The sequence below is a fragment of the Thunnus thynnus genome, chromosome 8 (genome assembly GCF_963924715.1).
Source record: "Thunnus thynnus chromosome 8, fThuThy2.1, whole genome shotgun sequence".
Taxonomy (NCBI): Eukaryota; Metazoa; Chordata; class Actinopteri; order Scombriformes; family Scombridae; genus Thunnus; species Thunnus thynnus.
Window position 1 is genome coordinate 2,037,039 of NC_089524.1, and position 144,179 is coordinate 2,181,217.

Consider the following 144,179-nt stretch of genomic DNA (forward strand, 5'->3'; position numbering starts at 1 on the left):
TCTCCCAGGTGCTTCAGGTTTGTGAATGCTGGCTAACTACTGGTAACTGTTTCGAAGGTCGAGCTTGGAGAAGACCTTATCTCCATGGAAGGGGAAGAAAGCATTACTGATGAGTGGAAGGGGATATTTATTTCTCACAGTGATAATGTTCAAGCCCCGGTGGTCAATACAAGGTCTGAGAGAGCCATCTTTTTCTCCCACAAAGAAAAATCCTACACCCACTGGAGATGAAGAGGGTCTGATGGTGCCTGAAGCCAAGGAGTCCTGGATGTATTTCTCCATAGCTTCCTGTTCTGGATGAAAGAGGTTGTATAGCCAGCTACTGGGAAGAGGCACTGGATGAAGGTCAATGGCACAATCATAGGGCTGGTGGAGTGGTGACGATAGGGTATGATGTTTGCTGAACACAGGGGCTAAATCATGATATACCAGAGGTACTGATGACAGATCTGGTGGTTCTGGAACAGACTGACGGAAACAAGAGGCAGAAATTAGAGCAGACTGCAGACAGTTAGCATGACAAAAAGAACTCCAAGAGGTCACCTTCCCAGCGGTCTGGTCTACTTGTGAGTTATGAAGCTTTAACCAGGGATGGCCGAGAACCAGATGAGAGTCAGTGCAGTCAATTACATGGAAGCTGCTTTTCTCCTGATGATTACTAGAGATTCAAAGGATGACAGGCAAAGTAGTAGTGAGTAGAAGTGAGAAGTTGACGTTGAGGGTGTTGGCCTCAGGTGACAAGTCAAGTGGCACAGTGTCCAGTGCCAACTGGGCAGCAACATTGCGGTCCAAAAACTTTCCATCATTCCCCGAGTCAGTGAGATCAGGCAGGGCAATTGACTTGTTCTGCCACAGGAGGAAGGCATTAATCCATGATCTGGAAGGAGAGCTGCAGGAAGTGCGACTCAACAGTATCTCTCCCACCATTGTTGAGCTGACCCTTTTACTGGACACAGGGGACAGGTAGAGAGGAAATGGCCGGCCCGGCTGCAATACAGACAGCTCCTGGTGTGAATTTGGCATCGCTTCTCCTCTGGGGTATGTTTGGCTCGGCCAAGCTGCATAGGCTCAGATTCCGGAAAAGACGAATGAACGAAGTAAGGTAGATGAAGATGTAATTGTGGTGGGTTGGAAATGCCACATAAGTTGTTTATGTAAACAAACACCACCTAATTTTTTGTTAATTATTTGAACTAATCTAACTCTGTTTATACAGTTTTGACATCAGGTCAATACTCAAAGACATCAGTAGACTGCGCTCTAATGCCACTGTGGATACCTCAGGGAGATCACTCGTATATGCTCTGCTCATGGGCAGCTCAATATTAAATGATCATCAACTGGAGCAAGACCCTAACTTTGGCTCTCTCCCTTATTAATCCACAGGTATGTTAAAACTTGCTTTTCCATGATTAGCTTTGTTTAATATATACATATATATTATGTAAATGCATTGCAAAATCATTCTGTGAAGTTATGACATGGTTTTGAGATGTATTTGGGACGTTATTTTTGTTGCTGTGTGTCTTGGCGGGCGCCGCCATCTATAACATTTACCTCCATGAATTTTGGTTTTCCACTGTTTTGTCAGTGCAACTTAAAGACATTTGCATGTGGTAACATATGAAAATGTGTTTAAAAGATTGTTTTAGAGTATAAGTCAGTCAGCCATGATGTTACGAGAGATGCTATATTCAAACCAGTTTCACTTCCGGTCACTCGTTAACAGTAGTCGCACCGTTTTGGTAAGAGGTTAAGTGCAAGTCTAAGAGAGTGTTATGTTGATGTTGCAGAAAGGTACTGTTTACGTTATATCAGTGTAGGATGAGTGTAGCTGTGGTATATGTGTTAAAATATGAGTGACTGTAGTAATTTGAGTAAAGTAAATGTGTGTTTTAGGTAAAATGTAATTTCTGTAGTGTTATATTATATTTTATACATATATTATATATATATATATATATATATATATATATATATATATATATATATATATATATATATATATGCCTGCTATTATGTGCTGAACTGTCTCAGGAGCATCTTTGCTGCCATGATCTGTGCTTCTGTGCTGTCCTTCAGTCCAGCCTTTTACAGCCACTGGTAGGATTTCTTGATATCAGCCACTTCTTCTATCTGTCGGTGGTACATGCCATGTAGGGATTTGTCCCTCCACGATGGTACCTCCTCTTCTTCTGCACTATCAGGTTTCTGCTGCCTTAGGCATTTACTTAACAGTTGGGGGCCATCTTCCTGATGTATTCCTGGATGTTGGTTGTTTCATCCTGGACAGTGGCTCTGATGTTCACCAGTCCTCGGCCTCCCTCGTTTCACTTAGTGTACAGTCTCAGGGTGCTGGACTTGGGGTGAAACCCTCCATGCATTGTGAGGAGCTTTCTTGTCTTGATATCAGTGGCCTCTATCTCCTCCTTTGGCCAGTTTACTATACCAGTAGGGTATCTGATGACTGGCAGGGCATACGTGTTGATGGCTCATATCTTGTTCTTCCCATTCAGCTGACTTTTTGGGCCTGCCTTACTCTGTGTAGGTATTTGGCTGTGGCTGACTTCCTTGCGACCTCCTCAAGGTTCCGATTTGCCTACGGGATCCCAAGGTATTTGTAGCTGTCCTGAACATCTGCAATGCAGCCTTCTGGTAGATCATCCCCCTTGGTTCTGAACATCTTCCCTCTCCTTGATACCATCCGACCACACTTATCTAGTCCGAATGACATTCCAATGTCGTTGCTGTAGATCCTGGTGAGGTGGATCAGTGAGTCGATGTCTCACTTATTCTTGGCATACAGCTTGATGTCACCCATGTAGAGGAGGTGACTGATGGTTGTTCCACTTCGGAATCAGTAGCCACTCTGAGATGATCTGGCTGAGGGGGTTCAGGCCTATGCAGCGGGGATAGTGCATCACCTTGGCATATGCTGCACTTGATGGTAACTTGTGCAATTGGCTTTGAGTTGGCCTCCAGAGTTGTTTTCCACAGCCCCATTGAGTTCTTGATGAAGGCTCTTGGTGTCCTGTTGATGTTGTACATTTCCAAGCATTCCAGTATCCATGTGTGTTGCATTGAGTCATAGGCTTTCTTGTAGTCAATCCAGGTGGTGCTCAGGTTGGTCTGCCTGGTCTTGCAGTCTTGGGTGACTGCTCTATCAACCAGTGGCCAAAGGTGCTTAGCACCCCTGGTATTACTACCAATTCCTTTCTGGGCCCTGCTCATGTATTGGGCCATGTGCCTATTCATCTTAGCCGCTATGATGCCTGACAGGAGTTTCCATGTTGTGCAGAGGCAGGTTATTGGCTGGTAGTTGGATGGGATCGTGCCCTTCTGGGGGTCCTTCATGATCAGGACTGTCCGCCCTTGGGTTAACCACTCTGGGTGTGTCCCATCCATCAGCAGCTGGTTCATTTGTGCTGCCAGGCGTTCATGGAGTGCAGTTAGTTTCTTTAGCCAGTAGGTGTGGATCATGTCCAGGCCCAGTGCTGTCCAGCTCTGCCGTTGTAATGGTTACTGGAATTTGTTCTGGGAGATTGCTGTGGTTTGCTCTTAGATCCACTAGCCACTGGGCATTTGTGTTATGTGATGCCTCCTTCTCCCATATGCTCTTCCAGTATTGTTCAGTCTCAGCCCTGGGAGGATCTGTTCTCATGTTATTACCTTGCCACACTTTGGATGGTTCGGTGGGAAACATCCTATTTATTCTCCTGGCTTCTGCTTCTCCTGTGTATCTCTTCAGGCAGGTAGCCAGAGCTGTATATAGACAGATATAGACAGCTTGTTGTACTTCCTAGGTATCCCTTTCGTCCCCACACCTTTCTGTAGCTCTGAGAGTTGACTAACTTCTCTCCCTGTTGCCTTGATCTTGGCCTCCAGCCTCCTTCTTCATGGGGGGTAATGAAGCATTCCAGTATCCCATGGGGGGTAATGCTCTTTGTGGCTTATGTTGTTCATCTTGTAGCCAAGCATCTTTAGGATCACTGTTGCTATGGTGTATATCAGCTGATTGGTCTCAGTTACGGTCCTAGCTGCATTCATGACTTTCAGAGAGTACTTTGTCACCTAGCCTTGGTATATATATATATATATATATATATATATATATATATATATATATATATATGTAAAAAAAAAACAAAAAAAACATTTTACTACAGGAGAAGCCACAAAACTTCTAGTCTGCACTTCCAAGGTATTGAGAAAGTGCATTGCAATAAGAGAAATGTCAATCTGGATCTATTGCTTTTGAAACTGTATATTAAAGAAGAGTTGAGTTAAATGTTTGATATTGTTGGATTTAAAACTATTTTAAGTCCCTCTAGGACTTAGGAAATATATGAAAATAGTACAAACATTGAATAAATGAAGGAAACATGCTGCAATTATCTGTTCTGCTAAATAGGTTATTAGTATACCAACGTTTCAACACTTAATATCAGAAATCAACAATGAACCAATGCCTGAATGTTGATTCAGTAGCTTCATATACAAGAGCCTGTAAAAATATAATTAAACTGTACAGCTGATGACGTGTTTCATGTTGTGCTTCCCAAAGTTCTTTGTATGGATGAAATCAGACTGTATTTTTCATGTAGGAGCTTCAGGAGTTATTAATGTGTATAACTTTTAAAACAGATCATCTCCCGTGGACCATGGGTTGTGATAACTAAACACAGGGCTGTTTCTGGACATTTTGGTGTTGTAGGTGAGATGTCCACTAGCAGAATTGATCTTTTCATTAGAATATTTATTAATAATTCTATTAATTTTATGATAGTTTGTTATTTTACATGTGACTTGATTCAGCCTCACTCACTTTCTGTTCTGTGTCATGTCATCAGCATCATCTTTCAGGTAGTATTTGTACATGCACTAGTCCCTGTTGATAGTGGGTTTCACAATGATGGTTATTCTGCTTGGCTAAGAATGGATTAGATGACACAGATCAATGTTCAGATATTTCTTTAATAGGAGCACTCAGGTCATCACTGTACAGGCTTGTAAAGAGAATGACAAAGGAAGAAGCGGCATGAGTCCACTTTATATATGCTTCAAGTGAACATCTGGATTTCCACCCAAATTCTTGCTCCATATGTTAATTTGGCACATAGTCAAAACACATATAGTTCCTACATACATTATTAACACAATTCCAGACATCTTTGTGCAGAAATTGGATCTCCAGATTTTCTTTTTTTCCTCGCTTGCCTTTCAGGGCTTCCATAAGATGTGGCATCTGAAATGAGTGACAGAATACTAAAAGTCTGGCTATATTGTAGATTGTAGTTCGAAACTATTTAAAGAAGTTACCAAACACTTCTACTCATTCTTTCCCTCCTCTCATCCTCTCTTCTCTCCTTCTCTTCTCTTCTCTCCTCTTCCTCTTTTCTCTCTCTCTCTCTCCTTTCCTCCTCTCTTCTCTCCCTCTGCGCTTCTCTTCTCTCTCTCTCCTCCCTTCTTCTCTCCATCCTCTCCTCTCTTCTCTCCCTCTCCCTCCTCTCCTCATCTCTTCTCTCCTTCTCCTTCCTCTCCTCCTCTCTTCTCTCCCTCTCCTTCCTCTCCTCCTCTCTTCTCTCCTTCTCCTCTTTTCTCTTCTTCTCCTCTTTTCTCTCCCTCTCCCTCCTCTCTTCCTCTTTTCTCTCCTTCTCCTCTTTTCTCTCCTTCTCCTCTTGTCTCTCCCTCTCCATCCTCTCCTCCATTTTTCTCTCCTTCTCCTCTTTTCTCTCTTTCTCCTCTTGTCTCTCCCTCTCCATCCTCTCCTCCATTTTTCTCTCCTTCTCCTCTTTTCTCTCTTTCTCCTCTTTTCTCTCCTTCTCTCTCCTCTCCTCCTCTTTTCTCTCTTTCTCCTCTTTTCTCTCTTTCTCTTCTTTTCTCTCCTTCTCCCTCCTCTCCTCCTCTTTTCTTTCCTTCTCCCTCCTCTCCTTCTCCCTCCTCTCCTTCTCCTCTCTTCTCTCCTTCTCCCTCCTCTCCTCCTCTTTTTTCTCCTTCTCCCTCCTCTCCTCCTCTTTTCTCTCCTTCTCCTCTCTTCTCTCCTTCTCCTCTTTTCTCTCCTTCTCTCTCCTCTCCTCCTCTCTTCTAGCCCTCTCCTCCTCTCTTCTCTCCCTCTCCCTCCTCTCCTCCTCTCTTCTCTCCCTCTCCATGTTCATCCATTTTTCATTCTCCATCTTCATCTCCTCAAACTTCCTCTCCCACTTCTGCTCCATATTTTGCATTTCCCTACTACTCCCCATCTCCCTCTCCTTTTCCAGATCACACCTCTCCTTTTCCTTTTTCAAGTCATTGATTGCCATATTCATTTCCTGTTGTTCCTTCTTTCTTTCCTCCTCTCTCTCTCTCTTCTCCTTCTCCCTGTCAGCCTGGAGTTGTTCAGTAATATCTTTGAGATTTTGGTCATATTCTGCTTTTACTTTCCTCTCCAGTTCCTCTTCCTTTTTACGTTCTTCCTCCTCCTTTTCTTTCAGGATGCGTTGTTGTTTTTCTTGAAAGGCTCTTTCTGCCTCTTGGAACATCTCATTGGTGTAGTGGCTTCCTCCGTTCTTCTCCACTATATTTCTGATCTTGTTAAACAGCTCAGTGACTTGAAGGCGATCCTTCAGCTTATTATTGAAGACATGGTACTGATCATTACATCTGGCCACAAGTTCCTGCAGGTCTTCGCTGTCCTCCATGTACTCCTCGATAGTGGTGTCATCCAGATTGTCTCCATGAGTAAAGAGAACCATGCTGTATTTGTCTGCAGCCTGGCCAAACATCTCTTGAATCACCTTGACTGTCTGCTTTTCTTCTGGTGTGAATCTGTCCACCCTGATAACTATCAGGAAGATATGGGGTCCAGGAGAGGAAAAAGAGATGCACTGACTGAGGTCTCTATTTGTTTTATCCTGGTCCCACCTGGTGTCAAACAGGCCTGGAGTGTCAATAACAGCAACCTTTTGTCCCTTCATTTTACCTGTGCACTTAGAACACTGTTCAGTTATAGATGTAGCACTGCACTTTGAGTCAAAGCAGTGACGCCCAAGAATGGTATTTCCTGTGGCACTCTTCCCAGTTCCACTCTTCCCCACCATCACAATCCTCAGCTCCTCCTTTTCTGTTTGGAAGGATGAAAAATATGAAATAAGAATTTAAACTCTAATGGCCAATCTGCATAGAAAGTGTTTTAGAGGCTTTTTAGAAGTCTGACAGTTGCAAACAGATACGCTTCCATTTTATTAATTGTACTAATGCACACTGACTCCAAGAGATATGCTTCACCCCAGGAGTGCCCATGTTTTTATGTTCTGAGTCTATTTTGTTCTCCTCTGTCGTGTTTAGTGCAGCCTAATCTGCACAGACAGCTGTTTAAATTACACAAAAAACGTGCGGTATATTTGTTTTGAATTTATTAACAGTATCTTTATTGATTAATCGGCTCCCAGTCTGTCTGTCAGCTCACCTGCTTCACTAAAGAAAGATTATATTCACCCACTAGGGTAAGTGGGGAAAAACATCAATGAATTAATAAACACAAACACTGCCGATTTTTCCCCATAGAGCTATAAAGTTATAGCAACTTCCTCTGTCATGGTGAAGCATCAAATCTCAATGGTGTGAGGATGAGAATTTTCTACAGGGTGAGACATGTCTGCCTTGCTCCCACCTGTTGTGGTGTATTTTCATTAAAAGTCATTGGTGTGCTTAAAGACAATATTAAGCTATGCAGATTGATTTTATAAGTTTATAAGCAATAAGGGCTAGTGTGATACAATTTGTATTGGTGTAGTTATAATCTCATGAACCATATTTAATCACACTGTACGTATAGAGGCACGGTAGAAGAATCATAATCATACACTGGAGAAATTTGAGTGTGTTTGTATTACATGTCACTCTGCTTGGGTCTGCATTAAAGTCTTCACCTTTTAAAAAAATACTCTCTGGAGGAGATCAAGAAATAAGGGTGTACAATGATTCCCAATACTTATATAAAAATTGGATATAATCAGGTAGAATTGAATATGCCAGTACATATCCTCAAACAGCTCAAAACCTGTTTTGAAGAGTTTTGACCAACAACGAGTGACAGAGATAAAAGTAACATAATAATTGGTCAAAAATTAGGGAGGGTGGATGATAAGGTGTGACCTAAGCCGACCCAAGGGCATAAAAACAATGCCCCAAAGAAAAAACCTTCGGAGCGATTTGGTTCGTTGTAAAAGTGCTGATTGCTCCCCTTTTTTGCCGGCATTAAAGAACACTTTGCTGCTTGGACCTCTGACTCCCTTTTTATTTTCAAGAGAGAGTTTTTTGCTCTGGTACATTTTTCTGCAACAATTTGATACAACACTGTGTCATCAAAATTATGCAGGTTTGGGTCGATTCACTTGCATTTCAAATGAGTCATGAGACTTTGACCTACAAATCTTGCATTTACATGTGTTTTCTATCTTTTACTGTTTTTGAGATATTAGAGTGTTAGTTTTAAAGTGTTTTCTTGCTCCCCCTGTGATTTTATAATGAGTGTGTATTGCGGAATGTTTCACAGCACTGAGGGAGTGACATCATTTTAAGTTCAAATGTAGTCTGTATCTAAAACTATGTAGAAGCAGTAAATGTTCAAAAAGGTGTGGGTTCGCTCACACTCTCCATTCAAATATATGAGTATTTTTCTGTGTCCAGCTGCAGTTACTTATTGTCTCTACACACCTGACAGTACACATGTCAATCAAACTTTGACCAGGTCATGTGGGTTAAAAGTCTTTACTTTTGTAAAAATAGACTTGATGAAAATTAGGAAATTAATTTGTTTTACACACAAACTCATCAAGAGTTTTCAATTTACTAATTGAAATTCAAGTGAATGGGCCCAAAACTTCTGATGATGATTTTGAGGACACAGGTGTGAGCAAGACAGACATGTCTCACCCTGCAGAAAATTCTCATCCTGTCAATCAAACTTTCAAAATAACAGCACACCACACTTGTAAGAAATATCCCTCATTTTTTAAAAGCAAAATGATCTGATCCTGACGGGCCAGAGTGCAACGTCCCGACCAACGCTGCTTGCAGCTTTAATTATTGTTATTTTTTATTTTTTAGACTTATGTGCTAGGTGAGCAATTTTAAGTCGACTGAATAGTTTGAGTATCTAGTTTTTATAATACATCCATGATGCTAATGTGTGTGTAAATATTCACAGGTACACAAGATGTTTCTCAGTTGTGATTTAATAAATGCAGAGGCTTCATGTAGCATGTTGCTATATGTTATCAATCCATCTATAAGTTTGTTGTCCTGTTCCATGCTGTATTTCTGTAATTTTGCTTTCTTGTTCTGTTCTGTACACACAACATCTATTGTATGCCTGTCCGTCCTGAGAGGGGGATCCTCCTCTGCTGCTCCTCCTGAGGTTTCTAACATTTTTTTCTATTTTAAATGTTTTTTGAGGAGTTTTTCTTTATTCTAAGGACAGATGATGTATTGCTGTACAGACCTGTGAGGCAAATGTGTGATTAGTGATATTGGGCTGTATAAATAGATATTGAATTGACTTCACAAATACAAAGAAAAAAACATACTGAATACAATTTAAGTCAAAGGACCATATGAACATGAATATAGTAGTATCATGAGTCATGACTTACCACATTTTAATTTGCTGGCCATGTTTGGGTTTAAGAGTGAAGAGTTGATGCTGCAGCTGAAGTGAAAGAAATTTCTGGTGCTAAACCTCTTTATATGGAGGCTCTGTGGATCAAAAACAGGAATTTATGACTGTAGGCCGACTAGAGAGAAGCAGAAACCTTGATGGGTGTGTAGTTAATTTGGTTACTGTACAGTGCAGTTAAATAATAGTCACCCATTAAAATGTGAGCCAAACGTATTTGCATGCATAGTGATAATAATTCAAAAAGTCTGTCTATTTAAGTTTCTTTATGGCATTTTACATATTTCAAGATCCATGTGTATGTGATTGGTGCAGAGTGGGAGTGGAGAGAAGTTTTGGTAATGCTGCTGATTACAGACGGGACTCTTTGCATAATTCCCTAAGTTCATCTGCAAAGTCATGGATATCAAATCTTAAATAAAAAGAATTTAGTGCTTCAGCTAAGTCTTTGTTGCTATCATAGCCTGCAATGCTAACCTGCTTGTTTTCAGTTTTTTCTGCTCTGTCATTTTCCTCATTCCATCCCATGCTGCCTTCAAGTTATTGCTGCTTAAATTTTCCTCTAACTTATTTTTATATAGTGTCTTAGCCCTCTTAATTTCCGCTCTGACTTCTCTCCTTGCCTCTCTTTTTTCTGTCTCATCACCTTAAAGGAAGGCGCTATGTTTTCTATCAAGTACATTTTTCAAGAATTTAGTAACCTAAGGCTTGTTATTAGGGTACACTTTAACATGCCTCTTAGAAATGACAGTATCCTCACAAAATGAGATATAACTGCATACAGTCAGTGAGTTCATCAATATCTGAGACAGAGTCCTTGAACACAGACCAATCAGTGCAATCAAAGCATCCCTGTAATTTAGAAATAGCATCTTCACTCCAAACCTTGACTTCTCTTGTCTTCGTCTTCTCCCTCTTAAGCGTTGGCCTATATACAGGGGTGACATAGATGGTGTTGTGGTCAGACAAACCAAGGGGAGGCCTAGAAGAGGCCTTGTATGCTCCTTTTGTAGAACCATAACACAAGTCTAGAGTCTTATCTTTCCTAGTTGGGCAGGTGACGTACTGGTAAAGATTCAGGGATTTGTTCAATTTGCAATTATTAAAATCTCCCATTAACAAACATGGGGCATCAGGGGAAATGGACTGGAGTCTTTGTGTCACTCTGTAGATGGTGTCAGCAGCAATTTGGGGATTTGCTTTTGGGTGTATATACACCACTGTCACAAATAACTGGGGGGACACCCTGGGTAGATAAAATGGACGGGCAGAGACAGACAGCAGTTAGATGTTGGCTGTGCATCAGACTCCCTGATGGTGACATTATTGCACCACTGCTGATTTATATATATACAGACTCCACCACCTTCGGACTTCCCCGTAACATTCATGTATCTGTCCAGCCTGACGGGCGCTCCAAAGCCGCTGATTGTCAGATCGGAGTCGGTGTCTGTAGTCGTGAGCCATGTCTCACTGAAGGCCACAATGCAAGCATCTCTGTACCAGCCTCGTCACCAGAATAAAACGTTGGCATTGTACGTTTCTGCAAACCACAGAAACGTTGAATATCTACGTTTCAACACGTGAAATACGTAGCATATTAACATTTCAACAAAATGTATCACATCAACATTTCTACAAAACGTAGCATATTAACATTTCAACAATACGTATCATATCAAAATGTCAACAAAACGTATTATATCAACATTTCCAAAATACATATCAACTTCTCAACATTTCTAGTGACGTAGTTCACATGTGATCTATATGAGTCGATCTTTCCCAAATAGAAGGAGGAGGAGCAGGTGGATGGTTAGTAAGTTTCTTGACAGTAAGTTGGATATCAGTAGAGAACACTGTTCGAGACCACCTCGAAGCCGACAAAAGTTGGTGTTTTAGCGAGACGTCGGGACATTTAAAGTTTCAGTCAACTTTAAAGCTTCATTTAACAGCTGGAATAAGCAGCTTTCCGGATAACAATAGAGAAGTTGGACCTACAGGACAGAAAGTGGAGGACTTGGCGGAGCGCAAAACGCGCAGAATGCAGATCAAATAGTCAGCAGAGCGCACTCATACCACTGTATCTGAGTCATGTTAACATGGTATAGTGCGGGTTTGCTTCAGAGCACTCACCTACTGAGCTCATTAGACGCGTCTTCGGGCTGGATTTCTGCTGCTGACCACCTCTCCTGGAACAAAGTGTGATGTTATTCTGATCTTATATCTGTTGAGATTAATTCCGCATTACAGTCTCCACCCGCATGTTCACTGACTATCAGAGAAAGTTTAGTCCGTCCCAACCGCATCACATCCCGTCCAGTCAAACCCGCCCACAGACCTACTTTCGTTTAGACCTTGAAGTGTGTTTGGCTGCATTTACCTCAGTAATAATGTCCACATCAACACCACCTCCACCTGCTGCTCTCTCTCTCTCCACCTTGTGTTCATGTCTTTGATTTGTCTTATTTTATCACATCATCTCCTTTTAGTTTTCCATGAACGTGTTGGATCCTTATTAATACTTATAGGCTATGATAAATATTATAATATCACAGTTGTATGACTAATATTTGGAGTAACAGCCCAGACTAACAGTCTTTGAGGTACTTGTAATTTACTTGAGTATTTCCATGTGATGCTACTTTATACTTCCATATACCTCCAATATTGTACTTTCTACTCTACTTCATTTATTTGATGTTGAAGATTTGACATAAAATATTTTTAATATTCTGTTGTTTAAATTGTTTGCTTTTTTATTGTCTTCGTAAAAAATGTTATGCACTCAAATGGAAATGCTCAAGTAAAGTACAAGTACCTTACAAAATACACCATGAGACATTTAAAACATAAAAGAAGATGAACATTTTAGAAGAAACCAAAGAGATGAAAACAGAGAAGCAGATAAGAATGGAGGATGTGAGCACAATGTGGATAATAGTAAATGTACCAAAGATTTAATTCAAAGCAATGAAAAAAAAAAAAAAAAAACTGTTTTTAACCTGGTTTTAAAGATGGTAACCATCCCACTCCACCTTCTGTTTGGACTCTCGGAACAATTAACAAGGTGTTACCAGGTCACCTGACAGGGTGTTTGATGTTTACATATTGTGTACCCAGAACAGAACAGGCCCTCTTACATCAGTTCATGTCACTGGGTTCAAAGTTTCAGTTATCAGATCACTCTGGTCTAAATGGGAAGCAGCCAGCAGATGGCAGCAGAACTCCAAAGATCCTCTTGACAATGATCCAATATACAGTCAGTACAGTCACACCATGTGAATGTATTTTCCTCTACAGTTCCCCATAAGTAGCTCAAAGTTAAAGAAAGAAATATCACATTGTCTGATATCTAATCTGTATCAGTTTGTTGCAACTCTACACTGAAGTTACATGTTTAAAGAGAATAAAATATTTAAACCAAAGACATGTTTTTCAGGTCTGAACCATTCCCTCAATGGAAATATTAAAGTTTAATTTTAACTCCTGGTCAGAAAAATAGTCCAAAACCCCAAAGTATTCCATTTGCAATCAGAAAATAAAATTTATACATTTTCCGTCAATTTCTTTAAATGTTTTCCAGTAAAAATTGAAAGAATAACAGCAAATTCTCACATTTGAGAAACTGGAAGCAGAAAATATTCCAATTTTTGGTTTTAAAAAATGATTTACTGATTATCAAAATAGTTGGCAATTTGTTTTCTTTTGATCAACTAATCCAATAGTTGACTAATCGTTGCAGCTCTAATGTTATTTATATGTGATATACAAACATTTTACCAGAACTGCTTCTTTGGTGTTTGTCTGCTGTGGTCATGAGATTTGTAAGCATTGTTTCTTCACTGTGCACTTTGTACAAAACAATGTTTTATGATATGACAACACTGTGGTTAAGGTCTGGTTAGGGGTTTAGGCACAAACACCACTTGGTTAGGGTGAGGGAAAGATCATAGTTTGGGTTAAAATGATCATTTATTCCCACTTACCATCATGGATGTATTACGAGAACTGGATACAGCGTTGGAGGTGGGGCCACATTCATTCCTATAAAGGTTGCTCAGTGGTGCAGGAAGCTTTAAAAAAAAGTTTTACCTTCAGTTATAAAATTACCTGAATCTTATGCACAGCTTCTGCATGATCTTTCATGTTGTGGGGCCTATAAAGCAAGAGCACTAACGTCTCCTTTAACCCTGCCTCCTAACCACATGCACACCGAGCCAGTGTATCAATGTATCACACCGAATGGATCTGAAATGGTTTCTGACTAATACGCACCAATATCTCCTACCCTATGTTGATATAACACTGACAAGGCTGTTCTCATGACCTCTGACCTCGGTTTCGAACGGGCTTCCCAGAATCTACATGCAGAACTATCTTAGCCTGCTTAGGGGAAACCAATAATCAGACTAGATTCTATTAATCACTAACTGCCATTGTATCATCTATTCAAGCCTCTTATGCTAGGAATACCTGACAGCTGGATAGCAATGAAAACTTATGTGTGCAAAATAGGTGTTTGAGAGCTGGAAGTACTTCAAGATGACCCTTTAACAGGTTATCTCTGGAGGAAGACCTCTTGTAAGGTGAGGACACTCACATGGTTTTACAGAGTGACTTCAGCTCCCTAGCCCTAACATTTTTTAAAAAAAAGGCAAAATCAATATATGCTGTACAGAAATCATTTAAATATTCTTAACCTTGACTTGTGTCCTAAAATCACATGCAAACAAGACTACAAGCACATCAGAAGAACATCAATCAACAGAATAAACCTGCTCAAAATGACTGCTCAAAGTGACATAGACATTTTATTTTTTATCCTTAGCAATTTCATCATTATTTTAGAGCCAAGTTTCATTTCTAATGTTAATGTCAGGGGATGCAAAATTGCTTACCTTAAAGAGCTAATCAGAAGACCTCAGAGATGAGCCAGGAAGGAGTACAAAGTACAGTCCAGTTTTATTTAAGTTTCATAATACAAGTTTAAAAAAGTAAAATTCAAAACTAAATGTAAAAAAGAAATTAAGAAAATATCCTCTCTAGGGCTAAAAAGAGTCAAAAAGGCGAAAATGCGAAAAGGAGGCAAAAAAGGCCAAAAAGCAGAAAAGCCCCAAGAACTCTTTGGCCCCCACTTTTATATCACTCATCTTAAAGCTTCTTACATCTCAATATCCATAAATGATCAACAATCAGAACATCAACAAACTACTGGATAATTCTTTGTTTGCGTTGCACAACACAATTCTTAGAACTCTAACAATATAAGATATTTTTAACATTGACAAGATTTCAGTCAAAGGTCAGTGATGTCGAGTGTCTGTGTCGGGTGCAGAAACCACAGCTCTCGTCACAGCTCAGACCTCCTGCTGATCTAAGCAGGAATGTTAACTTGAAATTACACAAAAGTTCATTTACAGTTCAGCTTCAACTGACAAATTTTCAACCATCAGGATTGTGACGCTCAAAAAAAATGTATCCACCAGTTTACAGCCACTCCATTTCCAATGATTGTGTGTGGGAAAAATGCTATAATAATGTTATAATTACACAATTAGGCCACTATGTCTAATTGGCTCAAAAGTGTGGCGCACTTCCTGGAGGTTCATTCCTCCTCCTCTTTCAGTGAGCAAACAACAAAAATGGTGCAATTACAGCCACCATATGGACAGGAGTGGGAAGGACTTCTGAGTGTTTTTGGTGCCTCCAAACATGAAATTGAACTTCAAACCAATCTTCTTTGGCATTTTTGATTGAAAATTATTTTCACAAAATCATGAGCCTTATTCTACTATCCAGCTGCTGTTATAAAGATTGTTAATTAAAGCATGATGGGAGGTCTAATTTGACATGCATGAAACAGGAAACATTTTGTTCTTCCTTCTTCTTGTGGCTACATCTGGAAGAGGACGATGAGTCTGACTTCACTGTGTCCTCTGTGTCCTTCTCATCAGCACAACACTTGTGATATGGCTTTACTTGACCTGAAAAAAGTAAATAAATGAATCGATTAATGAATAACCTGCTATGATAATATTCCATAAAGTCCATGGCCAAGTTATAGCAGGTGAAATTGAATCTGCGGACTCTAAATTTGTTACATTTCTGAAAATTTACAGAAATCTGTCAGCTTCACTGCAGTAAAGAAGAATATATGCAACTGTACATACTGTAAATTAGTGGTGGAAGAATTGCTCAGATACTCAAGTAAAATTAATAATTCGTCAATTAAAAAATACTCCATTACAAGTTAAGTCCTGCGTTTAAAATCCAACTTAAGTAAAAGTACAGAACTACTGACTAAATTCACCTAAAGAATTAAAAGTAAACGTACGTGTGTTGTGGAAAATTGTCCCCTGTGACTTTTTACAAACAGGTATTTCTACTTTTAATACTGTAAGTACATTTAGCTAATAATACTTTTACTGTACATGCTCTGGACTTACTGAAGTTTTTTGAGAAATGTATAATGTAGCACAAAGTCAGGAGGTTGTGATATGTAGCATAACAAGCTAGTGAAGTTTTAAACAGAACCGTGTTCCTGCACATGCTCAGTGGCATCTGCCTTACACAGAACTACTCTCCAGAGACTAAAAATGTGATCGCTGTTAGTCTTTAGAGCCATTTCTAAACAAACTAACGTGACCAACCTCTTCACGATGAAGAGTTTGGTCACGTTAGTTTGTCACCCAGTGCAGCGGTGTGGCCTGCTGACTGTTTTTAATGGTTTTTGGACAACAGAGATAATAGAGGAATAAGATATATCAGACTGCTAACAAACCGAGAAAAAGTACATCTACACAGATTTCTAGCAAGAGGTCACGGGACAAAACATTTGAGAAACACTAGTTTAATATTTAACAATGATCATTTTAAAAAAGTAACTAAAGCTTTAAAATAAATGTAGTGGGGTGAAAAAGTGTAATATTTCTCTCTTAACTGTATAAGTATCAAGTAGCATAAAATAGAAATACTCAAGTAAAGTACTAGTGGCTCAAAATTGTACTTAACTACAGACAGCTCTATTGGTTTTCTTACCCATGTGAGTTTCCAGTTGAGAAACAAGTTTACGCTGATTTATTTTGTGGAGGATGTCTCGTGTAACCCTTAAAGCCTCACTGCTGTAGTGGTCAGTCAGTAACGTGGCGATGTCCATGGTGTCCTTATCCTCCAGTTTCCCCCAAGGAATGGGTTTGTACTCTGAGTCAGTGTAATGACTCAGTTCGAAATGGAAAGATTTTAGGTCTTTCGATCCGAGTTTGTCCAGGGTATTCTTAATGATAGGAGCAGGGTTCTGCAAAAGACATGAAATTAAAAAATAAAACATAACATGGATTGAACAGAGCCTTCCCTCACTTCTTATTTTTCTATAAAAACAAACATAAAAACACTGAAATGTTACCGTAGTCTTCTCCTCTTTATTCTCCGGTGGCAGATCTGTCTTTTGAGATTCTTTTTCTTGCCTTTTACGTGTGAAGGACAGACGCAGCCTGGATATCAGGCTTGTTTGACGGACAGGATTCAGCGTCGGGTCTGGTTTATTTTTCAGTCGATCGAGCTCTTTCAGAATCTTCACAGCAGGGCCACTTTTCAGCTGCAGGTCCAGAAAGTCCTGCTTCTTGAAGCAAACAAGACAATCTCCAGACATGTCCTCCTCCAGGAGTCGTTCTGCTTTTTTGACGTCTACCTTCACATGCTGCAGTAACCACTTGTTCACCTCCTCCTTTGTCCAGTTTTCTACACATGCTTGTAACTGTGACTCATGTTGTGATCCTTCCTTCAGCTTCTCTAGATAAGATGTGATTTTGACAGCAGGACCGTGTTTTATTCCCAATTCTAATATATCTTTTTTTTCAAAGTCATATACATTTTCTCCTGACACTTCCTCTTCAATGAACCTATCTGCACAAGTCTGATGAACTTTGACCTCTGTCATCAGCCACAGGTGGACGTCTTCTTTGGTCCAGGTGTCAATCTCAGGTGGTGGCTCAGCTGTTGACTCGCTCATTTTGTACTGTCAGGTGTGTAGAGACAATAAGTAACTGCAGCTGGACACAGAAAAGTATTCATACACTTGAATAGAGAGTCTGAGCGAACCACTAGGTGCTCGGGCCCTAATAAAGGAAAAACTGCAGTACAGAGCTACAAATTTTAGTTTTGATGGTATTTTTCTGCAGCACTTTATCACTAAACTGTCACCCTCACTCCATTTTTTCCCTTCCCCTCATAGGTCATCCTCACTACTGAATTATAAATATAAGACCTATAATTATTGTAAAATAAATGATAATAAGACCAAACTTCATACAAAGTTTGTATATAATCTACTGTATGTATATAAGCCTTTCTGCTGTATCCTACAAAAATGAGCTGCATTCAACCCCCACACCAGTGGCGGCTGCTGACTCAAAAAATTGGGGAGGACAGGAGGAAAACCAACATACTGCATCAAACTATATCATTGTCCCCCGCCTGATGAAATCAGAGGGGTGGGGGGCAATTTTATATGCCAATAAAACAATTTTCTTTTAAAAACAAAAACCCCTGAGTGGTGTAAAGGCTGCTTCTTTAAAGACATTTAGCATATACATATTGTTTCTAAACAAAGAAGAGCTCATTTTAGCCATGGACTGGTTCAGATGTGTGATTTTACCAACAAAGTGAAATTCAAATTTATAGTATTGTTCTATTGTGGCAACAGATTTATGTTCTCATCAAAAACAGACAAGATATCACATGATTTACATGTGTTTCCTGTGTATTTTCTTAGTATACAGAAATATATAAAGTAGCACAAAGCTTATAATATGATACAGGAACAGATCAGTGCTGAATACTAGAAAGACTGAACACTAAAAACATTCACAGATCTAAAAGTGTAGGTTCACATCAGAAAGTATTAATGCATGTATCAAATACATGACATCAATACAGTTACTTATTGTCTCTACACACCTGACAGTACACATGTCAATCAAACTTTGACCAGGTCATGTGGGTTAAAAGTCTTTACTTTTCTAAAAAATAGACTTGATGAAAATTAAGAAATTAATTTGTTTTACACAGAAACTCATCAACAGTTTCCAATTTACTAATTGAAATTCAAGTGAATGGGCCTAAAATTTGCATCATTTTGATGACACGTGTGAGCAAGACAGACATGTCTCACCCTGCAGAAAATTCGCCATGACAGAGGAAGTTGCTATAACTTTTTTTGTAAATGCTCCAGTCTGCACCAAACTTCTCCCGGCCTGAACACGTCTACATGACAATATTCCATCAGTGATGCAAACTGGCTGAATAGCACACAAAGTTCAGTGTTTCTTCTATAATTGTACAGGCCTGTTTGGAAATGTGAGTCAATCTCTGTGTCGTTGTCTGGGAAACTCTTGGTAGCCTTGCTCCTTTAAAGGCCCCATGAAATGAAAAATACATTTTCCCAGTTTTAATCCTGTGTCCCTGTGTTAGTTGTTCATTCATCTTTTGTTGTATGCCAAATATATGTATAAAAAAAACCCACTATCAGTGTATTTTTACATCAAAATCTCTGTATTTTCTCTTCCTGTAAGACTGTTTCAAATGTTTGATGACTCATCCTGAACTTAGGGACGTTTACAAAAGTCATCCAATCAAATGTGACTTTGGGCAAGTAGCAACCACACCGGTCATATAAAACCACACTTCACTGTTTGTGGGTCGTAGTAGCAAACAGAGCAATATGGAGAGAGACAGGAAGAGGGTTAGGGATTGTTTAGATATCAAATGTCAAAAACTTTATTTTCATTTACAGAACAATGTGGCCGAGGTCTAATTCATTCATCTCTCCCTGGTGCGAGATGTGTGTGGAGCCAACAGTCCTCTGTAGCTCCGTATCACGTTAAACTCTAAGCCCTGCGGTCCAATCAAAGGCAAAGGATTTCATTTAAATTCCTCTTGTAACTGTACACCACTCAAATATTCTGTTACACTGGGAAATACCTCACAGTACAGAAGCTAAAGATGCTCTAATTTCTGTTAAAAGTTAGCAGTAAGTTGTCAGTCTGGCAGTAAATGTACAGTATAGACTGCAGTGTGTCAGTTAATAAATGCTGCAGCTTCTCAAGACCAAGAAAAGTCTAATTTGCTGTTTCCACCACTGCTGGAAAAGTGAAGGGAGTTAGCCCTGAAGTTAGCGACAATGAGTTAGCCTAACCTGACCAGGATCAATTAAGGTGGAGTGACCTTTGAGGTGGAGTTTAAGATATTGTTTTCTTGTTCAACAACTGATATTGTTAGCTGAATGTGTTTAAAATCGGGTCAAAATAACTGTAAAACATTAAAACATGAACAAAAGATGGAATATGATAATGTGTAAAATTTAACACATACTGTATAACAAGTACTTTTAATGTTTATTCATTTACTCATTATTTAAAGGCAGAATAAACAAACAAAAACCATTTAATAATATCTTTAATCGTCATTAAAACACAAATTTAATTAAAAGTCTAATTGTTTAGGTGGCACACTTCAGCCTCCGTACACTACCGCAGTACATTCTGAGTTCAAACACGTCACAGTTTTGTATCACTGGCCACCACATCCTGTAAGAGTCTATACATCAACTTCTTCATGTACATCAACCATTAACAAAATATTACAATATGAACATGTATATGTAAACTCAAATGTAACATGTTGTGAAATGTTGTTTTTGTTTTCAGTGATACTGGCTGAAGTGACATTAAAATCATAGATGTGTTCTTCTTCTCGTCTTTCACAACAGACTTAATTTAAACCAGAGCCCTGAGTCGTCACGCTGCATTTACTTTACCGGGGAGGAAAAAAACAAAAAACAAACAAAAAAAAAAAAATCAGCCAATCAGTGTCATTTAAAAACATCAAGATGTCATGGTTGCTTCTCTTCAGCTTCTTCACAGTAACAGATATTATTCCTTACATTCTTCCTCTGCGTTGCCAGACTTTGAAACAAACTCAAATTTCAGTAAGGGATGGTATTTATCCAGCGTCTAAAAGCAGGAAATCAGTCCTAACTGTCCAAAAATTCTCGCAAATATACTTCAAGAACTAGGACTAAAATCATCAACTTTCTTAACTTGTGAAATCTGCGCTGATATTTTGGAGAGCTGTAGTGGTTTTGACGCTGTGTGGGATGCAAAGGAGAACATACTTCTTCCACATGACCACGAGGTCTTCGCAGCCTTATGGCGACAGAAAAAAAAGCTTTGAGATTATTTCTGTCACAACTAATCATTTCTGCAGTAGTAAATCATACAGCTCCTCAGATTATGCACAGATTCATTCATTCACCTACCAAACCATTTATTGATTATTTACTTATTTGTTTAAAATTAGTAATGGTGGAGCTTTCTTTAAAGAGGACATATTCTGCACATTTCCAGCTCTATATTTATATTCTGGGGCTCTACTGGAATGTCGTTGCATGATTTCCAGTTAAAAACTCCTTATTTATCTTCTACTGGTCCTTTATGCAGCCCCTCAGTTCAGCCTCTGTCTGAAACAGGCCGTTTTAGCTCCTGTCTCTTCAAGCCCCGCCTCCTGATGAGCCCACTCTGTTCTGATTGGTCATCTTTCAGGAAGCTTCCTCCGGCTCCGGAGGCTACGTAAACAAAATATAGTAACAGGATTTCACTTCTTTTTCTCCTTCTTTACTCCAAATATATAAAATCCATCTGTACATGTTGGAGCTGAAATATGAGAGTGGACAATGTGAATAACACATGGAAACACCTTAGCAACCACCTTAGCAACAAAGGCTACAGAATGGACGGGTGTTTGTGGGCATGTGCGAACAATCTGACCTAATCTCAAAGACGAAGTCGAGGTAACTTTGCATTTTTACTTACGTTCACCTCAAGTTTTGGAACTTTGACCATGTTTAACATCCGACTTCAGAACAGGATATAAATAACAGAAAATCACAGAAGCATGATATGTCCCTTTATATGTTCATGTTGTTACAGAGGAGATAAATTACATGTTTTTAACAGAAACGTGCTCACATCATTGCTGTGAGTGCAAAATGTAAACAATTAATCAACTGATCAATCAACAGAAAATTAATCTGCAGTGATTTTGATAAATGCATAATTGTCTTTTTTTTTAATAAATATTGCCTCTGAAGATGTATTTGTCTGCATGTGGTTGTTTTTGCTTGTTTTTTGCTTTTTGTCTTTGTAAAGCACTTTGTAATAAGTGCTATATACATAAACTATTATTATATCTTTTTTTAGCTTCTCAAATTCATGAAAACATTTTTTGTTCTTTTTATAATATTCTTTTAATATGTGTATTTTCATTAAATTAATCTCTCATGGAATCTCTCTGCATGAACTCCTAAAAACCAGCACAGACACGAGTTGTTTCCTAAGTTGAGAAAGTTAATAAAAATAGTTTTTACTCCTAAAAGTAGGACAAAAATTGTGTCCCTCTGAGAAGTTTTGTCGAGTTAGAAGTAACTTCCTGCTCTGAGAAGTTTGATGAAAACGGATCTGAACTTTTTCCCGCAGGACGTGAATGCAGCATCATTACAACCACTCACATAAAAGAAAATAACTTACAAATGCAAAAACATTTGCTGAGATGCTTCTCAGTTTCTGTCCATCCTATCAGTGTCCTCTTTGATCAAACAGTGCGATTATCAATACTAGCTGTTGCCATGGTTACTTTATTATCTCTGCCGTACAGGGAGAGAGAGAGAGAGAGAGTGAAGAGGTTCGTGGTTCAGTTCCCAGTGAGAGCGACCTAGCTGAGGATTTTGTGGTAGGGGTGCAGAGGGAGGGAGGAGGTGAACGCCCGGATGTCGGTGATGAGCGCGGCGTCCTGGAGCGACGGCGAGGAGGCCGGCAGGAAGGTCAGCTCGCTCACTTCGCCGTAGGCCGAGGAGGGAGGGTTGTCGGGGCTGTCGGAGGCGCAGGAGGTGTTCTGCTCTGAGGGGTCGTTCTCCTCCAAACCGAAACCCACCACCTGATCCAGACACAAAACAAACCTGTTGTACTTTTCTCGTGTTTTGTTGCCATTAAATAAAACAAGTTTCCACCTTTAAAACTGCAAGAATTAACTGACTGACAGAAAATTAATCACCAACTATTTTTATCACCATTCAAGTCAAATTTTAAGCAAACATTTAATGGTTTCAGCTTTTTTTTTTTCAGCAAGAGAATTTGCATCTTTTCTTTGTCTTAAAGTTTAGTAAAGTGAATGTTTTTGGGTTTTAGACCATTTATTAGACATTTGATAACATCATCTCAGGCTCTGACGGACATTTTTCACAGTTTTCTGATGTTTTATTGACCAAACGACTAATCGGTGAATTGTGTAAATAATTAAGCAGCCAGGGCTCCTTAATTACAGGCAGAAGCCAAATCTTTCTAGCTTTAAGTCAAAGACTGAATCTGAGAATGTGGATTCATCAAATATTTGGCCTTTTTACCAGGAAAAATGACTTAAATGATTAATAGTTTATTAAAATAGTTTCAAACTAATTTTCTTTCTTTCGACTAATAATGCAGGTATATTTGTCCCACAGCTGTTGTCTTTTCTAATGTGATGTTATAAATGCGTTTTAAGTGCTTCCTAAAACATTTCATGGTTAGTTTGTTCATAGGATTGAATTATCTACATTTAGTGCTTATTTTGTGATATTTCTTCATATCAGACAGTCGACGGGTGTCTTGTCTCCAGCTTGTTAAATGGTTGATGGTCTTTGAAAACATCAGAGACAAAGATAGAAATAAGTCTGATATATTTTATTTTCAGATATATGAGTGTTGTCAATAAATCTTAACCTTTGTTTGGTAAAGAATTATGTCTAAATATTGATGGTTGCTAGAGTACAGCACTTTTAAAGGATCATATGTCGTTAGGTTTTCATGTTTTAGCAGATTAATTACAAACTGTGAATACATTCAGTTCCTTCTGAGCATTTTCCAAATCATAACATCACTTTTCAAACTGATTTCCTTCCGTCCGAGCAGCCACTGGTTTCAGATCCTTCAATGAAAATCAATTTGTGGAGAAGAACAAAGTGAACGTGCCAAACCGATCCAAATAAAACATAAACATGTAAAATAATAATCGGTTATGTTTTCTATTCTTGCATAAAATAAACTATAAAAGGCTGGAAAATGTCCAAAAGCTCAAATCAGTACAGATCGTCTCATCTGTTGTTTCCCTTCATGTTTAAAAATTGTCAACTAACGTGTTGCTTAAACCTTGTTTTCTCTGAGTTTTTCTCTGAGCTGATTCAAACTGTGATACAAAGAAAGAAGCTGAGAATTCAAATGAAGTCAGTGAAAAAGTGTCAGCAAACGTCCACAAACACAAACACGTCACTCACATGTACGCTGAGCTTCCTGCTGCTGCTGTTTCTGTGCTCCAGGAACCAGGAAACCAGCTCCTCCTGAGTGAAGAGCTTCAGAGCCTCGATCTGCAGCAGAGACCAGAGCCGGTTAGACCAGAACCACAGACCAGAGCCACAGACCAGAACCACAGACCTGCAGCCTTTTGCATCACATTCACTTTTTAAGTCCAGACTTGCCCTGGTTCTGGTTACACATCACTAAATGTATAAAGTTGGACCAAACACGTAGAGATTTATTGTTACTTTAATATTTATACGCCGTTACACAGATGACTGCTACACAAACACAGTACAGATCCTGTTTAGACTGAAGTCTCACAATAAATATATTTGCATTTTTGCTGTTAATGCACATAGAAAGTACAATAACAAGCTTTGTGTCTCTTAACATCTCTGCTGTGTGCGCTCAGGTCTGCCTTCAGACTCAAAATAATGAATCATCTTAAAAGATGAGTTCACAATTTTTCAAGTGTGTCTTAAAACAACAGTCAGGTGTATATATGAACATTGAAACATGTGTTTCTTGCTGTAATCATTCCTCCTGTTCATACTGACCATTAGAAGATCCCTTCATAATGACCTTACAATGGAAGTGATGGAGGACAAAATCCACAGTCCTCCTTCTGTGCAGGAATGTATTTCAAAGTTTATCTGAAGCTAATATGAAGCTTCAGCGTCCAAATGAGTCAAATCAAGTAGATATCTTTCAACGTTACAGTCTTTTTAATGCCAAAGTCCCTCTTTTTGTTACTATACTTCCACCTGCAGCTCAACAGGGAAACACTGTCCAAGGAAACACAAAGAGGGAATTTGATGCTAAAAAGACTGTAAATGTGTCAGATATCCACTTGATATGACTAACTCAGACTGCTGAAGCTGAATAGAAGCTTCACAGAGACTTTTAAATGACTTAAATGATTTTATCCTCCATCACTTCCATTGAAAGCACATTTGAAGGATCTTTTAATATCCAGTATGAACAGGAGGAATGATTACAGCGAGGAAAACCTCTTTCACTGTTCATATAAACACCTGACTGTCCTTTAAGGCTCATTAACACCAGCATTTAAAACTTTGCAGCAAATTCAAATCATTCAAATGAAATGGCAGCGATCAGCTGGGGAGATGTATGTACGTCCCTGTGACCAACAGAAGACTGAATTCAAACAGCTGACTTTTTGTTCTGTAAGAACTCTATTGAAACTGTCACCGGTTTGTTTTTCAGCAGTTGATATTGTAAAAGTTTTCTGTGTGTTTGTGAAATCCAGAATCTATCAGACTTTCTCTCTCAGGTGGGAAAATGACAGCAGAAGGATTATAACACATTTTATCTGATACTTTATTATAATTATGGCTTAACTGTATATTAATAAATCTAAATGTTCAGACAATAAACTTTTTTCCAGCCCTGACTAGCAAAATAAAAATGATATCAGTATTACTGCTGACAGTGCAAACAGAACAGCTGTAAAACTGCGTCCGTTAGTGTTTATGAAGTCGATACCTGTTCATTGTTGTTTTGTGTTTACCTCCCGACTTCATCCTGTCTCATAGTTTTCTTGTTTATTTGCATAACTCTGTGGATTGATTTCACTTTCACAGGCCTTCACAGGATGCCGTATAGATATAATTCATGTGATACACAGTTTATTGGAGAATATATCACTATACAGAAGGAAATATTTGTGTGTTTTACCTCCTTGTTGAGCCGGTCGAAGATGTACTGCTGTGTGACGACCTCAAACCAGTTGCGGTCCACTTCCTCTCCCAGGTGAGCGTCCTCGCACTCCTTCAGCTTGATCAGCGCCGTCACCTGGGTCCTAAAGGCCTCCTCGCTGAGACCCGACAAACGCTCGCCGAAACTGAGCAGGAACTCCTCGATCTTCGCGTCAACGAACTCAGTGCTGCGGAGACAAACGCAACGTTTAGAACCTGCGGCGCTACACAGGAGTTAAAATTACAAGAGGTCAAGTTCACCTGAACTTGGTGGCCTGCGTTTCCACGGTGACGGAGAATCCCAGCACCCCTGAGGTGTTCCTGCAGGTCGGGTACACCTGGTACCTGGAGGTCAGAGGTCAGAGCGGTGGACAGTTTACAGGAGACGCCGAGAAAACATGATTAAATATTCTCTTTCACCTTAAAACAAACATTTAAAAAACTCTGTGGATTATCTGAGATAAGTGGAGCGTTCACAGATCATCTGGATATTGTTCACATCTAAGACATCTGTTGCTTTAACAGAGACATGATGCACATGATGTGGTTCGTTTATCTTTTATATTTTCCAGTTTTTGCAGTTGATACACTTGAAGTTTGAACACATTTCAATCTGTTGACATTAATAAAGGTTGGAAAATACTTTCCTGCAGCTTCCATCACATAGATAGAAATAAAATAAATAGTCGTCAATGAATAAACTGGACTTTATTTTAAGTCTCCATATATTTAGCATTAATAATCAGTATATGAACTAGGGCTGCAAATAATTATTTTCATTATCAATGTTAATTATTTTCTTGATTAATCGATTAGATGTCACTCAGTGTTTCTTAAAGTCAGAGATGATGCCTCAAATGTCTTGTTTTTAACTCAAAGATGTTCAGTTTACTGTCATCGAGACTAAAGAAACCAGAAAATATTCACATTTAACAAGCTGCAATCAGAGAATTTGGACTTTTTTTTTTTCTTAAAAAATGACTCAAAGTGATTAATTGATTATCAAAATAGTTGGCGATTGATTTAATCGTTGCAGTTCTAATATGAACATGTGGTTCTAAGCAGATATGTGTTCATTAACGTATGAGTCAATAACTATAACTCCTCCTGTGTGTCCTTCTATCTGCTTAGGACTTTTTAACACCTGTTTATGAAGGATCTTAGTTTATCCATATGAGTAATTATGTAATTTAACTCTTTAAACATGAATTCATCATTTTTAATATTAATATTAGACTTTATTTCCATTGTGGCCTGTTTGAATTCAACTTGCTCTCATTTCACACACATCTGTCCTCACTTCTGTAATCCTGGTTTTATCTGCTATTTTTTTTAAAAAGAACTAATACAAGTGGTGCCGTTTGTTAGTTTTCATGTGAAGTTGCTGATAAAATGGCTCCAACATGCCAAAGAATGTAGATTATCTATCTAACTCTCTCCTGCATTATGAGATTGTAATTAAACAAGAGGCAGTAAGTATATACAGGATTACTGAAGGTGTAAATCCTGTAAAAATGAACAAGAGTTACCCCAGTGTCTCCTTCGTCCTGAGGAAGTCGAAGCAGGGCTCCTCCATGTGCATCTGTGGAGACCGACAGAGACTCAGATTAAACAGGAAAATCTGATTTCTGCAGTTTAAAAAAACACGACATTTTCTGTCCAGACGGTGTTTTTTTCTTTCAGTTTAGTTTCGATGACATGGAGGTAAACATTTTAAAACTCACCACCATCAGCTCCATCAGGGCGTGCTCTCTGAGGTTCTTCAGCCCCGACTGGAACAGATTCAAGATTTATACACAACACAGATCAAAAGTCTGAAGAATAAAACACGACTTTCACTAGAAAGTTGAAATTGGATCAGTTGATTGCAACCGAAACGAATTTAATTTGACACGTCAGGTTACATCAACCTTAAACCAGTGAAACATGATGTACGGCAGCTAGGTTTCCTCCCCAGTACCCTACTGGTTAACATATGATACATAACCACAACGTCCGTGGTTTGATTCCAGCAGCAGACTTTGTAACGTGTCGTTCTCACTCGCTCTCTCTGCTCGTTTCCTGTCATCTCTCAACTCTCTTTAAGGTCAGTGTGGGGACTTTTTATTCAATCTTGTGGCCCAATCAGAGAAGTTCCATCTCTTTTAAGCAAAGGCAAAAGTCTAACAGTTAAAAAAAACAACTAAAAATTACAACACTGCAGATACAGGATGAGGATATAATTATGAAAGGGTAAAAAAAGGGCATCAAACCAGAATAAGTGTGTGATAAAGGCCGAGTTAAAGCTCTACACCTCTCTCAGATCTATCAGTGCAGGTACACAAACATCAAAATTTAAAATCCGCCAAAGAAATCCGGTGATGCGTCTTCCCCACCTGGTAGTAGACGGTGACCTCAGAGTTGGCGTCTCCCTTGTTGAGAGACTTGACTTTACAGAGATGATGTTTCTGAGGCAGCTCCACCACCCGAAACAACACGGGGACCTCTGCTGGCAGCGGCTGGAACTGCAGCTTACTGCAGAGACAGAGATAGACCAGTCTGTACTGGGACCAGTTTGGCTGTGTGGTTGAGGATGTGATGTGGACTACAGCTGCAACTAACAAACATTTTTTTAAATGTAGTGATCATTTTGTCTTTAACACATCAGAAAACAGTTAAAAATGCCTTCACAATAAGCTCTGAGCACAAGATGACATCATTACATCCAAAACATTAAATTCATTTTAATCTACAACCAAAGAAAAGCAGTAAATTTGCTTGATAAACGACTTAAATGACTCATAAATTATCAGAATAGTTGCTGATTAAAAGTTCAACTAGTTTGAAATATATTGACTGATATTTGATGGTAGTGATATTTTCTAAGGCTGCGACTGACCAATCTGCTGATTATTTTCACTCATTGAATATTTTCTTCATTGATTAATTGTTTGGCCTATAAGAAATAATAATAATAAAAAAGAATTATCTAAAGCACAATGTGGCATCAAGTTGTCTGAACAACCGTCCAAAAGATATTCAATAAATCTCACTGGAAGAAAAGGAAAAGAAGAAAAGTCTCCAAATATTAGTAACGTTTTGCTTGATAAAAAATAATCAATTATCAGAAGAAACAGAGGATTTCTTTCTTCTGTTAAATAATAATAATGTTTCTAAATATGCCTTTTATGCAAAATGTATGAATCATAGTTTAACGCTGCAGTTTAGAGAAGTACGAGTGTAAAAGTGTCAACAATTAAGTTCTACTTTAAAAAGCACTAAAGTCATTTAGTTAAACTTTAAGTTTTGTGTTGATTGAAACACTAAACAGTTTGGATACTGGGAGATGTCACAGAGACTCCTGACGCCATCATTACCTGTCACACCTTCACTGTAGATCACCTGGATTTAAGTTTTTATATTTATTATTAATTAAAACTGACCTTAAAACAAATTTATGCACAATCTTAAAACCTCAGAAGAAACCAAATTAGAAAAAGTCTCCACATATAAATATCCTGGAATATGTCTGGATGATTATCTTTCATACTAACATTGATCATCTTGTTCAGTCCACATTTTTAACTGTTTTAGATGATGGTGACATCCTGTATATGCAGACATCAGACTCACTAGAAACACCATTTATTATCATTCATGATCTCTTTTTTTTATTCCTCCAGTTACCCTGAACTTGGTTAAACATATTGTGCAATCTGCTTTTTTCAAGGAAACGCTTCCTTGTAAAAGAGACGATGCATCTCAAGAGACTCCCGGTTAAAGTTATGTTTTAAAATAAAATATAAATGTGGATAGACTTCAGGTTTTGGCTGTTAAAAATTTTACAGGATAACTTCGTCATCGTCTTCTTCAAACTTCCAGCTGACTGAATGTAAAGTACTAAAAGTGTTTGCTGACGTGATGTGTATTCTCATCTATATTTCTCTATATTTATCTTGTTATATAAATGTAATTCTCATAGGCCTACATACTAAACAACATTATTACTTTTTGTTTCTTTCTTCAACAGCCTGAAATATTATTCATGTCTCCACAGTTACTGCAGTTAACTGAAGCAGGATACTCACTCAGTGAAGTACTGCAGGAACTCTTTGGACTCCTGTTGGAGGAAACAAACTGCATGAGATTACAAATGTAAAAACTTTTATACATCTTCAGTGTGTGTGAGACAGTGTCAGTAAGTCTGGATAATCCACAGACTCGCTGTGAACAGTTTCCTGTTTCCAGCGAGGTAAAGAAGAAGAATAGTTCGTATGAAAACTGTTCTGTTTTATCCAAAGTAAAACTGATGTTGAATTTATCACATTTTTTGATGCTGTTTACACCACAAACTACTTTTCATTCACCTCTATTGTTTTGTGTTGGAGGCATCTGAACCCATGAACCTAAACCCTGAATCTCAGCGTGTCTCACCGTGCTGGTGAAGTTTCCCTGCACCAGTCCCTCAGTGTACAGCTCCGCCTTCAGCCCGGTGACGAAGGTCATGAGGTCATCGACGGTCAGACCCTTCATGACGGCCTGATACTTCTGGATGACCGACCAGCGACAGTGCTCCAGGATCAACAGACGAACGTCCCTGCAGACAGCAGAGAGATGGACGGTGTAGCATTTAAAGACAAAACACAGCTGAAACCTCTCCTGTGCTTTCATTCAGGAGTTTGGGTGTTTTCCTCCATGTGTTGTTCTGTCTGGTTGGTGTTCCTCATTGGTTCGCGGCAGATCTGAACACAATAATCAGACCAAAACAACCACACAGAGAAGAAGACCCAGCAAGAAAGTTTGCTTTAACAAAACATGAACCAAACAACAAAACTCCAGAAACTTTGCAGGTTTGTTGCAGTTTTCAGGCAAAATAAACTGAGTTTATTTCAGTGTTTGTTTATCAGAATGGAAAAAGACTCCATAGAGATGAGTGTGTGTGTGTGTGTGACGTACTTTCCCAGTCTTTCTGGTTTGATGAGGATGTTGAAGTAGGTCTTCTTCAGCTGTTCTGAAAACATGGCGAAGACTCCCGGCTCAGCAGTGAACTCGGCCAGATGATCCACGATCAGCTTCAACAGCAGCTGGAGGACGGAAGGAGTCATTGTGTTTGAATCTCTTCCCTCATCAGTAATTAACGGTTCCTGTCTTTGACTCTGAGCTGTGTTTCAACAGTATTTCTTTATTTTCAAACCATCATAATTAGTTCTTGGTTGAAACCTCTGACCTGTACGTCTCTCCTGGTTTTAGTTTCAGCTTTTTTTTCACAGTTTCATTTTTGCAGGTTTTCTAATTTTTCATCACAATTCCAATTCTGCTTGTTTACTGTGTTTGTTAGAAATGGCAATGTAAACAAACAATCATTTCACATCAGTGTCATTTCAAAATGATTTAAAAAAACAACAATATTTTCATTACTTGTTAATGTAGTCAATAAAATGTCAGTTTTTAGGAACCTATATGAGGCTTGTTTATCTAAATGTGTCTCAAATCCTGCACATGGGACTTGTTGACAAACCAATAACATGTTAGTTCATCTCTTGTTTTAAACAAACAAACAGAAGGAAATAGTGTTTTTGTTGGGGACTATTTCCAGCAGCGGATGATGATCATCAAAGATTGTTTCCGTCCAGCTGTTTTTATGCACGTTGACGAAACAAACTGGCAGATCAATCATTGAATTTATGTGTGTGTTGGTTTAGTTTTACTTTTTAAGGGTTCATGTTAAAAGTATAGACTTAAAAATGTACAAAAACAATGAGAATTTCAATGAAAACGTGTAGTTTTGTTCCTGCAAGTTGTGGAGCTTCTTAAGATGCTCTCAGCCTCCTACGAGAAGGTGGGAGTCGCTCATTAATCTCAGCTGGATTTTAGGATCTGCTTTTGAGAAATGAGGAGACTCTAACGTTCCTTCAATGAACACATGAAACAAACAGAAATGTCATATTTCCATCATGTTTTCCATCGTTTGAACTTTAACTGCTGCTCTCCTATTGACGTCATCTCCTTGTGTCTTCTTCTGCAACAGTTTAATGGCACCGACTGGAGAATTAACGGCACCAGCTGTTTATCTCCTAATATTCACACAACAGTGGTTTAAACACTGCATGTGTGTGTGTGTGTGTGTGTGTGTGTGTGTGTTTACGCACCGGCAGTTTGTGGTTGAAGCCTTTCAGTCGGATCACCAGGCCGTGCTCTCCGGCCACCAGCTTGTACTCCAGCTGAGCCACGTCGGCCTCGTATGCCGGCTCTGCCAGGTTGTGAGCCAAGATGTTCACGAAGAGGTCAAATAGCAGCAGACTGAAGGAGAATCAGCACAGTTAAACACAGCAGACTGTGCTCTGACTATATGTAGAATGACTATGGTCATTTTCCATGAATGTTCACAGCAGTTAGCTAAATGCAAATAATGTTTAACTTTTCTCAAAAAGCAGAGGTGGTTGCATGTATTTTTGTTAAACTGAAGTGTATCTATCAGCAGTAAGTTCACATTATTTAGAGCCATTTTTTGTTAATGTTTTGTTTGTTTTCCACCACTAGGGGGAGTAGTGCTTCTGTCAGTTAGGCAGAGGTTAATATAATCAAAGGATTACTTGACACAGATGTTGCTGTGTCAGTTTTTGACCCTGCAGTAATGATTGTAAATGAATATTATGTTTTCTTTTGTCTATGATTGGGAAACAGACTTATTACAGAGAAAGTGGATGTACTCTGTTTGTTTTAGAAAACCTACAGACTGCAAAGAGGTCACTACAACATTCATGTGTGTGTCGATGGTCTCTTACTTCTCAGGACTCTTCTGAATCATCGGGGAGATCAGGTTGAAACGAATATAAGCTGAAAGACAGAAAAAGACACAATCATAGTGTTAAATTTAGTTCATCTTATTTATTTGCACAAATGACAAGACAAAAAAGCTCATAGTGCATTAAATGTGTAAAAAACCCAAAAGGGCTCATGAAGACATCTCACCAAAAAAAAGTTAAAGAGACAAACAAACAAACAAAAAAAGCAGCTGAATATTCAGCCATGACAGAGTTTGATGTGTTGGAGGACAGAAAGTGTAGTTTAGTGTTAGAAAAGATTTTCAAAGTCATGGCTGCATATTTATCAGATTTCTGCAACAACTCAACTCTTGCAAGATTTCAGAACGAGACTTCTCCTCGAGCGAGACTTGGTGAGACACAATAACAAACATTATTTCTCTGTATGGTTCTTTATAATGATGTCAGACACTTATAATAACAATCTGAGCCAATCAGTAGCAAAAACACTTTTAGTGGACGTCCACTGACGGGCCGCTGGATTACACTGCAGCCTGTTTGTCTGCTGCCAGCTGAAGCGTTCTCGCTCAGTACTGGACCAGTTTCAAAGACTGTTGTCCTCATTAGTCACTTAGACACAAAATGATGGGAAAATAGGGTCCAGGTTGAAAAATACCAAAGATTCCCTTTAAATAAACCACTTTTGATATTATGAAACCTATAATCCCCAGTTATCCAGCCTCCACCATTACAACCTTGTTATAGCTGACAATTACTGATTAAAGAAATTATTATAAAAATGTTTAGAACGATTTGCAATTTTAATTAGTCAATCCTTCAAGCAATTTTTTCAACAAAAAAAACATGAATTCACTTTTTTCAGCTTCTTAAATGTGAATATTTACTGGTTTTAAGAGTTTTCTCTGATAATTAACTCAATATCTTTTGCTTTCAGACTGTTGCTCGGACAAAACAACAAAATAAAATCTGTCAACTTGGGTTCAGGGAAACTGCAAGGAGTATTTTTCTTTATCTTTAGGCATTTAAAAAAGGCATTAATTGAGAAAACGATCTATAGATGAACTGATAATTGGTAAAAAATGTTCATCTTAGTGCTAAAATAACAACAAACATCCCTCACAGTGCACAGCTTTATCTAACAATATGAACTGTACCCACCTTTAGGTATCTTGAACTTGTTGTCCTTCTTGTACCACAGACTGCCTCGGTCATTGTTGACTATCCTCACAGGAAACTCTGATTCTGGACTGTCGAACGCTTTCAGAGTGAAATCCGTCGCTTCAGCAGGAAAAAGAGAAGAAATCTGCTGATCGAACAGCTGCTAAACATGTTGGCCTCGTTTTTTTTATACCTTTACACAGACTGATGGAATATAAATATGTTATTCAGCTCCTGGTTGTTGCTTTACATAATAATAAATAGTACACTAAAGTAGATTTTCATGTGAATTTAAATTTCCCTCCAGACAGTCAGTATTGTTGAATGTGTGTGTTTGTTTGTACTGACCTATGAACTTGTTCTCAGCAGGAAGGTGGAGTTCAGGGTTGACTTCGAAGTCTCCTGCCCAGCGCTGAGTCCACTCCTCTGGGATATCTGACGAGACAAAACAAACATATCAGACCCTTTTATTCAGTTCTCTGGTCTGAATAAAAAGGTCTCATTCTGTCTCCAAGGTAACCAGGAGAACCGAGGACACAGGATGACACTCGGAGCAGAGAGAATTATTCGCAGTATGCAGCAGAAAACAAGCTCCAGTTCACAAAACATGTTAACCGATGAAAGTGACGCAGCTAAAAACAAGAAGCTGCTACGTTACCTAAAATACAATATAATATAGATGTCCGTCCTGTGGAGGTGTGTGCAGGGGTGTGCAGGGGTGTGCAGGTGTGTGTGTGTGTGTGTGTGTCGTACCCTCCATGTTATAGCAGGTACCGAACCATTTCTCTCTGAGCGGACAGTGACCTTCGTTCTCTGGTGACAGCAGCAGCAGGTTTGATCTGTCCGGAGTCAGCAGGGACAGAGCAGCACTGATCACCTGCACACGCACGCACGCACGCACGCACACATATACACACACACACACACACACACACATATACACACACACACATATATATACACACACACACACACACACACACACACACAAATACACACATTTTTACAGGACACCGTATAAATGTTATTACCCAAGCATCAATATATTTCATATTTTTAAACCTTACATTTCTACTTTAGATAAATTAATTAATTAATGAATGAATTAAATTTTTTTTTTTTGCTATTTTCTGACATTTTATAGACAAAACAATCAGTAGATTTGGCAGATTAACTGATAATGGAAATAGCTGCAGAGTTTAGAGTGTGTTCTCAGGCTGATTCTGGATCAGAGTCTGGGTCCTGGTCCTGGTTACCTCCATGTCGTACTCAAACATGAGCTGGTCTCCGGTCAGGAAGTCCTCTTTGGGAAACAGCTGCATGTTCTCACAGATGTTCTCCACAAACTCGATCGGATCCGTCTGATCAAACAGAAACACGAGAGAGATGTTCACAGGTTCAACTCCTTCACAAACTGCTGATAAAAGCTTCGGTCAAATAGCGTTTCTGTTATTATTAGAGCAAACGAGAATGATAAAAGTTTTCATGTGTTTGTTTGTTACTTAGATGCTTGTGGAAGCTTCATATACTTTGTATTTGCCCAGTTAATTATTAGTCATTTTATTATAATAAACAAACTTTTTTACTTGGAAACACAGTCGGGAAAAACATTCTTGCTACACACACATATGCAGGATTATTAGTACTAACTGTTTATATCCAGAGGGCTGATCTAATTTAATTCTATTCTTCTAATTATTATTATTGTAGCTTCAGTGATCACAGCTAATGAAGTGTTTCCCTGAAGCTGATTAATTTTAGCGTTTGCACACAGCAGACTCTGATTGTTCATCACCTGCTGACAGACACAAGTGTGCTGCGTCATTATGTGGTTGTAAACACATTAATTTCCCCTCAGAGAGAATATTTATGCTGCAGTACCTGCTCCTGATAGTGGAACTCGTTGGCTTCAATCTTCTGAATTTCCTCGTAGATCCTGGAAGATAAAGATGTTCGCTGAAATATGAAGCTTCTCAGAGCAACAAGACACTAAAGTAAACATTCAAACAAGGACAAAAATCTGGATATATGAGTGTTTTTACATGCACATAATTCTGATTATTGTAGACTTTCTGCATTTACTTGATTCATTTAAAAGAACATTTTTAGGGCCTGTATTTTGTGTTTGTTTCTTTCTTTCTTATTATTCCACCACTTCACACCTAAATTTGACCCCCTAAACATGCTCAAAAACTCAAATTTGGCACGCACATGAGGTCTGGTGAAAAATTTGATAAAATGTAAAAATTAACCCACAAAGTGCTAAAATGTGCTCTCTAGCGCCACCTATGTAACTAAAATGGCCGCCGCGGCCCGTAGGAATGTTGTAGAGAGATCGAACAAAAACTCAATTATTCGTCTCATCAAGACCTACAAATCACACTCTGACACCCCTGACCTAAATCCAACAGGAAGTCCGCAATGAGCCTGTCAACATAAGACTTTGGCTCAATTTTGGCCCCCGAACAAACGCTATCTCCTCCGAGGGCATCAATGGTATCAATTTCAAACTTTGACACATGACTTATGACACTGTGCTGAAAAAAAGTTTGTAATAACGCGAACGGTTTGGATGTTATAAGCCAAAAGTTGCAGTGCCACATCACCCTTACAATGCAAAACAATGGGGAGGCATGAACTTTGTGTCAAACAGAGGCTTCTGATGTCTAAACTATAAGTCTGACCACTTTCAAACCTGTATCACAATAGAACAATACTATAAATTTGAATTTCACTTTGTTGGTAAAATCACACATCTGAACCAGTCCATGTTCAAAATGAGCTCTTCTTTGTTTAGAAACAATATGTATATGCTAAATGTCTTTAAAGAAGCAGCCTTTACACCACTCAGGGGTTTTTGTTTTTAAAAGCAAATTGTTTTATTGGCATATAAAATTGCCCCCCACCCCTCCGATTTCATCAGGTGGGGGACAATGATATAGTTTGATGCGGTATGTTGGTTTTCCTCCTGTCCTCCCCAATTTTTTGAGTCACCAGCCGCCACTGGTGTGGGGGTTGAATGCAGCTCATTTTTGTAGGATACAGCAGAAAGGCCGATATACATACAGTACATTATGTACAAACTTTGTATGAAGTTTGGTGTTATTATCATTTATTTTACAATAATTATAGGTCTTATATTTATAATTCAGTAGTGGGGATGATCTATGAGGGGAAGGGAAAAAATGTGAGGGTGACAGTTTAGTGATAAAGTGCTGTAGAAAAATACCATCAAAACTTAAATTTGTAGCTCTGTACTGCAGTTTTTCCTTTATTAAGGCCCGAGCACCTAGCGGTTCACTCACACTCTCCATTCAAATATATGAGTATTTTTCTGTGTCCAGCTGCAGTTACTTGTTGTCTCTACACACCTGATAGTACACATGTCAATCAAACTTTGACCAGGTCATGTGGGTTAAAAGTCTTTACTTTTCTAAAAATAGACTTCATGAAAATTAGGAAATTAATTTGTTTTACACACAAACTCATCAAGAGTTTTCAATTTACTAATTGAAATTCAAGTGAATGGGCCCAAAACTTGCATAATTTTGATGACACAGGTTTGAGCAAGACAGACATGTCTCACCCTGCAGAAAACTCTCATCCTCACACCGTTGAGATTTGATGTTTCGCCATGACAGAGGAAGTTGCTATAACTTTATTGTAAATGCTCCAGTCTGCACCAAACTTTACATGTTTGATAAGAGTCCCGGCCTGAACACGTCTACATGACAACATTCCATCAGTGATGCAAACTGGCTGAATAGCGCCCCCTACAAAATTTCAGCAAAGCAGCCCCAGCAGCAGGCAAAATAGTGGACAAAGGAAGTGATGTTTATCTCCTTCTTGCACTGTCTGAAAACAGCCCGGGTCTGAAGACATCTACATGTCCGTGACAGAAGACCTTCGATTGCGTTGCAGCCTGACGTACGCAGAGGCGCAAGGGCCCGTTCATCGCTGCTTGCAGCTTTAATTTTATGTTTGATTTGTGGAAACTGGATTTTTAAAATAACGCAGTGACATCTGAACTCATTTTGGTAAGACAGATTTCATGTCCACCAGAAAAGAAAACAGAGAAACTGGATGTGACATCACAAAACGGTGAGAAGTCAAGCAATGTCGTGTTTAAAGTCTCCCTGCACTACAACTTACACAAGTGTGATGTGGAAACTTGAAGCCTCCAAAGGAAACATCTTGTGTCCAGCAGGTAATCTTTTGAAGTGAACAATATTTATATATTGATAGATTCAGATTTTTTTTACATGAAGGAGAAGGATTTTAGGATACTATTCACAGAGTATTTTTATATGTCTTGTCTGGAGGGGATCTTTAGGGGAACAATAATAAAGAAATATAGACATTAACGCTAGTTTTGATACTAATGAAGTTGAAAACATATTCGTATGACGGGTCACAGCTTTACAGAGTTGTAAAGTGTGAGGGGCTTTTCTCCATTTTGAATTCACATCTAAAATGTTTCCTTAATCGATCTCCTCAATGTTACTTAAATAAACTCAGGACTCTCCCAGATAATCTAACAATCACATAGGTTTATATTATGACCACCAGTTTTGTTTGACATTTTGATGGACAGCTCTAAATACTACAATACCCATGAGCCTCCGCTGCCGTTTCTATGGAGAAGAAGCCAGTCAGAGAGGCGAATCAAACGCTACTGCATTTCATTTAGGGGAAAAAACGTGTTGCCATGGTTACTGAAGTCATCCACAATTGGCACAAAATGTAACAGTGAATTGATTCGAGCTGCAGATTGTGTTTTCAGTTTTCTCAGCAGGGTAATCTTTAGTTTCCCTGCTGTCGCTGTTGGCAGCACACATAACAGAATCTGAAGCTCAGTGATTGGATGTTTCCTGCTGTCTTATATCTTCAACTTTTATCAAAGAATTGTGTTCAAAGAAATATTTTTTGCCACAGTTGTTCATCTTTTTTTACTGATGATTCAACCAGGATACTAATAATTCAATGCAGGAAACACTTGACCAGGTTTCTGACAGTGTTTTTTGTTACTGTAGTGATGCAATCTTGAATTCAAAATGTGTGTGTGTATGTGTGTATGTATGTGTATGTGTGTGTATGTATGTGTATGTGTGTGTGTGTGTGTGTATATATGTGTATGTGTATGTGTGTGTGTGTGTATGTGTATGTGTATGTGTATGTGTATGTGTATGTGTATGTGTATGTGTGTGTGTGTGTGTGTGTGTGTGTGTGTGTGTGTGTGTGTGTGTGTGTGTGTGTGTGTGTGTGTGTGTGTGTGTGGAGCCTGACCTCTGCTGAGGGCCCAGAGTCTGGAGCATCTTCAGGTACTGGAACACCAAATGAACTACCTGCACAGAGGACAGAAAAGCTTTGAGTGAGGGAAGGAAACTAAAGCATTTAGAAATAAAAAAAACAACTATTAACATTTATCTTTATTTGTTAGTGACCCCATTTGAACAGCTGAGCGACCTTGAAACTAAAACCAGCATCATCATCATGTCTGGAAGATGCAGCCAGTGCAGAGAAACAGTACCACTAACGGCCACTAGATGCTGCCTCTGAAATCTCTTCTGCCTGCCTTCTATCAGGAAATATGTTTTTTCCACAAGTTAAGGTCTCAGTCGATACTATTTACTTTGGTTTGGTGATCAATTAAAGTTAAAGTGATCTGCAGACAGTTCTGTCGTTTCAACGGCTTCTTTCAGGCATGAACTATAATCCATAAATGCTTTACTAGTTCTCCATGTTGACATCATGTTTAAAAATGAATCACTGTCCTGGTTTGGACTTTGTAACTGATGTCCAATAGTATGACAACAGCAAGAAAACTTGTTTATTATTTTGATGTTAATAGTATATTTCATTTGTAAGTTTTATCCAGTGTCAAGAGCCGTATGTGTGTTTACTTCGTAGACGTTTTGGTAGCCCTGGTCGGTGAGGGTGATGGAGATGGAGAAGATGGAGTAGGTGGTGTTCTGGTCGAAGCCCGTCTCACTGTTTCCTCCAAACAGAGCCAGAGCCCAGCACCTGCACACACACACACACAGTATATATATATATATATATATATATATATATATACACTCACATGAGTCCTCTGCACTTTAAAACTGCAACGATTAGTCGATTAATCAATCAGTTGTCAACTATTAAATTCATGTCCAACTATTTTGGTAATCAATTAGTAATTTTTAAGAAAAAAAGAGGCCAAATTCTCTGATTCCAGCTTCCAGCATATGGATATTTTCTGGTTTCTTTAGTCCTCTATGACAGCAAACTGAACAAAACAAAAGATGTGAGGATGTCATCTTGGGCTTTGAGAAACACTGATTGAAATATTTCACCATTTTCTGACATTTACAGATTTACATCTACAGATTAATCGATAAGATAAATAATTGTTAGTTGCAGCCCTGCTGGACTTATTCACTAACAGTTGATGAGTATATTTTCTGTCTGTCACCTCTTCCTGAGCAGAGACAGGATGCTGCCGGTTCCTTCATGTCCGATCAGCCAGGAGATGTAGTGAAGAGGCTTCACTCTGACAGAAATCACAAAGACAGACTCAGTGAAGACGATGTTACAGTGGAGGCAGCGGTCTGACTCATCTGGACGTCTGCTGAACTGTGAATATACAGACTTCTAGAAGAAGACGTCTGTTGAGGAGGCTTCATCGCAGATATAAAACATTTAAGATTGATGATACAATGAAGATCAGAATGATATTAGAGCTCGAACAATTAGTAGATGAATCGTTTAGCCAATTAACAGAAAAATAATCAGCAATTACTTTGATAATTGATGACTCATTTCAGTCATTTTTCAAGCAAAAAGTTAGTTAGTTATAGCAAACTAAATATTTTTGGGATATTCTTGGGAGGAAGCAACGTAACATACTCCTTTTGTTTTTTCATGTAATCCTCCTGGTATCCTGATGTGCGCTGATATACTTTATTTGATTTTGTGTAATTTGCTCTGCATCAGCTGGCACCCCGGAGAGAGGCAGTGCTGATCAGACAAAGTATGACATGTAAGGATGTTACCTCGGCTGCTGAGAAGTTGTGATGGGACATTTCTAAAATACAACTGCAGCCCTAAATGAAATACAGCTTAAAGCATGAGAGAGCTTTTTTTTTTTTAAATATTTGATTGATGAGATTATGGTAAAGATTTTATTTGCCAAAAGAAATGTTTAAATCGGCTTCACTGTTAATATAGCTTCTCATTTCAGGCAAAATATGCAGTATTGGACTTCAACCACCTACAGTGTTTTCCCATCATTGTTACTTTGATTTGGAGAAACATGAGCTGAATTTCATCAGTAGATGTTTGTTCTTCAAAATGAGCCCCAGTTGTCGATGGACAACTGGAAATCAGTTTTTACTACAGCAAGACAAGATAGCAGGAAGCTAGCAGGTGAGATGTTAACCACAAACACCACAATCTCCCTCAGAGTTTAAATCATTTAAGACTGATTCTGTTTGTAGGAGAGGTTCTTGCATGACAATAAACTTCTGTTCAGCGTGGCTGCCGGTTTCCTGAGAGGATGTTTCGATGTGATGACTTTTATGTCAGTAGTTGTAAACAGCTGCCTCGGTGTTTCTGCGGGTCTCAGTATCAGCTGACAGTGTGCTCAGGTCGTTAGATGATCGTTACAGTGTGACTCACCTGTAGTGTTTTCCCTGCGGCGGCACGGCCCAGCTGATGGTCAGAGCATGAACCTTCCTCACAGGAACCACTGCAACACACACAAATACGCATGTATACGGCTGCAACTGACAATTACTTTCATTATTGATAACTCTTGAAGGAGGAGGGCTTTGCTCAGACTTGCTCCTTTCATCGACTTCTGTATTCAAACAGCATTGTGCCAAATCAAAGCCCGATGTTTCAGCTTTCAATACATCTGTCAATTATTTTCTCCAACAATCGTTTAGTCCACAGCTGCAACAATTAGTCAGTCAACAAACAATCCATCTGCAACTAGTCTGATAATTGATTAATCTGTCCTTATTTTTGCTTGGAAAAATAAACATTTGATAGTTTCAGGTTCTCAAATGTGATATGAATCAAATGTTATAGTGAAGTTATTACTTTTAGGTTTTGGTCAGACAAAAAAAACAATTGGAAGATTAATCGATAATGAAAATAATCGTTAAGTGCAGCCCTAGCTTGGTCTATAAAATGTCATGAAATGGTGAAAAGTGCTCATCACAGTTTCCCAAAGCTCAGTCTGACGTCTCGTTTTTGTGCGACCAACAGTCCATCCAAAGATATTCATTAGAAGACCACAAAACATTCATATTTGAAAAGTTGGAAGTAGAGGATTTGAGGATTACATACTGCTGGGCTGGAAGATGGATTAGATTATGGTGACATCCTGTATATGCTTGTGTCAGACTCACTACTTTACAGGCTTGACTCTATCATTGATCTCTGCGTTTTATATTGATTGCTGGAATAAGAACTCATCACTATAATTAATGCATGTTGATAGAGCAACAGGTTGATATGTACTGTTTGATTTTTAAGGCCATCACTGGTAAACTCTTGGTTACCTCTGTGAGATAAGACCAGATCATCATGTTGATGGATAATCTTCAGTATTCCTACAGTCTGAACTTTTCCTATTATGCAGCCTGAGCTTGGAAAAGGAAACACTGCCCTCATATCATGTATTCAAAGCTTCACATTAAAAGATGTTTCATGAGGAATGTAACTGTGTTAAATAGGAAAGTTGTTTCTCAGGTTCTGTTTTGTTGTGTTGGATTGTTGTAAATTAATGTGTTTTAATGTAACTTTATGACACCTATTTATTATATGCTGCCATTTCTGTCACGTCTCAAGACTTCCTGGTTAAATAAAAAGAAAATCATGATCATGAGAGATGTTTAATCGGTTAAAATACGCAAAACTACATCTTTGAATTATTTTACAAGGACACTGTTGACTGTTACCATTGTTATTACTACTACTACACCAACTACAACTACTACTCATTCATCATCATAATAATAATAATAATAATAATAATAATAATAATAATAATAATAATAATAAATCTGACCTCTGTAGAGTTTGTTGAAGGCCGGGGTGTCAAACGGCCGCTGGAGGGGAGAGAAGTCTGGTCGAGGTTCACCGCTGAAACAAAACACACAAGCATGATACAGATTTCATCTTTGTTCTTCTGTTTCCCTCCGACTATCACCGTTTATCTTTCTTACATTTTATTTTGTGCAATATTGCACCAATTCTATACTACATAATATCAAAGTACACACCTGGAGTTTAACGTAAAGCTACAATCTGTTTCATTTAATGTCACAAAACTATCTGCATATGTATTTATACCTGAAGTGTGAGCTTCATTTTCTGCTTTTTTACTACCATTTATACTCCTCATCATACAGTAAAGCTGTAACAAAATAAATATTTGGAATGAACACCAGACTGGATCAAAACATAAACTTAATCCGGCTGATTTCACCCGAGACCATAATCACACAAACGGAGCGAGTGAGAGTCTGTGTTTGTTTGAGTTGTGATGACGTCTTACTTGTTGGGAACTTTGATGAAGATCTCTCTCACCCACTGCTCCAGAGTGTCCAGTGTCTCTAAACAACAACAACAACAACAACAACGCTGTTAGCTCTGGGGAACATGACGGTGTGAACCTAAGATCACAGCAATACATCCAATATTTTCTTCTTATAGATGTTTCAATAAAGAACTAAAATGTCAACCTCATGGTGGCGCTAGAGGAAAATATCAGCAGATAAACACACATCTGTACATTTACAGGTACAGAGAACCTGCAAACTGCTGAGTCTGAAGCTATATCTTAATCCAAACATAATCAAACTTCAACTAAACTTCCAGTAATCTGCTTATAAAAGGGCTCAACAATATGACATCATTAAAATAGCGCCAGTCAAACCTCAAACTGTGAAAAACTATTTAGAAACATGATGGAAATATGGTGTTTATGTTTGTCACATGAGTTCATTTTAGGAAATGTACTTTTTATCGATACACGAACTTTTCCACCTCAGCAAAGCGTAATTTTGAGATTTTTTTTTTTTTTTAATGAGATTGCAAATAAAAACAGGTGGATGGAAACGCACCTTGAGATGTTCTAATGTGGCCATCGTATAGAAGACTAAACATTTATAATTATAGTAAATAACACTGGTTTCCCTCCAGTGACAAACATCACATTTCTTGCCCCACAACTAGTAAAGATCTAAAAAAAAAAAAAGAGAGACGTTTCATTCATCAAACAGCTGAAGTCTTTACTGACGACGCGTCGGCTGTCTGTAGAGTGAGTCACCGAACAGAAACGCAGCTGAACACTGCAGTCTTCTTATCAAACGCATTCAAAAGTGTGAAAGTCTCTGGTGATTGAGTGTGAATACCTTTGGACTGAACGGCGAGCGTCATGTAATGAGCGGAGTAATATCTCTTCCAGAAGTCTCGGAGCCGCTGGTAGGTGTTGATCTGTTTCTCTCTGGGCTCGTGTTTTAATGTCTGAGCGTTACCTGAAGGGAACAACAACACATGTCAAATATCTCAGAAATTCTATTCTGCAGATGTTCAACAGTGATGTCACATTAAAAACAGGAAGTTGCTGTAGCTGCAAGATCCTTCACTTTAGATTTAGGAGTTAGGAGCATTTATAACCATTAAGGATGGAAAATTATTTTATTTTTAAAAAGGGAAATCTGAAAGCTGCTGTTAGGGTTAGGGTTAAACTAACCCTAACCCTAACCCTAACCCTTAACCCTAACCCTTAACCCCTAACCCTTAACCCCTAACCCTAACCCCTAACCCTTAACCCCTAACCCTTAACCCCTAACCCTAACCCCTAACCCTAAACCCCTAACCCTTAACCCTAACCCCTAACCCTTAACCCTTAACCCCTAACCCCTAACCCCTAACCCTTAACCCTTAACCCCTAACCCCAACCCCTAACCCTAACCCCTAACCCTTAACCCTTAACCCCTAACCCCTAACCCTAACCCTAACCCTAACCCCTAACCCCTAACCCTTAACCCCTAACCCTAACCCTAACCCCTAACCCTAACCCTTAACCCCTAACCCTAACCCTAACCCCTAACCCTTAACCCCTAACCCTAACCCTTAACCCCTAACCCTAACCCCTAACCCTAACCCCTAACCCCTAACCCTTAACCCTAACCCTTAACCCCTAACCCCTAACCCTAAACCCCTAACCCTAACCCCAACCCCTAACCCCTAACCCTTAACCCTAACCCCAACCATAACCCTAACTGACTAAAAACCATCATAAATTTAACTGTACTGAAGATGATTTAAAGCCTTAAAAATAATATTTTTTTCCATTTCTTGAAACAAAAGAACAAGTACACATTAATTGCAGAATACAACAAACAGAAAGAATACATATTACTTTTTAAAATGCAGAGTAACATGACTACATTTGGATTTTTAGAGAAACAAATTAAGTCAATTAATAGTTTGACTTCTTTTGTAAATACACTGAAATCAAACATTTACCTGTAATTTTGCATTTCTGAATATTAAATTAGAAGATTAGTTGCATACAGCTGAGAACTCGTATCACTGTTGTCTTCTTGGATACCAAACAGTCATTTTTCCAAAATAACATAAAATGTTCATCAACGTGGCCGCTAACAAAAGCAGAAAAGTTAATCCAAAAATAAATAGACGACAGGGGATTTACTACAAAAGGCCCAATGAGACGGTTTAAAGACTGGGAGTGTGTTTGTGCTTCTTACCCCAGCAGAACTTGCTCATTGGGTGTCCAGGTTTGGCCAGACTTCCAAACAGCATCTCTTTACGGTGTGAGTCAGACGGCCTCGCCAGCTGGTACTCTGAACAGGAAACGAGAGGACAGACATGAAGGTTAAGACAAAAAAAATGCAGCCTTTAACAGAAAAGGTGTGACTGACTGCAGCTGAAAAGGTTTGTAGGAGATTCACATTAGAACACGGTGAGCAGAAACTTACATATATGTTTATAAATTTGGATAAGTGAATAATCATTTATGGCAGAAAGCTGGTTCCCGTTTCTCAAATGTGAGGATTTGATGATTTATTTGACATAAAGAACAGTAAACTGAATATCTTTGGGTTTTGTTGATCAGATAAAACAAGACATTTGAAGACGTCACCTTGAGTTGTGGGAAATGATCACAGGCATTTTTCACTGTTTTCTGACATTTTATGAACAAAATGATCAAGAAAATAATCGTCATATTAACCGTTAATGAAAATAATGATCAGTTGCATCAATAATAGAAAAATATCTGAAGCAAAGCAGACTTAAGTCACTGCACTATTTATATGATCTTGTATGCTGTGTTAATTTACACTAAACTAGGGCTGCACCTACCTTCATTATCAGTCAATCAGTTGATTATTGTCTGGATTACGTGGTTAATCGTTTGGTCTATAAAACTTCAGAAACCAATGATTATCCTCCAACACTAAGTGACATCATCAAAATGTCTTGTTTTGTCTGACAAACAGCCCAGAACCCCAAAATATTCAGTTTACAATAATGTAAGATCAAGAAAAGCAGTAAATTCTCACATTTAAGAACCTGGAACCATCAAATGTTTGGTATTTCTGTTTAAAATGTGAATGTGTGAATGTGATGGTGTGTGTGTTCTTCTTCATCGGTGTGGACTCACCGCTGTCCACAGCTTCCACCTCTCTGTCGATGGCGTCTTCAATCATCAGAGGACAGATGAAGAACTGAGCCCACCTGAAACACAAACACACACACAGTCAAATGATATGTGTGCATTTTGTAACACTGTAATACTTTGTGTACAGTCGAAGTGAACAACGTTCAGCCGTCTGTTGTTTCTGATAGCTGATGCCATCATGAAAATGATGACACGTGACACTCAGGGTCAGTCCAAACATGAGATTTGTTGACAAGAAGAAAATGATAGAAAATCACCAGACTGATCCTTTAAGACACATTTGTACAGTCGAGCTTTTTTTTCATGTTTCCAACCTCCTCCTCCCAGTTAGTGTTGCAGAGTTGTTCACATCTTTCATATTCAAACCTCCATCTTGCCTTTCACCATCTTCTTCTGAGGTGAAGACTATTTTTGTCTGTTTATTATTGTTTTAGACTGAGCTACGTTCAGCTCATCTCTGTGTTCACACAAAGAAAAAAACATTACATCCATTTTTCCTTCCTACAGTCGGAGCATCTTGAATCTTCCAACACCTTGTTGAATCATTTGACCTTCTGTCTCACCATCTGATGTTACTGACACACGGAGAAATTCACCTCTGCTGCAGAACAAACTGCAGCAGACATCTGCTCTTCCGTCACGTAGGACGTTGTGTTTCCAGTCCACTGACTGCTTGTCTAAAAACAGCAACAGTAGCAACGTGGCTACCAAGAGTATATCAGTTGGCCCGGTGGAGAGGGACTGAGCACTCGTTGGTGATCTTTAATGAACCGGTTGACCTCCCATCAGAGAGCCAGATGGCCCGCACAGAACTGGCATCAACACACACAGGACACTGGAGTTCACAACAGGAAAACACCCCAAAAACCAGTATTCTGACTGGAAATCCCAGCATACTGGACTGTGCTTCCCTGTCAGTCACAAACTGGACCTGCTAGAGCTTTTTCATCTAACTATCAGGTAGCAGAGTTTGCAGTTTCCTCACCTGTCGAGCGCCTCTCTGAAATATTTCCTCTGCACGTCAAACTGGAAGATGGTTCTCTCGCAGTCCGTGGAGGCGTTGTCACTGCCGCCGTGCTTCTTCAGGAAGGCGTCGAAGCCGTTCTCCGCCGGGTATTTCTCGCTGCCCATGAACACCACTGAAAGTCAGGGAGGAGAAGAGATTAATACCCAGAAACACAGCACTGCTGCCCAGCTGTCAGTCAGTCTTTATGTCCAGTAAACCAGAAATTAGGACTGGAAACATACAGACGAGCTTCCTTTAAACACACATTTTCTTCCAGGATTCAGTTCTAACTGATGCAAACAGGCTGACAACAAACCACAACTATAAACTTGATTACAATAAATCTAAAATAACTTCAGTTCACCTCATCTGATTGGAGAAAAGAAAAAAGCAGATACACAAGGTGTTTTTCAGCAAATATTTTGGACATAAAAGTTAAGGCACTCAGCACATTTCTCCCAAAAAATGTGAAGTATCCTGAGTATAAAAACACCACATACAGACCTCTACAACACTGACAACAGAGTTCAACATATACAGTGTACATATATTGGGCTATTTCACAGTTTCATTGTTATATACACACAGTTTATTATCTAGCTAAAACTAATGCAGCCCTGCAATAACACTTATAAAGGTTATAATGTTCATGTTTTTATGGAAAGAGTTTTCTTAAAAGGTGTTGATTCAACGTTATGCTCACTTCATGCTGCTGTTGAACTGTATTCCTTTATACTGACATGTTTCTCATCTTTCATCCACCACATTTATATCAATGAGTCTAAAAACACTTCTCAGTATGTAACTGAACACAACAGCAACACAAACTACAGCCTCCAAAATAACCGTTAAGTTAAATCAACACGTCTGTAAAACAGGTTGAACAAAAACATTATTAGAGCTGCTGTATAAGACTATTAGTTTCAACTACATGTGTACGTAATGAACTGTTGTATTTATTCATAAGATTATTTTTTCTTAATGTGTCATTTATTCATTTAATCGTGAACACGTTGGGTCTCCGTGTATTTCTACAGAACTCACTGTGTTCCAGGAAGTGGGCGAGGCCCGGCAGGTCGTCCGGGTCACTGAAGCTCCCGACACTGATGCAGAGAGCAGCTGCTGCCTGGACACGCAAAACAACACACACACGTTCAAAATGTGTATTTGAATCTACTCATTCAGCATGTTCAAGATTATCAAGGCTCATGTGGGATTTATGTTTGCGCGTCAGATCCACACCTGATGAGCACTTCTTAAAAAAAATGTAGCTCAACACTGAGGCTAAAGACTGAGAACGGTGACTGATCAGGTCGTGTTTCTCCTGATGCCAGCGGAGACAACATGAGAAGGTTGACAAAAGATGCAGTAACCTTCTCAGTAACACACATCTAGCAAAACCATCTCTTCTGCAAACATGTAGTCACTGCTTTCTTTCACAGTGAACACTGTGAACTATAAAACCTACAGTCATAACCCTCAGGATCAACTATAAATCCAGCTTTGGTGCTGAGCAGATAGTGTACAGTGGCTTTTTAAAGCTTTTTCTCTGCCTGCTACGGCCCAAAACGATGCTATGAAAGCACTGGGAGTGAACCAAAACAGTAAAGTGAAGACAGATAAACAATCATCTATGTATTAATTTGTCAAACTGCTTTTTCCAAGGACTAGAATGAACCTTCAGGTCAAAATGAGTTTTCTTTATGACACCTGCTGGCCTTCATACAAATCAAATCCCGGCATTAAGTCCTGCACCGACATGCAGAAACTTAACAGAAGGAAGCATGAAAAGCTCTTAAACTGGACCTTTAATCTGTAAATAATATATCAAAAATAAAACCATTATAGATAAAAGCACTGATATGTGGCCTTGTTGCCTTTAAGAGCATAAACTTAACATCATTGTGCCACCACACGCAAGCTGAGATATTAATATAAACTGACTGAATGAAAATATAATCGACCTAAAACTACTACTTATAATAAAACACCTTTAAAGTCTGTTGCTTTTGTTAAGAAACGTTTCATCACCCACCTGCTTCTCGGAGCTCCCTCTCTTCTTCTTCCCTGCGTTCTCCTCGTCCAGCTCATCGAAGTCGCTGTCCTGCTCTTCCTCTTCGTTCTCCTCTTCGTCTTCCTCCGACCCCTCACCGGAATCCCCCTCTTCCTCGCCGTCGTCCTGCTCCTCGTCTTCTTCCCCGTCGTTGTCTGACTCGCCCTGGTTCTCTTCGTTTTCGCCGCCGGCCTTCCCGTCTGCCCCGCTGAAGTCGGAGATGAGCAGCGCTCGCAGGCCGTTACTCAGCTCGATGTATCTGCAGAGAACAAGAACGCCGGAGAGGATCAGGATCAATATTCAAACGCTTTAACATACAAGCAGCACCTGTGTTAACACCTGTGTAGACTTTCACACCTGTAGTTAAGTTACATCACATCACATTCATTTGTAGAGCGGCGGCACAAACGTCAAAAAGACAATTCTCATTTTGTCAGTCGAATCACTGAACTTTTACTTATTTTTTGCTGTGTCATTGTACACACAGCGAGAGAGGCTGGTCCAGCGGAGATGTGGTCTCTCTTCTTGGTACCAGTGAAGCATCTCCAGGTGATAAGACATAAAAACATGTACTATGGTCTCCAAATCCTTAACAGACAAGATTTGGTAAACAAATTAACTCTGTTGTCAGGACTAGTTTCTTCCAACGTAGATCACTTGCAAAATTCAAATAATTTCTAAGGGGCCTGAAGATGAAGACCTCAGGTTTATTCTGTTTTAGCTGCAGGAGGCTTATAGCCATCTGCAACAACAGCTGAGGTCAGTTTGGACAGACACCAAACTCTCTATGACTGACACTCTTCTCTCCCACCTGTACTTCTTTGGGTCACTGGGTGATTTGATGATCTCTGGGTCTCCCTGGTCTTCTGCAGCGACTCCTCCACCTCCATCTCCAGCAGCCACCTGGGTCCTCACATCCACTGGGGGTGGTGGCTCGCCCTGATCTGGAGCCGACACCTGGCCCGGCACACTGCTACCGCTAACTGACTTGTTGGTCTGAGGCATTTTGACAGGAGTCCCCTGAAGTAACAGAGAACATACATTTTCATGAACATACATAATGCTGTAGGTCATTCAGAAAGCGGGTCCACTAATAAGAATTATTATCAGTCCCTCCGGGAAATTGAGATTTTACGATCACGGCAATTGACACAAATTCAAGTAATCTTCACAATATCTGCGAGAGCTTACACACAGCTGGTTTGCATTCAGCAGAGATGGACATAATCTACATAAAAATGGGCACTTGGGAAATGAAGCTATATTTTTATGTTAATGGATTTATTTTAATGGCATTATTGACTGATGTTATTTGGTTCTAATGTAGAGTTGAAAGTTCATTTAATAAATGCTTATAAATGGAACTCAAGTACAGTGTTTTCTGTTTTATATCATTTTGAGCTCATGGTTCTCACGTTCAGAAAATACATTTAAAAATTAGCACTGAAATATAGTTTCTATGTGATATCTGTGATATGCAGGACGCTTTTTATCCAGGCAAGTCATTACATATAACTCTTAATTGGCAATGTTTAAAAAAAAAAAAAGAAAATCACATTCTTTTCCTTTGCTTGCAATTCTTCCCAATTCCCATAATTTTACAGCAAAAACAGCACATTAAACATTTCAAATTGTAGCACAATTTTTTGAAAAAAAACAAAAACAAAAACGCTGCAAAGTCAAACATTTTTGGCCACAATAATCACAAAAAAACTCCTGGAGGGAGTGATTAATCTCTTCCAATAACAAATATACCAGGTTTGGGACTGGATAATATTCCCTACTGATAAACTATATGACCAAAAGTATGTGGACATCCCTCTATCTTCACTCGAGTGAAGGGAAACATTAATGCTGCAGTAGGCAATATTTTAGACAGCAGTGTTCTTCCAGCTTTGTGTCAACAGCTTGTGTTGACACAATTAGTCAATTAATGGATTTGGTGGAGCTGTTAACAACTCATAGACATGTGAACTGTGACCCCGACTACACACTGCTTTTTGTAAGACGTCAAAAGCCAAAAAGGTTGGAAACCACTGGTTTCATCTTTAACAATGTGTTGTATTTTAAAAGCTTGTTATATTATCCATTGTGTCAAATCTTCATCTGAAAAGTAACTAAAGCTGTCAAATAAATGTAGTGGAGTAGAAAGTACAATATTTCCCTCTGAAATGTAGAAAGTAGCATCACATGGAAATACTCAAGTAAAGTACAAGTACCTCAAAACTGTACAGTACTTGAGTAAATTAACTACTTAATTAGTTATTGTCCACCGCTGGTGTATTAGTAGGGAGATGACGCTGTAATTAACGTCACACCTTGAACTAAATCTCAAACATTAAACTATAAAATTGTATTAATAATATTAAATATTTGCCGAATTCAGGAGGATCATCCTCTGATACAAAAATTTTCTCGAGTCATATTTAATGGAGTATGATTTTACCGGTAAGAGAGGCAGACTGAAAATGTCTGATTCTTTATTAATGCAGTTTGTTGGCGCAGTCTAGTCGCTTGAGAGAACCGCATAGACACGTTAATATTGTACGTCAGTCAACCGAATCTTCCGCTAATCTTCCGTAAATTTAAACAGTAGCAACTGTTAGCTTAGCTGTCAGGAAAAGCTAGGAAACAACTTCAAGAATTTACAAATAACTACAAATACTGTGACTTTAGGAACAAGCGCTATCTGTGTCGGCTTAGCTACACCGGCTTGGTTAGTTGTATGTTAGCTTTCAGTAATCCGGTTGATACCGACTGTCTAACGGCTAACTGTAGCCGGTTATCAGCTCCACATCGAGCCGTTTTGGTGGCTCGTTAGTTAGCCGGCTAAACCTGAACCCTGAAACAGGACACAGCAGTTTGTTTTATTGTGTATTAGTTTAAAAAGACGCTTACCTTTGCTTCTGTGAGCTTGATATTGATGCAAGTTTGGTGTTTGAAGAGCAGGAGCAGCAGCCTCCGTCAGATAGCGGTTAGCCAAAACAAAGCCTGTGATTCGCTGAGAGCCAATCAATCACAATCAACGGGGCATCTGATTGGTCTTCTTCTTCTTTTGTTGTTCACTGGTGGCCGTTAAACAGCTTTATGGTGCATTACCGTCCCCTTCCGGATTGGAATGTAGGGCAGAATAGTTAATAATAATAATTAATTTAATTTGTGCCGCACTTTTCATTCATAGTGAGACACAAAGTGCAACAGTATTAATAACATAGAACACAAAAAATAAAGAAAATAATAATAATAATAAGAGATAAGATGAAAAAGTCTTCCTGAATAGCAAGGTTTTTAGGCCTTTTTTTTTCTTTTTAAAAAAAAAAAAAAAAAAAAAAAAGAGGGTCTGTGCTGCCCACAGATGGTTATGAAGGCTGTTCCACAAGCGTGATGCAGCAGAGCAGAAGGCTCCATCCCCTATGGTGTGGAGCTTAGTACTGGGGGCCCGGAGGAGCAAGCTGCTGGCAGTTCTGAGGGTACAGGTGGAGGTTTGTGGTGTGATCAGTTCCTGTAGGTAGGGAGACGCATGTATGTTGATTGAGTTGCATGTACTATACTATTACATTAAATTCTCCCATTAAGTCCTGTGTTTTCTAAAAGTCTGAAAATTGCTCTGTACCCTACATCACCTGAACTCCTCTGCAACATTTCTCTAATGCCTGGTATCATGTGATTCCTTTGTAGTGTAATTTTAAAGATGTAATATTTAAGAATCAGAAATTCCTTCTCATTAATGACACTGGTGGCCATTAGGTGAACTGCAGTCAGTATCATGTTGCTCGTGTGCACGCTCGCACTCCGTCAGTGTGAGCGAGCAGCGGCACTAACATTAACCAGCTAAAACCACAATATCACAATATACTGTATTTCACATGCCTTGTAGTAATTTTAGCTTCCCTGACTCTGTGTTATGGTGGATGCCGGTTGTTTGTTGACGTTGACAGACTCAATATCTAAGCTAATGTTAGCTAGTGCTGTACCCTGTTGTTGCTGGAGAGAGGCAAGCCACTCGGGGACGTGCATAAATGTTACATCCTTTGGATTTTCACAGAAAAACCAACCTGAGTCCTTTACATATAAATCAGTCCACAGGCTGTTGAAGGCAACTGAGAAAGTAGGGGAGGGTCTCATTTTTTAAATTTTTCTTGAGGTAAACAAACGTAGATAACATTAATTTCCTTCATTTTTCTGCAGCTATCTCTTAAATCAAAGTTGCCTTTAATGTCTGTGGCTCTGAATCAGGCGTCTCCTTTCGGCTTCATATTTCTGACAATAAATCATTACAGGAACTAGTGTTTCGTTTTGTCCACAAAAGTCACACCTTCACATATCACGTTTCGCTGTTTTGTGGAGTGTATTACTTACCAGTATGACCAAATTGAAACTTTGATATTATTGTCTCCTCTCCTGTTTCTGCTTGTTGTTAATGATAAATTCAATGTGTTTCTTTGTAGCTTCCTTTGTAACTGTGTCTGCTACTTAATTTCCTTTAATACTAATATGTGCTGGTATCCATAAGAATCTTACATTGAGTCCCATCATTTGAATTATATATAATGTTTGTTGTATTTCTGTCAAAATATCCGGTCTGCTCTCTGAATGACTGTAACTAAACTGGCTAGTGATGAACTTGAGTCTGAACAAACAGCTGCTCTTAATGCTGTTAATACTAATTGTGTGTAAACTGATTCTTTTTTCTACCTTCAGGTTAAACTCTGTAACTAAATGCAGTTTTATTAACTGGATTCTTTGAAGCATCTGTGTAGATCTCAATGAAGCTGCAGTTCTCTCATTGATGATAAAAAACAGGGAAAACAAACTGATTATTGCCTTATAAACCCCCTAACCAATGGTGTAAGTATGGTTTATATGACTCTCTAATCACAAACTACAGAAGTGACTGAATTAATAAACAAAATGATTAAAACATGCAAAACTTAGAGGTGGAGAAAGTAATACTACAAGAAGTCACACTGAAAAACAATCTGACAAATGTTATGATTAAAGATTGTGATTTTTATTATACTAAATTGCATCTATAATATACAAACATTCACAATATTTTTGTACAATCACTTTGTGCTTCTCCCCCGTACAGGAGTGAACTGTAAGACAACAAGTTTACATAAACTCTCTATATAATTTGTCCATGGTATACACAGCATAAAAATAAATTCATACTCAACACCAGTATCATTTCTAATTCTATAATTTACAAATTCACTTAGAAAATAATCATATGAAGACAATGTCGATATTATTGTACGTTTTTATCAATATGAAGACACATGGTGGGGAGTCACACACAAAAACGTGCGCTGTGGTAGCTATAACAATTTGGCAGGATATTGTTTTTTCTACCTTCATAATATTTAATAATAAATGCACAAATTTTTTTCTCCTCGTCTTCCCTTTTTTCTTGAAGTCTTTCGTATACACACGTACTGTATCTCAGCTGACATGACATTGTCAAAATATCACACTTCCGTCAAAGATACTGTACATAAACACAAAAACCCTTACAACTGAACACGCAATAAATATCATGATAACCATATGCAACAATAGAACATGTTGGCTCTAATATCACACATCACACACACACACACACGCACACACACGCACACACACACTCACGTTCATGGAGGAAACACTGCAAACATGACGGCTACGTGACTACACCTGCTAAAGGGGAGGGAGAGAACCATGTGCTCTTCACTCATCAGCCCTGCTCACATGTGTGTGTGAGTATAAAACACCCTCAATATGGCGTTGGATTGTGTCGGCCAGTGCAAAAGCTATAAGCCACCATGAAGCAGGGCTGCAGCGCTCGGCGGCAGTCTGGGTCGAGTCTCTGGCAGTCTGATCTGGGTCTTGGATCTGCTTTTTTTGTTCCTTTGTTTTGTCCAGTTTGGTTTCTGAGGCTATTTATTCCTGAAAAACACTAAAGAAACCTCATATGGAAGTTTATTAACCTCTTCCACTTCACCCATGTTTTGGAGGAAAAACTAAAAATGACATTCCCAAATTAAAATGTCTGCAGCTCCTGAACTACTGTGACTGTGCAGATAAATAAGATCTTACCAGAAAGGAAACCTCCTAAAGTTTCTTATGAAAGTGTCAGAGACACACGAGGTGACACAGAAACAGAGCAGAAGGTCGTTGAAGTCAGCAAAAATTGACACATTTTGTCCACCTAAAATAAAAAAGTTTTTTTCAGTTTAAATAACTGTGTCTTTGTCTATAAAGGTGGAGGCAGTATTTATATTTTTGTAAAAATTAGGTCTTCCTGGTTTTGACAGCAAAAGCACAAGAAGGAGAGAGAAGGTCAGCTGACAGACTCCTGGCAGAGTTAATGAGATTAATGACAAAACTACTGAGCCAACACAAAAACTAATTTGAGCTGTGAATAAATTGAGAAGTCAAGGTTGTCTTTGGTCTCCAAATTTCTAAATCGACCGTCAGTGGACGTGTGTGTGAGAAGTGAGATCTTGAACCAGCGTTTGAACTAAATATTTCACCGTCTGGGACAACCAAAAATAACCAATCACAAGTACACAATCGATGTGGCTTCACTGGTGCATATAACCATACTACCAAACAAAGTTATGATTAATTAAATTACCACTGGTGCACTGGGGTCAGTTACCCACTTTGCCCAGTTAATAACCGTGATGATAAACAGTATCATAAATGAGTATGATATCATGAAAATCTGAAGCATTATACCTTCACAGCTCTGGAGTCTCCTGCTCTGTTTCTCTTTTACATTAATTACAGCCGGGGTCAAGAAAGTTCTACTTTATACTCCCAGCACATCGTTCCCTCAGCGAGGATCAGACTCCCTGTGTTCAAACTATCTTTCTGCTAAGGTCAAGTAGTCAGGTTTCCTCAACTACATTAATTTCACAGCTCTGTGCTGGAAATTTAAAAAAAAGATACTTCAGACAGTTAAAGCCTGAGTCTAGTTTTCTTAAGCATATACAGGATGTCATTAAATCTGCCTGCAAGCAAGAAAGCAGATATGATGCGATATACTTCCAACAGCTGGCACAACAGCAGACATTTTGACACTTCCTGTCATGTATAAGCACCGATGTGTCGGCTGAAGCAACATGAAGCGCACTGCAGCTGCCACAGTAGACGAGGAGCGTCAGTGTTTCCTATGAAAGAACGCTGCAGAACCGACTGAGTGGTGAGTCACAGCAAAGCAACCGTCACTGGGTTTGACCTGGGAGGGAAGCGAGCTCGTTAGGCTCTCACTTTTGAATAATATCAGGATTCTTCCCAGTGAGCTCCATCTTTAAATGTCATGACTCTAAACCTGCATAGCTTTTTTTTTTTTTTTATTATTTTCCAATATTCATTCTCCTCCCAGCTCTGGTTTGATCTCCACCAACTCCTGAGAAACATATTAAGTTCTTCAGCTGCTAAATGTTCCACTCTCTTCACCAGCTAGTCTCTAACTTTGTCTGTTTCCTGCTGGAAACACTGAGACTGAACCATTATAACCATTATAATATAGCTCACAGTCTTCAAATGTCCAAAACCCAAATATATTAAGTTTAATATAATGTATGAAAAGTTTTCGATTGTCACATTTGAGAAGCTGCAACCAGCAAATGTTTGTTGCTTAAATGATGAATAAAACGATAATTTGATTATCGGAATAGTTGCTGATTGATTTTCTGTTAATCGACTAATCGTTGCAGCTTCATATGATACATAGAATTAAGTCATGTAACCCTTCATATATTTTATTCTTTCAGTCCTTTTTGTTTATTTTATTAGAGTAGACTTTGTTAAGTAGACTTTATATATATTTTAATTAAATATATTGTATTTATTTATTTTTCAAGTACTTTTTTTCCTCTTTTGTTGTTTGATCAACTGTTTATGTTGTAATTCTTGGTTTTGTGTAATGTTGTCTGTTATCTGTTATCTTGTGTACACTGTATTCAATATTTTGTCAATAATATATTTTTGCAGCTGCACCAGACAGGAAGTAAACCACCAAAACTAAGAGGCTGATCTATTGTTAAAGGCGTCACACATGCAGACCCTTAAATTCCTGACCTGACGACGGATTTTTATTTTAGATTTGTGCTCGCTCAAGAGTTTTTGTTATTAAATATTCATGACTTAAAATCCTCATATGAAAAAAAATATGTAAAAAAATACATTTTAAACAAACACATTCTCACATTATGGCGATTAACTGCCAACAATCCAAAACAGTCTGTTAACATGTTGCAGTAATTATTTTCCAATTTGAGTCAGTTGGATTTCTACAGAAGTTTAATTCACCAAAAAAACAAAAAATTAGATGTTTTCTCATAAATCTGACTTTTTAATCTCATCTCTAATAACTCTCTCGTCAAGACAAGATCTTTATCTCATAATTACAATCTATTAATATTGAAATATGAGTACTATATAAGTACATAATAGTCATAATTATGAGATATGCAGAAATCATATTTTTCTTTTGGTGAATGCAGCGAGCTTCTGTAGGTTTCTACGTTGTTCATTTGAAATAAAACTGATATTAATTTTATAACAACTTCCTCGGTCCAGTTCTGGTGTTAATATCAGCAGTTGAAGTGTTTGTTAATGAAAGTGCAACACAAGTGCTGTTATTATTGTTCCTGTACATACTTCATACTTCTACCCACACTAATAATCTAAATGGACCCTGTTAAAACATCACGAGGCACTCTCTGTTTAACTTTGTGCTGTTAAAAACCACTGAAGAGCAGCGTTAGCTGTGCACTTTGTCTGGTTCTTGTACTGGACATGTTTCAGTCTCGGACTCGACCCGGTTCTGTTTATTCTTTGACTCATATGATTTTGGCTGCAGCCCTGCCTGGGAGTTGTGCATTGGTGGTGTAGCCCTAAAGCATCTTTCAAGCTAAAAACAGCACTAAGTAAGGCCAGTAACAGTTAGTGGGCTATAGGCATATTGTATTAGAATGGATTTACTATCACTAGCTATCTGAGAAGCAGCCTATATGATGTTTCGGCGGATGACTCGATGAACAACTACAACCTGTAAACTTGTGAACATGAGCAGCAGTGGAGTTGTGAGTTTCTCATTGTGCTACACTTTTAGAGGAGAGGCAGTGCTGTGCTTACCTGTGGACCTGCTTCCTGCTTCCTGACAGGACACTTGCACAAAACATAATTTGGCGTGTTTCTACGGATGCATCTCGAAATGTTTACACAACCACATTCGCTGTTGCTGTTTACCTGCAATTCAACAGCGTCATATGATCAGAGGGTTTATTTCTGAATACTTTGGGTTGTGTGTTTTTAGTTTACTTCAGCCAGGAACATGCTTCGCAACATACAACACAAGACACCTGCACCAACTGATTTTGCACACACCGGCGGCGTCTTAATGCGCATCGTTGCAGGTTGACGTCCTACTTTCTAGCGTTCGTGAGCTTCGAGAACCTGCTGATGTGTGCTGCATGTAAGCGTTCGAGGCACACCTGCTTTTCTTAAAAATGTGCTCTGATGTGGAGTATTACACTAACGCATCCATTTTAAACCTGCCTCCCAACAGGAAGTTGGATCAACTAATCAGCTTATTTGATGCTCAGGATCACACCATGCATTGTTCGGACCTATGCTTACACACAACCACTGTCTCTCTATGTAGAGGCTTTTACATGTATGTTCAAAGATTCGTAATTACAGCTTTAAGGCCCGGTCACAACAGCATTTAAAACAGTAAAATTTATGGCAAAATAATTTATTGGTACGATTCAGCACAAAGCTTTTGTATCGCGTTCGGCTTTGATACGCAAATTTGTGCTGTTGACCTGTGAGGGAACAAACTGCTCCATTTAATAGGGAAGAGTTTTCAGACAGGAGTCCATGGTACAAATATGTATTTTAACTGTGTTAATTAAACTGTGTGAACATATTGTCCTGTTAGGGGATTACTGAGCAAGCTCAGAGAACGACAGAGAGCCACTGTGACTGAGTAGCCATAGCATGTTCCCAGCTGGATAGCATGTTAGCGATTAGCTTGCCAGTTGCAGCGGTTCACTAACCAGCCCTGCCAGCGAGCTTCCAGCGCTGCCTGTTTCATGAATAGATTAACTAATGACTAATAGTGTGACCAGCCTTTATTTTCCTTCTCAGACAGTTTTTTAACACTGTTCAATAAACTGGCCTCCTTTCTCACAGCGACATATTCAACATGGCTCTACAACCTTATAAACACGCCAAGTTAAATTTTGTTGAGAGTACACTGCTGCCCTTACTGCTCCGTCTACAGAAGGACCAACCTCAGATACTTGGGGACGGGGAGAGGATGAAACTATAGCTATATAAATGTTAGTTAGCAGAAACTGCAGTAGGCGTGGTGATTATTGACTGCTCACAAACATGGACTGAAGCAGAGAGAGTGAGTTGAGGAATGTTACATCTGTTTTTTTCTTTTTCTCGAGAGCTTGGGGGAGCGGACGAGACAACGGCAGAGGGATGACGGACGATCAGCAGCACTTCTGAGGTAGCTGGGCGGGCTTGTCGGTCAGTCTGGTGGTCTTGGTGCCGGGAGCCGCCGGCGCCTCCACGTCCACGCGCTCCGACATCTTCACACAGATGATGTCAACCAGGCGCTCGAAGACCTGCCGCACGTTGATGTTCTCCTTGGCGCTGGCCTCGTAGTACTCGAAGCCTGCAGCAGGAAACAGGAAAGTGTGAATATGAAGAAGCTTTGGGGAGGTTAAGGCCGTCGCAACGCAGATCGGATGTTTTAGATATACAAACATTTTCTTAAAGACAGATAAATTAGTTCATTGGTTGGATTAAACCATAGTTAGCATCTCAATCACTAAAATTCTGCTCAAAAGAAGTACATTTCTGATCTACTGTCCTAAAAGTTCAGTCATGTTACAGGGACTCCAATATTTCCATATAACCTGAAATCAGCTCTGCGTTAAAACAGTTCAAATAAAGAGCGAATAAATTAAGTATGTGACTTGAACGTCCCTGAAGCGCCGGAGAGACGAAACAAAGAATGAACATTCAAATGAAAGAGGAGGCTGCGTTTTTTTTCATGCATAGCTGATGTTGGTTTGAAGATCATCTTTAGATAAATCTCTCATGCCACCAGGACTTACTAAAGCACAGTTCAGTCTTCAGGCTTATTTTACGTAGCTGGAAGAGCCCACGTAGACCAGAGACTCATGATGGAGACTGCTGCTTTTGTATTTGACTGCCAAAGTAAATAATGTTCTAAGCAAAACTAACCAAATGTGACAATATCTTCTAACATACATTAAGGTTACTACATCTTAAAGAGGGTTCGGGGTGATGGTTAACAGAATATAAAGAAACACTGAAATGGCGGGTCGTTCTTTTTGACTGCCTTCTGTTTTGTTGGTTTATTTTGTTTGGTTTTGTTGATATAAATAGGTACTGTGTGTTTGTTTGGTTTTGTTTGCCTGTTTTTCTTGCTTTTTCACCTTTATTTTAATTTACCACATTTATACTATCTCTATTTTTGTGAAATAAAAACTTTAATGACCAATGACCAAAACTTAAATACGTTTGTGGGCGTGTGCGAACGGTCTGACATCAGAGCAGTTGAAGCCCTGACTTTTGTCTTGCAGGGAGAAATTTTTTTACATACTTTGACCATGTTTAACATCCAACATCAGAACAGAATAAAAATAACAGAAAATCACTAAAAGCAGAATATGTCCCCGTTAAGATTCACCTTTTTAATCTAGTCTGTATCCTTGTTTTAAAAACATAATATGTCTCCTTTAATATAAACATCAGATATGAGATCCTGATAGTGAAAAACTCATTGAACTGCACCCTCAGCTAGTTCATTTAATTAGTTTTGTGTGTCAGTTCAGAGAGTATCTATTGACAGTCCCATCATGGGAGAGAGTGTGTGTGTGTGTGTGTGTGTGTGTGTTTAAGCTCTAGATTTTACACGTCCTATTTAAACTTCACAGCTGTGGATTTGTCCTGTGCTTTTGAACTAATCTAGTATCACTGTCTGAACATGTGCATCACTCCGTTTGGGGCTTTAAAGATTGTTTTCTGACTTAACTTGGGAGTGGCTTTATTTATTTCAACCTTGTGTTTGCTATATTCAGACTCTTCTGCCCACTTCACAAATATCTGAAACATGAGAAGATGTTTTCAGCTGTCCAAATGTTAAACATGGTGTTTTACCTCACAGATCCAGGCTGGATGAAGGACTCTGATATCTGGCAGAACTTCAGTCACTTCTGACTGTGTCTGTAACTTCTCCCTGAACTGTGTGAATATCTCAGTTTATTTCAGTGGAGTTTAATCCGGAGCCTACAGCGTGTATTTATTCAAGACTTATATCTTGGAAAATAGCTCCCAGCAGTGGAGCTAAAACCAGTATTGTGCATTCTCTAATTAGAACATCTCATCGGCCCAGAGCAATATGTACACACACTTGTAGTATTTTGTTTTACACACACCTCCGGGGGGGGGAAAGTCATTTTCTCCTGGAGTTGAACTGGTTAATAGAAGTTCATCTCCTGTTTCACACAGTACAGCTGAACATCAGACAGAAATTCACACCATGACAGTGCAAAGTTTTTGATAATCTGGGTCAGTAGTTATCAGACTTTCAAGAATAAATGATCGAAAAAGTTGATTTTTCATACTTAAAAAAAAAGATTTATTCTTTATTCATTTTTTTATTTTTTATACACAGAGACCATTAATGACATCTGTCCAGTGGTGGAAAGTAACTAAGTACATTTACTCAAGTACTGTACTGAAGTACAGTTTTCAGGTACTTGTACTTTACTTGAGTATTTCCATGTGATGCTACTTTCTACATTTCAGAGGGAAATATTGTACTTTCTACTCCACTACATTTATTTGACAGTTTTAGTTACTTTTCAGATGAAGATTTGACACAATGGATAATATAACAAGCTTTTAAAATACAACACATTGTTAAAGATGAAACCAGTGGTTTCCAACCTTTTTGTCTTTTGACGTCTTACAAAAAGCAGTGTGTAGTCGGGGTCACATTTCACATGTCTATGAGTTGTTAACAGCTCCACCAAATAGTGATTTTTCCCTCTAAACTTCTCACATGCTTTCATTTCAATAAATGTTCAAATGATCTAATATTTCAGCAAAAATCAAAGATTAGAGAAAAAGTCCAAAAACTGAAAACAGATTTGTGTATCAGAACTTTGTTTTTTCTTCTTTCCTCTCCCATTAATCATCTCACCACCCCTCAGATTTATCTGCTGACCCTTTGGAGGGGCCCCACCCCTAGGTTGGGAACCACTGGACTAAACTAGCTAACTGTATATAAAGTAGTGTAAACTAGCTCCACCTCCAGCAGCTACAACAGTAACATGCTGCTCTAACACTGATGCTTCACTATTAATAATCTAATGATGTCATATATAATAATATATCAGTCAGAGGGACCAAACCACTACTTTTACTGCAATACTTTAACTACATCAAGCTCATAATACTTATGTACTTTTACTGCAATACTTTAACTACATCAAGCTCATAATACTTATGTACTTTTACTGCAATACTTTAACTACATCAAGCTCATAATACTTATGTACTTTTACTGCAATACTTTAACTACATCAAGCTCATAATACTTATGTACTTTTACTACAATACTTTAACTACATCAAGCTCATAATACTTATGTACTTTTACTGTAGTAGACATGGTAGACAAGCTAATTTAGCTCCACACTGATAAGTGCAGACAATGGAGATGATCAGAAAGTAATTGATCATTCAAATCAATGCAGATTTATTCTTGTTGTTTGTTTGATACATATAAATTAAAAAAGATAATAGAAATATCCTATCAAATGTTCACATACAAATAACCAACTAAAACAACTCTGATCTTAATGATGCTGCTTCATATTTTATTATTGATCATATCTCGTCCAATCAGAAAGAAAACAGAGTTTCTGTCCTGCAGTCATCCAGGATCTTCTCTGAGCCACCTGAACACACCTCTGCAGCTCTCTGACAACAGATTTTATTCTCAAGTTTGTGAATAAAAGTGAAAGATTTATACTTTTATCTTCTCTTTATCTTCTAAATACGAGTCTTGATCTGAGGAGTATTTTGCAGCTTTCATGCAGCAGTTTCTCACCTAATTGATCTGCGAGGTGTTTTCCTTTCTCTGGAGGTACGACTCTCTCCTCGTCCATGTCACACTTGTTGCCCACCATGATCACCTGGGCGTTGTCCCATGAGTACGTCTTAATCTGGGTGGCCCTTCAGCACACACACACACACACACACAGCAACATAAATCATCAGCTATTAATGACTGGAATCTGAATCAAGCTCCAAACCAATCACGTACCAGTCCTGGACAGCGTTGAAGGACTCCTCGTTGGTGATGTCATACATGAGGATGAAGCCCATGGCGCCGCGGTAGTAGGCTGTGGTGATGGTGCGGTAACGCTCCTGCCCCGCCGTGTCCTGGAAACAAAAACACAAACTCCGTGATAAAACTCAGAACTTATCTTTAGAAACCCGACACTACTGGGCTGTTCACATCCATGGCCAGAAGCACATCAGTGGGAGTTTACTCACTATTCTACCAACTAGAACTATCGTGTTTTCTAAAATGTTGTTGTGTTTGGTCTCCAAAACATATATTCCAAGAGGACATCCAGAGATTTTCTTTTCAAATCTGTGGTTGTCTGGAGTTTTATACCAATGTCCTCTTGGAATATGTTAGTTTGTGAGTTATTGTGGCACTACGTCTTTCATATGGTGTCTGCTGTGGATTTCTTTTCTTATTGTGCATTGCCAACCAAATTAATTGCCCCTCCTTTGGCGGTGGATATCTGTGATTGTTTGAGTCAATATCGCACATTAATCAAACCTTAATGTGCTGTTAAGGTTTGGTTAGGATTAATTAGGTCCAGTCTGTCAGGGCTCTGGCTGGATTTCTAGTTTTTCTCCCTGTGTTTCTCTATGTTTCCCTGTTTTCCCCTGTCTGTTTGTCTGCCTGATATATCTTATTCCTCTGTGCCATAGACCTCCGTTGTCGTCCAAAATCTATTAAAAACACATCAGTGAGCCACACCGCTGCACTGGGTGACATGTTCCTTCATCATGAAGAGTTTGGTCATGTTGTTTAGAAACTGCTTCAAAGACTAATAACAGCGTCAGTTTTTCACTCTCAGTAAAGTATTTGTGTGTCAGGAAGAGCCGTGCATGCATGAGGACGCAGGTCTGTTGATGCTGCTCTGCTAGCTTGTTGTGTGACGCGTCACAAAACTCTTGACTTTGTACTAAACTACTTGGAGAAATGTACAGTTTCTGGGTCAGAGTCTGATCAATACAACAAGCGTGCAAAACTGGCAATAGTTCACTATAAAGAGAATCACGTCCTCATGCAGGCACAGTGTCTCCTCCTGACACGGAAATACTTTCCAGAGTCACATGACGCTGACCCTAAACAAACTAAAGTGACCAAACATGTCACCCAGTGCAGCAGTGTGACTCATTGACGTATTTTTAATAGTTTTTGGACAATAATGGAAGTCTACAGCACAGAGGAATAAGATATATCAGGCTTTGGATAAAAAAACAATACTTGTTAGTAGATCAGTTCATTGTTGGTTTGTATCCAAACATGAGATTTGTTGACAAGAAGAAAACATAGGAAATCGCAGCCTTATCCTTTAAGACATCCACGGTTAAAGTCTGATGTTTTGTTGACCCATCCACCCTGATTTCCTCCCAACGTCCTTTATCGCTCTAAAATAACATCATCTGATTTCCTCCTTTGCTTCCGCCATCATTACTAGGACCACTAGAGGGCGCTGTCACTGCAGTGTCAACAGATGATGTTTTGGGGCACTTACTAAACAACTGACTCAGTCTTTTTTTTTTTCCTCAGAGGTCAGACTCATTCTCCCTGGTGATGATATGAGCTGATATTGTTGAAAAATAAAAACATTTAATTATATGTGAACTCAAAGTGTGCAGAAAACCAGTCGGTTGTTTGAAAACGTACTTAACGGTATAATAAATGAAAGCATCAGGGACACAGCTTTGGATTTGTGCAGCTAATCAGTCATCAAGACTTTCACTGCTGTCAGAGTGTGAATATCTCACTCTTTCATCTCTCAGCGACCAAACAGCGCGACTGGTTTCAGCCTCATCTCCTCTAAGACTCTTAACCGTCTTATCTGGAGCAGCGATCGATCCGCAGCCGCAGGCGCTGATCGCTGCTCATTTACAACAAACCAGCTGAGCCTCAATGTGACTTTCACGCACATCCATGACTCTTAACATCGTTCAGCCGCCATCCGGCTCCATCCTACCACCATTTCATCACTTCATCCCCATACCACCACAGCTGGCCTGGGTGCAGTCACTCCTCTAAATTTAGCTCTTTTGTGCTTCACTTGCTCTGCACACATTCAACAAACACTGATTCTTTCCTGTAGGATACGGCGAATGCTCGTTTGCATTGAATTAATTTAGATTTGATGTGTGATTATGTGTATGTGTGTGTGTGTGTGTGTGTGTGTGTGGACAAATTTCGGACTAAAGACCAGTTAATTGGGGAAGGCTTGTCCAATTGGGAAAAAGCTGATTTCTAGGTCAGTAGTTAAGGTTAGGTTACGGGTTATGATTATGGTTTGGGTTTGGGTAAGTCTCTAGTCTATGTAATGTCCCCAAAAGGGACCTAGGACGACGTGTGTGTGTGTGTGTGTGTGTGTGTGTGTGTGCGTGTGTGTGTGTGTGTGTGTGTGTGTGTGTGTGTGTGCTGAATGCGGTAGCAACATTATTCATGGAGGGTGATAAGCGGAGCCTCAGGCAGTGACTGATTCCTCTCAGCTGAGTTGAAAGCAGAGAGAAATGTGTTTGATTTCCACAGAAGACGACGTCACTGCACAAAAGTGTGTGGACAGCTTCCTCCATGTGTGATAGTCGAACACGGACATTAATGTGCTGCTATAACAGCCTCCACTCTCCTGGTTTCCCAGCAGATGTTGGAACCTGGCTGCAGGGATTTTTCTCCTATTCAGCCACAAGAGCATTAGTGAGGTCTGTCTCACCTGATCATCCCTGCCTTCTCATCTGCTTCTCTGCTTCAGTCTTTATGTCCACCATCTTTGTATCTTTGACTGAACAGATATTTTCTATTATTTGATTTAAAACTGCTGAATGAATTATCAGGTTTCTGTAAAGTTTAATCTTTACCTTCACCTTTTTTATCCACAACTACTGTTACACCTCAGACAAGCGTAAAAATGATTTTGAGATTGAAAATAAGAATTAAAGAACGCAATGATGAATGCAAATCTTATGAGACCGCATGAGAAGATGAACCAGCCAGCCTCGACCAGAGTCTGTATTTTCTCTCATCAGTCTTTCTTAAAAGCTGAAACATGCTCCTAAATGTTTTCTGTCTATATTCTTAGATTATAAGATTAGTGAGTGTCTACTGCTGCACTGGACAGTAACATCTGAACACCTCATCATTTTAAAACAAAGCTTAACACAAACAAGAATGTTTTGTAAGTATTCAACAACTACAAATCCCATGAGGCTTTAGTATTGTGCCTAAGGCTAAGCTACAGGCACTAGAGACACAAAGCCATGCTTAAGTTGGTTCTGTCATACATTTGTGTAACTGTATACATGTGTGTGTTTTTATTTTAAATGTGTGTTTTTGTGTGTGTGCGTCTATTTTTACTCATCGCTGTGCTTTCAGTTTGAATCAATCGGCTTTGATTAGCTCTACTTATGGCACTGTCCCCCACTCCCCTTCCAACACACACACACACACACACACACACAGACACACACATTTTATCACACACACTACCTCACCCCCCTCCCCCCTTCAGGCTCCTCTGTCCCTTGCCGGGTCTCAACCTCTTCGCCCCAAGAGGTCTCTTTAATTGCCACTGAAGACAGCACTGTTAGGGTGTGTGTGTGTGTGTGTGTGTGTGTGTGTGTGTGTGTGTTGGCGAGAGAGTGAGTGAGCATGAAGGGCTGCTGCCATGGCAACAACATCACCGCTGATGATACAAGCCGTAGCCAGAAGTCTATGTGTGTGTCTTTTCTCTTCCTCCCAGCAGCTTGTTGTTGACTGAGAGCAGAACATCATGTTACACTGCAGCAGTACATCCTGAGTCTGTATGTTGTGTTGCTTTACATTACAGTACATCACCATGTTTCATGTTACACTACGTAACAGTGTATTATATCACCAATGTTATGTTACACTACATTACAGTGTATATCATCATGTGTTATATTATGCTGTATTACCACGTTATGTTACAGTATATTATATCACCATATGTTATGTTACATTACAGTGTATTATTTCACCATATTTTCTGTTATGTTAAAGTGTATATCACCATATGTTATTTTATGTTATATTACCACATGCTATGTTATGTTACAGTATATTACAGTGTATTATACTACCATGTATTACGTTATGTTACAGTGTATTATGTTATATCACACATATATTATATCACCATATGTTATGTTATACAGTGTATTGTGTTATGTTCCAGTTTATTATATTGCCAAATGTTATAATATGTTACGTTATGTTACAGTATATTATATAACCACGTTATGTTATGTTACGTTATGTTATGTTATGTTATCTATTGTATCAAGACTATCTCTTGTCATATGGATGGTGCTGGAAAGGTCCCTTCACTGAACCTGGGTTACACATATACTTCTGTTACATTGCAGTGTGTTATATTACAATCTTATGTCATGGTATGTTATGTTCTGTTATGTTATGTTACATTACATTATGTTACAGTATTTTATATTACCATATGTTATGCTTCAATACGTTATAGTATATCACATATACATATATACATATACATATATATATATATATATATATATATATATATATATATATATATATATATATATAGCTACTATATATATACTATTACATTTTCTGTATATACTCTGTGAAAAATATTTGACCATTTGAAAGATTCTGCCACTGAACTAGATGCAATTATGAGCTTTTTTTTTTTTTTTTTTGGATAAAAAAGCTCTCAATAATAACATCTTAAGTGAGACTCATGGGAGCTAATCATGCTTACACTGGTTTCCATTAGCATTTTGCTAACCATCATCAGAGCTGTGTCTGAAATAATTCAGTCAAACACTGTTTCCTGTATGATAAAGATCCAATAGTTTATTCTATAGTGAACAGTAAATTGAGTTTTGATTTATCAACAGTATCTATCCGTCCATGCTCACCCAGATCTGCAGCTTGATCCTCTTGTCGTTGCGATAAACCGTCTTCACCTTGAAGTCGATACCGACGGTGCTGACAAAGGAGTTGCTGAAGGAGTCGTCGGCATAGCGGAACAAGAAAGACGTTTTCCCGACGCTGCTGTTGCCGATGATCAGCAGCTTGAACATGTAGTCAAAGTTCTGGTCGGAGCCGTCCCGCTGGCCGAAACGCTGGTCTGCCTTCGCCATCTGACGATTTGGTTTGAAGAGAGAAAAACACACAATCAGTGTGATATTCATCTTAACAAGTTTCCATTTTCAATGTCACGCTAACATTTTTTTATATTTTGTATGCTGATGTTACCTTTTTTAAAGCTAATGTTACTTTTTTATTTTTATGCTAACGTTATCATCGTGGTTTGGGACACACAGTTCATTTCTCACCACCTGTAACCTTGTGTAGTCTGTTAGTATCATCACTGCTACTAGTTGCTGTTTCTCACTGGAATACGTGTCACGTTAGCTGCAGTTGACAGATTGATCATTTTACTGGTTTCCAGCTAGTTGCTTTATTTCTAAATACTGAAAATGTCTGTATATAAGCTGTCATGATACTGTTGCAACAGGATTTTTAGCCCCCTTGCTGTGTGAGCATCCTTCATTGGTAAACGGGAAACCTGTTTAATTAATTGATACCTAATTCATTTGAATGAAAATTGCCTATCGCACAAAACAGTAAACATTTATTTTCACATGTACACCAACTGCAGGTGACAACTTGGATAAAAACATTTGGTAGAAATAAAACTTCTCATCTTAGAAACTGAGAATATGACCAACATAACATTTGCTTTGAATTCAAATGTATGACTCAAATGTCAAAGGCAATTAACAGTTTAACAGATTCTGTTTTTACTTCAGATTACATTTTCCTCTGTGGGCTGAAAAAATTCTTCAACCTCTTGCTGTGATGAAACTATTTTAAAACCTGTTGGGTGAGCACAGAAGTGCTTCTCTTTGTTCCTGCAAATCTGACATTATAGAAATTTTCACCCGACTGTGACGATGAGCTGCAGCCAAATGTGATTCAGCACAAAGACCCAACAAACAAAGACTCGTTGTAAACAAACATTTCCTGTTAGACTTAAACCACCGAGCCCTTTGCTTAGAAGGGTTTTATCCTTTGAAGACTCGTGCTGTGTCTCAATTCAAGTTTTTCCGCACGTACATTTGTTATTTTGAGTGCATAAGTTCATTCACACTGACAATTATGACAAAATTCAGTTTACTATGAGTACCCAGATGGTGCACTCATAACGGTCAAAAAGTTGAGTGTGGAACACCGGACACTTCTCACCCTCGATGGTCGCCATCTTGGCTACATAGCCGAAGGGGAGGTTCCACCAACCTATCATCTAACTTGTGAAAATGGCGGCCGAGGAAGCTGCAGCGGTTGCCATTGCTACGGTGAACTTCACACCATACAAATATAAGTATTGATATAAATATCGTCTTCACTGTAGAAGATTTTAGTATTAGATGTGTGGTCAGAGGTTTGGCAAGTTGTAAATGGGGTCCCTTATTTTGTGGCGGGTTGCCAACGCCTCCTTCTTCAAAGTGAGGCGGAATGCTGCCATGAATGGATACAAGTAAGTGAATGCATATATCTAGCTATTGTTTAACACTATCATATGAAACCTTTCCAACATTGCTACATACTGGTTTCTATACATTGAGGTTACTGCATGCAGTGTCATGCCATTATTGTGATCCAACTGTATTTCAATCAGAACATACATTACTGGTCGAGGCCTAGAGGGGAGGGTGACCCGAGCCTTTGTGAAAAAATAAAATAAAAAGGGAAAACCTCAAACGGAAATATAAGGTCGGTTGACTTTTTCACATGTCACTATCACTGTGAGGTAATCAGCCCTACGGATATGAAAAGTTATCAATTATCATTTGAGTTGATGAAGAGGTAACTTTAAAATATGTCAGTGTAATACTGCATTCATGTTACTCATGTTACAGCTATTTGGATGCTCTCATGTTGACTAATTACTTAACTTTTTTCTGGTGAAAGTAGTTAGTAGCCCCAGGAAATGTAATACCAGTGTTTCCCCAACACGCATTCAATAGCAGTGGTGAAACCATCAATACTGAATAAAGAGCACCACTGAAATTTCAGTTTATTATTCATTATGTTTGGTGCACACTTAATGTATAGTGCTCATAATACAAATGAACTGAGGATGATTTTATATCACTTACATTTTACATTTTGCGTCATACATTTTAGTCTTTTTATCATTTCTACTGAGCACAGCTGCACTGCTGCTGAACAAAAATCATAGGGGAAACACCGAATACTGTTAGGAATTTGCAAGGAATGACATTTGGAATGTTTGATCTGAAACCAGAGTGTTTTTCTGTTTCTTGCTGTCCTTCCTCTGCAGGACCTGAAGTGCCACAGAACTGGGGTCAGCACAGAGGAAGGTGAGACCACTCCTCATTGCTTTATCCTCCAAGGACGTGGCGTGGTCGAACCTCCCTCTGTGGTGACACCAAGAACAGGACACAGCCACAACATCCATGACATCCACCCCAAAAAAAAGGCAGTGGGTTGATGTCGGCGGACAGGTTTTAAGGGATATGCGGGAGATGGAGGTGAAGGCAACAGAGAGAGGAGACCAGAGCCAGAGAGGCAGCTGAGAGGGAGGAGAGGAGTCAATGTGAGGCTGTAGAGAGGGAGGAGCACTTTTTTAAAGAGATGAGGGAAAGGAGAGAGGAGAGACAAGGAGATTGCTGCTAGGGAGGAGCACCTCGAACAATGACTAAACAAATAATAAAAAAACTCATTATCTGCTCTATCTATTATTGTCACTCTAGATCTTTAGTCAATCACTAATATTCACACACAAAGCAAGGCAAGTTTATTTTATAGCACATTTCAACAACAAGGCAATTCAGAGTGTTTTACATAAAGCATTAAAATCATTAAGACAAAGTGCAAAAGAAACACATTAAAGACATTTAAATACGATTAAAAACAGTTTTAAAACTATTAAATTTTAAGCAAAATGATTTATTTAATCAATTAATGAGCATGGTCGTGATCTGGTGCATAACACAGCATTGCCATCCGGTGCCTGTCCTCTGCTCCACAGATGGCGCCTGGAGGTGCTGGTTCTGGTTGGTCCCCTGCTGCTCCCTCCACATCAACATCTTCTGGCTGCAACAGGTCCCCATCGCTGAGACAGATGTTGTGCAGGACTGTGCAGCAGGCGAGAACCTACAGGACAGAGAGGACATCCACCTCCAGCGCTGTCAAGAAAATGGACCTCCACTCGATCTTCAGGATGCCAAAAGCTCTCTCCATGATGCATCTTGCTTTAGATAGGTGACTATTAAAGTGAACCTGGAGTTGTCAACAGTCTGGTCTATAGGCTACGTAGATCACAGCAAAAACAATATGTAAATCAACATACCATAACAACATACCATACACACTGTACACAGTGTACTACATGGAAGTGTACTAACAGAATTTTCCGAAAAGAGAGCGTCGGAGTCGGAGCTGAATGAATGTGAGCAGCAGATGAGTCACAGCTGAATATCCTGCTGGGTTTAATCTAGCGTGGATGGCTGTGTCAGTGGAGACTCATCCTCTCTGTCAGAGACCAGGGGAGGAAAAACTAAGACTAAATTCATCTGAAATTACAATTCTGGATATTACGACTCAGCAGACATTTCTAATATCAGGACTCTTATGTGCTGTTATCATGTCACCATAAAGAAAACTGACTTCATATGTCAAGAGTGAATTCTGAGACATTTTCAATTGAATTTGCAACAATCTGAATTTTTCATTGTGTAAAGTGTGTCTTATTGTATTATGTTGTTTATTGTTATGAGACAGCTTGTGTCTCAACATTTAAAAAACAAGACTGGGTCAAAACCGAGTGTATTACTGGACCCTGTATGGTCACTGTGTGAAACTGTGGCCAGTGTGTTACAGTGATAGTCAGTGGTCATGTCTATAATGTGAGTTCCTGGATATTAAATGTTTATCTGCAATTTTCTGTAATTGCACCAGTAATATTTGTTGTTTAAGTGCACTGAAGCAGCATCACATGACATGGTTATACAACGTTTCAGTCAAAAAAAGGTTATAAATGCAGCAGCAAGAATCACATCCTGGGATGTTTGATTTGAAGTGAACTTATTTTACTTCTAATTATAACTATTCTAATTATCTGTTAACTCCCTCTGCTCTTTATCTGTTTCACTCTGTGGATGTCTTTCATTTTTCACTCTGCAGTGAGCGTTTTGTCAGAGTGATGGTTATTTGGTGCTTTAACCGTGCACTCACCCTCATGCTTCTATGCACCTTTTTTCAGCCTCTTTCCCAATCGATGATCCTGGAAGCTGCAGTGGAAATTGTAAATGAAAGTTCTGACAGCATTTTTGGGTGCAAATTCAGGAGGCTTATCTCCACCCAGTTACTGCAGTTACAGTCAAATCAAGCGCACCTGCAGAGCAGCCGCCCCACACTACCCTGATATAACAGCTACATGAGTCTCATGTTTTACCTGCAAGACTCATGTTTTAATGCTGTTGTTCATCGTTTGTGATGTGAAAATGTCAGAGAAATAAAAAGCTTGCGTCCTGTCAGTTATAAAATCCAGTCGCACCACGGAGCATCTTTCCTGCCGGCTGCTGACAGCGCTGCCAGCCGCAGAGTGGATCACGCTGGACGGTAGAGGAGGAGACGCTGGCACGCGTTTAAGAAGGATTTTAGCCAACTTTACACCAAAGCTGAAAGCTCTGATCAGGAAACACAGTCACTCTGTGTCGTGCTGCTGTCCTCCATCATCTCGTGCCAATTCATTTTGAAAGAGGAACGGCCAATGGGGAAACTCCAACACTCGGCCAGCCAACCAATGGTGAAACTTCATCACTCACTCAGGCACTCATAGACAACTGCGGTTATAGGGTCGGTCCAGCTAACAACAGCTTGGTGCAGTGACTGTTTGCAGCTTGAAATCTTGTCATCACATTGAGGTCGTCAGTGTAAAATATGTTGTCAGTCCAACGCTACACATAGGAGCATTTTCTGATCTGACGCCCATATCAGTTGGACAACATCATCCGTCTGTGTTTTCCAAAACCATTACACATCACTGTTGAAAAATAAATGTTTGTGACAACCCTATGGTTAAGGTTTGGTTAAATTTATGCACAAAAAACACTTGGTTAGGTTTAGGAAAACGTTGAGGCTTTGGGTTATAACTGTGTAATTACAACTTCCTTCCTACATGGACTTAGTCGCTTAGGGAGGAGGCCGGGCTGTATGGATAGTAGTGAGAGATGCTTGATATACAAAGAGTTTGAACAATATATTTTTCAGTCTCCCCAAGACCAAAAATACAAGAGCAAAAGTGTAATGAATAGGTATATATATATATATATACCCATATATATATATATATATATATATATATATATATATATTGCACACATAGAACACCATAAAATCTCGATAATTAAAATAAAACAGATGTGACAGGAGAGGTAAAACACTGTCCCCTCCACTTTTTGCTGCTGTTTTTTTTCCTTATTTAAATCAAGGGACTAAGGATAGAGGATGTCCTATTTAAAAAATGTTGCTGCTGAACAACAAACGTTCCTCTCTTTGTACAACAACAACAAACCCCCCCCCCCTCCCCCTAGCTTTCACCACAGAGACCCGAAGAAATTGGAACTTCCAGGTTCTATTCCAGAAGTTAAAAACAAAAAACTCAATTTAAATCCTACTAACATTTGTAAATCCATCCATTTTCTTTACCGCTCATCCTCTAGAGGGTCACGGGGAAGCAGAAGTGAATCTCAGCTGACGTTGGGTGAGGAGCAGGGTAACCCTGAACAGGTCGCCCGTCAATCACATGGCTGACATATAGAGACAGACAACCATTCACACTCACACACACATTTTCACCTACGGGCAGTTTAGAGTCACCAATTAACCTAATTGTTTCAACTCTAATAATGACAAGCCTTGGAACAGAACCTTTCTGAAGATTGTGTCGTGTGGCTCCTCATATATTTACATCAGGACGGCGGTTTTTTTAGAATTATTCAATATGATTGTTTTTTTTTATTAGGGTTAGGGTTAGGGTTATTCATGTTAAGCTGCCCTTAACAAACAGCATTTCCCAAAAACACACACATAAAAACACACAAAACAGGTGAGTGTATGGGTGAGTTGAGTGTCTGTGGTTTAGTTCAGACATCTGTAATATCAGCCGGACAGACAGAAACAAGCTTTAACTGGGTGATTAAAACCTGCTTTTTGTCATTATATTTGTGTAACTGAACTGAAGCCAGTAAATGTGTAACAGATAAACTGTTAATGCCTTTAACTGTGTCCAACACTGATATTGCAAAGATCTGGCAGATATGTTTTATAATGAATTAACCAATAAGGTAATAGTTAATGTAAGTCCTGTCTGTCTGTGACCAAGTCAGTCGCCCTGCTGCTGTAGATGCCAGTCGACAGGCTGAGGTTACAGGAACAAACACAACTCATCATGCATTTACTTTACATACATTATTACACCATATGGGCTGTGAATATCACCAATGTGTCACTGGACAGGCAGAACCATGCCACTTAAAGAGACATTCAGCAAAGAACGGCCTATAATAACAATACTTTACATACAAGTGGACACAATTATATGTTGACAAACACTGACTGTATGATATATTAAAAAGAGGGAAGATAGAAGATGAAAAGATGCATAAATGCTACTATAAACTCACTATTGAGCACCACAGATACATTATATCCATATAGGTTTACTTTAGAGATACTATAAGATTATTTTTTAGAATAAATAGCCACCAACTATCATATTACTTCTGTAAACAGTAGAACTGAACATTAATATGGATATTTTACAATAACGATACATCACAATGTGCAAAATAACACAATTGATGTTCAAAGAAATGGACTGTTTGACTGTTACACGTGACCTTCATGTGAAACGTTGGTCACATGATGACAACTGAACCATTTTCATGACAACTGGGCAAACTCCGTCTGCAGATGAAGACCGTGAGATGCTTACAAAGGTAATAAGTGGACCTTGAGTGAAGACTGATTCCGCTTGCTCAAAATCCTTAATTTGGGTGAAGATGACATGATCACCTCAATATTATAAATGATAATAGTGAATTATCCTCCAGCCTTAGTATACTTTTACTTTGGCTTCCTCAGCCAAGGATATTTAGGATGTTTATACTATAAGATAAGATAAGATAAGATAAGATATCCTTTATTGGACTCAGCATTGCTGCATCACAAAACATGTATCTCCCAAACATACTTACATACATACATACCTAACATCATTCATCCAGAATCAAACAACCAGAAAAAACACACAATTATTTCAATGATATAGATAAAAACCACTACAGCTTAATAAAAAAAACAGGAAAATAATATATCACCAGTACTGCTCAATGAAGCAGGATATTGCACATTCGGCACACAACCAACAACTGAAGTACTGCACATGCTACTGTACACCATCTGAAAAGTGCTCTGAGACCATGTATCCTTCCACCAACGCAGTATTTAAATGCTGCTGTTTGAAATCCATTAAGATTTTAAACAGCAGCATGGATATAGGATGGATACAATGGATACTTCAGCCAAAGTATAAACCATAAAAATCACAACAAGCCTCTGCAAACTCCCAGTGAAGCAACACTACAAACACTGTATGCACCTATAAAAATACGATAAAATATCATAAAGATACTTCAGCTATTATAGCAACTATAGCTATTAAAACTATAGTGAAACAAAGTACTTCCATTTTAAACTACTTTCCATTTCTACTCCACTACATTTATAAGTGACTACTTTTCAGATCAATATTTCATACGTAAAACACACAATCAGCTTTTAACATATTGTTAGTTTCAGTGATGGACGAAGTACTGAGATCTTTAACTGAAGATCCCCTCCAGACATGTATTAAGACTTGAAAAATACTCTGCTTGGAACAATATTATGTACCTGCTTGTCTACTTTGGTATTTTTTACTTCAGTAAGATTTTGAATGCAGGGTTTTTTCATTGTGGTATTTTACTTAAGTAAAAGATCTCAGTACTTTTTCCACCACTGTGGAGATATTTAGTGAAAAGCTCAATATATATTAAGGCCAATTCACATGTCAACACTATATCAGCATATGGAAATATGACATGGATATGGAGATAATATAGGAGACTTGGATCATATATATATATATATATATATATATATATATATATATATATATATATATATATATATATATATATATATATATATATATATATATATATATATATGTATGTACAGACGGGTAACAGGTTGTCATGTTGACTCCTACAGTGAAGGGATCTGGTGGCTCTGTTATGCTTTGGGGGGCATTTTGCTGGCATGGTTTGGTTTCTGGAACAGTGTTCATCCCTCCAGCAGAGTCCAGAGACAGTAGAATCAACGCCAAGGCTGAGGAACAATATTCTTCATAAAGATATTCCCTCATCTGGTGTTTTGATGATGGTGAGCGCTGTCTAACACGTCAGTCCTAAATCTCTCATAGGTGTTCAGCTGGGTTGAGAGCTGGTGACGGTGAAGGCCATAACATATGATTCACATCATTTAATACTCATCAAACCGTTCAGTGACCCCTCGTGTCCTGTGAATTTGGGAATTGTCATCCTGGAAGAGACCACTCCCATCAGGATAGAAATGTTTCATCATAGGATAAAGCTGATCACTCACAACAACTTTGTATTGATTAGCAGTGACCCTTCCCTATAAGGGGACAAGTGGACCCAAAACCATGCCAGCAAAATGCCCCCAAAAGCATAACAGAGCCCCCAGACCCCCTCACTGTAGGAGTCAAACATTCAGACCTGGACCAGTTTTTCCTTTAATTTGTCACCTGTCTGTGTGTGTGTGTGTGTGTGTGTGTGTGTATGTGTGTGTGTGTGTGTATATATGGTCAATACAGAGGACTACATTCCTATGAGGAGATGAGGTGAAATATAGACATACTATGGCAGATTAAGATGAATCACAAGGCCAACAGAGGCTCAACTCCCTCCAGAGAGCCACAGACATGCTGTACCTGTGAGATTATTATGGGATATATAGGAACATTGTGTTTCATTGGGTTTTATGATCAAAATATGTCAATTATAAAGCAAAAAAACGTCAATATAACCAAAATCAATATAGTATATGATGGAGGTGGTGCAGAAATTTGGAAACCAATCATAAAATCAATACATTACTTTAATGTTGAGCACCTATAGACGCCTAGAAGACACATTAATGTGGATATTATCCTATATTAGATTATATATGAAATATAGTCTAAGGAAAGAAATAGGCACTCAATTAAACATTAATTAAAGATTATTATAAGGAGATAATGGAGCCTTATTGTCGCACAGGCTCAGGTGTGATCGACGTTATAGATTCATATCAGCAACATCATCAGGCCTGTGTGTGTGTGTGTGTGTGTATGCGTGCGCGTGCGCGTGCGTGTGCATGTGTGTGTGTTAATTAAACCGGTGTTAAACGGTGTTGTGTCACCGCCGGTCATCCGTGTTTTCTGTCTGTGTCTTACCTCTGCTGGGCGGATCTGATGTTCTCTCTCTCTGCTCTGCACCTGATGGCTCAAAAAGATTCAATGAAATCCAAACGATCCTCAACAACAGCCGTTTACAATCTGATCCTCTGACCGTCTGTTAGGAACCAGGAGATCAGGAGCGCCGGCTGCGTCGTTTGCAAGCAGCAGAGTGGAATTTTTTTTTTCCTCCAGAAATGAGGTAAAATTGCCTGTAAACGTCTCTTTTCCGCGGTGCCGCACGCAGCTTTTTTACGCACGGTTTTACGCTGACATCCTGCGTTAATTCAAGGTGGAGCGAAGCGATGGGAATATTTGCGAAGGCGTCTGCTGCCTGTCACCTCCTCCCCCTAAAAATAAACCACCGCCGGCTCCTTCTCTGTGAATGAACAGGCTTTTATTTATTTTTTTCTTCAGGCTGTTTGCAGGCGGCTCCTCCTCCGCCCTATCAAACGGCGGATTTCTGCAGACGCGCAGCGGCAGAGGCGGCAGTCTTCAGTGCTGCTGCACATTTATGACTCATAATTGGCAAGTGAGGCTGTAATTGCTTCAGCATCAACAACAGAGACATTTTCCTGAAACAAATGAAGAAAAAACTGCCTGTTTGTGCTGCTGCTGCTGCAACAATAAACATATAAAACACACATAGCTACAGGTGTGTTTTCTGCTCTTTCACATTCAACACACTGACTGACTTGTGAGGTATTTACAGCAGATTATTCTCCACAGCATCATCCTGACATTTTAATGTGGCGGCAATACAGAACTACAGAGGTTAAACTAACCGTGGATGATAAAAACGATGAGATTTGGTCAATTAGTCACTGACATAAATGTTGGCTTTAATAATTGATTAAAGGTGAGGTTCACTATTTTTCAAGTCTGTCTTAAAACAACGACAGAACATTGAAAGAGGTTTTGTTTGCTGTATTTATTTTATTTCATTATTTTCATTACAGATTAATATGCCGATTATTTTCTCAATTAATTGAATAATCATTTTGTTGATAAAATGTCAGAAAAAAGTGAAAGTGCTCTATATAATTTCCCAGTCAATGGTTGTGTCATTAAATATCTTATTTTGTCCAAACAGTCTAAAACCCAAAGATATTCAGTTTACTGTCAGGTATGACAAAGAAAAGCATTAAATCATCACATTAGAGAAGCTAAAATGATGACATTTTTGGCATATTTGCTTCAAAAAATGACTAAATCGCTTATTCCATTATCAAAATAGTTGCCGATTATTTTCTGTTGATCAACTAATCATTGGAGTTCTACTCATGTTCATGCTGACCATTAATCTCTTCCAAACAAGCTTACAATGGAAGTGATGGAGGCCAAAATCCACAGTTAACAGTTTATCTGAAGCTAATCTGAAGCTTCAAATGAGTCAAATCAAGTAGATATCTTTCAACGTTACAGTCTTTTTAGTGCCAAAGTTCCTCTTTTTGTTACTATACTTCCACCTGCAGCTCAACAGGGAAACACTGTCCGAGGAAACACAAAGAGGGAATTTGATGCTAAAAAGACTGTAAATGTGTCAGATATCCACTTGATATGACTAACTCAGACTGCTGAAGCTGAATAGAAGCTTCACACAGACTTTTAAATGACTGTGTGGACACACTGTGGATTTTGGCCTCCATCACTTCCATTGAAAGCACATTTGAAGGATTTTTTAATATCCAGTATGAACAGGAGGAATGATTACAGCGAGGAAAACCTCTTTCACTGCTCATATAAACACCTGACTGATGGTTTAAGACTCACTTGAAAAATTGTGAACCCATCCTCATTGGAACTAAAAGGCCCAAAACAGGAAAAACACTTATATTTATATAACTTATATTACTTCCTGAATTACAAACAAGTACTTCCTGTATCATTCCTTTTATTGTCCAGTGGTTGGTGCTGTGACTCTACACGTGTTCATACTGGTATCCATGCAGTAAATGTTTACCACTAAATCCTGCGTCACTGCATTGAACTCTATCAAAACCAATGTAAAGTACATCTTCACTGTGTTGTGTTAACTGTTAGAGCCGTCAATCCTGAGCAGTCCTGTGTACTGTAGACGTCTTGCTCTCACTTTGTACGGCCTATGACAAGTGAAAAGGCAAAATATTCATGCCTAAAGAAAGAAACATATTACTTCACACAGCTGGTTTCTTGTGTCTGTGCTGGGATCTGAACACCCATTCCCCCAAAGTTCTGGCACTTGGCGACAGCAACAAGGAAAAACTCCCTTTAACGGGAAGAAACCTCAAGCAGAACCAGGGTCTAGGTGGGCGCCATCTGCCCTGACTGGTTGGGTTGAGAGAGAAAGAAGGAGGGAGGGAGAGAGACACAGAGAAGCATAATAACAACAATAATAACAATAACAACGATAATAATAGTAGAGATATGACTAGTAATAATAATATCTGGCATGGGAGTTGAGGGAGGACACCCTCAGGACCACGTCATCCATAACCTTGATTCTGGATTTTACAGGAAGCCAACACAGGGGGTAGAAGTCCCTCATCCTGTGTGACGAGAAAGCACAGATCTGTGTCTGTTTTTTTCTAATTTTCTTTCTACTCCGTTTTTGTTTTTCGGAGAAGTATAGCAGAATATGAATGCTTATGTTTAACTACTCTGACTGAGCTTACAGCCTTGCCACACATACATCACTGCAAGCACCATCATCTGTCTCATTGTGTTTTCTGGGTTCTTGGTTTTCTGTTCGCTCTGTGTTGTTTTGTCCTGTGTCACTTTGCTGTGTTTCCCTGCACACCTGCCCTACATCAGATTCGTTATCCCTGTCCTGTTCCCAGGGTTTCCCACAGTCAATCAGCTCCTTGTCAGTCCTCTTGTCTAGTCACCTGTTCCTTCTTCCCTCATTAGTTCTGTCTGTATTTAAGTCCTGGTTTCAGTCAGTCTTTGTTGGATACTTTGTTCAGTTCAGTTTTACTTTGCCTACAATATACATGTATAACTGTCACCACTGATTATATCTGTACTAATGTCACAAAGGCAAAGCAGCATTCATGTTTTGGATAAGTACCTCTTTGTTGCTCTTTCCTCACTGCTGTCTTACTGCTACACTTGCCACCTTTGCAAAGAAAAAGCCACATTAAAATATTTTTTTCTGTTTACTGTTTATGCCACAAACACACAGTTTCATTACTACACACAAAACTTGCTTCAAAAAACATCCATGTTAAAAAAAACAACAACAAAAAAAACGTCATTTACTCCACTAGATGGCTCTCTCTCCCTTACTTGTGGTTTTGTTGTAATCAGGAAGACCTCGTGTTTACAACAATATGGAGTCTCCAAATGTCCTTTTCGGAAATCTGTCTGGACCTTTTCATGTATGAAACACTGTAGAATTGTCACACTCGGTGTTATCTTCCTCAAAAAGTTAATTTCAAGACCTGTCTGTATATAAAGATGGACTATGGACTTAGCAAGGTGTGATGTCACCCGTTGGTTTCATTTGAAGCCCAGAGTTGCAGATTATGGTCACCGCCATCTTTTCTGTTTGAATCCCGGACCTACCAAATAAAGATTCAAAATTCAAGATTGTCCTTTTCTTGTGTACTTGCATACACACACAAAAAATAAATGTTGTTCCTCACAGCCTACAGCAGTGCAACAACAACAGAAAGGATAAAGATATATATCTAAAAATCCCTTAAAACGTGTAAATCCCAAAGAGAAAAATAAACAAAAAAAGAACAACCACCTCTATCCTGTATGCAAATTCATCATTATTACCGACAAGGCCCACCACTGTTGTATCATGGGCAAACTTGATGATGTGGTTGGTGTTGAATCTGGCAGTACAGTCATGTGTTAGCAGGGTGAACAACAGGACGCAGCCCTGGGTTGAACTTGTGCTCACTGAGATGGATTTTGATGTGTGGCTGCCAACCCTGACTGTCTGCTGCCTCTGCGTCAGGAAGTCGAGGACCCAGTTGCAGGTGCCAGTGTCCACATCCAGCAACCTGAGCTTCTCCACCAGCTCTTGTGGTATGATGGTATTAAATGCCAAGATGAAACTGAGAAAGAGGATCCTGGCGTTGGTGTTCTTCCCTTCCAGATGTGACAGAGTGACGTGGAGTGTGGAAGATATTGCATCTTCCGTGGATCGGTTGGCTCTGTATGCAAAACTGTGAGGGAGCTAGGTTTGCAGTGAGGCGGGCCTTGATGTGCCACATGACAAGCTGCTCAAAGCACTTCATAACTATGGGGGTGAGGGTCACAGGGCGGAAGTCATTCATACAGGCTGGGGTGTTGCCCTTCACACTATGGAAACATGCCCTGCTACCTCAGACCCAAGCTAACGCTAGCTTACTAGGAACACAGAGCACTGCACACTTGGGCTAACGTTAGCTACTTTAGCTAAATTGTGCTTACAGGGCAGGTATTGTAATCAAGTAACATAAAACCGGAAATATTGTAACAACAGTCTGACTCAGTGCAAGTCCCAGAGCCATGGAGAGCAACAGGTGAGCTGACTGTCAATCACAGCTGGCAATCAATGCCCACATGACAGACATCGAAGCTACTGTAAGTCTTCAAATCGTATTAATGGAGCAATAATTTACTAAATAACCGCCAGCTCACTTATTAGAGGGCCTGAATTTAGAGATTGAGACCAGAATGCCTCACTGGAAACAATTACTGACTCAGTATTTCTAGAGAGAAGTTGAGGCTTTTTGAATGGGAGTCAGCTGGAGCAGCCAGCGGCCGTCTGTGGCACTTTAAGGCGCTTCAGCCTCAAGACGTGGCAGCTGCTGGTTGGATAAATCATGGATGTATTAAGAGAAATGGATACGGTGCTGCAACTCAGCCTTGCTGCCAACATTGCCCAGTAGCCACTTGCGGTATTGAAGTGAAAAAAAACCCTGCAGTCCAAAAAGTATTTTCCTGACAGCCAGCCATTATCAAAGAGACGTCTGTAAAACTGTTTACAGGACACTACGAACTGCAAATAAGGGCAATTATGAGTCTTTGTATTATGAATTTCTAATCCATGAAGGTTTTTATTATAGTGAAACATTCCCATAGCCTAAAAAAGAAAAGCGATTTTAAAATCTGTGACTTATAATAAATCCATGGTGTAAACAGAACTGTGTTCCTGCACATGCTCAGTGGAATCTGGCTTACACAGAACCACTCTCCAGACACTGAAAACGTGATCGCTGTTATTAGTCTTTGGAGCCGTTTCTAAACAAATTACCATGATATATTAATTAATAAGATATATCAATGAAACCACAAGGCACAAACCATGAAAGTACACATATTAATCACATCAAACAATTAGAAAGCAAAACTTACGTTTCACTTTCCTTGTAATTCATAATACATGAATAAGTGGGAGTTTCCCTTCTGGCATCTTGTTTTCATTTCACGTTTTTGAAATTAGTGGAGACAGGAGGTTTACGTTAGAGACTGTGACCCGCGTCAGCGCGTCACAGCTGGGAGGCGGGACACACCAGAGCAGTTTTAACTAGTCAAACACGGAAACTCCTCATTGCAGTTCGAGCTTCACACCCAGTAGACAGCAACCACCCTAGGTACTTTTCTTTTTTGGTTGCCAGTATTCTCACGACGACACTCCTTCACCACCCTTAAAGATTTCTAGAGTCGCGATGAACATTAGAGGGATGTGCCTCTTCCTGATCGGTAAGTTTATACTGTGTATATTGTGTTTAAACTGTGTGCGGTGTGCAGCCACAGCAGGTGTCTGTGCGCTTTTACGCACTCATATCCGAAGCAGAGGCGTCAAACCAAAACGCCCTTTCATTCATGATTCATCTGTGATTCATAAAAGAGTGAAGAGATAGTCGGCCGCTCTGTCTTAACAGCAACTGGTGGAATGTGAATATTAAGAGTCTATATCGGACAGAAAAAAAAGCCAAAACAAACATAAAAACAGCTAAAAAAAAAAGACGCATTGAGGAACTTATATTGTATTTATATCCAAAATGAAATGTGCGCAGTTTAAGTTGAACTGATATTCCTTGAAAGTATCGAAACCAAGCTGCCTCCATCAGAGCTGTGGAGGTAAACGCTAAAAGGTAAACGCTAAAAAAAAAAAATAAAAAAAAAAAAAAAGACGACGATGATCTGATGTAAAACGTTTATAAATCGTTTTGCTCTGTTTGTGCTGATATTCTGTAGAGTTGTTTTCAGATGAGAGACTTTGCTTTTTTTTTTGCATCTAACATGAAGGTAAACTGATTCTCTTCACTGTTGGTCAGACAAAAAAAGAGGATTGTAGGAAATTGTGATGAACATTTTGAGTTGTGAGGTTTTTGGTGTTTTTACAGATCAACAAATGATCAACTGAGAAAATAGTTGCAGCTCTGGTATTGTGTATGTTTACTTAGTGATGGAAGTAACTATGTGTTAATTCAGAATTGAAGTATTAGCAAAGTGTGCTTGTAAGTGTGTGTGTGAATATAAATTTTATGATGCATTAACAAATCATTATTGTAATTTGAGCTTCTGCTGTTGGATGGTAGCATCATATTATATAAGATGAGGGTTCAACAGAACGGGGATTTCCCGTCTGGTGATCACAAGAAGTGAAAAGCAATTTTCCCCTCAGTTGAGCAATGCATGCAAACAACAAAAAAAAAAATACATGGACATATTTTGTATATGAACAATGACTTAGTTTTTACATGTTTATGTTTCCTTAAAAGCTATCATACACTACTGGTTGGCAAATATTGATTATTTTAGAGAGGGATAAGGCCGGGAAACCAGTTGAAAATGTTTTAAGTTTAAATTTCACTATCATCCTGCAAACCTACAACACATCTGAGGTAAAAAAGTGTGCTAAGTTTCTCTATCATATAAAGCTCAGCTTCACCAAACAGGTCCTCTTTCCTTGGAAACCGACCAAGTTTTTTGAAATAGGTGTGGTTTACAAGAAGTGCTGTTTATCCCCTCATGATGTGCCACTCTTGAATAGCAAACCTTTTGCACTCCTTCACAGCAGAAACGACTTCCCTAAATTAAAATGTCTGCAGCTCCTGAACCAGAGTGACTATATGCATAAATATAAATCCATATCACATCTGTATCTTCAGAATTGAAGTATTAATAGCACATTGTCCCCTTTGTAAGTGTGAGTAACTGTTATGATGCATCATATCGATGGACTAACATCTTATCAGCACGTTTATCTTGAATGTGGTGTAATTTGAGCTTCTTTATATGCGGTTGGATGCTTTCATGTTTAACACTGCTTCATATTTTATAAGATGAGGGTTTATATTCTGCAGGAGAAAGATGGCGGAGTGACTCTCTTAATACGGGACTTTCCACCTGCTGAGCACCAGAAGTTGGGTGCCATTTTTACCAAAATTGAGCCAAAAAAAAATCTACATGTTCAGTTACATAATCTGCATATGAAAAATGTGTTTGTTGTTTACATGTTTATGACTGTTTAAGGTGTCATACAGCAGTGTTGTGTTGTCAAACAGCGTCCTGTTGGCCCAATCTGGCCAACAAAGCCTGAAGTTTTGTTGTTTTTTTTTAATAGATGACATCGAATCTTTTACATGTCTCATCATAAATCTACAGTAGTTAACAATGTAGACACACGGCTTGTGTAAATCTCAATAAATATGACCTTTTAAACTCGTGACATGAATAGAACTGTGAAAATCAATTAGTCATTTTGTTTATAAAAGATCATAAAATGTCAATCACCGTCTCTCAAATCCCTGGATGCAACCTGAAATGTCTTGTGTTGTATTAAGTCTCATTTGTATGTCGTTCTGAGTGTTGAGAGTGTTGTCAATCAATTCAGTAAAAATGGCACCCAACTTCTGGTGCTCATCAGGTGGAAAGTCCCATATTAAGAGAGTCACTCCGCCATCTTTCTCCTGCAGAATATAAACCCTCATCTTATAAAATATGAAGCAGTGTTAAACATGAAAGCATCCAACTGCACCACATTAAAGATAGACGTGCTGATAAGATGTTAGTCCATCGATATGATGCATCATAACAGTTACTCACACTTACAAAGGGAACAATGTGCTATTAATACTTCAATTCTGAAGATATGGATTTATATTTATGCATATAGTCACTCTGGTTCAGGAGCTACAGACATTTTAATTTAGGGAAGTCGTTTCTGCTGTGAAGGAGTGCAAAAGTGGAGTGGCACATCATGAGGGAATAAACAGCACTTCTTGTAAACCACACCTATTTCAATAAACTTGGTCAGAGAGAGAGAGAGACAGAGAGAGAGAGAGGGAGTTTCACATTCACATTAGTTGGACATTTACGGAGAATCTTCTATCGAAGCCAGACTGGAAGGAAGTAATTATAGCCAGTGTAACAGTTTAGGACCTCAGCAGAGTTCACACCAGATACATGCCACTTAAAAAGATGAATCATCGACTCTAAAAGGTCAGGTCAGATCAGACTAAAAAAAATTTGAAAAATGAGTATTGAGGCCTGTAATGTGAACATAGCCTGTCGTGTCATGCACACTGGTAGAAAGGACTGAGTAGGAAGAGTGTTTATATGACATAATGTTGGTTTAATGTGTGAGAGGTTAAAGTGTTATCTTAAAACAATAACTCTGTGTCCATGTGTAGGTTGAAATAGTTTCACTTCTTTCTTCTTCTAACTTTCCACTTTGAAAAATAGTTTGAAGCTTCAGAATGAGGATTGTGTGTTTGTTGTGTGTGACAGCAGTTGTCTAAGCCTGTGTGAACAAAAGGAGAGATTACAGACACACCAAGTACTCCCTTAATACACATACAGGCGTGTAGGTGCTGTTATGATCAAATAAAATTAAGCAATCCCTCATGGAAAAATCCCCTGAAATAAACAGGAAGCGATGCTAGCTGCAGTCCAGGCTGTTTGTGTTCAGAGTTTATAGCCTCAATTAATTTTAATGACAACACAGTGAACAACATGTTATAATAATAATAATACAATCTGCAGTGAGAGTTTATTTACTAACACTGTACTTAAGCTGAGAGTGTTTTGGGTTTTTCCATCGTGTAACATTTGAGATTTAACCTTTTGCTCAGACAGATTGTTTTTGGATGTACAGCTATGCAGTTTTGCATGTAATGCCAGTGGTTGTGTGGGCGATGTGGTGTGATGACATTAACATTTCCATCGCTCATGTGAGGAAGTTATGCTGTAATAACAAGCTAGCAGCTATCAGACAATTAAAGGTCAGATCAAAGGAACAGATATTGTTTGGCTGCTGTTTTAAAGACTCACTTGACTGATCAGATCTTAAAGTTGAAAAAAGTAAAACATTTCTGTTTTTTTTTTATTTTTTTTATCCACTTACAATGCATATCAATACACTAACGTAAACTATGTTTTTAAAGTACAGTTTGATCAACACTTGATGAGACAGCTGAACTTTTCAATAGTAATTATTATACATCATAAGTCAGTCTAGTGGTGGAGGAGCAGATCAGTTCATTAATCAATCAGTCGATCGACAGAAACAACAACTAACATCTTGGACTCCAGGATGTTGAGACGGGTGTTTTTCACCATTTTCTGATATTTTATTAACTAAATGATTAATTGATTTAATCGTCAAAATAATTGCCAGATTAATCGTTAGTTGCAGCTCTGAGAGAGTACTGAGACCTTTTCCTCCATCAGAGGTAAAAGTGAAACTGAGATCGGTCCAATAACTCAAATATCTGGATCGAGTATCGGTGACGATGGGCCGATCTGATATCAGATACTGTTATTTTAATAAATAACAATTCAGTAAGTCTATATCTATTTATTTATATTTATTTATAAGTCAAGTCTGATGTTTCCTTACACACAAACAAACACAGTGGGAGAGACTGTGTGGGACTGTGTGAGACAGGCGTACAGCTCATTAAACAGCCCAGGTTCAGTGCGTCACTAAGCAAAATGTGCTTAAAAGTACAAGTGCTTACAATGCAAAATGGCGCCATTTAGAGTGTTATATTTATCATATATATGAATACAAAACACATCCAATATAATCAAGTCAAGGTAGAGCTAACTTTAAAAAGTTGTACTGCTGGTTAGTCTAATATATAACAATGCTATTTTATTATGTTTTCATGTTATTTAATGAGCTGATGATATGTTTAAAGTATAAAATATTGATCTGGACAGCTGTTCAATAAATATAGTGCAATATTTCCCTCTGAAATGCCACAACCTCTACTGAAGCGAGTTAATGTACTGAGCTACTTTCAACCACTGTGAGTCACAATAACACAGAGTTAATCATCAACATCGTTGGACCTCATAAACCTCACAGAAAAGTGGAAGTGCAAAAGTTGTCTTTATATTTTAGGAGCTTAACATATAAATACAGTATGTGTTTGTGTATTTACATGACGGTGGCTTTCCATCAAAAGAGTTATTTCAAGCCACAGCGATCAAAGAGGAAGAAATGTCAAACGGCCTAGAAATGTATCGTCACGGAATATTTTGTCAGAAGATGTTAAACAAACCAACCGAGCGAATCAAACAGTTTCTTTCTCTCTCAACCCAACCAGTCAGCCAGATGTCCACCCACCCAGAGCCCAGTTCAGCTCAAGGTTTCTTACCGTTAAAGGGGATTTTGCGTATGTTCTAGACCTGCTCTGTGTGAAAAGTGCCCTGAGATAACATCTGTTGTGATTTGATGATATATATATATGTGTGTGTATGTATAATGTTAATAAACTGACTTGAGTAGGAAACTGTGTGATTGGAAAACAGAAGGATGAAATGTTAATGTCAGGTTCAAGGTGTTTGAGCTTTGACTGCCGCTCTTCTAATGACATCTTCTGAAACGGTTTAATGCAGTGTTTTCCAACCTTGTCACTATGATCCCTTTTTAAAAATGAAGCATTGTTACTTGCGACCCTTCATCACATGTCGTGAGTTTTCAGTAGTTCGGCTGAAGAGTGATATTTCCGTCTTCAGATTTTTTAGAGGCCTGAAGAGGTGAAAGTATCCAGACTTTCACAAGAAACGCGCAAAGATAAGACACAAGACCGAAACATTCAAATTTCATAGTTGCAGAAGTTGTTCTTTTATTTGTTTTTTGTTTTTTTTGAACTGTGGTGTCAGGATTTCCTGTGTGTGTGTTGTATGTGTGTGTATGTGTGTGTATGTGTGTGTGTGTGTGTGTGTGTGTGTGTGTGTGTGTGTTGTATGTGTGTGTGTGTGTGTGTGTGTGTGTGTGTTTGGATGACCTCTGATGACTTTAGACGAAGCGAAAAAGTGACATGACATTGTTACTTTCACACATACATTACCAGAGCAAACCAACCAAACAAGTCAGCCTTGACATTTGAAGGGGAAGTCCCTTTATGAAGAATCGGCTGTAAATGAGTTTAACAGCTTTTTAAAGATTTAAATCATGTTGTTTTAGCTTCAGAATTTAACCTTAACCATAAACCACACTAGTTCTCATTTTCAACAAACAAAGCAATGTCGAAAAACAATAATAATAATAACTTTATTTACATAACACCTTTTTATGAGTTTACAGAGTGCTTTGACAGACAAAACCAAAGCAGGATACTCAGAACGCCAAACAGGAAGTCCAAAACAAAAGCAATGCAAAATTAAGATAAACTTCAGACAAGAAGACAAGAGATGCACAGTAGAGAGACCAAAATATGATTAAGGATTTAAAAAACGATGGTAAAAAAGATAAAAAGAGGACATCACATAAAAGCAAATCTATAAATAAATAATTATAATTTAATATTATAACTCTTCTCCTTGTTGTTCACGTCAACTTTGATCTGTATAAGTGGAAGGGAGAAAGTAGAGTTACTTTAAAATTACTTAAATTACTCTTTTTATCGCAAGAATGCAAACACGGACTTCAGTCTCATGACTGAATGAACTGTGTCAGGATTTCCTGTGTTGACTGTGTGTATTTGTGTGACCTCTGATGCAATCTCGACTTCAGTCAGTCAGTCCGGATCCTGGTTTACAGGCTTTTGATGAAGTAACCAGGTGACAAAGTGAAAAAAATGGCGTGACATCACTCCTTTCAACATTTAAGTAACAGCAGCAAACCAACCACACCAGTCAGCTGTTACAGTTCAATAGAAAGTCCCTTTATGAAGAGTCGACTGTAACTGAGTTTCACAGACTCAGCTTTTTAAAGGTTTTAAATCACGTTGTTTTAGCTTCAGAATTGAACTAATAATACTGATAATAATAATAATAATAACTTTATTTACATAGCACCTTCTTTAAAAACAGAGTTTACAGAGTGCTTTAGCAGACAAAACCAAAGCAGGATACTCAGAAAGCAAAATAACAGCAGAAAGCCAAACAGAAAGGCCAAAACAAGACTGAGATAGAGATAAGACAAAAGATCCAAAACCACAGTAGAGAGAAGACCGAAAGACGATGAACGATAAAAAGATGGTAAAAAAAGATAAAAAAAAAAGGTGATTAAAAAAGATAAAAAGACATCATCACATAAGAGCAAGTCTATAAAAACGGGTTTTAAGAAGTGATTTAACCCCTTAACATCCACCCTTTTTATAGAATTTTCGCCTACTTGGCATACTCAAATGGAAAAGCTTATAACAGAAGAACTGTAAGGCCATGATGCATGTATTAGGCTTCATTTGACAAGTGACATCTTCTAGTTTCTGTAAATGTGCTTGTTTAGCATGAGGCTAAAACACAAACAAAACTACATCAGTTCAAATAAGGCTCAAAAAAGTATTTTTTGGTCCTCGTCTATAATGAGTCATATTTGAATAACAATAATTAGGACATGCTTTATGCCAGAACTATGCAGAACACCATATACCCTCTACATTTTATCAAACTGCATAATATTCCAGCCCTCTAGGCCTAACCTTAAGGGAGTTTTTAGTTTGTGGTGTCACTGGTGTCCCCGAACGTCTCCAATCATTTCCAATTGGCCAAATTGTGCCAATTGTTTTTACTCATTACTGTGTGATGCTACCACTTACAACTGACTTAAGTGGGTTGCCGGCGACCCGGTGGAAGCTAAGAGGTTAAAAGAAGTCACTGATTCTGCAGCCTTTTCTCCTCAGGCCGGTTGTTCCAAAGCCGGGGGATCCTGATGGCAAAAAGCTTGGTCACCTTTAGCCTCAGGGACCACCTGAGGATCTAAAGCTGCGCACTGAATCATATGGGGTCAACATATCTGTTATGTGGCCTGGAGCCAGACCCAGATGTGCTTTCAAAGTGATCAGTGAAGTCTTAAAATCAATTCAGGACTGGGGTGATGTGATGTCATCTGTTAAAACCAAGCGGCAACCTCCGGGGCTGTAAAATGAAGCCAAAAACTGCAGTTCCTTGAACGGCCACTTGAGGCTCCAAAAGCAAGTCAATCCCCATAGACCCACATGTTAAAATGCCCAACTTTACAGCAGAAATAAACATGTTTACAGCCTGGTACAAACAACGGTTTTGGTCTCTGTAGCTAATTTCTCCTTTCATGACAACTGTACGGGGGTGAATTTTTTTATAACTGACCTGTTTAAATTTTATTAAGCCGTAAAGTTATGCATAATGAAGGACGTGGCAGCTTTGAGTGACAGGTCCGCCAGCCACTAGGTGGCTTGTTTCAGCCATTTGGCCCGCCTACTTGCCCATTTTTGATTGGCAGCCGGAGCGGCTGGCTTTGAGCTTCAAAACCGCTCTTCAGAAACCAACGGGTGACGTCACGGTAACTACGTCCATATTTTTATACAGTCTATGATTAAAACCAGTAAGAAGTCCAGCTGCTGTGTTCTGAACCAGTTGGAGGCGGAAGAGTGACTTTTGGTCACAAAAAAAAATAAATAACACAAAACAACCAACATAACACACACACAAACAAACAAACAAGGCTTTCACAAAATCCCAAACCTCCACATTTCTGTTTATAAGGGTTGTAACAGACCAACAAGAAATTAGCAACCGTCTGACCAAACAAAACTGGCAAAGTTCTCCAGTCTTGAGTACCCACTAACCAAAGGAGTAAAATAGGGAGGAGAATAAAAATAACTAACCAAAAATAATATAAAAGATGTAGGTGAATACAGTCAAAAACAAGGAGAAGCACATTTGAGGTCTTGAAGTCATGAAGAGACGTAATGTAATCAAACTGAATCTTGCAAATTATTCCTGTCTAATGGAGCTTTAAATTCCAAAGAACGTCTTCCAGATTCTTTACAAATCAACAGGATTAAAGAGAAAAGTTTGACTGTAAACAGGAAGAACTTGTGTTTATTACAATATGGAGTCTCCAAATGTTCTTTTTGGGAATCTGCCTGGATGGTTTCATGAAGGGAAAAAAAAGCACCTGAATTGTCAGACTGATCGTTATCATCTTCAAATATGAGGCAGGTATTCACTGGTATTTAGGTCACAGCCTCATACTGATTCCACCTTTACAGAGAAAGACACAGGCTGCTATTTAAACTGAAAACACTTTCTTTATTTTAGACTGACAACAATTTTCCTGCTCCTGTATCACCTCAAGTGATACAGGAAATTACAGTTGCTTGTTTTGTTTTACATAACATAATCTAGGTCAGATAAACTGACAGGTAGAGCTTTGTCTTTGTTAACAAGCCACAGTAGGTTTCATTCTTCATCTGGAGACACACCCTTTGACAGTAAACTCTTTGATTTGAGATGTGAAGATAAACCACAGCGCTGCCAGATAGGAAATTGGTTTAAATGTGTGAATTCTTTTTTGAAAACACTGTCTGCTGCTGCAACATGTACTGACCTTCACAGACACGCTGTAACTTTGAAGATGCACAGTCACGATAACAACTCAAAAAACATTTCTAAACGTAAAATATCTCATCAAAGGAGGCATATCAGAGAAAAAAACATGCATTTTAGAAGCTATTTATACAATGTGATGTTCACATGTTGCTCTAGACATCTAGGTTACGTCTTTTCTCTGTGCTGTAAATGTGAGTTTTTAATTTCCTACAGCACTGGAAGGCAGCAAATGACATAACTTGCAGGATGTAACACGTATAGGTTGTAATGGGCAGAAGTAATTTAAACAACTTTCCCTTCAGTTTATATATTAAAAGTTTGTGCTTAAAAAGGCACAGAAAATGATAAATGATCCATCTGACATCCTGTACTCTGAATACGAGCGTTTATCTTCTGGAGTTACAAAATGTAGGCTGAACCAAACTCATTCTGTTCCATCTATAATCAATATTATTTTATAACTCCACTATCTGAGCTGTCAGTGTGGCTTGTAGTGATGAAACTACAGAGAATCATCAGTGACTCTGCAGCTCCTCTCGGCTTCACGGAGCTTTATAGTGAGTTTCAGCTCATTGTTTATCTGTCTGGCTGCAACTTTACTGTTCTGGTTCACTCTCAGCGCTCTCATAGCGTCGTTTTGAGCCGCAGCAGGCAGCTGTTTTCAGAGAGAAAAAGCTGTAAAAAGCCGCTGTACACTACCTGCTCAGCACCAAAACGGCAAACAGACACAGTTAGCTGTAGACTAGCTGGTGAACATAGTGGAGCATTTAGCAGCTAAAGAGCCAGATATTTCCCTCAGGAGTTGGTGGAGAACAAAAACAGAGCTAAAAGAGAGTGAATATTGGACTCACATTCACCAGGTGGACAGAAATACAACTCCTAATGAATGATAATGTTGCTCCGTACCTGCTGGATGTGGAAATACATCAGAGTTGTGTCATTACTTGTTTCTGCAGAAAACTAGTGGACAAAACATCAGTTAATGCAGGTTTAAGTTGTTGGATTTATGTTGAACATGCAGTATTCTGGTATAATGTGAAATATTGTGGTTTTACTGGTTTTATGGGTTTTTATTGCTGAATATATGGAGTTAGGCTGTTTGTTTTCATCTAGTTTTTCCTATTGTATGAATGATTGTAAGCGTGCTGCTAATTATTTATAGAGATGAATGCTCAGTGGTGCAGCGATGCGACAACAATAAAGTTGATCTAATCTTAATTTGACATCATTAGAACAAATCAGGCAGCAAAGTGGAAACAAATTGCAAAGCAAACAGTCATAACTCTATAAACTTTATGAGAGTTTCTTCAGCTTTTACGATCAATTACAAATTACAAACACCAGGCATCCCTCAGATATTTCTGGCAGCAGAACAGTATGTGTGGGAGTGTTGGAAATAAACTGCAGACTGTGTGTTCGTGACGATGACGATGATGAAATCCAGTGTACTGCTGTGACTCACTGACATGTTTTTCATAGTTTTTGAAAACAGTGGAGCTCTACAGTACAGAGGAATAAGATATATCAGTCTTTGGACACACACACAATACTTGTTAGTAGATCAGTTTATTTTTGGTTTGGATCCAAACATGAGATTTGTTGACAAGAACATAAATATATAGTTATACTTTTAATAGTTTGAGCTTATAAATATTTTAAAGCTCACTGTTTTATTCACCTTTTACTTCAGGTCAGAGGTGAGGGAAAAAAGTAAGATCTGGGAACAATGAACAGGCAGGATCGTTTGTTTGCTGAGCGTGTGGCTGGAGAAATGTCTCATTTTCCATTTCTTCATTTCACTTCCTCTTGCTCTTGATTAGATCAGCCCCGCCCGTCTTACTCATCTGAGTGTGAATTCCCTTCTCCTGACATTGTTTAGGCCATAAACAATGTCAGGAGAAAGGAACACACTTCCATGTGTAAACAAATCATCTGGTATCAAAGTGCAAAGCAAACACTCCATAAATCTTTATCAGAGTGTTTACAGCTCTTCACATGTTTTACATGTTTTAAAAACATTACACTTGACGTAATGGCATATTTTGCACATCTGTTTGTGCTGCCGTTGCTTCAGTCATCATTTTTCTGTATTTCAGGAGACAAAGGGGTTTTTATTTCACTTGAGACCGATGTGTCCCTCCTGCTCTGTATGGAGTCACGTTAATCACTGGAAAAGAGCTAAAAGAAGTTCCGTTTATTTTGGCACTGAGACTTTGGAAAAAGCTCATAAGACTTCTTGTAAGACCTCATTCATTCAAGTTTTGGCAAGAAAATATCAATTGGAAAAAATGAAGAGAAATGAAGCTTATTTGGATTTGAAAATAAGTTTAGATTAGTTTTAAGTTCTCTTCCTGTCCTACTAAACAAACAGCCTTTATATGGATGTTTTGTTTGTATGAATTCTGCTTGATGAAAGTCTGAGGACTGAAATGTGTTTATTCAAGTGTGTCAGTAAGGAGGTGGTGCAGGAATATTTCACAATTTGTGTGTGCTGCTTTAAGGGATCAATTTATAGATTTGATTTGTGATTATTTATTGATATGAGCATTCAAAGGACAGTGCTCCTGTCCTAATTAACCGACACTGATAACCAAAATGCAGGAAATTAAATACCCACATGGTAAAATATTGACAAAGAATAGAAATTTAATAAAAACTTCTGACATTCAACAACAATATGAAAGTAAAATAGATTAAAAATCACAATTTACTTCCTTGTAAAGTTGGTTGTTCTGTCAAATCTTCCACTAGAATACTGTTTAGGGTGTGAAACAAGTTGTCTTAATCTGCCACTGCATTCAATATTAATAATATTTTAATTTAACCGGAATTCATCTCTAATTAGTCCCACTGTCACCGCTGAAGAGAGCGACAGCTCTGTGATGAACTAAGACGTCTGAAATCTATCTGTGGAATTGAAACCACAGTCAGAGTTTATCTATGAGAAACCGAAACTGATGTTTATCTCTGTACTGATTTAGTAACGGTTCACTTGGCCTCTATTTAATAAGACTGTCTGTTGTTCACACATTCAGAAATTAGTTTAGCGATTAGTCTAAATTATCTTTATATTTGCTGTTAGTATCAGTATTAAACTCTTTGAAACGTGCAGACAGTCCGACAGCATCTGTTTCCTTCACAGCGCTGATTTACAAAACCAGTCTGTAAGTTCAAATCCTGCCTGTCTCTTAAATCCATCATGTCCATCCATTCCTGTGCACTTCACCCTTGACCCCTCAGATCTGCTGGATTTCTTTTCATTATATTACTGCTGCTGTAATGTACTGGACGCTTTTATCACGCAACTATCACAACAGTGAAAACAGACATGATCACCACTGGAACTGATGTGAAAGAGGTTACAGATTGAGTGAATTGTTGTTTGTTCATTTTCAGGTCCTTTTATTCTGATGCTTCAGCTTCCTTCAGGTGCAGCGGAGCCCTCATCAGATCTGACCTGCAACGTCACACGACAACCTGATGGTTCGTTCTTCTACCAGCTGTCTCGGTCACCCAGTTCATCCAGCTGTACGACAGGCTGGGAGAGTGAGAACGTAAGTCCTACACTGTCAGCCCCCAAAAGTTTTATCAGTGAGGATCTCTAATAAGCTCTAATGATATTTTTGCTTTCGGAGACGGTCACTGTGTCAGATTAGTACGGGTGAGAATCTTTCTCTATTTTAGTATTCATAAAATACTTCATGTTCATCATGCAAAACTAATTATTAAGTATTAAATCCAAAATGTGCCCAAATGCCTTTCATGAAGATGAACTTAAGGTCCAGTTGAGTGTTTTGCTCCATCAACATCATGTTATGAACTAATGTTATCACTATTTTTAGCATTTGTGAATCAGTTCACAATCGTAGAAGATACGAATGGTGATTCTTATGTGAATGGATTTATTTTTCACCTACTCCCACAGATAAGTTGATCATAAAATCATAAATTGGACGTATAGAATTGATGGATTAGACGTCAGGCAGTGTTTCACCTGACGGCACCAACAACAGCTCTGGAGGCTACGCAAACAAACTATAGTAGCAGGATTTCACTTCTTTTTCTCCTTCTTTCCTCCAAATGTCAACTTCTCAAATCCATCCGTACATGTTGGAGCTGAATCACATCTGAAATATGAGAGTGAACAACATGATACATTTTCCACCCAAAGCTTTCAGTTTGCACAGAAACACTAGAACTATAGACCTGGAAATGTGCAGAATATGTTCTGTTTAAATCTTCTTGATGAGTAAACAAAATTCTCTCGGGCCAGTTGTTGCCTAAATGTTAAAAAAAAAAAAAGGTTTTCTCTTTTTACTTCCCCTCTGCCAAGTGTTCTGATTGAGCCATCTCATAACACAAAGCTTTATAGTGAGTTTAACACTGGAAACCACCCACAAGTCCAACTTGTTGTTCTTTTTTTATAAACGATGTTACGAAATGTGATGATCAAGATCTCTGGAAACCCCCCCCTCCCCCGCCGCCATGGTCACTGATGGTGTGGTTTGCGTACAAACTGAACTTCCTGCATGCTCTCGAAGAACAATCATAGATCAGAGATAAAAAAAAACAAAGAACCTCATAAACCTCACTAGTTGGTCCTCTCTCTCTTGTTACAGCTGTAACCAGGAGTCCTAACATTTAACCCTAAGATATCATGTTTACAACAATATGGAGTCTCCAAATGTCCTTTTTGTAAATCCACCTGGATCCTTTCATGAAAAAAAAAAAACCCACTAGAATTGTCACACTGTGTGTTATCGTCTTGAGATGTGAGGCAGGTATTAACTGGTTAGTTTACAGCTCCATACTGCCTTCAGTCTTTACAGACAAAGACACAAGCAGTTATTTATTTGTTTCTGTATCACCTTGAGTGTTTCACAAGAAACTTTAGGAGGTTTCCTTATTTATTATGGTCACTGTGGTTCAGGAGCTGCAGACGTTTTAATTTGTCATCTGAGGTGTTTTTGCTCCAAAGTAGAGTTGAAATGGTGAAATAACTTCACTTTGTGACTGAATTGCTTCATTAGTATATGAGACTTCACAATGATAATCTGTTTATTTTTTTCAGCGCACCGCTATCACCTATGGCTCAAAGCTTGACTCCAACCTTGTCCAGAATCTGACAGCTGAGGGCCTCTACCTGAGAGTCTGCCGGGAATACCTGCACTACACGGAGGATTGCGACGTAAGGAACAGTTTATTATCCAGACTCAGAGCGAGAATCCGTATTACACACTGTACAGCAATCACATCATCACAAACCTTAAACACACCCACGTTCAGCCTGGAAACATTAACTGAGATACGTACAGGTTTAACTGTAAGCATACGTTCAGGGATTTCCCTGTTTTACCAGCCAGATGAGAAAAAACGAGAAACTTAAGGAGTAATGCTATTACTCGATTGAACAGGTGTTGTCAGTGGTTATCATAGTGGCCTCATAGATACGGGTTAGTAGGGGCCTGCTACACCATGATTGATTACTGATCATCTGTTGGTATACTGGGAGGGAGGGGCAGCAGGGACTACCCCTATGTAGGTCTGCCAACATTTGATGTGGCTGCTGATTTGCAGTTGAAAAAAGATGAAGCAGAAATATGTTGAATTAAATGAAATCAAAATGGAAAAACATGTGAGTGTATCATATGTTGTTGCCTGGCCTTGTTAGTATCAAAAACAGGAAACAACCCCTTTATTAATTAAATAATGATTATATTCATTATCAATTAATCTGCAGTTTATTTTCTCGGTTAATCATTTTGTCTTTAAAATGTCAGAAAATAGTGAAAAGTACCCGTTATTAGTTTCTTAGAGCTGGCAACGTCTTCAGATATCTTGCTTTCCAAATCCATAAAATTAAATCCAAAGATTTTCAGTTTACTGTCATGTGACACACAAAAGCTTCAAATCCTCACATTTGAGAAGCTGCAACCAGAAAATATTTGGCATCTTTACTTAAAAAATTACTAAAATAATCATTCGATGATCAAAATAGTTGCTGATTAACATCTACTAATCGACTAATTGTTGCAGCTCTACAACTAATCCAGAACTCCTGACTAGGACCAGAAGGAGGTTAAACAGCTTTTATAAATGTTTTGATACCTGTTACATCTGTAACAAGGACCAGATGTGATGCTTATTCTTCGTCCCGCTCAGCAGGGTTGCCAGTTCTGCGGTTTTCCTGCAGAATTGAGCTACTTTTGAAGTGTTGAATTTTTTGTCCGCTGGTTGGGTAGACCTATTTTGCATGCAAATTACATATAAATAAATATTATAATAAAAATCCATATTTTAAATGAAATAATTTATTTATACCAAAATCCTACCAAACTGACCCCAGATCTGCAGAAATACTTTTAATGCTGGCACATTAGACATTATGGTGTTACTCTGTAGATATTACACTACATTTGGCAATGATAGCAATACTGTTTGACTTAAAAAGCAGTGTATATGATTCTGCAGAAGTTCTGGTGTTGCGCAGGTTTTGTCTCACAACTCTGCAAAGCTGCTGTGGTTGATGTAGCGAGCCTGAAGCATTTCAATTTTACTGGTGATACAAAACATTTCATAGACAGTTTAATGACTGTAAGATCATTGTTGAATGACAACATAGGACTTCTGAGAAACTGTACAGGAAACAGGTGGGGTGGGGGGTTGTAGTGACTCATCAGTAGGTACGCTCAGACTCGGGCACGTGCTCAAGTTCAGCAGAGAACTGCAGCTTGCTGGTATAAAAGGATGAGAAACATGTCACTAAATGTGTTGATGACACACTGTATATAAAACAAGGTCAAATGTTCAATATGCTTGTTTGAGAAGATGGATATTCATTTTTCTATCATTTTGCAGTTTTCAGCAGTGGTGAATAAAGTATTCAGATCCTTTGCTTAAGTAAAAGTACTTTTTAAAAATACTAGTCCTGCGTGAAAAACGTCCTCAGTGTTCACACGGGAGACTCTTACAAAGATGAATCATCAACACATAAAAAAACAGCTCTGACTAAAAGATGGTAAGTGAGCATTAAGGCCTGTAATGTGAGTCATGCTTGGTTGATCACTGTGGCACGAGCAGAGAGGACTTAGTGGGAAGAGTGTTTAAATTACATAAGGTTGTATTCTGTTTATGTATTTTTTGCCCTGAAACTGCAGACAGAAAGCAGCTTCATCTGGTAGAAAGCATCTGTTCTGTTTGAATGAGACTGTTTTTTTGTACACAGTCCCTGATATAAAACTAAGTGTTAGCTAGACTGTCACACGACAAATAAAGTGTGCTGTTGTTTGTGTTCAGCCTGAGAGTTTCTTCGAAAGATGCATAAGAGGGCTGCAGGTGGATGTGGGGATTTCCACGAAGTAGAGATGCAGTACACAAATACCTTTTTCATTGCAAACTGTCCCCTGCATCACACTGGAGTTAGATTAATTAAAGTGTGTTGAGGTTAAACTGCTGACACTTTAAGAATGTTCACTGTCTGAAAAGTTAAAGGACAGGTTCCAAGTCTATCTTAAAACCCGTGTAGGTTAAAACTCTTTAACTACTTTGTTCTTACTTACTCACAGCTAGCGCTTTCCAGGAATTAATGGGGGCGGCAACAAAACTCTTCTGCTTTCATGTTCTTTCTCTTGTCACAAGACTTAACAAGTACAGGATCTGGTTACTTTTTCTACCACTGCAAAAGCCACACTCCTTTTTTTCAGATCCTTTTACTTAAGAAAAAGTACCAATACAGCAATATAAAAGTAAAAGTATATAAGTATTATCAGCTTGATGTAGTTAAAGTATTGAAAGACGAGTGTGTAGGATTTAGTGGCATCTGGCGGTGAGGCTGCAGACTGCAACCAACTGAATAGACCCCCCCCCCCCCCCAAACATTTATGGTGTTGGCAATGATGGCAATGCTGTTGGACATTAAAAGCAGTGTATGGTTCAGCAGAAGTATATTTTGAGTTCTGGTATTGTGGTTTTGTCACACTGACTCAGGCTGAAAACTCAGGCTGCACTTCCTGAATCCAAACAGTTTATTTCCAAAGCAAATCTTGACACATTTTGAAAATGATACATGTTCATGTTTACTATTATTATTATTATTATTATTATTATTATTATTATTATTATTATTATTATTGTTATTATTATTATTATTATTGACCATTAAAATGACTTTAAAACAAACTACCAGCATTTGGTTTCATGTGTGTCCGTCTGGTTGTAGCATTATTTTTTACCAACTTTTGAAGATGAGTGTCATATTTTACCAGTCAAAATCTATTTGTAGTACTAATCTCTTCATTTTTCTGTGTTTCTCATCTTCCCTATAGACCTTTGATGAAGCCCACTGCAGAGGTGAGTGCAGCATGAAAACCTCAAGTTGCAAACTAATTAACATTTTTCTCTACACAGGATGTGGTGTCAGTTTGCCCATACAGCATTTCTTAAAACTGTGTCTACACTAATATGTTCTTGGAGGCGCATCAGAGCTCCACTACCAAATAATCTGAAATGCAGTGGTGGAAAGTACTTTCATACTCAAAAACACTGAATACTGAGGAAGTGTGTGCAGTTCTTGAGCGCATCCTGCAGTTACTGGTGGTTACTTAACTTAAGATTTTACATAAACAAAAAAAAAAATTAGATCAGCTTATAAAATACAACATTGTTAAAGATTAAACCAGCAGTTCCCAGCCTTTCTGACTTGTGATCTCTCTCTCTCTCTCTCTCTCTCTCAAATTCAAATTCAAATTCAAATTCAAATAAGCTTTATTGGCATGACAGATCAGAAATCTACATCGCCAAAGCAGTACAGAAAATTATAAACATTGACAGAGTATTAATAATTTTACAATAACATGTAAATATAAACAATAATATTAAATACAATATAATAAAAGGCATTTTTTTACAGATGTAATCACACAGAAACATTTAATACAGAGCTTGTTTCTCTCAGATTATGACAAGATTTAATATATTTTGCACGTTGACTTTTCTCCCCACATAGATGGGACAGTTTCTGAAGATCAGGGAGGTGGATAAATTCAGGATATATATGATTTATTTTTTCAAAGACAACTTCTCTGAAATCTTTATATTTGTCAGAATATAATAGGAAGTGTAATTCTGCCTCAACTTCTCCTTTATGACAAAGTGGACACAGCCTGGCCTCCTTGGGGAGCCTGTTCTGCCTGTGACGGCCTGTTTCTATGGCCCGGCTGTGTCCACTCAGTCTGTACGTTGTCACCGTTTTTCTCAGTTTTCGTCAGTCGCGGTGGTCAGGTACTCAGCCACCATGGACTCTCTGTTTAGGGTCAAATACAATTCTAATTTACTTTGTGATTTTGTGGTTTCGTTCCAATATTTGATATAATTTTCTTTTTGTTTTGAGATGATTTGGTTGGTCAGATTGTTTTTGGTGTGTGTGTTCAGAGCTTCAGAAGCAGCTGGCAGAAGGGACTCTGATCTTTGTTCAACTGGTGGCACTGAAGGGCTTTGTACTGGTAGGAATGGGGGTGGCTAGATTGGAGGTGTTTATAAAATTTGATGGCTTGCTTCTGAATTTTAATTATTAAAGGGTATTGACCAAGTTTTCTCTCTCTCTCTCTCTCTCTCTCTCTCTCTCTCTCTCTCTCTCTCTCTCTCTCTCTCTCTCGCTCTCTCTCCTCTCAAAGTTACTGTAATGATGATAACTTACATGAATCATGTGACTTACACATTACTGAAGAGCTGAAAACATCAGATCTGTGTGGAGCGATGAGGAGACTGTAACCATTCTCACATCAGTACATGAAACTAACAGAAACGTCATATTTCCACCATGTTTTCCACATGGTTTTACATCGCTGGAGCTTTGACTGTCACTCTTGTAATGACGTCATCGCGTTGTGTCTTCTTCTGCAACAGTTTAATCACACCGACTATAGAATTAGCACCACCTGCTGTTTATCTGCTAATATTCAAACAACAGCAGTGGATGGAAATGAGCATTAGTTGTTAGCAGTAGAGAAGTAACTAAGTACATTTACTCAAATACTGTATAAAATATTAAACGTTGGGATGTTTCTCTACATGATCATCTGTCCAATAAAGACGAAAATGCCAAAAAATATTTGTAAAATGTAGGATTTTGAGATATTTGTACTTTACTTGAGTATTTCCATATGATGCTACTTTCTACATTTCAGGGGGAAATATTGTACTTTCTACTCCACTACATTTATTTGACAGCTTTAGTTACTTCTCAGATGAAGATTTGACACAATGGATAATATAACAAGCTTTTAAAATACAACACATCGTTAAAGATGAAACCAGTGGTTTCCAACCTTTTTGGCTTTTGACGTCTTACAAAAAGCAGTGTGTAGTCGGGGTCACATTTCACATGTCTATGAGTTGTTAACAGCTCCACCAAATAGTGATTTTTCCCTCTAAACTTCTCACATGCTTTCATTTCAATAAATGTTCAAATGATCCAATATTTCAGCAAAAATCAAAGATTAGAGAAAAAGTCCAAAAACTGAAAACAGATTTGTGTATCAGAACTTTGTTTTTTCTTCTTTCCTCTCCCATTAATCATCTCACCACCCCTCAGATTTATCTGCTGACCCTTTGGAGGGGCCTCGACCCCTAGGTTGGGAACCACTGGAGTAAACTAGCTAACTGTATATAAAGTAGTGTAAACTAGCTCCACCTCCAGCAGCTACAACAGTAACATGCTGCTCTAACACTGATGCTTCACTATTAATAATCTAATGATGTCATATATAATAATATATCAGTCAGAGGGACCAAACCACTACTTTTACTGCAATACTTTAACTACATCAAGCTCATAATACTTATGTACTTTTACTGCAATACTTTAACTACATCAAGCTCATAATACTTATGTACTTGTACTGCAATACTTTAACTACATCAAGCTCATAATACTTGGAGGATTTTTCATGCAGGACTTTTACTTGTAATTGGAGTATTTTTACATTGTTTTACTGGTACTTTTATTTAAGTTAAGTATCTGAGTACTCCTTCCACTGCTGGTTTTATGTTCCTGGTTTGAATATTTCACATCAGTGTTGTCAGATTGTACAGTGTACATTTCATATGTACATACACATGTCCAACATATCTGTTCCAACTTATATATTTCATGTTGGACAAGAATATTAAACTCCAATGCAAACTTGAACTTGTTTTATATATAGTATGTCATCAACACATTTAGTGACACATTTCTCTTTCTATGTTTTTCCAGTAAACTGCAGTCTGAGTCTACCTACTAGCCCACCTACTGGTGAGTCACTACCCCACCCCCACCCCCCCACCCACACACACACACACACACACACACACACACACCACTCACCTGTTTCCTGAACAGATTCACAGAAGTACAGAAGTGTGAAACAATAACTTTGCAGGTGTTTAACTGCATGTAAAAGGTTTCAGTGTATCAGTGTCACACTACAGGAGGCCATATCCAATTTAATGCCTAATTTGGGTTGGGTTTTTTTTTTTGTTTGTTTGTTTTTTTGTTAAACAAACGTTTATGGTAAATTCTAGTTGAGATCACAAAGGGTCAAAAGCTACCAAATACGTCAGACTGAATTTAGGGACAGGTGTATAAAGTCAAGCAGAAGACATCTAGAATATTTCCATTTGCAGCCATGAAAACATGGAGCTGGATGTATAAATGATGTGTTTGCTCTAGGGCTGCAACTGAGAATTATTTTCATTATCAATTTAATCTTTTCATCATTTTCTTGATTTATCAATTAGTTGTTTGGTCTTTAAAATGTCAAAATATAAATCACTGTTTCCCGAAGACTAACAGTCCACAAGATTAAAGGAACCAGAAAATATTCACATTTGAGAAGCTGGAATCAGAGAATTTGGACATTTTTTTTCTAAAAGACTCCAAACAATTAATCAACAATCAAAATACCTGGCGATTAATTTAATAGTATTTTGTGTTAATGTGGACCCCAGAAAGAGCAGCTGTTGCCTAGTGTGACGGCTAATGGGCTAATGAGCTAAACTAAACTAATAGTTGGCATCCGATCGACTAATTGTTGCAGCTCTAGTTTGCTCAAAAACCTTTTCCCGCCCAGATTGGTATTTCTAAAGGTAAAATATGTGGTGAGACTGTGCGCACCTCACGCAGACTTCAGACCAGCACACAGTGAAGTTTTTCTAGAGTGACATGATGAGGTGGAGATGAAAAATAAAAAAAAAAGAGACAGACTCTAAATAATAAAACATAGTTTGTTTAGTTTGTTAATCAACTGCACTTATTGTGACTGACCAGTCTATATAATGCGTCTATAAACTCGATATTGATTCTTTACTCTTTGGTGATCGATTGCATCATTCTTTTAATTTACATAGGAGACATTATTTTATTTTAATATTTTTATTCTATCCCCAACTGTGACACATCTGTCGAAGTGAGCGCTACAAACTCATCATTTATTAAATTTCTGACATTTCTTATGATGATTGTTGAGATATCACGTCCATAAATCTGCTTAGAAATCATAGGAAAAAAAAGATGATCCCTAAAATTGCAGAACAAAGTAATCCAGTGATAGTTGTCTGTACATCCATGTTACACTGCTAACAGGAGCTGCTAACAGCTGATTCTGCAGACTTTTAATGGAGACAATTTGCCAAAATGTAAACAGCCAGGCAGCATGTTGATGCAAACTGCTGATAGATGGTGTGTTTGCATTAAATGACTACCTGTAGGAGAGGAAATCAGGCTCGTGCAGGAGCCACAATCATATAGATTTATAAAACAGAGCAATGCATACGCACAGCTTTATAAATCTGACAAAAAGAATGTATTCATTTTTCTAGCTTTGTCCATATACACAGTATAGTTACAGTCAGTTTAGTCTTAAAATTAGTAAAGTTAACAATCGATCCCAAGGGTAGATACATAATCTAGGCATTTTATTGTATGAAAACCTTAACTTAGTGAATGCATATGGTCCCAATGAGGACGACCCTACATTCTCTGATCATTTATTCCTCACTTTATCAACGCTCCCAGGCATGGGCGCCTGGTTATGTATTAAAATGACGGAGCAAACTTGAAAAGTTATATAATTGGTGGGGGGAAGGGGTGGTCTGGGGGTCATACCCCAGTAATTTAAAATAAATTTCCTGCATTTCTTCACGAAACAGCCACCTGCACTAGTCTAGATTAGTTAGGTTGAGGCTACTGTGAAAACCAGGAATGCATCAAAAACAGTTTATAATTGGGTGGATCAAGATGGGAAATGATTATTAGAAGACTGGCTATTTCATATTTGACATTATATTTATAAAAAGATTATGTAGCCTACAATGTTAGTATGTTGCTATTAGGCCATCTTCAAAGTTAAACAAGGGCAAACAATTTATATAAATGAAATATTCTTACAAGACATCACAATATGATTTGTATAATTAAACCTGGTTAAACAATGTTAAACCTGAGGGCTGCTATTCTTAATACTCACAAGGCATCTTCAAAATCTAACAACTGCAACAAAGAATAAATAATATGGACTCACAACAACTATCTAATTCCAATCCCACCTGTTTTATTTTTACACACAGTGGGAGCTGTAAGCATCACTTGCTGATGTAGCTGTATTGTTATACGGGAATGAATCATAACTTCAAAAGCAGATCATTTTAACCAACATTATCTCAAATCAAGAACTATTTTAATGCACAACTCAGAAGATGATTTTTGCTCCTCAAGACTTAAAAGGACCATTTTAATTGAGGATTAGATCTCACTGCGCCTTACAGTAATCTTGCACCTTTCATTTAGCCTGTATGTAAAAATGAGAGAATAATAATAATGAAACCACAGCGCAGAGCAGCTGAATGAGAGATCATTGCACGGTGCAATGTGTCGTTGTATTTAAAAATAATTCCACCCAAAGTCTGACTAAAACTGAAACTAAAGCAGAGTATTCTGCAGATGTCTAAATATAAGTCCCTTTCCATGGCTGAACATTTGACTGTTTGTTAATTCAGACACTTTAACGCTGGTTTATGGTTCAACTGAAACAACTCAAAGGGTCCAAAAACATCTTTGAATAGAACACAACACTGACCTCGGTCTGTACTAGGTGGGAAGCTTTTAAAGCTTTTTTAAGAGGACAAATTATAAGTTTTACTTCTTCTGACCGAAGAAAAGAAAAAGAGATAAATGGCACCGTTTAGACAGTTCTATGACTCTCTATACTCCCCCAATTCAGATACACAAACTTCTTTCTGAGATAATTTAAAACTCCCAAACATTAATTGTAATGGAGTATTTATACATTGCTATATTGGTACTTTTACTTAAGAAAAGGATCTGAGTTCTTCTTCTACAACTGCTTTTATGTTCCTGGTTTGAATATTTAACATCAGTGTTGTCAGATTGTAATAACTGTAACTTCAAATGCATAGTACATCATCACATATCTACAGTGCTGCTTGAAAGTTTGTGAATCCTCTATAATTTTCTGTATTTCTGCATAAATATGTCCTAAAACTAGATAAAGGGAACCCAATTAAACAAATGAGACAAAATAAAAATCATTATTTTCATTTATTTATTGAGAAAAATGATCCAATCTTAGATATTTGTGTGAGGCAAAAGTATGTGAACCCTTGCTTTCAGTAACTGGTGTGACCCCCTTTTGCAGCAATAACTTCAACCAAACATTTCTGGTAACTGTTTATCAGCTCTGCACTTTAGCCTGTTCCTCCTTACAGAACAGTCTCAACTCAGGGATGTTGGTGGGCTTCTTTGCATGAACTACATGCTTCAGGTCCTTCCACAGCATTTCTTTAGGATTAAGATCAGGACTTTGACTCAGCTGTTCCAAAACATTATCTTTCTTCTGCTTTAACCATTCTTTGGTAGAACAATATGTGTGTTTAGTGTTGTTGTCTTACTGCATGACCCACTTTCTGTTGAGCTTCAGTTCACAGACAGATACCTTGACATTTTCCTCTAGAATTGGCTGGTATGACTCAGAACTCATAGCTCCATCAATGATTGTAAACCGTGCTGGTTAAGAGGCAGCAAAGCAGCCCAAACCATGATACTACTACCACCATGTTTCACAGATGGGTTAAGGTTCTGCTGGAATGCAGTGTTTACTCATCGCCAAACAGAATGCTTCTCATTCAAGCCAAAAAGTTCATTTTTGGTCTCATCCATCCACAGAACATTGTTCTAATCACCTTCTGGCTGATCCAAGTGGTCTTGAGTGAACCATAGACGGCAGCAATGTTCTTTTTGGAGAGTAGTGGCTTTTTTCCTTGCAACTCTGCCATGTACACCATTGATGTTCAATGTTCTCCTGATGGTGGACTCATGAACATCGACTGTAGCCACTGCAAGAGAGACCTTTAGTTCCCTAGACGTTACCCTGGGGTCTGTTGTGGCCTCCCGGGCTATTACACGCCTACTCTTAGTGTGATCTTTGTTGTTTGATCACTCCTAGGGAGGGTAACAATGGTGTTGAATGTCCTCCATTTGTACACGATCTGCCTGACAGTTGACTGGTGGAGTTCAAACTCTTTAGAAATGGTTTGTAACCCTTTCCAGCCTGGTGAGTATTAGCAACTCTTCTTCTAAGATCCTCAGAAATCTCCTTTGTTTGAGCCATGACACACTTCCACAAACCTGTGTTGTGAAGCTCAGGGTTTGACAGTGAAGACCCAGATTTCTCTTCTTTAAATAAGGTAGGGCCTCCCAGACTCACACGTGATTGTCATCCCATTGATTGAAACAACCGACTGTCATTTCCCCTTCAAATGAATTGATAATCCTAGGGGTTCACATACCTTTGCCACGCACAAATATGTAACAACATCATTTTCTTCAATAAATAAATGAACAAGTATAAGGTTTTTGTCTCATTTGTTTAACTGATGTCTCTTAATCTAGTTTTAGGACTTGAATGGAAGGTCATATTTATGCAGAAATAGAGCAAATTCTAAAGGGTTCACAAACTTTCAAGCAACACTGTACATGTACTGAGGATATCATAAAAATGGGGTTCTAAATCATGTTTCCTGCACCTGAAAGTTTTATATTTCAATTTGCAAACCTTGTTTATAGCTTGAAGGTGTGAAAGAGAAAAACAGACACTTGTTGTTGACTGTTTTCTATGTGATTCACACCTCTCACAGTGTGCAAAAGAGAATAAGTGGAAAAGATCAGAAGATAAACCTGACTTGAATTTTCTGAGAAGTGAGCTGATGTACTTGCTGCATCTCATGTGGTTTCATCACATCTTCTGTTTTACATTTGAAAAAAAAGAAGAAAAAACAGTGAATCATAGAGGCAGATTATACAGAGAAACGTGCTGCAGCTTCAGAAACGATGCCAATTAAAAAACACATATGAAAATCCAGCGTTTTTCTGTTGCATTTGTTTTCGGGGTTTGTGTGTTTTTTCATTTTGCATCATTTCTGTATTTGCAGTGTGTTTGCTGATGTTTTATTTGTTTTGGCTTCCAGCAGTACGTGCTTCATTTGCAGCACGTTTCCGTTGTTGTATTTGTTTTTGGTTTTCGTATGTGTGTTTTTGAATTGGACTCTAGAAACTTTATCAGACTGTCTTTAGCTCTTAAAGTCAATTACAAACTACAAATACCAGGTGTAAAATGTCACTTAAAGGATCAACCTATATTTTATAGTCCGTCTCTCAATACTTTTAAATTTTTTTTTAAATTTTTTTAAAAGGCTTAGTAATTTCCTAGCTGCAATAACAATATTGAGTCCTTTTTGGAAATTCATCTGGACATTTTCATGTAAAAAACACTGTAAATTTGTCACACTGTGTACTATCCTCAAATGTGAGGCAGGTATTCACTGGTATTTATTTCACAGCCTCATACTGTCCTCCACCTTTACAGACAAACATACAGGCAGTTATTTAAACTGCAAAAACATTCTTATTCCATTTTTACTTCCTGTAACAATGTCCTACTCTGTTTCTGTACCACCTTGAGTGTTTCAGACACGTCACAGGAAACTTTGTGATGTTTCCTTTCTGGAAAGACCTTTATTTATTTTAGTTTTTGCTCCAAAATAGGGGTGAAGTGGAAGAGATTAATTCTGACAAAGCAGACAGCAGTTGGTTTTTGTGTGTTTGTTTCTTGTTTTGTGCTTTGAGTGTTTTTAAAGTAATATTTCATATACAGCACTAGGCAAATGTTTTTGGCAGTAAAAGTAAAGTGAGGATGCTTCGAATAGTTTTTATTTATCAGTTAACTTGATCCAAAGTTGAGTAAACAGCAGAAACTTAAAGAAAATCAATATTTGCTGTGAGCAGCTTTGCCTTTAAAACAGCAGCAGTTCTCAGTGTTTCAGCTACTCGGCAAGTCGGTTGTTCCTGCATCTTGGAGAAGTTGCCACAGTTCTTCTTCTTCTTCTGTGGATTTCGGCGTCTCAGCTGCTTCTGTCTCTTCATGTTAATCCCAGACTGACGTTGTCATGCTGCAGAATGACAACATCTAAAGTGCCTCAAACCTTTGCACAGTACTGTATATGTTTTTTCCAAATATAAACGGAAAAATAGCAAAACATGACAGCATCATCATCAACAAAACCAACAAACAAGAAAAAAAACAACTCGATTTCAAAACAGTAACATGATATTTTTCATTTCTGTGCTTTAGTTTCACTTTCCTCTCTCCTTTTGTCTCCTTTCAGTGAACTCCACCATGACCTGCCTCGTTCCAAGCTGGTGTCCAAACCCACTGAAAATTTGGCTTTGTATCGCCGTTATCAGTGTTTTGGTTGTCGTCACTTTTGTCGCTGTGGGTTTTTGCTTGTGGAAATACATCTCCAAACTCAGAAGAGGATCTTCATACACTGCAGCAAATTACCAGATGAAGGACACAGAGATGGTTCCGCAAGTCGTCATAGTATGAATGGTTATGGTTCTGTCCATGTTCGGCATTGGCTACATATGGACAGAAACTGACTGATTCTGTCATCATCAAACTCTAGTCAAAAATGATTTAAATAATAATGATAATAATAATAATAACATAATATAATAGTATTCTATAAAAAACAAATGACATAAGTGCAACAAACTATTAAATATAACTATTGATAAAGTGATATCTTACTATTATTATGTATTTAAGCAGTAATAGAGCTTATTATTAGATCTTATTTTTAATCATAATATGGATTTTAAGAGGTCTAAGAACACAAAAGTGTTTAGAAGGAGTTTTAAACTTGTTCAGGGAGGTTGTTACAAGGTCCAGGAGCCCAAAGTCGTCACATTTCTGTTTGTTTTTACAGATGTTCATACAAAAAAACCTTTATTTAAAAAGAAAACAAAGAAAATACCTTTCTGTTGCAAATGGTGCCTTCACAACTCGATTTTCACCTGTGATTTTATATAACAGATTTAAAAAAAAAATCTATTTATCTTCCTTTTTTAATATGCAAAGTAATCAAAGATAAATCCAAGCATTTCAGTTTTAGTTGCTGGTCTGGTCTGTGAAGGACCAGAATGGATAACCTGCAGTGCAAAATAACGGCATGAAAGAGTTTCTTTGTTTTTGGCAGCAACATAAATCTTTAGATTTCATCAGATCTTCAGAGAAAGCAGGACTGCCGGACAGACCTAATGTGTTTGTTCAATAATCCTAAGCTTGTTTTCAAAAATGACACAAAAATTTTTGCACTTTGGAGTGACATGAAACAAGAAAGTCTGAAATCTCTTGGCCCCTGCTCACACCAGAACATAGAAGAATGAAATGAATTACTTGCCTGTCCGTTGCAAAATAGTTGGCTTGGTGATGTCAAGTAAAAAAAACACCGTCTAAAAATACTCCATTACAAGTAAAAGTCCCTCATTCAAAATCTTACTTAAATAAACGTACAATATTCTTCTCTTTTTTTTATGTTTTATTGTCTTACAACATTTAATTAAAAGAGGATTTCATTTGTTTTTTGACACTGATCAAGAGAAAAAAGAGAAAACAGATCTCTACAAATTGATACTATATTAATAACATAAAATGTAAGAAATATGAAGTATGTCATCTGATTTACTTGTAAAATCTGGATATGAAAAGTAACTAGAGCTGGCAAATAAATGTAGTGGGGTGGAAGTATAAAGTAGCATCACATGCAAATACTCAAGTACAAGTACCTCAAAATTATACTTAAATATAGTACTTTGGATTCTTCAGCTCTGTTTCCTTAAAGTTTTCATTTGGCCAACGGTGCAAATATGCGTGTTAACGTTCACTAAAGAACTGATTTCATTTTTGTAAACTCTGGTTTGATTTGAGCGCTAAGAAATGTTATAAATCCTGAATACAATGATTGAGTCCGTTTTAAAGTTTTAAATCTTTTGTATCATTAGAAACATAGAGCTGCTTGTTAACAACAGAAACTAACACAGCGTCTGTGAGAAAGTACACAGAAAAGTAACCTTAAGTTCTGATACTGTAAACCAGTGGTCCAAATCCAGCCTTCCTGTAGAAATATATGGCCCCTTGATGAAAGTTGCAGTTTTGATTTTCATAGTTTATGTTAAAACTTTTACATATTTTTCACAAATCTATTGTAGATTTTTAAAGTCACATCAAAATCCCAATTGATATATTGATATTAAGTCTAATTAACCTACCAGAAATTAAACTTTAATGTATGTGTTAATTCCATATCTTTAGCCAATTAGACCATTTGAACAGATTTGATCTTCCCAAACACATAAAGGTGACAGTTTAATAAATGTTGTGTTTGATGACATTTTCTTATAGATAACAGATCTGATCAATTGATACAGACAACAGATAGACAACAACATCAGAACTTTCATTCAGTAGATAACCAATAAAGTCTTGTCTCTTCGTGCTGAATGAGTATTAAAATGGGAAAAAATGACATCCGGTATCAATTTTTATATTCCGAAATGAATTAAAATAAATGAATGGACTGCTGGTTTAAGTATTGCAATATGATCAAAAAAGGGAAGCTACAAAAAAATCTGTTAAACATTACTGACAGTGTCATTGTGGTTTGGGAAACACAATGAACCATGAGTGAAGTTCATTGAGAAACACTCGAAGCACTCGCAAGCAGTTTATAAGCCAGATGACTTCCTCTCAGGCCTTCCCCTCAACCTCTCAGTCATCTTTAGTGATATTTCCGTCTGACTCAAGTAGATTCCTGTTCACTCACACTACGAGTGAGTGAGCAAATATGGATATCAAGAGTTGTTTATGAAAGTCACACACATTTCTGAGTAGTTTTAATCATTTCTGTCTGAATGATTTTGCTGCTTAAAGGTAGAGTGTGTTAGATTTTCACTCCTCCGCCTCCCCCTCAGACCCGGCACATTTTTAAAAATATAATCGTTGTTCTTTGCTTCTAGTGTTGACACTGGACACATAAATAACACAGAGTTTTTAAAAAAAAAAAAAAAAAAAAAAAAGCTGCTCAGGAGTTTTTGGGGTGCAATCAAGAGGTGATTATCTTCTCTCCACAGTTTGCCAAGCGGTCTGGTTCATTACACCAGACCGGGGCTCCGCTGATCCCCAGCGGACGTTTTCCGGATGCAAACCTCGCTGCCGTATATGAGCTTGCGAGATGTTGTCCGGTTGTAAATGTGCTTCAAAAAAAGAGGCTCATACTCAAAAAGCAGTGCAGTCAAGTTTTATGTCTGTCTGGTTGAATTTTCTCCAGACAAATAGATCCGGAGCTGAAGTTCTTACATAGATCCAGTTCCCCGACACACCAAGCTGACCTCAAAGAAGTGATGCCGACAACTCAAAGTCTTTTTGAAGCACTTCAGGTTTACATGCATTTTAATAACAGGTCACTGTAAATAACTTTAACTTTATTAGTGATAGAGGACGCTCCTTTCTCGCCGCTCTGCTGTTACGATACTTTCTGCAGTATTTTGTTATGCACATGTGCACTTAGACTCATAAACAGTAAATAGAAATCACGTTTCTCTAATCTCCGACAATTACAGTAACCAAGTTTCTTGTTTAAATGTCCGAGATGTATTTTCCAGAGTATCTCACAATCAAATTTTGGAAAAATGAATCAGGAGTTAAAGAAAAACCTTTGACTGAAGTCACAAGGCCCTGTTTGTGACAGGATATGTTAATGGAAAACACATTAAATTATCAAAATAATGGCACTAGATAACGCCGAAATGTGCCAGTGTATCACAGTAAACCATAACAGAGATATAAAATATCTCAAATAGTATTTAAATATTGGACTTTTCTTTTTAATATTTAATTGTTTTCAACATTCAGTCTGTGTAAGTGTCGGATTAGGCGGCATCAGTGGAACAGGTTCTACGCAGATCAACCAAAAAACAAATTCCTACAAATTGATGTAAATTAAGTACAAAATAAAAAAATGACAATAACAGTTCCTTGTAGAAGACTTCACCCCGTTCATTCTGACACACCTAAATCATCACTGCTGCAGTGAACCTTTTTTATAAGCATCATATTGATGCTTACGAATAGTATCACCTTATCCTCAGTGCAGGTGCTGTCATCATAACAACCTTGTTGTTATAACTTTAGCAACAGATCAATTGTGCACAGTGTGTATGTGTCACTTACCAGCTCGTTAGCATGTTGGGACCAGGCCAGGTTGCAGACCTGTGAGCTGGTGTCCATGCGCTGCAGAGGCTGTGACGTCAGGGTTCCCCAAAATCAAATACAGCTGTCGTAGTTCCGCCGCCAGAAGAAATCATTTTACTGGAGAAATATGACTGTAATCTGGTAGTTTAAGTTCATGTAAACACACTGTTTGTGCTTCTGTTTCACGAAGGAATCAAAACAAACGCAACTGGAGGACATTTGCGGAAAATTGAACCTTTTTCAACTCCCTCACGTCACGTCAATATTTAGTTGTTGGAATCTCCCAGTTAAATATCATATTAAAGGTGCAGTTTGTAGAATTTAGTGGCATCTAGAGGAACAGACTCGGCAGAAATGGATTATTAAAGTGTATAATAACCTGAAAATAAGAATCGTTGTTTTCGTTACCTTAGAATGAGTCCTTTATATCTACAGAGGGAACGGGTCCTCTTCCAGGGAGCCCGCCATGTTGCACTGCCATGTTTCTACAGTAGCCCAGAATGGACAAACCAAACACTGTCGCTAGAGAGGGTCTTTCACAAGTTTTTTTTGCCACTGTAGATTACACACTTGCAAGGGGAGGTGGGGGGTATTCAGTTGGTTGCAATCTGCAACTTCACCACTAGATGCCACTAAATTCTACACACTGGTCCTTAAATATATTTTTAATTCAAGCCTCTGAAGCTATTTAGAGAAGCGAAACCTAATTAGATTTGATGAGGACTCTCAAAAAGATTCAGATTCAATAAACTGATTCAGATTTTATGAAACGTTAGTGAACCCCAACAGTCCCCGGACAGCCAGTGGTTGGCTTGGTGTATCAGGGCTTTCAGCTCCAGCGACTGCAACACTTCAACAAGCTTCAGTCCAAAATACTGAATGTTATCAGCCTCCGTTATCACAAAGGTCAAAGGTCTCAGCACCTAAAACTGACGGGAATGGAAATAAAGAAGCTTGTAAAACAAAACAAAACAAAAGAACAAAACCCTAAACTGTCAGAACTCATGCTGATAGATAGTGTCATTGCTCTTCAACTGTGGAAGTGGAGAGATATATTTATTATAACTTTTATAATAAATAAGAGTCAGATTTATCTGATAGAGATTCTGTATTGTACAGAGTTTTATATGTGAGATAAAGACGGAAACTAATGTACAAACATACTGTTTGTACAGTTCAGTTCATGTGTTGCTCTCAGGGCTCCTGGACTCAGGAACGACTTTCCAGTTTATTCTTGCTGTATATCGCTTTATTCTATTGTGCTTTTGTCTGGGTATGAAATCTTCTCCTTCTTGCTTTTTAAATATTTTTTATGCCAGCAATGCTAAAAATGTTTTTAATCACGTGCAAGCCGTTTCTGCTGCTGCATTCATTGACATTATTTGGCCAGTTGAGGGCAGCAGAACGAGTCGTAGATTATTATGAAATATGCTGATGGTTTTTTATTGTGATCAGATGGTGATCATTGTTTAAATGTGTTGATTCAGTTTTTCTAAAGCTGATGATACTGAAGCTTTCTGCCGCATTATTGACTGCTTAGGCTCTTTTTCTTTCTTTTTTTTATTTTAGATTAGTAAATAAATTCAATGCATAATCAAAATCTTCCCATAAATTATGTAAAATCTTTATGATTACTTATTCTTTTTCAATTACTGAAAAAATATTTAACTCCCCAATAGTGAAGTAAAAGAGATTACAGTGATTTGAAGTGTATGTATATATGGGAACTAAAAAATTAGTTAATTAATTAGTTATTATGGTAAGATTTGAATATTTATGTGTGTTTTGTCAGCTTTGCTTGCTTATTATGTATATCCTTTTGATTTTATTACCTGCTGGTAAATAAAATGATTTACGCTGGCTGTCTCAGTGGTCTCTTATTGTAACTTAACTCAGGTCAAAAAATCAATGTGCAATCATTTAGGGGAGAACGGGGTTTGTAGTCACACTTTTTACTTTCATTTGAATCCCTCAAAAACTGTATCCTTAATAGATTCCCTTTCAATGTGTGATGGAAGCCTAAAGTGTCAGGTAGGAATGGAGTGATCTTACTCTCATTAAGCTTATTCTGTTCAAAAGAAGGACTGTAAAATACGTGTTGTGCACTTATGACAACCATCCCCATCACGATGTCGTGGAAACTGCCTTCCCATGATCAAACAAATGTGCCAGTGAGTGTGCAAAGATGACATTATGTCAATAAGAGCCAGTTCCCAGGGATGCTTGAAAGAAGGCTACTCAGTGATGTAACATTTTGGTTCTCTGTGTAAGATGATTAGGCCCATTTTATTTTCAGAAAAGGTGAAAGATGCTGAGACAGTATTATTTCAAGTATGATATATAAGATAAATCATACTTGGATTATTACCAAAGTGTCAAGGTCACTAATGAACTCAGCAATAATCACCAAATAGTTGAATATGATTAAAAAATGAGGTGGTGTCTGGAAAATAAGTTCCACAATAGGAGGGTTATGAGAAGTATATAAAATCATGTTTTATAATATTGCATTAGTTTTTTTATCATGGGATCAGGGCCTCAGTTTGCTTTGTATTGCTCATTATGCACAGTAAACCTATTCACACTGAACTCACACTTTTACCACGACAATGAGGTTGGTAGTACATATGTTAGTTTAGTAGGGAAAAATAAACAAATGGAGGCAAAATTAAAAATAAATTTAAAACGTTTATTTCATGTTGAATGTTCATGAATGTGACAAGCATCCCCCAACTGGGCTTTTTTGCTAGCAGCAAAGTAACAACCACATGTTGTAGCATAGCTAAGAAAAAACTAAACTATATCTCTCCTCTCATACTTTTTAATGGTAATAATTGTTTTATTATAAGCACATTATGTAAAAGCAAGTGTCTTACTCCTGACATAACCATGTAGGTGACCTCTGACCCCAATTCTGAAAAATTTCAGTACCGAATATTTTAACAGCGCCCTCTAGGGAGTGACATCTACTGACTGAATGATACCTAACCCTGTTCTCCCTGCTGTGTGTAAAATGCTACACATCACATCTTTACATGTTTATGTTCATCTTATTTTCAGCAGAAACCCTTCAGATGGTTATAAGCTGTAGGCCGGACCCTCACCATCATTCAAGAACACACGACTTGAGCCAATTATGTCAAATTGATTGATAAGTCCTTTAATACTGAACAGCAGCAGATCAACTTCATCAGTGTTTTGTGAAGCTGTGAAAATGTTTATTACTAATATTTGTAAACACAACAGACTGAAAACAGTGAAATTTCAGTTCTGATCAGCTGACATGAAAAACTGATTTATCTACATATACTTCCTTATTATTATTATTATTATTATTATTATTATTATTGTTGTTGTTGTTGTTGTAGTGGGCAGCTGTGGAAAATAGATTTACTCAATAGTAGTACTTTGGTAGGATATTCAGGTAAAGTTTTCCTATACTTTATACTTCGACTTCACAACATTTCAGGAGGAAATATTCTACTTTTAACTGCATATTAAGATTTTTAGCTATTCCTGGTAAATTGGCCCACTCGACCTCTCTCTGCTCTTATGAACCAAAACCTTTTTTATCACTTTTTCTTTTTGCTAATTTGTGTTTATTTGGTGCCATCTGATATACATTCCAGATAGTACACATATTTGTCTTCAAAACATAGTACAAGAGAGATCGATGCTCCTCAAGTCAATACCTCCTTTAGTCTCTCAGGTCTGTCCAAATAGAAGTAATATCTGAATAAATTATCATCTTAATACGGACCCAGAACCAGTTTAGCTGATATCTGACAAACTACAGCCACTCAGTCTGAGTGAAGAATAAATGATTAATTTATAATCCAATCAGATGTGTTCAGGTTTTAAATGTGTAGATCAATCAGTGTGTTAACATGCTCTGTAGTAACGTGGTTACTGTAAATCTTTGTGTACATGCAGCATTAAAGCCAACCTTATCCTGGAAGTGAGGCTCACTGATCTGAACTGTATCAGTGAGAGAAGACGCTTTGTGTCGCAGCAGACTGACAGCACAGTGAGAGGAGAACAGACAGAGCAGAGCTTTTCCTCACAATGTCAAAGTGTCTGAATTTAACACATAAAGGAGCCATATTATGAAAACTTTTCAGTGTTAATGTGTATTTATTTGGGTCTCTGATATGCCTACTAAGTCACAAGCTGTGAATAAGACCATCCAGTCAGTTTGGTGTGGGCGGGCTTGCCCTGTACTCATGTTATTCAACTAGCCATTCAGATTTAATGCCTCTTCTGACGTCACATGGGGCAAAGCTAGGCTAAACTATGCTAAGCTAAGGGCGAAAAATCTGTTGTATTGTGGGTCTGGACTGGGAGACAGAGCTACTGCTTAACGACAGAAGGCCTCAGCAAGCTCTGCTGCTGTTGTCTCATCTTGTGGAGGAACAAACAGCGGCGGGAGGACTTTATTTTTGAAACTTTTGGGATTATGTGGATTTATCTTCAATCTTGCTTGTTGTGTGCCAACACCGGAGTCACACACCACCTCCCCTGCTGTTATCAGTAATAAACGTCTTAAATGCCAGTGAGTTTATATATTTTTAAAGTTACACAGTATGTAGATATCTATGTGTATAAACAATAACATTGCTGTCGTATGTATGCCTTTAGATGACGTTATTTTGAACAGCTACAACGTTAGCATAGCTCTGATCGATCCGAACTCCATTAAAAAAACAAGCATTTTAAAAGTTGCTTGCTTGTCGTCTTGCAGACAGCCCTGACAAAGGATGAACTCAGGCTTTTTACAGATCGACATCATGATCTAGATATTTCGGCATCGTTTTGATCCGTTTATTGCAATTAAATCACAGCAAAATCTAAGCTTATTTACACTCAAACCGGCTGTTCTGAACAGGGCTGTTAAGACAGGATGAGGAGGCTGCTATGGTACTTGCTCCTAGAGGTATTTTTTACCAAAACATGTCAGATACACTTTATTAAGCACTGTGTTAAAGTGTTATACACACACACAATATGACCTCTTTAAATGTTCTGCCCTGGAAACCAACTTATTTAGACTTGTGTTTGCTTTGTGTTAGTTTCAGTTTTAGATGGACTTATTTTAAATACAAGGACGCATCGCTTCGTGTGATGATCTCTGCAGACAGAGAAAGTAACAGCAGAGCAGCAGGATGAAAGCAGTGTTTTATCCTGCACACATGTTAACAGCCTATTGTGACAGAGGAAGTGGGAAGCCTCAGCCAATCTGAACTTGGAAACAATTCAGCCTCACTTACAGACACTCAAGGAGGCGATAAGGGGAGTGGACACGTGATGTATTGGAGATGAGGGTGGGATGGGGTGGAGGTGGATGGAGCTCGCTGACATGCAGAGTCATCACCAGACTGAAACGCTTCTTCCTCTTCTTCTTCCCGAGGTGAGTTACTTTTTCCCGCTGTGTTTGTCGATGAATATCTAGATTTTTAATGATAAGTTATTTTTAAAAAAGAAAGCATAATGGGTCTCTACTTTTACGTATCGTTGCCAACTACTTTCCAGGGGAAGTTGCTACAGGCAGGTTGATTTGTTCCTAAAAGTTGCTAAATAACGTTGCTACGTTTATTGAGCCGCTGCAGAACACGAGGTTTTCAGCGCTTGTACACTTTACCAGTCTCTCTAATTTCTTTAGTATCAAATAATCCCCGGACTGCCCTGATATGTTTCCTGTCAACCCAGGATCCCCAACGTGACTGTACTATTAGTAAAGAGGTCTATGCTTGATATCTCTCCCCTTTTTTTCTAATCTCTCCCTTTGTTATAGACCCAAAGAACAACTCAACTCAACCCTGAACATCATTCTGTCCCACTTATAACTCTGTAACACATTAACTCTTTTCTAGCATAAACTAAATAACTGTGACATTAGGTTTAAACAGTACTTTTTTCTTCTTCAACAACTATCCGCCCTCACTGCAAAACACACTCAATGCAACCTCTACAGATATAATTTAACAGTCCGTCGGTAGTCTGTTTCATAGCCGTTGTGGTGAGTTCTGTGTTTGCTGACGGCGGATTAATTTCAGAGGTGTGTGTGTGTGTGTGTGTGTGTGTGTGTGTGTTTGTTAAGGCCTTTTCATATTTTCCGCGATCAGCGTCCGCGGACAGCTGTGGACTAGTAAACATGATTGAAGCATGATAATGTGAATATTACAAACCGCTGTAAAGTGTTTACCTAATCAGCGTTTAAACAAAATAATCTGTTACTCCAACCGGACTGTTGGATCATGTTTCATTGTCTCATCGGCACTTAAAACAACACACTCACACCAACACAGCCGCTTATTGTTTTACACAGGACTGTTTTCACCAAGGGCGAAATCTTCAGTCAGACATGGGGGGTAGGATTTTGGGTTTTAGGCTTATCTTGGACTTTTTTGCTGCTTTATTGTAAATAATCCCACTTAATAAACCTGGAATCTGTGTATGACAGCCGACCTCTTTACATACAGTCCATGGTGTAAAATAGACGTGTAGCAGAACACATAACATTACCGTCAGATCCTCAGTGATCTTTTTAATGAAGTTACCGTTGCTGTGCGTTAATTCGCACATCATTCTCCCAATTTGAAGACGCGCTTATCGTTTTAGCTGCTTTGTGTTGCTGAAGGTGTTTAATAAAGTCAAAGGAAACAATCTGATACACAACCAGCTGTGAACAACAAACAGAACTTAAGTGCTGAAGTTTCTGCAACGTAAAATTCAGACATTAATCTGACAAGTTTCAGGCCTGCTTATTAGTAGAGTATTTATGCGAAATATTAGAGAAGCAAAAGACGCAAAATACATGGAAGTTGGTTTGTGATTGTGGAGAGCTCTGTGTGTGCACCTCTGCTAATTAAAGACGCGCAATTTGAGGCCTTTGTGCTCTCTGCGGTTTTCATTATGGACTAGTTTCTGTGCTGAAATATGGAGAAAAGCATGAAACACTGTACTTTCTTACGCTAGGTCTAAAAACTGTTTGCTGAACTCGCCTTCATTCTCAGTTCCAGTGTTTATGATCAGTCCTGGTTAAGCTGCCATCTCTCTCTCTCTCTCTCTCTCTCTCTCTGTCTCTCTGTCTCTCTCTGCAGATGTCTTTAAGTTGTCTTCGAGCCACTGACCCAAACATCACAAATGTGATTAAGCTGTATGATGATGAAAGTCACAGCGGCCACCTCTGGTTTGGAAACAGTGCACTCCCTGACTGCTCCTCCACCTCCCCACCTTCACCCTCCAGCTGTGTGGTGTGTCTGCAGCAGGTCATATACGCTGTGTGCTCCGACCTGCTGCCGACTGTGAAGCTGGTGATGGAGGCTCCAGGTCAACAAATAAACATCATAAAGAGCGGTAAGACCTGAAGTATCACCTTTTTTATTTCCTTTTTTACTAAACTCTCATGTTCATACACATCTGAGCAGCAGAGCAGAGATAAAATATCCTACAGACGACATGAAAATTCTTGTAAATGTGCAAATACTGACACGTTCAAAGGTTTTCTGGCAGCCAGAGCAGCTCTTTGATTGCTAGACTGAAACCAGGGATTCTGCAGCATTCACAAAAATTAAATGCATAAAAGACTTTTGAGACTGTAAGTGTGGCTCCGTCTATTTCTTGAAAATGCCCACTTCTTCATTTCAACTGTTTACTGAAAAACTTCTTCAAATAAGAAAATGAAACATGGCAGCAAAAACATTAAACATACTACAAAAAGCACCGTCAAACAACTAAACTAACAAGCACAGTAATAACTGCACAATAACTGCAGTCATTATTGGTCCTAATTAAGCATAATGCAACTTTATTTCTATAGCATAAATCATGAATAAAATGCAACACAAGGTGTAAAATACAGGCAAAGAATCATAACATTTACAATAAAAAAGTATAATAAAGATATAATGTTAAGTTTAAAAGAAAGAACAAGACTTGGAAGACATAAAATAACTATTATGTAAAACACTTTAGGAGAAAGAAATGGTTAAAAATATTATTATTTTTTTAAGATTCTGTTTAAAAGTGTTGTTTATGTGACTACTAAAAACAATATCTGTTTTATCACAGAGTGCCCTGGACTTCTTGGTGATGGTAAGTGTCTTTAAATCTCTGTTTGTCATCAGTGAAGGACTGCTGGGCAGAGTCAGACATCTTAACAATAAACACTCTTCTCTTTCTTTCAGCCACAGTTCAAAATGGCGACTCTTCAGGAAGCAGCCAAGGTCAGCAAGCGTGATAGTGATTTCTGAAACATGTATTTCACAACACATGACCAATGATTGTTAAATATCAACATCTGCTGTCAACTTGTTATGAAAAGCAGAAGCCACATTAAACACATTAAAGAGCCAAAAAAAAAACCTACTCTTCAATGCTGACTCATGTTACAACCTCTGTTCTATTAATAACTTCCTATTAATACAGAAATTAGATTAAGACTTTTTCGATCACTTCTAAGCTATTTTTGGTTCAGCTATGTCTTATATTCTCATGTAAATTTAGTTAGAAATTGGTTGTCTTATCTTGTAGGACTATAAATCTCAACGTCAGGACATGGTTAGCCTAGCTTAGCATACAGACTGGAAGAAGATGTAAAAATACACCTACCAACACCTCCAACACTCACCAAATAACATATAATATAAGAGGGAAATATTGTACTTTCTACTCCACTACATTTATTTGACAGCTTTAGTTACTTTTCAGATGAAGATTTGACACAATGGATAATATAACAAGCTTTTAAAATACAACACATTGTTAAAGATGAAACCAGTGGTTTCCAACCTTTTTGGCTTTTGACGTCTTACAAAAAGCAGTGTGCAGTCCAAAAACTGAAAACAGATTTGTGTATCAGAACTTTGTTTTTTCTTCTTTCCTATTATATATTTCATTTCAGATATTTCAGTACAAAAACTCCAGAACTCTGTACATAAACAGCATTTCTATTAATATGAGAGGTGACACCTTTGTTGAGGAACCTTAAACTTGAGGATAAAAACTTGTGATGTCCAGATGGAGACACTGGTGGAAGTGTTCATTAGAGATTTCTTCACTGTATTTATTATTGAAAAGTTTGATTTTACAATTATTCTGCTGGAGGTTTGATAAGACGACTTCAGCTGGTTCAGTTTTGTGCTTCTTCTTCATGTTCTGGGGATAGTTTTGGTCAAAATGGGTGTTTTACGTTAGCTCACCACTCTTCACTGTGGCTGCTGTTTCATTGCAAAATAAGCTCAATAGTCTTCCCTCGGGCCAAATGAACATGTATTTCTCAGTCCACTCATCCTTAAACACAGTTTTCACTGTTTCTTTTTTGTGTCGGCTAGTTTTAAACAAGCCATCAGGTGACTTTATACTCCTTCAGACGTGCTTGTGACGGCAGATCAATAGCAGCGCTGCACGGCCATTTCTATCACTTTCCAACACCAACAAGCCAACATTCACACTCACTTTTAAGTCTGAACCAAAGAGGAGGACGTTGTCATCTCTTTAAGCTGCACCAGTGAGCCATGTGGCTGATGAGGCTAAAAAAAAAAAACAACAGCTCCTACTGAACTCTTTTAACTCCTACTTTCACTCAAGGGATGATTAATAACACTGAAACATTTACAGTTGTGGTTGCTGCTCATGTTTGGGTGTCAGGACATTTCCTTTTTCATTTCTCTCTTTCTTCTGTATCTGTTAGATACTTGGGAATGGTGGCTGATCCTCATCCCCATCCTCCTCCTCATAATTGGCTTGGTGGTTTACGGTTTATGGAAGAAATATCGCAAAACCTCTGAACGCTTGACAAGGTGAGACGGAGTTTGAACCTTAAAGAATAAGTCTGGGGATTTTCTGTATGTTTCTATTTGTCAACACATCTCATGTGCAGAACCAAACCAACAATCAATTGTAGAACTGAAACAAACAGTTATTTTCATTATAGATTAATCTGCCATTTTTTCTCGATTAATCAATTAATTGTTAAGTCTATGAAATGTTAAAAATAGTGAGTTTCTCAGAGGCCACAGTGATGTCTTCAATTAGCCTGTTTTGTCTGACTTTAAAATATTAAGATATTCAATTACATATCACATATGACAAAAAACAGAAAATCTTAGAACCATCAACCAACCAGTTTGGCATTTTTGCTTTAAAAATAAAATGGTTAATCAACTATTAAAATAGCTGCTGTTTAATTTTCTGACTCAATTAATCGAATCATTGCAGCTCTAACAAACTGATCTGGTATTGTGAGTGTATCAAAGCCTGGTATATCTTATTCCTTTGTGCGGTAGACCTTCGTTGTTCAAAAACCATTAAAAACACGTCAGTGAGCCACACCGCTGCACTGGGTGACATGTTCCTTCATTATGAAGAGTTTGGTCACGTTAGTTTGTTTAGAAACGGCTCCAAAGACTAATAACAGTGATCACATTTTTAGTCTCTAGAGAGTAGTTCTGTGTAAGACAGACGCCACCGAGCATGTGCATGAACAAGGTTCTTTCTGTTTACAGCTTCACTAGCTTGTTGTGCTACGTATCACAACCTCTTGACTTTTTACTGAAGTTCTTTGACAAATTGAAAATTTAGCACAAAGTCAAGAAGTTTTGATAAGTGGCTAAAGAGGATAGATAAATTGGATAGAGGATAAATTGTAACATGACTGAAGTTTGGTTGCATGTTTCACTTTTCTTGTTTTTAAATTCTGGTTTTCGTTTATGGATTATAATGTCGTAATTATCTTGCAGGTTAACGTATAGACAATCTCCTCTGAACATTATTGTTCCCCTCTGCTTTATCTTCATGACCACATCAATCTGAATGAATTGTAGGTTAATGTTTCACCTCCTTTGTGTCCACAGAGCAGAAGAAGAAGAAGCCATCCACCTGAGACAACTTGAGATGGACCGTGATGCTGAAGCTGCCGTTTAAAAGTCCACCCTCTACACCTTTACACAGGAGTGGATGTTTTTTAGGTTTATTTTGAAAGCAATATGCGTGTTCTTTAACTGTTAAATAACAATTTAAATGGCTTGAAATGGATTTTTTATCCATCAACCTGTATTTATAGATAAACAAATATTTTTTACATAGACAGAATTTGGCTAAATTTGGAATAATTTGAAATATATAACATATAAACTGTCATTTTTTATATAGAGATAATTTGAAATGTGGAATAATGTGAAATATCAGTATATCTGTTACTTAAAGATTGTATGTTGATGTGAAATCTGAAATCAACTTTATTGTTGTGACTGAATTTGAATTTTCCATCCATTTAAATAAAATCAGACTCAGTGTCAGTCAGTTAAGTTAAATTCATTATTTCTATTTGACCCATTTGAAAATTAAATGAAACATGACTGTTAATTGGTTTTTATTACCGTGTTATATATTTAAACATTAAAATATATCAACACATTTTCCGTTAACACTTATACAAACATCAATCACACATACTTGTTCATACTGTAGATGCCTCCCTGCACTGGACCGGCAGTCCCCCCCTCAGCAGACTCTGACTGAGCCAGACCAGCACCAAAACTCAGACCCCGGGGGAGGGTCTCGAACCCCGGGAATGTTAAGTGGTTTTAAAGATTTATTCATTTGGAATTCTTTGTCTTTGTGTTGCGTGTAGTTAATGTTAAATGGTATTGATTTTGAAAGAGAAGCTCAACCTTAGTACTAGGGTGTTGAAAGCAGCTGAGGGAACTAGACAGATCCTCAGGTGCTGCTGTATGTGGCCCTGACCAGGTGTAGGTTTGTGGTGAAGAGTGATTTGCTTGCGATACCGCGAGTGGCCACTGGGACAAATTGGCTGCAAGGCTGAGCAGAGGCGCCCTATCTAGCTCTTGTTATACATCCATTCCTGAAAATTGTAGTCTGTTATGTGAGCAGACTGTGTCAGGAATCCCATACCTGGCAAAGGTAGCCTTCAACTTCGTCACCACTTGGTCTGCTGTAGTAATGGGTAATTCCAGTATCTCAAGATAGTGGGAGTAATAATTAGAAACTATCAAATAATCCTTCCCTTTGTGTTCAAACAAGTCCATCCCAACCCTCTTCCAGGGCCTGTCTGGTAAAGAGGTTGGGTTTAGTGGTTCTTTTCTCTGTGCTCTCGTATTTTCACAATAGAACTCATGTCTCTCCAGTCTTTGTTTCAAATCAGCTGATGGGCCTGGCCACCACACCGATGCTTGTGCCCTCTCTCTACATCTGGAGAGTCCCTGGTGCCCCTCATGGATTTTGCTTAGTATCTCCTCTCTCATTGATTGAGGTATAACTATGTGGCCTCCCATGGTGACTAACCCACCACTCTCTGAGAGCTCACCTCTGTAGTGGTAATAGTCTTTTGCTGAGGGGTGTAGATGGCTAGAGTGGTCTGGCCATCCATTTCTTATCAGGTTTACTACTGCTTGGAGTTCACTGACAGATAGTGAGGCTCTCCTGATCTCACCCAGCTTTCATCTGGATGCAGCTAAAGTTATAAGGGACTTAACATAACAGCTAACATCAGCTTCTGTGTCGCTGTCCATGGTGCTGACTGCTGGACTCTGATACAGTGTGTCTGCCACCACTAGTGTCTTGCTAAGTTCATACTCAGCAGTGGAATTAAATCTCATCAGCCTGAGGAGCAATCTTTGGCACCTGATTAGTACTGTGTCCAGGTCTTTGGTGTCCATTAAGTGGACCAGGGGTTTGTGGCCAGTTATCAGTTTGAAACGATCCATGCCACTTAGATATTTGCCTAAGTGTTTGCATGCCCAGACTCATAGCATGACCCTGTGCTTGTGAGCTTTCTTGAGCAGTAAGCAACGGATTTCCAACAATCCACATGTTGTTGAAGAAGCACTCCTCCTATCCAATAGCTACTTGCATCTGCTGATCCCGCCGTTGGTCTGTTTGGGTCATCATATACCGGTGCTGTTTGTTGGGGCCGGCAGACCTGCTTTCACCTTGACTTTCTCTGGGTCTGACTGTACATCTCTTTCATTCACCACATGTCCCAGGAAGTGTAGCTGCTGTTGTCTGAAGTGACATTTGTGTTTGCTCAACTTTAATCCAGCTCTCTCTGTCCTTTCCAGAACTTTCTCCATTCGTGCATCATGCTCCTGCATGCTGACTTCTCTTTATGTTGTGTCTTTCCACATCTTGTACATCTTTCCTCACTATAGGCATATTGGCCTTCTGTTTTATTTCCCCAGGTTTGTTTTGATCTCTTTTTTCTGTCATAATTGCCTGTTCTGTGTGTCCCTCTGCCAGACTGCTGTTTATCTCTTGTATACTGTGTGAGGGCTCCCCCTGCTGGCTCATTTGTTGCTCCACATCCTCTGCTTGTCTGACTGTTTGTATATCTACATCCTTTTATGAGCTACAGTTTCTTTGATTACTCTTTATCACAGAATCCCACAACTAGTCTGTCTCTGATGTCTTTGTTACTTTTCTCCCCAAATTCACAGTTCTCTGAAAGTTCATATAATGCACATATAAAGTTCTCAACTTTCTCATCTGGTTTCTGTGTCTGCTGATGAAACTGGGCTCTCTCATGTATTCTACTCCTGCTTCATTTAAGGCTGATTGAGAGTGAAGATGTTATCTTAGAAAACCGCATCAAACAGCATTTGTGTTTAACCACCACCTACACTGTATGTGTTTGTGAAGAAAAAATCTGTTATAGTCAAATCTGGTAAAGTTGTTGAATTAAAACACACATTAAAAGTTCATTTCTGGTTAGTTAATTAGACTTAATTTCAGCACCAGTCACTGTTTAAATAGCATTGTGCTGTTAAATATGTTTGTAGTTTGAATGCTGGCGTATACAAATCTGGCCTTAGTCTTCTGTCAGGAAAACTGCAGCAATCCAGGAGTTCAGTCAGAGATCTTTAATAATGTCCCACAGGAGTAAAGGTAGATGTGTACATTGAGTCCTGTATCCAATAAGGATAAACAGCCGATCATCAAGTTGTGATGATAACTTGTGACTGCTACAAAAAGCAGTGTGTAGTCGGGGTCACATTTCACATGTCTATGAGTTGTTAACAGCTCCACCAGATGGTGATTTTTCCCTCTAAACTTCTCACATGCTTTCATTTCAAGAAATGTTCAAATGATCCAATATTTCAGCAAAAATCAAAGATTAGAGAAAAAGTCCAAAAACTGAAAACAGATTTGTGTATCAGAACTTTGTTTTTCCCTCTTTCCTATTGTCTGCACAACCTGTTCTGCCAGTCCATTCCTGGATGGGTGGTGCAGGCTGGATGTGATGTGCTGAAAGTCATACTCCTGACTAAATTTCTTGAGGGTTTCACATGAAAATTGTAGTCTGTTATGTGAGCAGACTGTGTCAGGAATCCCATACCTGGCAAAGGTAGCCTTCAACTTCGACACCACTTGGTCTGCTGTAGTAATGGGTAATTCCAGTATCTCAAAATAGTGGGAGTAATAATCACAAACTATCAAATAGTCCTTCCCTATGTGTTCAACCAAGTCCATCCCAACCCTCTTCCAGGGCCTGTCTGGTAAAGAGGTTGGGTTTAGTGGTTCTTTTCTCTGTGCTCTCGTATTTTCACAATAGAACTCATGTCTCTCCAGTCTTTGTTTCAAATCAGCTGATAGGCCTGGCCACCACACCGATGCTTGTGCCCTCTCTCTACATCTGGAGAGTCCCTGGTGCCCCTCATGGATTTTGCTTAGTATCTCCTCTCTCATTGATCGAGGTATAACTATGTGGCTTCCCATGGTGACTAACCCACCACTCTCTGAGAGCTCACCTCTGTAGTGGTAATAGTCTTTTGCTGAGGGGTGTAGATGGCTAGAGTGGTCTGGCCATCCATTTCTTATCAGGTTTACTACTGCTTGGAGTTCACTGTCAGATAGTGAGGCTCTCCTGATCTCATCCAGCTTCCATCTGGATGCAGCTTAAGTTATAAGGGACTTAACATAACAGCTAACATCAGCCTCTGTGTCGCTGTCCATGGTGCTGACTGCTGGACTCTGATACAGTGTGTCTGCCACCACTAGTGTCTTGCTAAGTTCATACTCAGCAGTGGAATTAAATCTCATCAGCCTGAGGAGCAATCTTTGGCACCTGATTAGTACTGTGTCCAGGTCTTTGGTGTCCATTAAGGGGACCAGGGGTTTGTGGTCAGTTATCAGTTTGAAACGATCCATGCCACTTAGATATTTGCCTAAGTGGTTGCATGCCCATGACCCTGCGCTTGTGAGCTTTCTTGAGCAGTAAGCAACGGGTTTCCATGTTGTTGAAGAAGCTGCTTGCATCTGCTGATCCTGCCGTTGGTCTGTTAGGGTCATCATATGCTAGTACTGTTTTTCAACCTAGGGGTCGGGGCCCTCCAAAGGGTCAGCAGATAAATCTGAGAGGTCGTTAGATGATTAATGGGAGAGGAGAGAAGAAAAAACAAAGTTCTGATACACAAATCTGTTTTCAGTTTTTGGACTTTTTTTCTAATCTTTGATTTTTGCTGAAATATTGGATCATTTGAACATTTATTGAAATGAAAGCATGTGAGAAGTTTAGAGGGAAAAATCACCATCTGGTGGAGCTGTTAACAACTCATAGACATGTAAAATGTGACCTCGACTACACACTGCTTTTTGTAAGACGTCAAAAGACAAAAAGGTTGGAAACCACTGGTTTCATCTTTAACAATGTGTTGTATTTTAAAAGCTTGTTATATTATCCATTGTGTCAAATCTTCATCTGAAAAGTAACTAAAGCTGTCAAATAAATGTAGTGGAGTAGAAAGTACAATATTTCCCTCTGAAATGTAGTGGAGTGGAAGTATAAAGTAGCATCACATGGAAATACTCAAGTAAAGTACAAGTACCTCAAAATTGTACTTCAGTACTGTACTTGAGTAAATGGACTTAGTTACTTTCCACCACTGGTTTTCACAGACATACCAATGATGGAAAACCAGTAGGGACAATAAGGCCTACAATTAATGAATTCAATTCAATGTTGTTGTTTTTTTTTAACTTTTAAGACCTACAGATACCCTGTGAAACTTTTCTCAATGATGATAATAATAATAATATTAATAATAATAAAAATTATTTCTATAGCACAACTCATGAATAATATGTAACACAAGGTGTAAAATAAAGGCAAGAATCATAACATTTACAATAAAAAAGGATAATAAGGATATAATGTTAAATTTAAAAGACAAGACAAGGAAGACATGAAATAACTGTTATGTAAAAACACTTTAGGAGAAAGAAATGCTTAAAAATATTATTGTTTTTAAGATTCTGTTTGAAAGTGTTGTTTATGTGACTACTAAAAACAATATCTGTTTTATCACAGAGTGCCCTGGACATCTTGGTGATGGTAAGTGTCTTTAAATCTCTGTTTGTCATCAGTGAAGGACTGCTGGGCAGAGTCAGACATCTTAACAATAAACATTCTTGTCTTTCTTTCAGCCACAGTTCAAAATGGCGACTCTTCAGGAAGCAACCGAGGTGAGCAGTTTGACTTGAGCGGTGATAGTGACATTGTTTCTGAAACATGTATTTCTCAAAACTCTGTACATAAACAGCATTTCTATTAATATGAGAGGTGACACCTGTGTTGAATGGTGGCTGATCCTCATCCTCATCCTCCTCATCATCGCTGCCCTGGTGGTTTATAGGGAAGAAATACTGCAAAACCTCTGAATGCTTGAGAAGGTGAGACGAAGTTTGAACCTTAAAGAATAAGTCTTGTGATTTTCTATGTTTCTATTTGTCAACAGATCTCATGTGCAGAACCAAACCAACAATGAATTGTAGAACTGAAACAAACACTTATTTTCATTAGAGATCTGCCAATTTATTTCTTGATTAGTTAGTCAGAACTGCTCTCCTGAGAGTGAAAATGTGATCGCTCACGAAAATTGAACTGAGAGCTAATTATACAATAATTAGAGGATAAATGATTACATGACTGCAGCTTTGGTCGCAAGTTTCTTGTTTTTAAATTCTGGTTTTCATTTATGGATTATATTGTAATTTTCTTGCAGGTTAATGTATAGACAATCTCCTCTGAACCCTGCTTTATTTTCATGACCACATCAATTTGAATGAATTGTAGGTTAATGTTTCACCTCTTTTGTGTCCACAGAGTGAGAGAACAAGAAGCCATCTGAGGAGGAGGAGGAGGAGGAGGAGGAGGAGGAGGAGGAGAAGAAGAAGAAGAAGAAGAAGAAGAAGAAGACATCCACCCAAGACGACAGGGTTAGGGTTATATAGGCTTTTTATTCTTACTCATCAAACGTGTCTGGAATTAGATTTCTTATGCCAAAACCTATCCTTAGATGGATAATCATAATATATATTAACAACTGATATTTTTTTATAGAGAGAGAATTCGAAAAGTGGAATAATGTAAAAGACTAGTACATTTATGATATTTAAATAATGTATGATGATGTGAAATGTGAAATCAACTTTATTGTTATAAGTGAATTTTCCATCCATTTAAATGAAGCTGAGCGAAAGTTCAGTCAGGAATCTTTTGCATGCTCAGGTCTGTAGTATTTTTTTCCAAACCATCTTTCATTCCCATCCCTCACACATGCTCACTTATAATTTCCTTGCTGTCATTCCCCTTGGCATCAATTAAGACATCAGCTGTTCACATCAGCTGGTCACATCTAACCAATAGCACAGACATGCCTTAATTGTCAGTCTGTCATATTGCAGCTTTCTTTTTAAACATGTTTTCTCCCTCTCTGCCTTAAGTGCTTTCATGGTGCAGTTTTGCATGCCCCACCACCTCCCTATCACCGCCCAGTCTTCACAGATTCATCAGTGCATCACATCATCAACTTCATCAGCCTTATCAGTCTCAACAGAAGTCATCATTCACCACCACCAGTGTCCACCAGGGGATTTATCTCCCTGCTGCTCTCTTTACAGTCTGATTGCCAAAGACTTTTGACAATCCCTAACCTCAATATCATCTGTAAAATAAACAATTATTTTTGTTTCATTCACTTGTCTCTCCTGATTGAAATAAAGTCAGGCTCAATGTCAGTCAGTGAAGTTCAATTCATTATTTTCATTTGGCACATTTGAAAATTAAATGTCAAACTTAATTTGACATGACTGTGAGTTGGTGTTGTTATATATTGAAATATTGAAATATTGAAATATATCCAGACATTTTCTGGTAACACTTATACAAAACCAAAAGAACAAACATCACGTATAGTTTACATACAGTAGAATATAGTACATCAAACAGCAGAGGACAATTATTGTGTAGTTGTGTCTCTTCATTAAAATCAGTGTGTAGTTACACGAAAGTGGTAACAAAAAAGAAGCTAACATGGCTAACCAGGCAGGTAGGCGGCTAACAGCTAGGGAAAGCTACCCAACATACAACAAAGCATAAAAGAGTGAAATGCCATCTTCCTTCTTCCATCTGAATCCCATTAAAGTCCCCAAAAGTGAAGCCAAAACATCTGGATCGCCCCCTTGTGGCTGGCTGCAGTATAGGTCATAAATCCAACCCCCTCCATGTTAGCAGATGGCTCTTAAGCCAGGGGGCCAAGAGGGCGTGTCCAGTGGGCTGTCTTCCAACCACCCAACACTACTGCACAGACTCTGGCTCCAAATGACGCCACACAAGCAAGATGGCAGCTCCCAGAAAGTAGATATTTTGACTTCACCTTTGATTAGTGGAGTTAATGGTTTGAAGACACAGAAAGATACTCTGCTTTAAATAATGATTGAGTAGTTGCAGTAGGTGCATTTCCATCCACCTGTTTTTATGCGTGTTATCAATTTGCGTTCAGCATTATCAACGCTGAAAATTTGAAAAAAAAAAAAACTTGAAATATCGCAAAAAAGTTTTTATGTTTGGGGCAGGTGGAAAAGTTGGTGTGTCGATAAAAGGTAAATGCAACTAAGTTCAATGGAAACAGATTCAGTGAATAAATGCAGAGGTACAGAAATCACATGACTTAAATGTCACTTAAGCTTCTGCTCCTCCTCCTCTTTATTTTATTTAAACATATTCATTGGGCTACCGCTGTTTTTATTGCACCATGACGACCAGCTGCATAAACTTACCAGCACCATAAACTACTAAGAAACCACAACAATGTTTTTGAGTGTGTGACTCAGGGCCTTCCTTCAGCAGCTCTCCTGCTCCTTCCAGGAGCCACATTCCATGATGTTGAGAAACATTTCCCAAGAAATTTGTTCACATCTGGTGAAAAAAGAAAGTTGGAAAATTAATTCTTCACAGACACTCAGGGGAAGCGTGTCCTTATCTTGACCTATGACCTAACATGTGGGTAACACAGGATATCCGTGCCTGCAGCAGAGAGGAGTTTTTCAAACCCCCCCCCCCGACTCCTCCTGCCTGGTCTGTCTGGACCATCAGGACAAAGTGGAACAACTATTGATTTAGTGTTTGAAAAACCCCATGTCTCATTAAATGTTTTCAGTGAGGTGTATTATATGGCATTGTGACTGTTTCTCACTTATTCATGAAACCCGTCCTTTCTTCTAATGTCATTTTTCCAAATTTTTAGATGTAATCCCTGCTGCGACCCTTCATAGGAACTAGTCATGTTTTTAGTTGTTCCTAGGAGCCACACGTAAACAATTTTTTAAAAATCCTGTATTTTTGATGGGCTTTTTGACATGAACATAACCTGTTGTCACAACAGAACAATACCACACATTTAAAGTTGATAACTCTAGTTGACTTATCTGACTTCTGAACCTCCACTACTAGAATGAGTGCTTCAGTTTGAGAGTTTAACTGGCCTCTGTGGTTAAAATGGGCAACGTGAGAGTCAGTCTGGGTTCAAGTGGAGGTTGTATGAGTGTGAGGTTCAAAAGCAGTTCAGCCAACTTCACTAACATTCAGAACCAGAGCTGAAGCATCATCCTGTCAGCTATAATTCAGACCAGTTTTACAGAATTATAAAAAAACTTTTTATCATTTATCTCCTGTTTCTACAGATGGAGTTCAGTTGTTTCAACTCATCTTATCCACTCGCAATGAAAACCACTCTGCTGTATGACGACAGTGTTTCTGAAGGTTATCTGTGGAAGAGAGGTGATCGGGACACATCAGTTTTCTTGTCAGGTATCATGAATGTGTGACAGACAGTAGTGGAGGAAGTATTCAGGTTATCTTAAAGTTCTCCTCCACTCAAAAATGTCAAAATACACTGAATAATATATTGATAAGTAAAACACAGCTGTGTGTGATTAATTACTTGATCCCAACTGTAGTCTGAACATAATTTAGAAAACGTGCTTGTGGACATTATACATTTGAAAAGCATGGCATGTGGAGTAAAGCTCTTAAATAACACAGTATTGACGAGCAATTCATGACAAAGAGGTCCAAGTGCGGGTGCCCAGCTGTATTTTACTATACAATATACACAAAAGGAAGGAGATTGACTGTAAATCATTAAGTCCAAGCCTTCAGTACTGTGTTGTGGGTAGAATATTACCACTTGTATTACTCATCCTGTGGCTCGGTGTTTATTTTTTATCAATATATTATTTAGCGTATTTTGACAGTATTGTCTGAGTTAGATCGTCACTGTTTAAAAGTATTTCTTTGTCATAATGTGTAGTGTCGTGGGGGGCTGCAGTGTAGTGGTCAATATGTCCGTAGCCTCAAGAAAAACGTCTTGATATACAGTACTGTGTAAAAGTTTTAGACACTTTAGATGTTTAGATTCATATCCATAACACAATATCAGATAGGTGTCTGAACGGTTCCAAATTCATTCTGCAGCATGACAACAACCCCAAACATACAGCCAGAGACATAAAGAACTATTTTCAGCGACAAGAAGAACAAGGAGTCCTGCAACAGATGGTTTGGCCCCCACAGAGCCCTGATCCCAACATCATGGAGTCAGTCTGGGACTACATGAAGAGAAAGAAGAAATGAGACAGCTTAAATCCACAGACGTCGTCGGTCTGCGACACGGACGTGACTATGGGAGGAAGTCACATCGCGCGAGAACCGGATGGCAGAAATGTGGCGGTGTTTTGGTTAGACAGAAGCAAGACGGCGCCGCCTGGTGGACGGCGTCTCGCACTCACCCACTTCTGTGAAAAACACATGTGTCTGATGGCAGATAAGGAAAGACAAAGCGAAGCTTTATCCGACGTTATCTGACCATCAGATGTGCAAAAGATGTCGGTGCGTGTATGGGTGTGTGCGCGCGCGTGTATGTGTTAGAAGAGAGAAGGAAGAAGGAGAGAAAGCGATCGTGAGAGGAAGAACAGCGGCTCCTTTGTCCACAGACAGTGCGCGTACGGACGGCAGTCTGTAATGCACGTTGTCTGGTTTCTGACCGACAAAGCAACTTACTTTCTGACTCACGATGGCACAAACACAGCAGTAGTCCCGAGCGGGACGAACGCAAAACAGTCTAGCATGGTGAACACGACTAAACAGGCAGCAAACTTAAAATACTCCTAAGAGTAAAGTATGAAAAATGGACTCGGCGGTCTGTCAACAGCACAACAAACAATAGCAAAAGCTAAAAGCTAAATGCTAAGCAACAGCAACTGATGCTGATAAGAACACACAATTAACACTGCCTCTGCCCAGACTTATGCCTCTTACTTGGGTCGCTTCAGAAAGCGAGCAGGGTGTGTGTGTAATCCGTCGTTATGTCCGGCTTTGTCCTGGGCTTGGATGCAGACGGTGGCCGTTCTCGCACGGTCGGCGAAAAGCACGGCAGCTGGCGGCGTGGCGGAGAGAATAGCAGAGTCGACTCGGTGAAGAAGCGTTTCTTCCGTCTCGAGGGAATTTGAGGACGTTGGTTGGAGCAGCGGTCTCTCTCGGATCCGGGAATGTGTTCGGGTGAACACGGGCGAAGTCTCGTCTCGTCCGGCGAGGGGAGTCTTCGATGAGGGGAAAACACGTGCGTGGGGTACCCCCTTTAGTCAGCTGACTCACAGAGGAACAGGAGTTACCCCTAGCTCAGTGACATGGGAAAGGCGTGTGCTTCAGGGCACGTTCAGTTTTTAAAGGGGCGGTGATGTCATGGCTGCATCATCAGGACGCTCCGCTGTGCAGGAGCGTCTCCGCCAATGAGACTGTATGTTGACTTCTCCCTGCTGAGGTGTGAAAATCGCAAAGCATCCTTGGAAATGGAGTTTGCAATGGACTCCCATTGTCTAAGCAGCATTTTTGGTGCTATTCCTTTGTAAACAGAGGCAGACCACAGCTGCTGCTGTTAGGTATGAAAACCAGTTAGCTTGAAAACCAAACACTCTCTGCATCTGTTTAGGACAACCATGGAAATCTGAGTCCTTGGATGGCTTGAACGCAGACCTAAACACGACCAGATGAGCCTGACTCAACCACAGATTCACCAGCTAAGCAAAACATCATTAATCAGAACAACAGAAAGTCAAATAAACAGAGGAGCAGTGCTTCACTCCACTCCGCTGTATAAGTAAGACTACACATCAAGGACCCGCACAGTGCAGCAGTGTCCCACCAACTTTCATACAAAGGTGAGTAAAATGTCTCTTTATTTAACTTAAAATTGAAGCCTCTGGTTAAAAAACATTTGAAAGTGATGCAGTTTGCAGAGATAAATGTTTCTTGTCAGGTGGGACATTTAGGAGGAGAAACATGTTAAAATGTGATTTATAACAGTTTAGAATAATCAGTGTTTTATTAAACTCACTAACATGACATAGTTAAGTATTGTAAATATTAAAATGTTAAATGAAAAAATATGGCTAACTTCTCTTTTTTTTGTTTTTCATCCTGTTTGTCCAGATGGAGTTCAGTTGTTTCAGCTCATCTGATCCACGTGCCGTGAACGCCGATCAGCTGTATGATTTCAACGTTGCTAAAGGCAATCTGTGGATGAGAGGTGGTCAGGACATCCCTCTCCCCCGCTGTTCCCCCATCTCTCCTCTGGACGACCGCTGCCTGGTCTGTCTGGAGCAGAAAGTCTACGCTGTCTGCCGTAACCTGATGGCTGGTGTGAAAATGGTGATGGAGGCTGAAGGACACAACATCGAAATCTCAGAGAGCGGTAAGAAGCCTGAAAGTTTTATTCCAGTAAGAAATGTCTTGGTGTCTATTCAGTATTGGCTTTTTTTATTATTCTTTTTTTATAGATTTTGAACCAGGTGAAGTGACAGATAAGATTTTACTTGAGTTCATGACAACTAAACTCATTAAGTGCAATAAAACCTTTGCGAGTAAAAAGCCAATCAGCACTTTGTTCACTGCAGCCTCACAGCAGTGATAACATGATGAGCTGCGCTGCTGCTGGCAGAGAGAAAACTGTCTGTAAAGTCTCTCTGTGGTCAGTTCTGGTTACTTTTATGGCTTCTGACTGAATCTCTGGTATTAGTTTCGTTTCTCTCCTGTGTTCCTGTTTTAGCTTTCAGATTTCTGCCTTATTTTACTGTTTCCTGACTAACCATGAGCTCTTTTTTATTACAGAATGCCCAAAACCTCCCTCTGATGGTAAGTGTCATTTATATTTATTCTCTTGCAGTTTTCTTATCAGGTAGCATGAATGTGTCAAAGACAGTAGTGGAGGAAATATTCAGGTCCAAAGTCTGACAATAATAGGCGGGTCTATGAGCAGGATTTCTGATATCAGAACCAGTTTCGAGCCAGTCGTGGTCCAGTATGCAACCTGCACAAGTGTGATGATGAAACTTGAAGCCTCCAGTGCACAAACACTGATAATGAACTTTACAGTGAAGTAAGAGACATCTGGTGTTTAGCAGTTAAGCTTTTAAAAAGGTAATTATACTGTTATTTGTTGAAAAACCAAATCAGACACACATTATTGTTCCCAACAGAGTATTTTATGTGTTAATACATGTCTGGAGGGGATCTTTAAGTAAAAGTAATGAAAATACTCCTGATTATGACACAATGGATCAGTAGCTGGTCGAGTGTTTCAGCTTTTATGAAATCAAGTCATCCGTGACTTCTGTTCATCAGATTTATTACTAAACATTTGGTAAATAAATGTCAATATTTAAAAGATCTAAACAAGCCTGAAGTGGGACACAGCTGATTGAAGGTCAGTCCACCTTAAGTGAACCTGGTCAGATAAGGCTAACGCGTTGTAGCTAACTTCGGGGCTAACACCCTTCAATAGACGAGTATTTTCTTGGTCTTGAGAAGCTGCAGCATTTATTAACTGACACACTACAGTCTGTTCTGTACATTTACTGCCAGACTGACAACTTCCTGCTAAGCTTCTCATCTGCTCCGCTCGCATCCACCGTCACTTTACTGCCACTTGTTCAAATATACACTCGCTATGAACACACATTACACACTGCCCTGTTCCTTAATGGAGCTACGCTACTCTTATAACTACCCTTCACATAGATGTCTTTGAAGAATGAAGAGAGGGAGGATGACTCAAAACATTTCCATGGTAACGAAGGGTGTTGTCAGGCTCTCACAGGATGTGAGTGAAAATCATAATAGCCCATTGATATGAATGATGGTGTGAAACTTTAGCAGCGGTTACTCCTTATTGTAACATGGATCAGTAATTTTTCTTTTTGAGGTTTCTTCCTCTTAAGGGGGAGTTTTTCCTTGCTTTTGGCACCAAGTGCTGCTGATGGAGGAATGTTGGGTCTCTGTAGATTAAAGAGTACGTCTGGACCTGCTCTATGTGAAAAGTGTCCTGAGATGAGTTTTGGTGTAATTTGGCGCTATATAAATAAAACTGAATTGAATTGAATAATTCAGGGAAACACTAGAGTCCCAGTCTTCATATATTACAGCTACAATAAGTTCTCATCTTCATCTTCTTCACTCCAGATAACATCTAAAAACCTCTCAAAGGTTTTATTTACATTTTGTGTTTAATGTCTGAGCTCTGCTCTCCTCATCTCTCACTGTTTGTTGTTCCCTCTGTGTCTGATAGATGTTCACTCAGGACAGCTGCCTGCTGGAGTCAACATCTGCCTCATCTTCATCATCATCATCATCATCATCATAGCAGGGGTGGTTGGCTACAAATATTGGAAACGCTCATAAACTCAAAAGGAACCAAATGAGTAGGTGTTGAAAGTTGCAGTCAGTGATGTTTTAACATCAATAACCCAGTAGATTTATAATACAGTATAATTATATATTGTATTATTTAGGAATATAACTGTATAAATAAAAATTCTGTTCCCATGAAGCATCTTTACTCAGCCTCTTACGGATCATCACTGTTCATTTTAGTTATTTGTAGTCAGAATATTATTACATTATTGTCAGTATACGTCTACGGGGTTTTCTTTCTTCATGTTTGTCATTCAGACCAAAACTGGCATCATCTTTAGTTTCAGATATGTAATGTTAGTCCAACATAAATGTTTTAAAATATATGTTCAAGTTTATCATAAAACAGCAGTCAGGTGTTCATATGAGCAGTGAAAGAGGTTTTCCTTGCTGTAATCATTCCTCCTGTTCATACTGGATATTAAAAGATCCTTCAAATGTGCTTTCAATGGAAGTGATGGAGGATAAAATCCACAGTGTGTCCACACAGTCATTTAAAAGTTGATGTGAAGCTTATATTCAGCTTCAGCTTTAGCAGCTCCGTAAAGAAACAGTTTAGAAGAACTTGACAGAGTCTTGACCTCAACCTCATCCAGCACCAACGAGCCAGAACTGATCACCAAACATTAGTGTTGGACCTCGATGATGCTGCTGTAGCTGAAGGGAAGCGAAGCTCTGCAGCCTGCTTCCAACAACTGAGTTATAAAATCAGATTATAATAACATACAGTTCACATGTCTACAGTAGATCTGCAGTCATCAAAGCAGCAGTCAGGTGTCTGTAATCATTCCTCCTGTTCATACTGGTGATTAAAGATCCTTCAAATGTGCTTTCAATGGAAGTGATGGAGGATAAAATCCACAGTGTGTCCACACAGTCATTTAAAAGTCTGTGTGAAGCTTCTATTCAGCTTCAGCAGTCTGAGTTAGTCATATCAAGTGGATATCTGACACATTTACAGTCTTTTTAGCATCAGATACCCTCTTTGTGTTTCCTCGGACAGTGTTTCCCTGTTGAGCTGCAGGTGGAAGTATAGTAACAAAAAGAGGGACTATTAGCTTCAGATAAACTTTTAAATACATTTTTTGCACAGAAGGAGGACTGTGGATTTTGTCCTCCATCACTTCCATTGTAAGGTCATTATGAAGGGATCTTCTAATGGTCAGTATGAACAGGAGGAATGATTACAGCAAGAAAAACAGCTTTAATGTTCATTTGGGCTCCTGACTGTTGTTTTAAGACACTTGAAAAACAGCAGCTGCTGTTTGCAGTGTAGCTGTAGATGTACAGACAGCTGTCACTGGATTCTTTGATGCTAAAGAATCAGAATCAATATAATGAAATCATTGTAAAGTGTTAGTTACCTTCAACATAAACAGTGTGTATCATGTCTGTGATTTTTTTATTTTTGCTGCAACTGCAGAACGTATTGATAAGCGACCAACTCAGCAACTAACTACAATAACTAACTTGTTGCTTTTAGACCACCAGCATGCTGCAGTATCTCTGCTTTATGTCTCTCTCTACAAATCCACCTTTTTATTTGTCTGACGTTCCTCCACAGCCCTGAACAGATGAACTAGAAAACTCCTTTAACACCACACGTCATGATCCAAATGTGTTTCATTGATCAGACTTTAAACTGAATGTTCCTGTTATGTTAACACTATCAATTATATAAAGTAGATATTGTTACAATAATGTTTTCCTACAGTGGATTTGTCAAAAGGCTTTTTTCTCTTTGTCCCTGTAAGTTTGTCTAGTTTACATTTAATATTGTCTGACTTTGATTCAATAAGTAGCTCATCAATAATTTCCTGTGTTCACAGGTTCAACATGCAGACGATCCGTCCAGATGGAACAACTTAGGTCTTGATGGAGGAAGGTGGTGAAAACAACATCAAGGATGACGACTGAACAAGTTATTCCTCACTTTTTTCATATTTCCTACTTTTTAAACCTGCAGTGCAGAACTTCTGTTAAATTCAAGCCAAACCAGTTCAAACAGTGCTGATAAAGCAGATCACTGCCAGATAAATTTCTGTATTTCACATTATGTGGAGTTTTTAAATCTCATGTTGGATGTGACATTCCCATGTTGGCCATTCGGCTCTTCTAAACTTTCCAACTGTTATCAGACCAAATGGATCAAATTCTGATAGTGAAACAAGTCATCTTCAGGGCTTGTGTGACACTCAAAACCATTTATCCACCATTTTACAGCCACAACAGTAGGTTATGCCCACTGGCGTACTGGCCATTGGGCATACTGGGACAAATCCCGGCCAGTTGGCCGTCAAAACATATCAGTTTTTACAGGCTCTCTCTGCGCTCATATGAGAGCTGCTGCATATCTGTGTCAGCCAATCACAGCCAAGCATCTCTCTTTACTGTCACTGTCAGAACGGGGAGATTAAAGTCCTGCACTTCAGCTGTAAGTATGTTTCTAAGACGATGAAATAAGGATGAAATGTAATCATGTTCAGATGTTCAGATGTACTGTCTTCACCTGCTCCACATTCCTGTAATGTCTGCCTTACAGATTAAAACTGGATAAAAATTCATTCGTTCGTTCAGCTTGTGTGATATTTTACAGATCTACTGAAGCTCATAACAGCTGGAAATGTTTATTCTCTTATCTTTGGAATGATGATTTTCCTTTTGCATGTACACCGACTACACAATAGCCTTCATCACTGTCTGGACGGAGATAGCTTTGTTTATTTAAAGGACAGCTCACATTAGGAGAATTTCCTAAGAATTGAAGTTCTCTGAAGAATTAACACACAGAGTGATGATTCTCTCTTTACTCTTACATGCCAGGACAGTATGTCCTAGTAGGAATTTGACAGAGAGAGGGTAATAAAGTAATAAAGTGAGAAAGTAACAGCGTCGTAAAGCACATAGCCTTACACTGCTAAACTCTTTGATGACCTCCTACCAAATTGGACACAGTGAATTATCAACAAGCTTCAACAAGCAGATGTCCTTTGGCAGTCTACAGAAGTTAAGGCACATACTTTGACACAATAAATCCCTTAAACACAATTTTATTTTTTTATGTGTCTAAAATGTCCTGAAACTTTCTGGCACTGAGGACGCGTGCAGCCTGATGAGACACACAGCAAGTGTTTCATGTACAGATATTATTCTGCAGATTATCTGCTTCACATTAACTGTAAAAAGACGATCATTAATTAAAACTAGATAAACTGTCTACAGGGTACAGACAGGAAAACAGAACAAGCAGAAACCATGAACAGTAAACTTGAACTTGTCATTCTCAGTCTCTCCATGTGTAGCCACTATGATTCATGACATCATTTTAACAAAGCCAATGAAGAAATTAAGAATCAGGCTCATGTTTGTGGTTGATGGCCAACATGGGAATGTCACATCCAACATGAGATTTAAAAACTCCACATAATGTGAAATACAGAAATTTATCTGGCAGTGATCTGCTTAATCAGCACTGTTTGAACTGGTTTGGCTTGAATTTAACAGAGGTTCTGCACTGCAGGTTTAAAAAGTAGGAAATATGAAAAAAGTGAGGAATAACTTGTTCAGTCGTCATGCTTGATGTTGTTTTCACCACCTTCCTCCATCAAGACCTGAGTTGTTCCATCTGGACGGATCGTCTGCATGTTGAACCTGTGAACACAGGAAATTATTGATGAGCTACTTATTGAATCAAAGTCAGACAATATTAAATGTAAACTAGACAAACTTACAGGGACAAAGAGAAAAAGCCTTTTGACAAATCCACTGTAGGAAAACATTATTGTAACAATATCTACTTTATATAATTGATAGTGTTAACATAACAGGAACATTCAGTTTAAAGTTCGATCAATGAAACACATTTGGATCATGACGTGTGGTGTTAAAGGAGTTTTCTAATTAATCTGTTCAGGGCTGTGGAGGAACGTCAGACAAATAAAAAGGTGGATTTGTAGGGAGAGACATAAAGCAGAGATACTGCAGCATGCTGGTGGTCTAAAAGCAACAAGTTAGTTATTGTAGTTAGTTGCTGAGTTGGTCGCTTATCAATACGTTCTGCAGTTGCAGCAAAAATAAAAAAATCACAGACATGATACACACTGTTTATGTTGAAGGTAACTAACACTTTACAATGATTTCATTATATTGATTCTGATTCTTTAGCATCAAATAATCCAGTGACAGATGTCTGTACATCTACAGCTACACTGCAAACAGCAGCTGCTGTTTTTCAAGTGTCTTAAAACAACAGTCAGGAGCCTAAATGAACATTAAAGCTGTTTTTCTTGCTGTAATCATTCCTCCTGTTCATAC

General features: G+C 38.5%; 3 protein-coding genes and 1 long non-coding RNA gene across 8 annotated transcripts; 1 reads left to right on the forward strand and 3 right to left on the reverse strand.

Moving 5' to 3' along the window:
* Positions 1-4,954: 4,954 nt before the first annotated feature.
* On the reverse strand, positions 4,955-12,038 carry LOC137187280 (trichohyalin-like). 5 transcript variants are annotated; one of them, XM_067596070.1, is made up of 4 exons: positions 11,792-12,038; positions 10,541-11,198; positions 9,633-9,735; positions 4,955-7,099 (listed from the first exon to the last, which is right to left on the reverse strand). In XM_067596070.1, the coding sequence occupies exons 2-4, from the start codon at positions 10,769-10,771 to the stop codon at positions 5,316-5,318; spliced, it is 2,118 nt and encodes a 705-aa protein (XP_067452171.1). In that variant the 5' UTR covers positions 10,772-11,198; positions 11,792-12,038; the 3' UTR covers positions 4,955-5,315. The 5 variants fall into 5 exon arrangements, with proteins under 5 accessions (XP_067452171.1, XP_067452175.1, XP_067452172.1 ...); XM_067596074.1 differs by having other exon boundaries at positions 10,541-10,583; positions 11,792-12,005; XM_067596071.1 differs by having other exon boundaries at positions 11,022-11,198; positions 11,792-12,005.
* An 8,055-nt stretch (positions 12,039-20,093) lies between these two features.
* LOC137187284 (nardilysin-like) lies at positions 20,094-52,491 on the reverse strand. The gene is made up of 31 exons (XM_067596080.1): positions 52,346-52,491; positions 50,259-50,467; positions 49,430-49,706; positions 48,439-48,520; positions 47,374-47,527; positions 46,371-46,444; positions 45,454-45,549; positions 44,092-44,214; positions 43,233-43,290; positions 42,744-42,817; positions 41,345-41,414; positions 40,140-40,217; positions 39,583-39,703; positions 38,966-39,024; positions 35,561-35,615; positions 34,936-35,040; positions 34,433-34,556; positions 34,028-34,114; positions 33,680-33,799; positions 32,522-32,573; positions 31,886-32,036; positions 30,693-30,820; positions 30,171-30,333; positions 29,825-29,856; positions 28,133-28,271; positions 27,482-27,529; positions 27,287-27,339; positions 26,019-26,102; positions 25,738-25,945; positions 24,018-24,107; positions 20,094-22,645 (listed from the first exon to the last, which is right to left on the reverse strand). The coding sequence occupies exons 2-31, from the start codon at positions 50,450-50,452 to the stop codon at positions 22,424-22,426; spliced, it is 3,321 nt and encodes a 1,106-aa protein (XP_067452181.1). The 5' UTR covers positions 50,453-50,467; positions 52,346-52,491; the 3' UTR covers positions 20,094-22,423.
* Positions 52,492-54,462: 1,971 nt separating this feature from the next.
* On the reverse strand, positions 54,463-79,284 carry rab3b (RAB3B, member RAS oncogene family). The gene is made up of 5 exons (XM_067596088.1): positions 78,423-79,284; positions 68,746-68,970; positions 63,821-63,939; positions 63,605-63,729; positions 54,463-60,131 (listed from the first exon to the last, which is right to left on the reverse strand). Exons 2-5 carry the CDS (start codon positions 68,968-68,970, stop codon positions 59,947-59,949), a joined length of 654 nt encoding a protein of 217 aa, XP_067452189.1. The 5' UTR covers positions 78,423-79,284; the 3' UTR covers positions 54,463-59,946.
* On the forward strand, positions 68,977-72,798 carry LOC137187292 (uncharacterized). The gene is made up of 2 exons (XR_010929183.1): positions 68,977-71,453; positions 71,889-72,798. It is a non-coding gene; the product is annotated as an uncharacterized lncRNA (long non-coding RNA).
* Positions 79,285-144,179: the final 64,895 nt, after the last annotated feature.

Coding starts and splice junctions, on each gene's coding strand:
- LOC137187280 (XM_067596070.1), bottom strand. CDS start 10,771: ATGGGAGATTTTAATAATTGCAAATTGAACAAATCCCTGAATCTTTAC. Junction 9,736..10,540: donor CGAAGACAAGAGAAGTCAAG/GTTTGGAGTGAA, acceptor TTTGATCCACAG/AGCCTCCATATAAAGAGGTT. Junction 7,100..9,632: donor GGCCAGCAAATTAAAATGTG/GTAAGTCATGAC, acceptor CCTTCCAAACAG/AAAAGGAGGAGCTGAGGATT.
- LOC137187284 (XM_067596080.1), bottom strand. CDS start 50,452: ATGCCTCAGACCAACAAGTCAGTTAGCGGTAGCAGTGTGCCGGGCCAG. Junction 48,521..49,429: donor GAGGGAGCTCCGAGAAGCAG/GTGGGTGATGAA, acceptor TTGCGTGTCCAG/GCAGCAGCTGCTCTCTGCAT. Junction 30,821..31,885: donor GCTTCAACCACAAACTGCCG/GTGCGTAAACAC, acceptor TCCGTCCTCCAG/CTGCTGTTGAAGCTGATCGT.
- rab3b (XM_067596088.1), bottom strand. CDS start 68,970: ATGGCGAAGGCAGACCAGCGTTTCGGCCAGCGGGACGGCTCCGACCAG. Junction 63,940..68,745: donor GGATCAAGCTGCAGATCTGG/GTGAGCATGGAC, acceptor TTTTGTTTCCAG/GACACGGCGGGGCAGGAGCG. Junction 60,132..63,604: donor ACACCTCGCAGATCAATTAG/GTGAGAAACTGC, acceptor TTCCTGCTGCAG/GCTTCGAGTACTACGAGGCC.